The 132,756-nt window shown below is 57.7% G+C and overlaps 9 protein-coding genes and 2 long non-coding RNA genes across 46 annotated transcripts in view; 6 read left to right on the plus strand and 5 right to left on the minus strand.

The window, feature by feature from the left end:
- Positions 1-425: 425 nt before the first annotated feature.
- On the minus strand, positions 426-5,143 carry LOC131510375 (uncharacterized). 4 transcript variants are annotated; one of them, XR_009261020.1, is made up of 4 exons: positions 3,017-5,121; positions 2,216-2,359; positions 815-1,712; positions 426-688 (listed from the first exon to the last, which is right to left on the minus strand). It is a non-coding gene; the product is annotated as an uncharacterized LOC131510375 (long non-coding RNA). The 4 variants fall into 4 exon arrangements; XR_009261022.1 differs by lacking the exon at positions 426-688 and having other exon boundaries at positions 720-1,601; positions 3,017-5,143; XR_009261018.1 differs by lacking the exon at positions 426-688 and having other exon boundaries at positions 720-1,712; positions 3,017-5,143.
- Positions 5,144-5,513: 370 nt separating this feature from the next.
- Positions 5,514-7,375, plus strand: JUND (JunD proto-oncogene, AP-1 transcription factor subunit). The gene has a single exon (XM_058727468.1). It carries the CDS (start codon positions 5,614-5,616, stop codon positions 6,655-6,657), a length of 1,044 nt encoding a protein of 347 aa, XP_058583451.1. The 5' UTR covers positions 5,514-5,613; the 3' UTR covers positions 6,658-7,375.
- A 3,745-nt stretch (positions 7,376-11,120) lies between these two features.
- On the plus strand, positions 11,121-25,643 carry IQCN (IQ motif containing N). 3 transcript variants are annotated; one of them, XM_058727433.1, is made up of 4 exons: positions 11,121-11,205; positions 13,201-13,333; positions 14,555-18,022; positions 24,633-25,643. In XM_058727433.1, the coding sequence occupies exons 2-4, from the start codon at positions 13,250-13,252 to the stop codon at positions 25,557-25,559; spliced, it is 4,479 nt and encodes a 1,492-aa protein (XP_058583416.1). In that variant the 5' UTR covers positions 11,121-11,205; positions 13,201-13,249; the 3' UTR covers positions 25,560-25,643. The 3 variants fall into 3 exon arrangements, with proteins under 3 accessions (XP_058583416.1, XP_058583415.1, XP_058583418.1); XM_058727432.1 differs by having other exon boundaries at positions 11,139-11,205; positions 13,196-13,333; XM_058727435.1 differs by lacking the exon at positions 11,121-11,205 and adding an exon at positions 14,274-14,464 and having other exon boundaries at positions 13,221-13,333.
- Positions 25,644-26,360: 717 nt separating this feature from the next.
- On the plus strand, positions 26,361-33,246 carry CIST1 (colon, intestine and stomach enriched 1). Of its 2 annotated transcripts, XM_058727475.1 has the most exons (4): positions 26,364-26,610; positions 30,249-30,545; positions 32,846-33,006; positions 33,104-33,246. In XM_058727475.1, exons 1-3 carry the CDS (start codon positions 26,520-26,522, stop codon positions 32,983-32,985), a joined length of 528 nt encoding a protein of 175 aa, XP_058583458.1. In that variant the 5' UTR covers positions 26,364-26,519; the 3' UTR covers positions 32,986-33,006; positions 33,104-33,246. The 2 variants fall into 2 exon arrangements, with proteins under 2 accessions (XP_058583457.1, XP_058583458.1); XM_058727474.1 differs by lacking the exon at positions 32,846-33,006 and having other exon boundaries at positions 26,361-26,610.
- Positions 33,247-34,995: 1,749 nt separating this feature from the next.
- PDE4C (phosphodiesterase 4C) lies at positions 34,996-60,753 on the plus strand. Of its 4 annotated transcripts, XM_058727463.1 has the most exons (17): positions 34,996-35,101; positions 35,507-35,561; positions 39,879-40,084; positions 50,478-50,669; positions 51,551-51,587; positions 51,678-51,751; positions 52,040-52,092; positions 52,467-52,579; positions 52,660-52,753; positions 53,269-53,432; positions 53,605-53,703; positions 54,149-54,313; positions 54,400-54,499; positions 55,345-55,499; positions 57,292-57,414; positions 57,673-57,855; positions 58,429-60,753. In XM_058727463.1, the coding sequence occupies exons 2-17, from the start codon at positions 35,520-35,522 to the stop codon at positions 58,822-58,824; spliced, it is 2,196 nt and encodes a 731-aa protein (XP_058583446.1). In that variant the 5' UTR covers positions 34,996-35,101; positions 35,507-35,519; the 3' UTR covers positions 58,825-60,753. The 4 variants fall into 4 exon arrangements, with proteins under 4 accessions (XP_058583446.1, XP_058583449.1, XP_058583448.1 ...); XM_058727466.1 differs by lacking the exons at positions 34,996-35,101; positions 35,507-35,561; positions 39,879-40,084 and adding an exon at positions 41,791-42,733; XM_058727465.1 differs by lacking the exons at positions 34,996-35,101; positions 35,507-35,561; positions 39,879-40,084 and adding an exon at positions 47,257-47,426.
- A 3,463-nt stretch (positions 60,754-64,216) lies between these two features.
- On the plus strand, positions 64,217-69,692 carry RAB3A (RAB3A, member RAS oncogene family). The gene is made up of 5 exons (XM_058727470.1): positions 64,217-64,394; positions 65,566-65,793; positions 67,161-67,279; positions 67,842-67,966; positions 68,839-69,692. The coding sequence occupies exons 2-5, from the start codon at positions 65,566-65,568 to the stop codon at positions 69,027-69,029; spliced, it is 663 nt and encodes a 220-aa protein (XP_058583453.1). The 5' UTR covers positions 64,217-64,394; the 3' UTR covers positions 69,030-69,692.
- A 51-nt stretch (positions 69,693-69,743) lies between these two features.
- MPV17L2 (MPV17 mitochondrial inner membrane protein like 2) lies at positions 69,744-72,508 on the minus strand. 3 transcript variants are annotated; one of them, XM_058727473.1, is made up of 5 exons: positions 72,076-72,508; positions 71,259-71,429; positions 70,445-70,521; positions 70,224-70,352; positions 69,744-70,020 (listed from the first exon to the last, which is right to left on the minus strand). In XM_058727473.1, the coding sequence occupies exons 1-5, from the start codon at positions 72,260-72,262 to the stop codon at positions 69,991-69,993; spliced, it is 594 nt and encodes a 197-aa protein (XP_058583456.1). In that variant the 5' UTR covers positions 72,263-72,508; the 3' UTR covers positions 69,744-69,990. The 3 variants fall into 3 exon arrangements, with proteins under 3 accessions (XP_058583456.1, XP_058583455.1, XP_058583454.1); XM_058727472.1 differs by having other exon boundaries at positions 70,136-70,352; positions 72,076-72,497; XM_058727471.1 differs by having other exon boundaries at positions 69,744-70,352; positions 72,076-72,493.
- Positions 72,509-82,272: 9,764 nt separating this feature from the next.
- Positions 82,273-85,744, minus strand: IFI30 (IFI30 lysosomal thiol reductase). Its single transcript, XM_058727469.1, has 7 exons — positions 85,555-85,744; positions 84,373-84,555; positions 84,216-84,290; positions 83,875-83,967; positions 82,882-83,034; positions 82,644-82,697; positions 82,273-82,559 (listed from the first exon to the last, which is right to left on the minus strand). The coding sequence occupies exons 1-7, from the start codon at positions 85,687-85,689 to the stop codon at positions 82,497-82,499; spliced, it is 756 nt and encodes a 251-aa protein (XP_058583452.1). The 5' UTR covers positions 85,690-85,744; the 3' UTR covers positions 82,273-82,496.
- Positions 85,745-88,343: 2,599 nt separating this feature from the next.
- PIK3R2 (phosphoinositide-3-kinase regulatory subunit 2) lies at positions 88,344-101,273 on the minus strand. The gene is made up of 16 exons (XM_058727467.1): positions 101,117-101,273; positions 98,692-99,440; positions 95,805-95,897; positions 95,385-95,435; positions 95,164-95,295; positions 94,858-95,068; positions 94,268-94,353; positions 94,022-94,130; positions 93,835-93,933; positions 93,497-93,677; positions 93,287-93,412; positions 91,615-91,757; positions 91,204-91,380; positions 90,203-90,274; positions 89,858-90,028; positions 88,344-89,518 (listed from the first exon to the last, which is right to left on the minus strand). Exons 2-16 carry the CDS (start codon positions 99,011-99,013, stop codon positions 89,311-89,313), a joined length of 2,181 nt encoding a protein of 726 aa, XP_058583450.1. The 5' UTR covers positions 99,014-99,440; positions 101,117-101,273; the 3' UTR covers positions 88,344-89,310.
- A 63-nt stretch (positions 101,274-101,336) lies between these two features.
- LOC131510376 (uncharacterized) lies at positions 101,337-102,308 on the plus strand. Its single transcript, XR_009261023.1, has 2 exons — positions 101,337-101,957; positions 102,060-102,308. It is a non-coding gene; the product is annotated as an uncharacterized LOC131510376 (long non-coding RNA).
- MAST3 (microtubule associated serine/threonine kinase 3) overlaps positions 102,299-132,756 on the minus strand; it is a 37,173-nt gene continuing 6,715 nt past the window's right edge. The window contains exons 1-28 of one of the 25 annotated variants that reach the window (XM_058727452.1): positions 130,937-131,326; positions 130,556-130,645; positions 122,886-122,974; positions 122,730-122,799; positions 122,532-122,552; positions 121,939-122,017; positions 121,331-121,491; positions 121,070-121,145; positions 120,553-120,762; positions 120,362-120,463; positions 119,954-120,086; positions 118,379-118,440; positions 117,893-117,978; positions 116,864-117,072; positions 116,054-116,192; positions 113,274-113,406; positions 112,867-113,032; positions 112,401-112,502; positions 111,650-111,772; positions 110,668-110,777; positions 109,209-109,345; positions 108,440-108,681; positions 107,496-107,702; positions 106,979-107,205; positions 106,418-106,540; positions 105,671-105,807; positions 105,413-105,594; positions 102,299-104,428 (exon numbers count right to left, since the gene is read on the minus strand). In XM_058727452.1, coding sequence (XP_058583435.1) covers positions 103,896-104,428; positions 105,413-105,594; positions 105,671-105,807; positions 106,418-106,540; positions 106,979-107,205; positions 107,496-107,702; positions 108,440-108,681; positions 109,209-109,345; positions 110,668-110,777; positions 111,650-111,772; positions 112,401-112,502; positions 112,867-113,032; positions 113,274-113,406; positions 116,054-116,192; positions 116,864-117,072; positions 117,893-117,978; positions 118,379-118,440; positions 119,954-120,086; positions 120,362-120,463; positions 120,553-120,762; positions 121,070-121,145; positions 121,331-121,491; positions 121,939-122,017; positions 122,532-122,552; positions 122,730-122,799; positions 122,886-122,974; positions 130,556-130,645; positions 130,937-130,983 — 3,996 coding nt within the window. In that variant the 5' untranslated portion in view covers positions 130,984-131,326 and the 3' untranslated portion in view covers positions 102,299-103,895. Of the gene's footprint in view, positions 104,429-105,412; positions 105,595-105,670; positions 105,808-106,417; positions 106,541-106,978; positions 107,206-107,495; positions 107,703-108,439; positions 108,685-109,208; positions 109,346-110,667; positions 110,778-111,649; positions 111,773-112,400; positions 112,503-112,866; positions 113,033-113,273; positions 113,407-116,053; positions 116,193-116,863; positions 117,073-117,892; positions 117,979-118,378; positions 118,441-119,953; positions 120,087-120,361; positions 120,464-120,552; positions 120,763-121,069; positions 121,146-121,330; positions 121,492-121,902; positions 122,018-122,531; positions 122,553-122,729; positions 122,803-122,885; positions 122,975-125,469; positions 125,763-130,555; positions 130,646-130,936; positions 131,327-132,756 lie in introns of those variants that run through there. The other 24 variants (XM_058727451.1, XM_058727440.1, XM_058727446.1 and 21 more) reach the window with 24 other exon arrangements.

Here is a 132,756-nt window from a genome sequence, read left to right on the forward strand (position 1 = left end):
CACTTAACTGAACCAACCTGAAGTCTCCCCAGAGAGGCCCCAGTGGGGTCCCACCCCCAAAGGGCTGCTACCTGCCATCACCTTCACTTGTACCTGGAAACGGGTCAGTAACTCGAAGGCACTGGAAGGCTGCTGGTGGATGCAGGCAACCCCCACACGTAGTAGGTGCTCACTGCCAAGGCTTAGCACATCACTGACCATCTACTGTGTGCTGGGCCGCTAGGGGACAAAACTACCCTTGTGGCCCCTCCTGTACTCTTCTTGGCTTGGCTTGGGGATTCTCTGCCTTTAGTGCTTTCTGGATATTTGGACATTCCCACTCTGGGCCTGGCCCAGAGTGTCCTTGAGGAGGGAATGCCTGGGTTTTGCTCTCATTTCATCGTTTTTCACTTTCCTTCTATTTATGGAAGAGAAACTGGTTTCCATTCTTGGTGGTGACATGAAGTTTCCCTTTTGAAATATATTTACCCAAGTAAAAACAGAAAAAGGGGTCGACCTGAAGGAGAAAGAGTGACATCAGCCTAAAGCATACTTCTTCATTATGGTGGTTCTGTCCTGTCTTCTATTCGAGGATCAGCTTAGGAGGTGATGAGGGATGATGGAAAACCCTCCCCCAGCACACAGAGCCCGGACACACAGTAGGTGCTCAAGAGTGGGTGGTGGAAGGGGTGATTGATGATGCTTGAGGCTGGCCAAAAGAAAACCAAATTCAAAACAAATCAGCTTCTGCTGTTGCTTTAGTGAAGTCGGACTCACCACCCTCTGACCCCCAAACCTTCTGGTTTCTTAAAGTCTGCCTGTGAAAGGGCCTAACCTGGGCCTGGGTATACAGCAGAGTTCCCTGGATGAGCGCACGAATCTGGTAGGGAAGGTGTTGTGAGGCGTGGTTTTCTCCTTGAGCCGGCGCCCTTCGGGGCTCACCCAGGACAATCAATGAACACTGGACTTAGACTGAGCCGCTCTTCCCGGCCTGCCTACGAGAGGCTGGGGACACTGCAGCCTCGGTGGAGTCAACTGGGCCACGGGTCGTAAAGCAGGCTCTATCAGTCTGGTTCCACCAGTGCTGAAAAGGCGCTGAGGACGCGTCGGTTTCCTCGTCTGTAAAATGGTCTTGTGAGACTGGAAAGCGCCAGTGCCGGCCCAGAGGACAGGGTGTGGATCCCCTCCCTGCGGCTGGCCAAGCACCTGCACAGGACGGGGGAGGTGACTGTGGTTCCTGCCCCTGGCGAGGGCGGAAGCCAGGCTGGAAGGGAGGGGAGGGGCCGCCGCCTTGGCCGGTAACCTGATCCTCAGGAATGCGCCGGGGCCGACGCGCCCCCGGCCCAAGGCCGGCGCCCCTCCCCCGGCCCCCTAGCGGGGTTCCGTCACCCGGGGACTGTGATCGCAAGCCCCGCCCTCACCAGCCGGTGGGGCCTAAGTGTCGGAGGACGTTCCCCACAAACTCTACCCAGCCCCGCGGTGTCCCGAGCGCCGCGGGACATTCCCCGCGTACCTCCCCATGGAGAGGTCCCCTCCGCCTCACCCCTTTCTGCTTCCTGATTAACTCCTTTCTCTTTCTTTGGGGCTTTCCGTTTCATCAAGTAGATTTTAGTTCTCTGGGTCTTCAAATAAAGCCTAAACATTAAACCGAGTTGCAGGTCGCTTTAAACAAGAAGGGTAAACTCTTCGCTCTCGAGAAAGAGGCGCCAGAGCGGCGGAGATTAGAGCCGTGGCTGGGAGAGGGGTGGGGGTTAGTTTCAGCTTCCGTTCCAAACGGGGATGGGTGGGTGGGGGTAGGGGTTGGGGATTCTTTCGACCGGGTGGGTCCCGCACCCTCCCTGGACGCTGATCTGGGAAGTGAGATAATGTCCTGAGACTCCTGGAGGGGCTGGGAGAGGAAGGGCGAAAATGCAGAGTCCAGGCTGAGCCCTGTTACCGACTTCTCCCTCAGTCCCATCTTCTACAGCCACTTCCACTACTCTTGGGCCAAATACCACCGGTTCTGTAGAAGTCCTGCACCCTTGCTTTCCTTCTCTCCCTCTGGCTTCCCCTGGCTCACCCAATCCAGCGCCACCTGCCTCTCTCCATCAATGTGGCCAGCTGGTTTCTGCCCTAGGGCGTTTGCTTTTGCTGTTCCCACAGTCTGGGATGTTGGGCCTTCAAATTAGCTCAAGATTTGCTCCAGCTTCTCCTTCGTTCACCGTCACCTCCCAGATCACCCAACTCTAAAACATACCCCCGTCCATGGAGGGGGCACCCTTCAGCCTCCTTGAAGCAGTGTTTGACAGGTTCCTCTTTCAGACCAGGTGCGGGGTGAGGGTGTTTGCGTCATTCGTGTGTGTCCCCATCGCTTGGCTCACAGTAGGTGCTCAGCCAGCATCTGTCGAATGAATGAGAGAATAGGAATTACCCCTAGTTCACTGCATATGGCTGGTTGATGGATTCAGGCCTCCTATTGAACTGCCTGATGAGTGGGGATAGGATTGGTCCCAATGGAAGAGCAGTATTAGGGTGTCCCAGAGGGCTTTCTGGCTAGGAGAAAGGAGAAGGTAGGAAAAGGTGTTGGGTCAGAGGGAACAGCAGGTGCACAGCAGAGGAGACTGAAGGAGCCAGTTTTTCAACTCCTTGAAAAGTGGGGCGGCAGAGTCTGCCCAGGGCAGCTCCCCATACTTAGAGGCCAAGACAGGTCCTGTCTGCCCAGCTTACAGGACTCTCCCCTGCCCCATCTGGGGCAGACGGAGCCCAATACAGATGGTGGACGGGCTCAGCCAGACGGTGGGGGGTGGGGGGTGGCTTAGGGGACTCCTTGAGGGTGTGGATAGGGAAGACTTCTTGGAGGAGGAGACAGTGGGTTTTGAAGCAAGAGTAGCAATTTGCCTGTTGGATAGAAGGGCACTTCTGGCTGAAGGAACTCCAGACCAAACAACCATACACAGTTAAGGCTAGCCTTATAATAATAACATAAAACAATTATAGAAAGCACTTATGAGCTCTATTCCTTTAAATCCAATAAAAACCACAATATTTTTTGAGGCACCTGGTTGGCTCAGTCAGTAGAGCATGTGGACTCTTGATCTCAGGGTCGTGAGTTCTAGCCCCATGATGGGGGTAGAGTTTACTGAATAATAAAAAAAAAAAAAGAAAGAAAAGAAAAGAAAAGAAAAAAGAAAAGAAACAAAAATCACAATACTCCACGAGGGAGGTGAGATTATTCACTCCATTTTCATGAGGAGGAAACTGAGACTCAGAGAGGTGAATTGCCTTGGGTTCCCTGTGCCTCCATTTCCCAAGGCCTGTTTGCTGGTCAGTTTTTCAGCCCCGGTAGGTTCTGCCCATATTTCGCCAGACCATTCACCCACTTATTAAGGTCAAGGCCCAAGGTCAGGGTGGAGGCTATCTAGGCCACCCACTCATGTCCTGCCTTGGAGAGAAGCATGGCCCCATCTCCTCCAATCTAGCCCCATTGCACAGGCCCAGAGCAGGGTCCCAGGGCAAGGCTAGCAACAGGCTGGGGACAGGATCCCCTCTCATCAGGGGTCCCTTTGCCCAGGCTGGGACCTGAGAGGACAGGTCTGGAGGGCACAGAGACCTACGTGCCTAGAAACACACAAATGGACACATACGTATACACAAGTATACATATATGTGTATACATACAGGCACACAGATCTATGTGCATGAACCCACACTGGCACACAGACACCTGCCCTTGTGTGTGAACACACCTGAGTACACTGACCCATACATGAACACAACACAGGCACAAACAGACATTTGTGTGGATATAGACACACTCACACCCCTGGGCCATTGCCCACCAGGGCAGGCCTCCTGCTCCTGGTGACAGTTTCCTTCATGGCCTTCTTGCTCCAGAGCCCAATCAGGGGCAGGGCCGGATGAGGTAGGGAGGTAGAAGACTAGGGTTGGGGACTGGGAATGTTCATGCCCACAGGTGAGTCAGACAAACTGAGGCCAGAGACTGCCACAGCAACTAGGCCAGGCAGCATTCTCCTTCAACACTGAGCCAGGTGCTGTATTGGATGTTGGTGACCAGCAGGTTCAGGATAGATAAAGGTCCTTGCCCTCCGGAAATTTATGGTCCATCCAGTCATTCTGAATGCTTCCAAGGATATAATGGAAATACAGTGAGTGGGAGTGGCCTCTCTGAGGACATTAGGATTTGCAGTGGGGAAGGGAGCATGGGGCAAAGGGCATAGTACATGCAAAGGCCCTGAGGCAGTGAAGAAGAGCTGAGAGGCCAAGGCTCAGAGAAGGTGAAAGTGAAAGGTCAGAGGGAGTCCGTGGAAGAAGGGTCCTTGGAACCTTCAGTCTACCTGAGGGGTTGTGTGCAGGAGCTGTCAGCCAGACCTAGATGTCCCAACAATCCCTAGGGAGTGTTGGAGAGGTTGCCCTCTCCCCACACCCTCATATCCCATCCCCAGCCAGTCTTTCAGGAGGCCCGTTGAGCACTGACAATAACAAAATAATAATAAGCAGGTAACAATGACCAGATGGGCTCCCTGCCTTAACATTCCGGAAGGGAGAGCCGCTGAGGAAACGGGGCGACGGGGGAGGGGCTATAGTCCATCACCCTCACCTCGGGACCCACAGCAGGCCCTGGCAGATGCAGGGTAAAATTGTAGGCGGCTGCCCAGGAGCAGGAGGCCCAGGAGGCCCGGGTTCTACCAGGTGAATAAGAGGTCAGGCCCGGTCACAATTTAGTAAGCCCCAGTTTCTCAGTCTGTAAAGTCAGGAAGTTGGACTCCGTACTTTTAGACTCCTCAGTGAAAAGTATCAGGATCAAAGCGCTTTCAGCAGCTTCCAGCAGTTCTCCTCTCCCTTCCCTCGTCTTTCTGGGGCAAACACATCACTGGAGATTTGGGGTGGGGGTGAAACTGGCAGATCTGGCCAACATGCCCAGGAAGCCACCGGGAACAGCTCCCTAAGGCCCTCTGCCCCCAGCCCGTACAGAGCCAGAATAGTGGAGCGGTAAGGAAGGCACTTGTAGGCGTAGTGGAGCGGAGGGCGCCAGGGAGTTATTTATCATCCGGGCCCCATCCCCCACCGGTCCCCGGAGGCCGGCACCGCCCCCGCTCCCGCCCCCTCCCCGCCGGGGCCCCACGCGCGGATGCGGGGCGGGGCCTTGGGGCGGGCAGGCGGCTGGTGGCCGGGCTCATCACGCCACCCGGGACGTGCCTTGGCGGGAGGCAGCGCTGGGGGCATTGGTTGTACACTGCGCTCCCGGGGCGGGAGCGGGGTAACCGGGTCCGGGCTCGGGGTCCGCCCCCATGACGTCAACCCACAAGGCAGCGCGCTGTTGTGCGGTTTACCGCGCGTCACCGGGGCAACGGCAGCTAGGGGGGCGTCAATGACTTGGCCCCACCCCACCATGCAAATGAGCGACGTCACCCACGCCCAATGGCGAGCGGGGGCAGTGAGCTCATCGCGCTGGGCCGAGGCTATAAGAGGGCGCGCGAAGTGCGCGGCGTAGGAGCCGCCGCCAGCGGAGGGCCGGGCGCAGCGGCCTCGGCCGGGGCGGGCGTAGGGCCGAGCGGACGGGGGGGCGCAGGCCCCCCGGGCGGCCGCGGCCACTCCCCCCCCCCCCCCGGGCCGGCGCGGCGGGGGAGGCGGAGGATGGAAACACCCTTCTACGGCGATGAGGCGCTGAGCGGCCTGGGCGGCGGCGTCAGTAGCAGTGGTGGCGGTGGTAGCTTCGCGTCCCCGGGTCGCCTGTTCCCCGGGGCGCCCCCGACGGCGGCGACTGGCAGCATGATGAAGAAAGACGCGCTGACGCTGAGCCTGAGCGAGCAGGTGGCGGCGGCGCTCAAGCCTGCCGCCGCGCCGCCCCCGGCCCCCCTGCGCACCGACGGCGCCCCAGGCGCGGCGCCCCCCGACGGCCTGCTTGCCTCGCCCGACCTGGGGCTGCTCAAGCTCGCCTCGCCGGAGCTCGAGCGCCTAATCATCCAGTCCAACGGGCTGGTCACCACCACACCGACGAGCACTCAGTTCCTCTACCCCAAGGTGGCGGCCAGCGAGGAGCAGGAGTTTGCTGAGGGCTTCGTCAAGGCCCTGGAGGACTTGCACAAGCAGAACCAGCTGGGCGCGGGCGCGGCCTCCGCTGCCGCGGCCGCGGGAGGACCCTCGGGCACGGCTGCGGGCGCCGCGCCTCCTGGCGAACTGGCCCCGGCGGCAGCCACGCCCGAGGCGCCCGTCTACGCGAACCTGAGCAGCTATGCGGGCGGCACCGGAGGTTCAGGGGGTGCTGCGACAGTCGCCTTCGCCGCCGAGCCTGTGCCCTTCCCTCCGCCGCCGCCCCCAGGCGCGCTGGGGCCGCCCCGCCTGACGGCGCTCAAGGATGAGCCGCAGACGGTGCCCGACGTGCCAAGCTTCGGCGAGAGCCCGCCGTTGTCGCCCATCGACATGGACACGCAGGAGCGCATTAAGGCGGAGCGCAAGCGGCTGCGCAACCGCATCGCTGCCTCTAAGTGCCGCAAGCGCAAGCTGGAGCGCATCTCGCGCCTCGAGGAGAAAGTCAAGACGCTCAAGAGCCAGAACACGGAGCTGGCGTCCACGGCGAGCCTGCTGCGCGAGCAGGTGGCGCAGCTCAAGCAGAAGGTCCTCAGCCACGTCAACAGCGGCTGCCAGCTGCTGCCCCAGCACCAGGTGTCCGCGTACTGAGCCCGCGCGCGGGGCGCATGCGCGGCCCCCCTCCCCGGGAGGCGGGCTTGCGTGGGGGGGGGGGGGGCGTGGGCGCCCCGGACTCGGAGAGGGCGCGGCCCCGGGGACACCCCCACACCCCGAGGGTGCCGGGATTCCGAGAGGGCGCGGTCCCTGAGGACCCCCCGAGGGTGCCCAGGACTCGGAGAGGGCGCCTCAGACTCGACAAGCTGGACCCCCTACTCCCGGGGGGCAAGCGCATGACCCCCCCCCCCGCCCTCGCGCTGCCTCTGTTCCCCGAGCGCGGCCACCCAGTGTTGCACAAACCCGCGCGCCCCGGCCGCCCCGTTGTACACACCGCTGCCGAAGGGGGCTCCGAGGGGGCGCAGCCTCAAGCCCTGCCTTTCCTTTTACTTTTTTTTTTTTTTTTTTTTTTTGCCTTTGGAAGAGAGAAGAACAGAGTGTTCGATTCTGCCCTATTTATGTTTCTACTCGGGAACAAACGTTGGTTGTGTGTGTGTGTTTTTTCTTGTGTTGGTTTTTTAAAGAAATGGGAAGAAGAAAAAAAAAAAACTCCCTTCCCTTTCCTCGCTCTTGCTCCCCCCCCCCCTTCCGTCTTTCCGACACCCCTCCTCCCGCCCTTTTTGTTCTGTTGTTTTGTTTTGCTACGAGTCCACATTCCGGTTTGTAATCCTTGGTTCGCCCGGTTTTCTGTTTTCAGTAAAGTCTCGTTACGCCAGCTCGGCTCTCTGCCTCCTTCTTCCCCCGCCGGGGCCTGTCGGGCTGGGCTGGGCCTGGCCCGCACGCTCCCCTTCCCCCTCCTTGCCTCCTTCCCCTCCTCCCTCCGCCCCTACTTCGGAGGAGAGCCGGCGTCCGGGAGGGGCCTTGCACATCTGGCGCGCAGCGAGCGCCATCTAGGCGCGCCTAGGCTCGGGGCCGACTCATGTCCTGGTTAGGTGGGGGACATTGGGACCTCCAACAAGCTTTTGGAACTAATGGGCCCACGGTTGTCTCCTTTGGGGAAGAGACACCAAGATGGAAAGAGGACGGCCCAGTACCGGCAGGCAGGAAAAGGCCGAAACTTGAACCTCTGGGCCTCTGTTAACTGTGTCTGTAAAATGGGCAGAACAGTTTTAACATTGTCCCACAAAGTTGGAGGATGTTCACAGAGTGGTGCTTGGCTACAGGTGGTGCTCAGTGTAACCTCTTATCGTTGTCCCGTGGATGGGGATGCTATCTCAGGACCAGAAGAAAAGTGGCCCAGGTGGGGTCTGACGGGCAGTCTGCCTCCAGGACTGGAGTTAGAGCTACATTCTGTGCCATCGTCCTTTAAGGGCATTGACTTGGAGTCAGGATTTTCCAAGTACTCCCTGAAGACCTCTCCCTTCTCAACATCCTACTCTCCCATTTTGAGGAAACTACTGTTAAGAGAGATTGAGTAACTTGAGGTCACACAGCCTGAAATTTTCGGGAGACTGCAAGGGACATGCGGACCTCACCTCCAGAGCCTCGACTGCCAGGCCGCCTTCTTCCCCTGCCTGCTCTGGCCCTTGCTGTTGTGTGGGCAAAAGACCCTGGGTTCGGGGCTTCTGCTTCACTTGGGGCCTGGAGGGACCTAGGCACAGGGCAAGTCAAGCTGGTGGTCATGTGTTGAGCGCCAGCTGTATACCCAGCCCTGCTAAGGAAGGCAAATGAATCGTCCCTGTTTTATAAATGGGGAAACAGGTGCAAAGAAGGAACGGCACATGCCCACAGTCCCTCTGCCATTGAAAGGGTGGGACTCTTCCTTCTGATCACCCTGGCCGCCCACTTTTCAAGGCTTCGGGAGCTGCTTTGGGGGTTGGTTTTTAACCATGTGACCTCCTCTTGAGCACCACCTACCTTCAGGCAGACGTTTCAGGAGGGGGCCCAGGAGCGAGAAAGAGGCTGAAGCTGAGCTGGGGGTGTCTTGATACAGAGGGGGCCAAGAGCCATGTTTTAGGGGCAGAGCTTCACTCTTCAGGAGACGGAGTCCTCACTTGCCAATTTGCCACTGCGTGACCTCAACCAAGTCCTCTCCCCTTCTCCCCCCTACCTTCTGTGCTGTGAAATGGGTACGTTCATGCCCAGGTAACATCTCCCATATCGCTTTGGGGGAAGAATAATAACGATACTCAAGTGTTCCCCGTGCAGCCCCCAATCTACAGAGAAGGGGAGGCCCAGGAGGTTGGGAGATGTGCCCGACACCCCCCCTGAACTGTTTTATTCCTAATCCTTCTGACGTCAAATGTGTTGGGGGGTTTTCCCCACACCAACCAATTCGGTTTTCTAGACACCAGGTGCCCTGCAATTCGGTTCTGACACTACCTGGAGTTAGCACAGACTCCACAGGTGAAGGTCCTAGTCCCACAAGACCATCCCCGTTTAAGATGCCAGTTACGGGGCACCTGGGTGGCTTAGTCGCTCCGGCTCGGGTCTGGATCTCACGGTTTGTGGGTTCAAGCCCCGCATCGGGCTCTGTGCTGACAGCTCAGAGCCTGGAGCCTGCTTCGGATCCTGTGTCTCCCTCCCTCCTCGCCCCTCCCCTGCTCATGCCCTGTCTCTCAAAAATGAATAACCATAAAAAAAAAAAAAAAAAAAAAAAAGATGCCAGGTGCAAGCCCCAAGTTGTCACCTGGGACATCTGAACAACCAGCTAGAAACCAAGTGTTTCCATGACCCCCACCCCAGTTTTTATAACTTGCCAGAACAGCTCAAAGAGCCTAGGAAAGTGCTTTATTTACTATTACTGGACTATTTTAAAGGATACAACTCGGGAAGAGCCAGGTGGAGATATACAGGGCAAGATACAAGGGGAAGGGGGGTGGAGTTTCCACGCACAAGGGGAAGGGGGGTGGAGTTTCCACGCCCTCTGTGTGTGCCGCCCTCCCGGTACCTCTGCGTGGTCACCAACTAAAAAGCTCTCTGAACCCCAGTGGTCTTTTTCCATAGGCATGATGGTTAGATCATTGACCTTTGGTGATTAGTTCAATCTCCAGCCCCTCCTCCCTCCCAGGAGGTCTGGCAGGTGGGGCTGAAAGTTCCAACCCTCTAATGCCTTGGTCTTTCTGGGGACCAGCCCCCATCCTGAAGCTGTTAGTCCCCAGCCATCACTCATCTTTTAGTTTACAAAAGACACTTATCACCCTCAGAGATTCCGAGAGTTTCAGGAGAAGAGTGCCAGGGACCAGGGACGAAGGCCAAGTATATCTTACTGTGTCCCGCCCCTGCTAGATGGCAGAGCAGGGGCTAGAACCCTAGACTCTTGCCTGGCTCCCAGGAGCCTTGGGTCTAAGTGGAGGCCCTATGTTTTCACCAGCATGTGACACGGGGGCTTTGTTGGAAACCACAGATCTGACCCCATACTTGAAACCTTTCTGGAAAAAAAAGTCCTTGAGTGCATCTGGCCCTGGAGAGGTCAGTGTCTCTCCAGGCACCCTCCCCACCCACCCAAACTACTTCTTTTCTGGCCTCAGGGCCTTTGCACAGCTAGGAGCCTGATAACACTTCTTCCCTCAGCTACCCAGCTGGCCTTGGAAGCTGTTCCCCAGCAACCCCCAGGGAAGCGAGGCAGAGGCTGCTGGGCCGGGCTGTGTGGCTTTGGCAGGACCCTGCTGAGCCGAGGCCAAGGTGTGTGTCAGCCCCAGCCCCGGCCAGCAGTGTGATTCACACCGGGCATCAGCCCAGCCCCAGGAGGTGAATGGGGACGGTGGCCTCACTTTCCCCTTCAGGACTGTGGCTCAGAGTCAATACCCAGTTTTGCCAGGCCCGTATGGGGACCCCAAGGGACCTTGGGCCTAGCTTCACTCTAAGGAGCCCCTATCCTCAGAGCCAGACACAGACAATCCCTGGCCTTTTACAACAGCAGTGTCTTCTTTGCTCTGGACCCCTCTTATGGCTCCCCAGAACCTTCTTGATAAAACCCAAACTCCGTACTCCTCTCTGACTCCTCCCTATTCAGTTGTCCTCCACCTCCGGCCCTCTTCTCCCTCGCCTCCAACCACATCAGCTGCCACGTTCCCTAACCATGCCTAACTTCTTCCGCCTCAGGGCCTTTGCCCAAGCTGTGTTCTCCACCTGGGATGCCCTTCCCCCAACTCTCCTGTGACTAACCCCTTCTCCTCTGGGACTCAGCCCATCCACCCCCTCTTTGGTTCCTTCCTAGCAGTTTCACACCCCCAAGTTATTTGAGTTGTTTGTGTCCCCAGACCCAGATGAGGTCCCACTACAAACTTAGGTGCTCAACAAATGCCCAAGGTATGTGAGACTGAGTCTGCCTTGAGACACGTGTAGGGGAAGAATTCGGGCCCCCCCTCTGTGCTCAGGGCCCTAATTTTCTGTTCAGGACAGGCAGGAAATATGTAGCAACCACCATAACCCTCAGCCCTGATCTAGGTACTGCCCCCACACTGGGTCTGCCTTCTAGAACCCCCTTTCCCCAGGAGTTGCTGGTGGGGATTGGCTGGAACTTGGCTGTGAGTCACAAAGCCATTGTGCCACCAGGGCCCCAAGGCTGGCCATTCGGGCCGGTCAGTTCAGCTTCAGGGGCAGGTGAGTGGGGCTGGTGGAGGGTTTGGGGGGCGGAGTACACGGAGACTGGGCTGTTCTCTCCTGGCCTCCAGCAACCTCAGAGTCCCCTTGGACTCTCCAGGCCACTCCAAGAAGTGGGTCAGCTTTTCAGTCCCTTAGACCAGGGGTGCTTGGCGCCCCCAAAAACCTGACGGTGGGTTTGTCTGCCTGGGGTCCCAGCCTGGAGAGCCTATCATGTTTCTTGGGAGGCCGGGAAAGTGGTCTTAGCTTGCATGACAGGGAAATTGAGGCTCAGAGGGGTTTACTCAAAATTTCCAAGCCAGCTCAGCTTACATGTCTGGGGGCCCCTTTCCTTTTTCCTGTCCCCTCTCACTCCGTTGTCTGTTCACTCATTTTGATTGAGCTCAGTGAAAGGGCTGAACCATGTGGCTGATGAAACCCCAGACTCTGGGATAGGCCGTTTCAGATCCTGAAGCTGCTCTCTCCAAGTTCTGAAGCTTGGGCTGCATCCATCTATCCATCCATCCATCCATCCATCCATCCATCCATCCATGCATCTATCCATAAACATCTATTGAGCACCTATTGTATGACTATTCTAGGCACTGGGGGTTCAACAGCAAACAAAAGAGGCAGACATCCCTACCCATGGGCAGCTCATAGTTAATTGGCGGGGAGGCAAATCAGAAATAACAAAGAAATAAGAAATATGGTATATTGGCTTCTCCGGGCCTCAGGTTTCTCCTCTGTGAAATGGGGACAATGACTGTGCCCACCTCCAGGAGAACCAGCCTCGGGCCCATTTGCCGTTATGATTCAGTTCACACTGATGCTTGTCCTGAATGGACCCAGCCTGTCCTGGGGCTGGGGTGAACACGGGGCTGGGGCAGGACATTCAAGCCATTACATAGGTGATGCTACAACATTCATTGTGAAAGGAGGCAGCGCGTGGGTCTTTGAAAACAAATCTATTTCGATCATCTCTGTCTTAAAGTGTTTGGTCTATTATATCAATTACTGATATGGTTGAATTTAAGTCTTCTGTTGATGGGCATTTGGACGGTTTCTGGTTTGGGGTGAGTGTAATGAACACGTGGACCTCTTGAGTGTAAATGTCAGGGTGGAATTGATGAATCGCCTTCAAGATACCGACAGTTTCCTCAAGTGGTCATGCTGTGTCCATCTTTTAAATTTGAGCCCTTTTTGTGGATCTGGACACCTTTCTGATGGCTGGATTGCATACCGCTGTATGAATGTTCTGAGTACATTAAAACAATTTTTTTTTAATGTTTATTTATTTTTGAGAGAAAGCGAGCGAGCAGGAGAGGGGCAGAGAGAGAGGGAGACACAGAATCCGAAGCGGGCTCCAGGCTCCGAGCTGTCAGCACAGACATGGGGCTCAAACTCACAAACTGCAAGATCATGACCTGAGCCGAAGTCAGATGCTTAATTACCTGAGCCACCCAGGCCCCCTTGTTCTGTGTAATTTAAGCCGCCTCCTGTTGATAAGCATTCGGGTGGTTTTCAGTTTTTACTCTTCTTCAACAATACAGTGATGAACATCCTTGAACATCCTTCTTTATGCACTTGTAACTGACCCCCTAGGAATCACCTTTTTGGCTATCTCTAGCTGTTTTGTTTATATGTACAAAATAACATTAGGGGCTCCTGGGTGGCTCAGTCAGTTAAGTGTCCAACTCTTGATTTCAGCTCAGGTCACGATCTCACAGTCATTAGATTGAGCCCTGCGTCACGCTCTGTGCTGATAGCATGGAGCCTGCTTGGGATTCTCTCTGTCCCCCTCTGCCCCTCCCCTGCTCGCACGCACTCTTTCTCTCTCTGTCTCTCACAATAAACAAACATTACAAAACCCTGAGTAACACTAGAATGAACTTCTCTTGTACATTCATCTTTGTGGAATTAAAAGTCTTTTGATTTTTGTTTTGAGATGCTAGGGTTTAGGGATTTTGTCTGTCTGCTTTTTAACATTTCTTCTTATGTTGGTCTTGAGGTCAGAGCCAGCCCAGGGCAGTGTTGCTGCACATTGCATGAGATGAAGGACTGAATGAAGGCTGCTTCCTCTTACAAGTTGGCTTCTGAGATTGCACCTTCTCCTCCTGCTCCTTCTCCAACTCTATGGCCCTTCAAGGTATGCAGATGGCTGGGAAAAGAAATCTGGCTGCTCCCACCAGATGGCAGGGATGGGGGGGGGGCTTCTGCCAGACAAGTGAATTACACTCCAGGTTACGCATCAGGGCTGCTTGGCAATATCCCACCTCCCTCTGAACCAAGGTACTTCTGGAAACCGCAGTCACCCGCTCGTCCTTCTACTCATCCTTCCATCTGTCGTTGATCTACACATCATCTACCAGTCATCCAGCATCTATTCTCTGATCCATCCAGCCATCAGTCTACCTCCTGTTCATTGATCTCTTCAATTCCTTCGGTTCTCTTCATTCATACACCCATTTATCTACTCAGGTTTCATCCATCCACTACTCATTCGTCTACCCATCTGTCCATTCCTCCCTCCTTCTCTCTCCCCATCCATCCATCCATCCATCCATCCATCCATCCATCTGTTTATCCATCCATCCATCCATCCATCCATCCATCCATCCATCCATCCATCTGTTTATCCATCCATCCATCCATCCATCCATCCATCCATCCATGTGTCCATTTCCTTATTTGTTGATCTGTTGATCAATTCATTCATCCATTTCATTTACCGATTTATTCTTCCACACAACCCTTTATCCATCTTTCCAACCCACTCACCATTCATTTATCCAGATTTATCCCTTCCATATCTAGTCATTCGTCCACCTATCTGCCCAACTTCCAATCCACTCAACCACTCATTTATTAATGTAGCCACCCACCCAACACTCACCTGCTCACAGCCTGAAACCAGGCCCTGTGACCGAGATGGGGACTCAGAAATGACTCAGACTTGGTTCTAGCCTTCTAGGAATTCATAGTAAATGGGGAGAGGCAAAAAATAACACACACACACACACACACACACACACCCCAGAAATTTTCCAAAATAGTGTGATCAGTGCTATATTCACACTATGTTCCAGATATAAAGGAAGTTCAAAAAGCAAGAAGGTGGTTGGACATTTAACTGAGCAGGTGCACTGTGCCAGCATTGAAGTGGCCACGGGATGATGAGGGAGACGTAGGTACCAAAGGCCACCGCGGTAGGTGGCCAGGAGAAAGAGGGCTTGCAAAGGAGAGGAGGAAGATTGTGAGGTGCCAAGAGCAGGAAGATGTAGGTCCTGGAGTGCTCGCTCCAGCAAGGAGACCTCTTGCCTGCATGACCCCACTCCCTGACCACCTACCTCCTTGCCACCCTTCACAGGCAGAGCTGACCTGCTCAAGAAGAAAGACAATGCAGCAAGCAACACAGCTCCAGTTATCACCCAATGGGCAGCGCTTGTACCAGCCCCAGTCCGACCCCAATCTCCAAGACCAAGCACGGACACTGCGTCCAAAACCTCAGCATGAGCCACTTGGTTCCAAGGAGAGCCTTCCGCAAGATCTGGACAAGGACAAGAAGGTGACTCGTCACATCCCACGCCTCCGGGCTGTGGTTGAGAGCCAGGCCTTCAAGAACATCCTGGTAGATGAGATGGACATGATGCTGTCCCGTGCAGCCACCCTCATCCAAGCCAACTGGAGAGGCCACCGGCTCCGGCAAAAGCTGACCTCCCAGATGATGGCAGCAAAGGCCATCCAGGAGGCCTGGCAACACTTCAACACCAAGCGTCTCCTCCGGTCTGGCAAGTCGGCGGAGAAAAAAGTGAGAGTGGAGGAGGGGGACATCCCTTACCACCCCCCCCAGCAGGTGCGGTTCCAGCATCCAGGAGAGAGCAAGTCCCCTCTGGCTCAGCCCATCATGGTGAGCAAAGAGACCCAGTTCCCTTCCTCCGACAGCCTGGCTGCCTGCACCCACCAGCTGGTCCTCCTGCAGACCCAGAGTTCTCCACAGCCTGGCGTACGGGTCCCTTGTACCATTGGAGGCCCCAGCGTCACCTTCCTACCACACCAGACCATTGCCATCAGGCTTCCATGCCCGGTGAGTCTAGATGCAAAGTGCCGCCCGCGCCTGCTGACAAGAACCGTCAGAAATTCCTGCCTTGTCCATGTAGAAGGGGACACAGTGAAGACCAAGCAAGTAACTGCCAGAGCCAACAAGCCAGGAGCCCCCGGGCCACCACCACCTGTCAGGTGTGCCCCGGCAGTTCACGGATCGCTCAAGACCCAGACCCAGGACCACATGGAAGCAGAGGTCTTCAGAGCCCCACCCCAGTCAGGCCCAGCCCCTGTGATAACCAAGACCCCACCCCAGCCGTGTGTAGTGCCCACGGGAACAGTAGCCAAGGCCCCACCCCAGATGTACCCAGCGGCCCGGATGACCAAGACCCCACTCCAGTCTTGCCTGGCAGCCATGATGAACACGACCCCACCCCAGCCACGCTCGACGCCCACGGCAACAGCAACCAAGACCCCACCCCAGATGTACCAGGTAGGCCCGGGGGCCAAGGCCTCACCCCAGACATGCCCGGTGGCTGCAGTGGCTAAGACTTCACCCCAGACATCCCAGCCAGCCGCAGCGACTAAGACCCCATTACAGTCATGCTTGGCAGCCATGGTGAACAAGACCCCACCCCAGCCATCCCCAGCAGCCCCCGTATCCAAGACCCCAGCCCAGATGCGAGCAACAGCCTCCATAACCAACCCTTCACCCCAGACACGACCGGCAGCCATGATGGCCAAGATCTCACCACAGATATGCCTGTTAGCCTCAATGATCAAGCCCCCAACCCAGACACGCCCTGTGGCCGCGATGACCAAGACTCCGCCCCAGACATGCCCAGTGCCGGCGATGGCCAAGACACCTCCCCAGGCCCGTCTGGCGGCCGTGGTCACCAAAACCCCAGCCCAATTCCGCTCGGTGGCTGCCATCATCAGGACCCTGTGCCTGCCACCTCCAACAGCTGGAAATCTGAAGTCTTCACCTCCAGCAGCAGCGGCAGCCGGAGTTCCCAACACCTCATCCCACACGTATCTGAACGGACCAAAGGCCAAGGCTGTGGTGGATGCAAAGCAGACAACAGGGATGGTCAAGATCTCATCCCGCTCCTCCTTGCCTGAGGGAAAGGTCAAATACTTTCCCCCGCCACATCTGGGGGCTGGGACCCCTAAGGCTCCAGCCAGGCCTCCTTTAGAAGCTGAAAAAATCAAGACCTTCTCCCAGAAACAGGTGAAAACGGAAACAGTATCCAACACCAGTTTGGCCGTTGAAACGCCCAGGGCTTCGCCATGGGCAAAAGTGACTGAGGACAGGAACAAGTCCTCATTACAGACACACCTGAGGACCGATGTCATGAAGGTTCAATCCCAAGTGTATGTGCCTGTAGAAACAGCTGTGGTCCTACCCCGGGGCGAGCCGGCCCCATGTCCGGCCAAGGCCGCGGGAACATGTCTGGCCAAAGCTCTGCCCCAGGAACGGCTGGCCACATGTTCAACCACAGCCTCGTCCCAGGGACAGCTGCTTGCTGAATTGACCGCGACTCTGCCCCAGGCACATCTGGGCACATGTCTGTCCAAGACCCTACCCCAGGTACATCCATCCTCCAAGCTGACCAAGGCCCTGTCCCAGGGACAGCCACCTGCTGAGCTGACCACAGCTGAGGCTCAGTCACATCTGGGCCCATGTCCGTCCAAGGCCCTGTCCCAGGCACGTCCATCTGCCAAGCTGACCAAGACGCCATCCTTTGCACATCTGGGCACATGTCTGACCAAAGCACAGTCCCAAGCACATCTGGCCACAGGAGCAGTAAAGGTCCAATCTCAAGCACATCTGCCTACCGGGCTGACCAAAGTGCACTCCCAGGCCCAGCTGGTCACAGAAGCAGCCAAGTGCCTCTATGCAACCCACCAACCTGCTGAGCTCAGCAGCAAGACCCAGTCGCAGCCGCTCTTGGCTGGGTTCAAGGCCTCCTCCCAGCCTTGTCATCACGTTGGTGCCCTTGGCACTCTGCCCCGAGCCAAGCCAGAGGACAGACTCACCCAGATGCAGCCCCACAGCCATGCACAGGGCAAAGCCACCCAGGGCCCATGCCAGGGGTCCTCTGAGACCCAGAGCATGCTGATGCCCCTGTCGGCATCTGCCAGACACCCCACGTGCAACATTGAATCCTGGGGTGACAGTGGAGCTACCCGGGCCCAGCCGTCGATGGCCGGCCCAGCCACACCCTGCCAGGAAGAGCTGGCAGCCTCCCAGCTCGCCTCCCTGTGTGCCGAGCTGGCCGCCGAGCTGGGCTCCCAGGAGGACCTCCGTGCCCTGCTGGCGAAAGCCCTCTCCCAGGGGCAAGTGAGGGCAGCCCTGAACCAGGCCCTGACAAAGAAAGTCCTGGGTGCCACGATGACCAAGGCCCTGCCCCAGGGCATGCTGGGCACAGCGCTGATGAAAGTGCTGTCCTGGGGTGAGCTGGGCATTGCCCTGTCCCGCACCCTGACCCCCACCGAGCTCCGGGCAAAACTCGCTAAGGCCAAGCAGGGCAAGCTGGCGGGCATGCTCAGCAAGGCGCTGACGGAGGAGGAGTGGGCAGCCCTGAGCCAGGCCCTGTGTCAGGGGGAGCTAGGCGCGGTCCTGAGCCAGTCTTTGTCTCAGGCAGCCCTGAGGACCGGAGTTGTCCTCCCCAAGGCCACCTCGCAAACAGCAGGAAGCAGGATGACTGTGATGCCGACCCCAGTGGAGGTGGGGAGCCCATCAGCTGCGTGGGGGCCCACCCTAGGCCCCGTGAGACCACAACCCAGCAAGGTCAGGGTTCCCCAGGATGGGGCCTGGGAGGGCTTCTTCACAGGCAGGACTGCCGGGTTCTTAGCAGAGATGGGGGATGGGGCCATGCTCGGGGGGTCACCCTGCTCGTCGGTGGTCTCCATGGGTGCCTCCCTAACTAGTAGAGTGCTCACCACTGTTCATCAGTACCCCCTAATTGCTGCCCTGGACCCCACTCCATCATGGGAGATGGGGCCCAGCAGGGACTCTTCCTCAAACCTGTATCTGACTCTTGAGGTCAGTGAGGAAAATGTGTGCCTCCCCCCAGCGGCCGGTGAATTGGAATCGGATCTCAACCCCGTGGAGAGTGACACGGGCCCCGATTTGCCCAGGCCACCCCTCCTGCAGCTGCCCCCCCAGTCTGTGGCAGCCGCTCATTGCCAACGGTGTGGGCCCAAGCACCAGCCAGCCGTCAGTGGCCGGTGGCACAGCCCAGAGCTCCCATAAGCCACATGTCAGCAGGGTGGCCCCACATCCGTGGGCCTCGTCGAGGGAGGGCAGGGTGGCCCGGGCTATGCCTCCCCGCACTGTGGGTGGCGGGAAGGCCTCCCACTCCCACTGGTGTGTCGCTGCCTATGGGGGATCCGTTTGTTGGTGTCGGCCCTCCGGGGTCAACAAGGTGCCCCCCGTCGTATACCGGTCATCGGCCACTAAAGTTCCACGACAGCCATCTGTGGTCCGTGAGGACGCCGTGCAGAAAACTCAGTCCTCAAATCACAAACGGGCCTCCCCGGACCCTAGGGAGAGAATCGGCAAGGCGACCTCAGGTCCACGGAGGGCTGCCGCTGTGAGCAAAGCAACCCTAGCCCAACCACAGACTCCCAAGGCCTGTGACATAAGCCTAGGTCTCTTGCCTGGCTCCGCAGCTCCCGGTCATCGCTGGGCACTCAAGACTCAGGTAGATCCCAGTGTGTTCCAAGCATCCCCAGGCAGTAGGTTGGCACACCCCCTGCCCGGTACAGCCATCCCTCGGCAGGAGAGGAAGCGGACCGAGGGTACCATTTCCAGTGGGCACTGCCCACGGGAGCAAGTGGCCGGCCGTATACTCAATGAACTGGTGGCCTGTTTGCCACAGGGTCTGGACAATGACCTGTCCGGAAGCCTGTCCCCAGACTCCACAGACTGTGGCCCGAATGTGAGTAATTCCCAGAGCTCATTGCCCAGCTGTAGTTCACTCAGCCTTTCCACCATGTCTGTGGCCAGTCTGACTGCTATCGACCTGGTGGAGGAGGAGTCCTTGGAGGCCAGCTTGGATAGGGACATCCGGGGAGATGCCCTCCTCTCTGGAGAGGCCGAGGGGGGGCCTCAGGGGCCTGGAGACAGGGAAGAAACTAGGGAGGTGAGCTGGCCACACACGACTCCAAACCTCCACCACCCTCCCTCTGCGAGTTCAGAGCCGATGCCCATTCTGTATCACAGCTCAGTGTCCGGTCATGTGACCTTGAGTGTCCACTGGGGCTCAGATGATCCGGATGAGAGGGATGTGTCTTCAGGCCAAAGCTCCATGGATCTGAAGAAGAGCTTGTCCCAGAAATCCTATAGAACAGGACTGACCAGAAGTGTGTCTTTGGGTGACGTGGCCCCTACCATGTATCAGCAGCCCTCTGTGGCCAGTAGATTAACCTCAAGCCTCTCCCTGCCATCAGTAGCAGATACCATGGCTCCAAACCCGCAACAGCCACTTATAGTCAGTAGGGTCACCCCCAGCCTATCTGAATCATCTATGACTACTAAGGTCACCCCCAGCCTAGCCCAGCCATCTGTGACAGGTGGGGTGGCCCCCAACATGGACCAGGCATCTGTGACCGGTAAGGTGGCCCCCAGCCTAGCCCAGCCATCTGGGACCAGTGGGGTGGCTCCCAATTTAGCCCAGGCGTCTGTGACCAGTAGCGTGGCCCCCAGCCTAGCTCAGCCGTCTGTGACCGGTGGAGTGGCCCCCAACTTAGCCCAGCCATCTATAACCGGTAGGGTGGCCCCCAGCCTAGCCCAGCCATCTATGACCAGTGGAGTGGCCCCCACCCTATCCGAGGCATCTGTGACTGGTGGGTCAGCTCCCAACTTAGCCCAGGCATCTGTGACCGGTACCATGGCCCCCAGCCTAGTCCAGCCATCTATTACTAGTGGGGTGGCCCTCAACCTAGCCCAACCATCTGTGACTGGTGCCATGGCCCCCAAACTAGCCCAGCCATCTATGACTGGTAGGGTGGCCCCCATACTAGCCCAGCTATCTGTGACTAGTGGGACAGCTCCCAACTTAGCCCAGGCATCAGTGATCAGTGTCGTGGCCCCCAGCCTGGCCCAGTCATCTGTGACTAGTGTGGTGGCCCCCAACCTAGCCTGGCCATCTTTGACTAGTGTGGTCGCCCCCAACCTAGCCCAGGCATCCATGACTGGTGTGGTGGCCCCCAGCCTAGCCCAGCCATCCGTGACTGGTGGGGTGGCCCTCAGCCTAGCCCAGCCACCTGTGACCAGTGGGGTGGCCCCCAACCTAGCCCGGCCATCTGTGACTGGTGTGGTGGCCCCCAGCCTAGCCCAGCCATCCGTGACTGGTGGGGTGGCCCTCAGCCTAGCCCAGCCACCTGTGACCAGTGTGGTGGCCCCCAACCTAGCCTGGCCATCTTTGACTAGTGTGGTCGCCCCCAACCTAGCCCAGGCATCCATGACCGGTGTGGTGGCCCCCAGCCTAGCCCAGCCACCTGTGACCGGTGGGGTGGCCCCCAACCTAGCCCGGCCATCTGTGACTGGTGTGGTGGCCCCCAGCCTAGCCCAGCCATCCGTGACTGGTGGGGTGGCCCTCAGCCTAGCCCAGCCACCTGTGACCAGTGGGGTGGCCCCCAACCTAGCCCGGCCATCTGTGACTGGTGTGGTGGCCCCCAGCCTAGCCCGGCCATCTGTGACTGGTGTGGTGGCCCCCAGCCTAGCCCAGCCATCCGTGACTGGTGGGGTGGCCCCCAACCTAGCCCGGCCATCTGTGACTGGTGTGGTGGCCCCCAGCATAGCCCAGCCATCTATGACTAGTGGGGTGGCTCCCAATCTAGCCCAACCATCTGTGACTGGTGCCATGGCCCCCAACCTAGCCTGGTCATCTGTGACTAGTATGGTGGCCCCCAACCTAGCCCAGGCATCTTTGACCAGTGGGGTGGCCCCCAGCCTAGCCCAGCCACCTGTGACCAGTGTGGTGACCTCCAGCCTAGCCCAGCCATCTATGACTAGTGTGATGGCCCCCAGCCTAGCCCAGCCATCTGTGACCAGTGGGATGGCCCCCAACCTAATGCAGGCATCTGTGACCAGTAGGGTGGTCCCCAGCCTAACACAGCTACCTGTGACTGGTGGGATGGCCCCCAGCCTAACCCAGCCACCTGTGACCAGTGGAGTGGCCCCCAACCTAGCCCAGCCACCTGTGACCAGTGTGGTGACCTCCAGCCTAGCCCAGCCATCTGTGACCAGTGGGATGGCCCCCAACCTAATGCAGGCATCTGTGACCAGTAGAGTGGTCCCCAGCCTAACACAGCTACCTGTGACTGGTGGGATGGCCCCCAGCCTAACCCAGCCATCTGTGACCAGTGGAGTGGCCCCCAGCCTAGCCCAGCCATCTGTGACCAGGGGGGTGGCCCCCCGCCTAGCCCAGGCACCTGTGGCCAGTAGGGAGCCCTTCAGCCTATTCCAACCATCTGTAATGAGTGGTACTAGCTGTGCAGTTGGTCAGTCAAGTCGGCCCCCTAAAGTGGGTTCAAATCTACCCTCATCAAGGGTGAATGCCGTGGCCCCGAGTCGGCGTCATCCATCGGTTGTGACCGAAGTCCCCCCGAGTGCATCATATCCATCTGGGACCAGCAGCACGGGTCAAGGTCTGAGCCAGCCATCTGTGACCCCTGGGGTGGACCCATGTCAAGATCCTGTAATGGTTAGTGGGGTGGCCTCACACCCCCAGGCCCCTGAGTTCAGTGAGGTGTCCCTTGAATTTCATCAGCCACTCAGTGTCAGGGGGAGGTGCCCAAGTAGGACTGCACATTCAGCTGTTGCTCTTTCAGCCCCAAACCTCTACCAGGTGCCCGTGGCTGGTGGAGAGGACCCTTGTCTAGACCAGGGAACTGGTATATCTCTCGGGGCTCTGTTCAGGGGCATGGCTACCAGCATGTCCCCAGGTGCCATGGCTGCTGGCATGTTCCCAAATATGTCTCGGGGGACCCTGGCTGCTGGTATGTTCCTAAGAGTGTCTCCGGGACCTGTGTGTCCAGGCACCGCAGGGAGCGTGTGCCAGAGAAGTGCGGTAACTGGTGTGGACCCAGACCAGTTTCAGGTGGCCAGTGGGACGACCCCCATGGCATCCCCGGGCTCTGTGGCAGGTGTCCCTTTGGTTCGTGAACAAGCCTCAGAGGCGGGTCCTGGTTTCTCCCAGGCTTCAGTGCCCAACAGTTGGGGTAGGAGTCCATTCAAGTTTTCCCAGGCCAGCGTGGCCCCCAATATGTCTCCGGTCAATGTCGATCTCCCAACACCTTTGAACCACCAGCATCCTTCTGTGTCCACAATTGTGGCACCAGGTTACCAGCAAGCAAATGCTGTCAGCCAGGAGCCTGTGATGGGCACAGACAGTGGCCTGGTGCCAGGTTCTGTAGCCAATACGATGGCCACAGCTATGGCCCCAGGTGCTGTGGCCAGTGGTGTGTCCCCCAGCTTTCCTCCTGGGTCTGTGATCAGAGGTGTGGGCCAAAGCCTGCCTCCGGGGCCCGTGGTCAGTGACGTGCCTCCCCACCTTCCACCAGGTTACGTGGTCAGTGGTGTAGCTCAAACCCTTCCCCCAGGGTGTGTGATCTATGGTATCAGCCATAGCCTTCCCCCAGGATCCGTGATCAGGGGCGTGGGCCAGGGTCTCCCTCCAGGTCCCATGGTCAGTGCTGTGGCCCAGAGCTTCCCTCTGGTTTCCGTGGCCAGTGGCATGACCAGGACCCTGTGTCCAGGTTCTGTGGCCCCCAGTCTGATTGCAGCGTCTGGGGCTGGTGGGATGAGGCAGAGCCTCCCTGTAAGATGCGCAGTTAGTTTCACTGCCCCGAGCCTTGTCCCAGGTTCAGTGGCGAGTGAGGTGGCCCCAAATGTCTCCCCTGAGTCTGTGGCCTCTATTGTGGTTCCAGCATCTATGGCTGGGGGACTGAATCGGGGCCTGGTTCTGGGGTCCAGGGCTAGCGCAGCTGGCCTGCCCCCCACAGTCGGAAATGTGGCCCAGAGCCTTCCCCAGGGGTCCATGCTGATCGGGATCACTCCCCGTCCTTACTACGGATCCCTGGCTGGGGAAGGGTCTATAGCCCCCTTCCAAGCATCCCGTGCCATTGGCCTGGCTCAACTTCATCCCCGGGCTGGGGAAGTTAGTGGCACAACCAGGAGGGTGCACCAAAGGCCCCCGGTTCTACAAAGAGCCTCACAGTTGAGCCACACTTTTGGGATGATGCCATTTGAGACCACAGATGACCAGGTCATGCTGAAGCCAGAGGACCCGGAGAAGCCTCTGTCCCAGGCGTCCGAATCCAGTGGGGAGTCCATAGTCCTCGAGGAAACCCCGTGGATGTCCCATAGCCTCCCGTCAACTGACATCAACCACAGCCTCCAGTTCCTTCCCAATGGTCAAAAGCCATTGTTGGAGGAGGTGGCTCCCAGTGAAACCAAGTCGCTGACCAGTGGCATGGCCCCTGTCCCTCCCCAGTCCCTGGGTATTGCCCAGCACTGGAGGGCAGGTGGCGTCACTGCAGCTCTGCAGCAGGGGTCAGCAACCACTTGGGGGGCCCCCAATTCCCACTTTGTGACAACTAGCAGGGTCCCCAGTGTGCACGTGGAGTCTGTCAGAGCTCCTTTGGCTCATCAACGGGCAACAGCGGCTCATGGGTCCCAGGGCCCCTCGGTGGCTCTCATTGTGCCTCAGAACCCCTTCGTGGATCACGTGCCCCAGAGCCACGCCCACGAGGCGGGGGCTTCTACCATAGTCGCAGGGTCACCCAAGCTGGCCCATGGCAGCATTATAACATCCAGTTTGCACCCAGGGTCGGTGGCTGGGATGGGGACCCCCAGGACTTCCCAGAGGTCGGTGGCCGCCAGGGTGGCCTCACATGTGCCGCTTTATCCGCCCAGGGTGAGTGGGGCAGCATCTGGTGGGTTCCAGACAGAAGCTGTCCCCAGACCACACGAGAAGCCAGCATCTGGGGATCCGGCTCAGACCAGCCACAAGTTTCTTGGCTCTAGAAAATCCTATAGGTCCATGCCTGGTAGTCTTGTGTCGGAAATGCTAGATGATAATGTAGCCAGGATCGTGCCCTCACGTGACGTGCGAGAGCAGGCCCACAGGTCCTCACGGCAAAGTCCCGAACACCTCCCGGCTACGCCAGCAGCCGTAACACCAGTCACGCGTACTGAGGCAACACACGACATGGGCATCCCTGGGCTGCACCCAGAGTTTCAGAGGGTGTCTCTGGGCTATGAGTTTTCACCTGGCGGTTCCCGGAGGCCCCTTTTAACCCAGGAGCCAACATGGGGGTCTCGGGACTTCCAGAGCGCTGTGGCTCCTACAGATAGTCCTAGGGCACTCCTGACTCCCGCTGTACTCCAGGGCCCCGCGGACGCCGTCAGAGCTGGTGGCCAAGCCCGGAACCCTGCCGTCCCCAGTGGAGCTGTCGGGCCCGTGGACCGCGCAGTGACCCCTGGTGGCCCGTGGGAGCTGCCCAGGGCTTCTGTGCCGGGGGACACTGTGGGCAGAGAGGCAGCGGTGAATCCCAGGCAGCCGGGGAAGCCGATGGCATCGATGCAGGCCATGGAGAAGATAATCATCCGCGCTCTGGTCGTTATCCAGGCGTGCACACGTGGCTACCTGGCACGCCGCGCCATCAAAGCGTGGCACCAGTGGGCTGTCGTCATCCAGGCCGCCTGGCGTGGCTACCGTGTGCGGCGGGACCTGGCCCGGCTCTCCAGAGCTGCCACCGTCATCCAAGCCGTATGGCGAGGCTTCTGTATCCGCCGGGGCCAAACCCCGCCAGCGTTGCTCCAGGGCGTGTGGGCCGAGATGGGCGGCAGGACCGGGTCGACCTCTGACCACCGCTGCTTCCAGTCCTGCCAGCCGCACGTCTGCCCCCTCTGCCAGTCCCTGAGTCCCAGGGCGGGGAGCCCGCCCAGTGTGGTGATGCTCGTGGGTTCCAGCCCCCGCACGTGCCACATGTGTGGCCACACCCTGCCTACTCGGGTGGTGCACGGCATGGGCCGGGGCGCCAGAGTCCAGGCAGGCGTCCCATGGGGCTCTGGCACCCAGACAACCCCCGGGAGCCCCCGGCAGTCCCGTCGCCAGAATAAGGCAGCCGCGACCATCCAGTCGGCGTGGAGGGGCTTCAGCGCACGCCGCCAGCTGGTGCAGCAGCAGGTGGCAGCCAAGACGCTTCAAGCCACCTGGCGCGGCCATCACACTCGGGCCACCCTCACCACGGATGCGCTCTTGGGACCAGCAGCATGGGACGATCCGCAGTATATGCAGTGGCCGGGTGTCTAGGACATTGGCTGACTGGTGGGGGGACACCAGGAGAGGGCCAATGTGGCTCTTTGGGTCTAGTGAATAAAGCCCTCCACAGCCTGAGTCTTGGTCCACCTGTGCTCCTGGGGGTGTCTTGGGTGTGGTTGGGGTGGGGGGTGGAATTGAGAGGCTCTGGAACATCTTGGATGGGAGGGGCCCCAAAGCTTCCAACCATGCAGTCGGCTCCTGGGTTCTGCAGCCGGGAGAGGGACCCTAAATCTTTTCCAGAGGTCAGGGCCGACAGGGTGGCCTCACATACGTCACCGTGTCTATCCGTGGCTAATGGAGTGGAGTCCAGTCAGTTCCAGATGGAAGCGGTCCCCAGCACATTCCAGAAGCCAGTGTCCGGGGACCTGGTCCAGGATGGCCACCATGAGTTCCCTGCCCCTAGAAAATCCTACGGGCGTATGCATGGGTGCCCCCTTCAGGAAATGCTAGGAGTTTCCAGCCATTTCCCGATTGGGGAAGTGTAGCCTGCCTTTCCCTCTCACCCCCAGTCTTGGTGAGAGAGCGAGCCAGACAGACCTACCCAGCCTGTTGGGGCAGGAACCGGGCAGAGAGAGAGAGTGAGGGGGCTGCCCCAGAGGGGGGCGGCCCAGACAGAGGAGGGGCGAGGCGGGGACAGCATGGTTTTAGGGCAGCTACGGAGGGGGCCACAGAGTTGAGGGCATAGGGAGAGTTGGACGGCTTCAGGGTCATGGTCCAGGTGGGGTTTGTAGGAGAGGCGGGGGGGGGGGGGGGGGTCCAGGTGGAGAGGGCGGCAGGAATGGCACCCCTGGGGGACAGTAGCGGGCCCCCAGAGGCCCTGTGTCCTGAGGCCCCACCTCTGCCCCACCTGTGCCCAGCCCCACGCGCCGCCGCAGGCAGGGGGCGCGTGCGCGTGCGCGTGCGCGTGCCACACACCTGTGCCGAGCCGCCTTTCGCCCTCCCTGCCCTGGAATGGCGGGTTCCCATCTGCCATCGCCACTTCTGCCGCTGTCTCTGGTGCTGCTGCTGGGGAATTCCTCCCTTGCCCCTGTCGCCTCTAGAGGTAAGAACAGGTGACAAGGAGGCCTGGCTTTCGGGAAGCTGGAGGGGGGCGTATGGCTCAGCAACACACTTGGCTTCTGAATCCCTCCTTCAGGCCACCCACCCCCACCCCCAGCCTTCCCCCAACACGTGAAGGGCCGCTCCTCTCAGAAGCAAAGCGGGGCGCTGCCACTCTGCTGCTGATCTGAACCAGCAAGAGGCTGGCGGGGGCCTCCATACCCAGGTTGAGGTTCTGTTTCAAACCTCAGTTTCTTGTAGCCCCCAAGGGGAGAGGAGTGAGGGCCCCAGGGCCATAGTGGGGGGCACGTAAGGGCTCACTTCCTGGTCACTAAGCATTGATGGCTCCCAGGAGAGGTTCTTGGCACCTGACTTGATTTCCTTCTGCCGCCCTGTAAGACGGTCCCCGGGCTGCAGAAGAGTTGAACCCGCACCTTTCCCCCCAGCCCTCCTTGTCCCACCGAGTCATTGCTCTCTCTGACCCATGCCCCAGCCTCAGCCCTGGAACGTCAAGAACGGAGGCCACCACGCCCGGGATTCCCACTGCGGGCAAGGGCTTCACTCAGAAGGCACCACATGTATCCCCCCTGCAGAGCTCAGGAAACTGAGGCTCAGGCGAGGCGAGTCTCCCAGCTGTGCCAGGCCCAGAGTAGAACCAGATGCCTTGGCTCTTGCCAGCCTCCTGGTCTAGGGCACTCCGGGCAAAGCAAACTCCCAGCACAGTGCCCGGATTCAGTTTCACTTCACCTTCTGGTCAGCTCTCCGGCAGCTCAGGAGCACCTGTCTACTCTGTCCCCGGCACTCAGCAGAGCTTGTGTCGTCCTCCACCTCCTCTTTCAAGCACTGGTTTTCCTTGGTTGACTTTAAAACGTTCAGCTCCCTTGGGGCACCTGGGTGGCTTAGTCAGTTAAGGGTCCGACTCTTGAAGGGTCATGAGTTCAAGCCCGTCTCTTCCCCCCGCGCCCCCACCCCTTGGGCTCTTTGCTGCATGTGAAGTCTACTTAAAAAAAAAAAAAAAAAAAGTTCAGCTCCCCAGAGTTCTGGCTTGGCTTGGGGTCCACTGTGGCCCCGAGTCATCTTCATTTCAGCAGAAATGCCTCAAAAATAATGATAGGAAGCAGTTTGGGGAGGCTGACCTCTTCATCCTTGACTCCTTGGTGGTCCTTAAGGGGCCCTCTTCCCACCTTCCCAGTCACCTTGGGCCAGGTTCCCAACCATTCTGAGCCTTAGTCCCCCATCTGTAAAATGGGAATGAAGTCAGGCCAGTGCACCATGCCTCTGCTAGACTTCTCTGGCATCCCACAGAGCCTGGGAGCCTGGACAGAGAATTAGGGGTCTGTGTGTAGACCCAGCCCCCTCCTGGCGCCTGAGGTTATTTCCGCATTTTTGCTGCGGAGGTGAGGTGAGGGAGGAAGCACAAAGATTCGCCCAGGGCAGAGTAGGTAGGGTGGGGCAAGGAGCCGTTGATGAACGAGCTCACAAGCAGCTAAGGTGCCTAGCAGCCTGGAACTAGGAAGTCCTTGTGGGACATGGCCTACAAAATATTCACCCACCCTCATTCTAGCTCCTGGGCTCAGTGCCTGGGATGGGGTAGGAGCCAGGGAGTGGCTGGAACAGAGCAGGGTAATTTCCAGAGCTCCAAACCACGGATTGTTCCCAGAGCCAGAGACCTCAGAACCAACCTCTCATTTAAGACTCTGAGTTTAGCCTTGGGGACCTTCCAGGTACTTGATGAAGAAGATTAGGGCTGATCCTCCCTGGGGGCTTGGAGGTGGATCTGTGCACCTGACCACCCACTATGTGCCAAACCTGTGTGAGCGCTCAGAGGCTCAACTTACACTTTACAGAGGAAGAAACTGAGTCCCAGAAGGTTTAGAAGGGTTCCCCAGGGTCGCCTGGCTGGCTCAGTTGGTGGAGCATGAGACTCCTGGTCTCAGGGTGGTGATTTCAAGCCCCACATTGAGGATAGACTTGAAAGAAAGAAAGAAAGAAAGAAAGAAAGAAAGAAAGAAAGAAAGAAAGAGGAAGAAAGAGAAAGAAATAAAAGGAAGAAAGAAAAGAAAGAGAAAAGAAAGGAAGGAAGAAAGAAAAGGAAGGAGAGAAGGAAAAAAGAAAGAAAGGAAAGAAGGAAGAAAGGAAAGAAGGAAAGAGAAAGAAAAGAAGAAAGAAAAGAAAGAAGGAAAAAGAAAGAAGGAAAGAGAAAGAAAAGAAGAAAGAAAAAGAAGGAAAAGGAAAGACGGAAAGAAAGGAAGAAAGAAAAGAAAGAGAAAGAAAAGGAAGGAAGGAAAGGAAGGAAGAAAAAGGAAGGAAGAAAGAAAGAAAGAAAGAAAAGGAAGGAGGGAAGGAAAAAAGAAAGAGAAGGGAGAAAGAAAAGAAAGAAGGAAAGAGAAAGAAAAGAAGAAAGAAAAAGAAGGAAAAGGAAAGACGGAAAGAAAGGAAGAAAGAAAAGAAAGAGAAAGAAAAGGAAGGAAGGAAAGGAAGGAAGAAAAAGGAAGGAAGAAAGAAAGAAAGAAAGAAAGAAAAGGAAGGAGGGAAGGAAAAAAGAAAGAGAAGGGAGAAAGAAAAGAAAGAAGGAAAGAGAAAGAAAAGAAGAAGAAAAGAAAGAAGGAAAAAGAAGGAAAGAGAAAGAAAAGAAGAAAGAAAAAGAAGGAAAAGGAAAGAAGGAAAGAAAGGAAGAAAGAAAAGAAAGGAAGAAAGGGAAAGAGGGAAGAAAGAAAGAAAGAAACAGAAAAGAAAGGAAGGAAGAAAGAAGAAAGGAAGGAAAGGAAGGAGGGAAAGAAAGAAGAGAAAAGAAAAGAAAAAAGAGAAAGAGTTCCCCAGCTGGCTGGGTTGCAGCCATTCCCTATATACCGAGGGCCTTTACAGCCCCGAAGCAAGAGTGGGGGCGGGGAGGGCCCCACCCGGGCTGTAACTTTGGCCGTAGAACTTCAGACCAGGGCGCCTCCCGCTTCCCACGGAGCACTCACGTGGTTCGCCAAGTCCTCCAGGTCTCCCGAGAGGCAGGTGTTTACCATCTGGGATAACGGGGAGACCTCCGGAGAGGGGCTGGGGCTGAGGCCACGCCCCCTTGTCCCTAACCATCCCCTCCCTGCCCCCTCAGTGAGTTTTCCCTCCAGTGTTATTTTTTTCCGTGCTCTTGGCGAGCAGGACGGAGAACCGAGCTTCCCAGCTACGGCTCCTCTAGCTCAGTGGAAACGACCGGCCGCTACCATCACCTCGAGTGTAGAAGGCAGACTTGTTAGAAGGCAAAATTCGGCAGCAATACATCCGAAGACCGAAACGGCTTTATTAACGATTCATGAATTGGGCAGCGTCCCATCTTAGCAGATAGAAAGGAGCTCCGAGGAGCTGTACAAAATGGAAGGCTTTTATAGGCAGAAGTGGGGGGAAGAGAAAGGCAGTTCCCAGCAAAGAGTGGATTGTTTCGGGCAAGTTTACCTTCCTTTGCAAGAAAGCAGAGGAGGGGCATCTAGGAGACAGATTATCTCACAAGTGCTGACCAGCTACTTCCAGATTGACGGGGTAAAGGTCCCACTCCTGGGCGGGGCGGAAACTGCGATTAGATTAGGTATTAAGTCTTGGTTTGTTGATATGGGGCTTAGCACAAGTGACTCCATTTTGGGCGTGTTTCTCTTTTTACAGACTCCAACGTCCAGGTCCGCATCCTTACTTCACAGCCCGCCTCCTCAAATTCAGGGGTAACCCCCACCAGCTCCACAAATGTAGGGTTGGAGGCCATCTCCTCCCCACAACCAGAAACGGCCACCCACCCCAGTTCTGGCTCCCCGGGTTCAGAGCTTACCCCTACCTCCCACTCGAGCCCCCCAAGCTCCCCCACCTTGACCTTGCATTGGAGCTCCACTTCTCCCAGCTCGAGACCAGAGCCCTCTTCCATGCCCTCAGCCAGCACTGACGGGACCTCTGTGTCCTCTGGCTCTGGTGAGTACTGGAGGTTTGGGGGTTGGGGAAATGGTTGGGGGTAGCAGGCTGCAGTTCTGGGATTAGCCACCAGGGAGAGACACAGACCTGAGAATGTGTGGAGGAGGGCTTCTCCCCTCTCTACCGGGTGTCACCCAAAGCCGCTCAGACCTTCTTTCTTCTATGCACATTTATTAAGCACCTAGTGTGTATCAGGTCCTGTGAGACGCAGCTTTGTTGGGAGACAGGTTATAAGTAAATTATTGATCTGTTTATAAAAGAACAAGATAAGCGCGATAAGGGGTCAGAATGTGAATACAAGTGTTTTGAAATTTGTTTTAAACTTTTAACTGTTAAGTAATCTCTACCCCCAGTGTGGGGCTCAAACTCACGACCCGGAGATCAAGAGTCCCGTACTAGGATTGACACTTTTAGTTTTTAAAAATGTATTTATTTTGGGGCGCCTGGGTGGCTCCGTCGGTTAAGCGGCCGACTTCGGCTCAGGTCATGATCTCACGGTCCGTGAGTTCGAGCCCCGCGTCGGGCTCGGGGCTGAGAGCTCAGAGCCTGGAGCCTGTTTCAGATTCTGTGTCTCCCCCTCTCTCTGACCCTCCCCTGCTCATGCTCTGTCTCTCTCTGTCTCAAAAATAAATAAACGTTAAAAAAAATTTTTTTTTAATGTATTTATTTTGAGAAAGAGAGGAGGAGCAGGGAGAGGGGCAGAGAGAGAGGGAGAGAGAGAGAATCCTAGCAGGCTCTGTGCTGTCAGCCCAGAGCCCGATGTGGGGCTTGAACTCACAAACCATGAGATCATGACCTGAGCCAAAATCAAGAGTCAGATGCTTAACCGACTGAGCCATCCAGGCACCCCTAGGATTGAATTTAAAAAAAAAAAATTTTTTTTTCTTTTTTAACATTTATTTCTTTTTGAGAGACAGAGTGTGAGGTGGAGGAGGGGCAGTGAGAAAGAGAGAGAGAGAGCGAGACACAGAATCCAAAGCAGGCTCCAGGCTCCGAGCCGTCAGCACAGAGCCCGACGCGGGGCTTGAACTCATGACCTGTGAGATTATCACCTGAGCGGAAGTCGGACGCTCAACCGACTGAGCCACCCAGGCGCCCCTAGGATTGAAATTTTTAAAGAACGGTTAGCAAATGTCTCAGTTTAAAGGAGGTGAAGGAGGCAGTCACACAGGTATCTAGCCGGAGAGCAGCCCGGGTAGCTGGCACAGCCCATGAAAAGGTCCTGAGGTAGGACTGTGCTTGGCGCATCTGAGGGCCAGTGACAGGGTTGGGACCCACCGAGTGAGTGGGGTGGATGAGTGGGGATACTGGTGGCAGCAGGGAGGGTAGGGTAGTTGCAGAGCATGGCCAGACAGGGCCCTGGGGGTTCAGTAGAAGCCAAGCATTTCTAGGGGGTCTAGAAAAAAAAACCCCGTCATTCAGAACAGTGTGTTGTCTCAAATGTCCAAAGAACAGCGTGACACAAAGTGTAATGACCTGCCTGAAGTCCTAGGATGGAAACCAGCCTCACAAAGGCTAAAATTTTGCAGGCATCCTCAGAACGTCGCTGCATTTGGGAACAGAATCCTAGATTTGCTTTTTCTCACTTGGCAAGAACTCCGAGAGTGCCCAGCGAGGGCAGCAAAAAACACAGAGCACTGAATGAGTTCCGTATAGACAAATGATTTTCAAAAGGGAAAGGAGAAAATCGTGCTTTAAAAAAAGTTACAGGGGCGCCTGGGTGGCTCAGTTGGTTGAGCGTCCAACTTCCGCTCAGGTCACGATCTCATGGTTTGGGAGTTCGAGCCCCGCGTCTGGCTCTGTGCTGACAGTTCAGAGCCCGCGGCCTGTTTCAGATTCTGTGTCTCCCTCTCTTTCTGCCCCTCCCCTGCTCACGCTCTCTCTCTCTTAAAAATAAATGAGCATTAAAAACATTTTTAAAAAACTCTATTTAAAAAAAAAAAAAGTTACAGCAGCAGGGCGCCTGGGTGGCTCAGTCCGTTGAGCGTCTGACTCTTGATTTGTGCTCCGGTCATGGGTCTCTCAGTTTGAGAGTTCAAGCCCCGAGTCGGGCTCTGCGCTGACAATGCAGAGCCTGCTTGGGGTTCTCTTTCTCTCTCTCTCTCTCTCTGCCCCTCCCACGCTCTCTCTCTCTCTCTCTCTCAAAACAAATAACTAAACTTAAAAGAAAGTCGCAGCAGCAACAGGAGAGGGAAGTGAGCACGGCTTCCTGGAAGGGATGTAGAAACACCCGGTGGGTGTTTCAGCCTTGGGGGGGGGGGGGGCGGTGTCCAGGGCTGACTCAGGCCTCTTCCCCTCAGCTCCGGGTGACACTGGGGCCCCCGAGTTGCACAGGAACCCAGGCGTGGTGGTGGCTGTGTGTCTGCTGGTGTCCGTCTTGCTCATCGGGTCTGTGCTAATGGCTGTGAGACGTGGCCACCGTGGTGTGTCTGAGTTCTAGAAGCTGGATGAGATGTCCACGGTGAGGTGGGGGCTGGGCTGGAGGGATTGCCCTCCCAAGTCCCTGCTGCAGACCCTGCTCATGCCTGAACGTTCTCTCGTGTGTGTTCCTCCCCCAGGAGACAGCGAGCCAAAGGTCCTCCTTTGCCCATCACCCACCAGAGTGATCTCCGTGGGGCCAAGGGAGAAGGGGGCTTGGACGGGGTAGAGCACCTGGGGAGGGGCTAGGCTTGCCAGAATAAAGCCCTTGTGTTCCTCTGTGGCCTCCCGAGTCATGGACTGCTGTGACAAACGCTTCTGAGTGTCTACTATGTGCTGGGGTCATAGTGGGGACCATTTCTCCACCCTCGTGGGGCCCACAGTCTCAAATATGGGGACAGACAATAGCCAGGGAATCAAATGACATCACTTCAGGTGGCGAAGAGGGTCATGGAGTCACAGACTGGGGTTGTGGCCGAATCACAAGGGGCCTTGTGTCCAGGTTTCCTGAGAGGGCGGTGAGGGGTGGTTGGAAGGAGCCACCCTGGAGAAAGCTGGGAGGGGATCCCAGGAAACAGGCACAGCAAATGCAAATGTCCTGCGGTAGGAAGAACTCGCGATGTTTGGGAAACAACACGGAAGTAAGTGAAGTCGGGGTAGGATAAGGGAGACATGAGTGGGGGGCCGCGCTGGCTGTGCGAAGGAGTGTGTGTCTTAGAATGGAAAGATTTGACCAGCTCAGACCAGCTTTACATCACGGGGGAGTTTCCAGCCAGGAAGTTCCAGAATCTAGTAGGTCCTCCTTCCAGTCTTGAGGCGGACAAAGCAGCAGGGGGAGAAGGCTCTCCAGGAGGCAGGCACGACCTGTGCAAAGGCTTGGGGGCAGGAAGGCACCAGAAGCACGCAGAGAACATGGAGTCACAATGGCTCCCCCACCTCGGCCCTGCTTCCTGAGCCTGGGCCCCACTCTCTCCTCCCATTGTGCAGGAGGGAAAACGGTCCAGGGAGCGGCAGGCCTGGGGCTGGGACCTTTGGTGGGTCAGTGGGTTCTTCCTGCTTCCACCGACCCCATCCCCAGGACCATCCGGGCTTCTCTAGCCAGAGTGGGATATGGAGGCTCCAGGCCATGCCTTGGCCAGGACTCCGGCCTGGAGCTGCCCCCTCAAGGCTGGGTTTACCCTTCTGTGAAATGGGTGGTGACAGAGGTGGGAGGTCAAGGTCACACAGCACAGCGGGGGTGAAGCCTGCCCCGGGGACAGGGTCATGCTCTAATGATTTTTGGGGGCAGAGGGACGGCAGGGCCTCCCCGGCAGGCGGCTGTTCTGGTGACACATTAACCTGCAGTAGCTCGAGAGGTGACGGCACCACACAAACCCCTTTCCTCTGGCCACAGCCCCTCCCACCCAACCCCAGGGTGGGGGGGGTGTGTGCTGGTTCCACTGAAGCTCCAGTCCCTGCTGTTTGTGAAGAGGGCATTGACCAGAGAGGGTCATCGATCTGCCTAGAGTGGCACAGTGTGATGACCAGCTTTCCTGGAGCCTCCAGGGACCCCCCAGAGGGCCACCCCCAAACTCCTGAGGCCACACCTCATGGGCTATGCTGTGAAGCATGTGTCCCAGACCCTGAGCGGGTAAAATCTTTCCATTCTTACTCAAATCTGCACCTCTCTCTGTCTCTCCTCTCTGTCTCTCCCTATCTGTCTCTTTTTGTCTCTGTGTGTCTCTCCCTTTCTTTCTCTCTTTCTCTTTCTTTGGCTCTTCATGTTTCCATCTCTCTGTCTCTCTTACAAACACAGGAACAATTAAACCTAACACCCCACCCTCCCTGAGCCTACCTCCCCCTTCACACACACATACACTTGGTCACACTCCATGTTGGGAACCCCCCCACACTCTCCCCCGTCACTCTGCCTGCCACCCCCTGGCTCTGTCCTCAGGGTGGTATATGGGTGTGTCCTGTCTGAGCCTGGCACTCAGACAGTTAAGGGGCTCCGCCGGGATGGGGGGGGGGACCCTGAGCCGCCCACTTGGGCAGGTCCAGTCCTCCCTTCCTCCGCTCCCAGGGAGGTCACGGGACTCAGGCAGGACTCAGCGGTGGCAGTGAGTGCCAGGCCTGCCCGGGGCCTAGCAGGGCCTTGTGTGAGTTTGGGGAGTTCTCAGCCAGTGGACTTGGGTCCCTGAATCCATCAGAGCTGGGCTGGGAGCTGAATGGATCCCCATGGGGCCCGGGGCCAGGGGACTTCTTCCCGAAGGTCCTTATGCTCCAAGGCTGCTGACCCTGGCACGGAGGGAGCAGGAGGCTTGGGGAGTGTGCGTAGGCATCGGGGCCTGCTGTCCTTGGATAGGGGCCCCCGCAGAGTTCTGGGGGGGGGGTGTCCCACACTGGCACCTGTGGTATGGCCCGGGCTACCTTGATTGAGTATCTGTGGGCTCTGAGAGAGGGTACAGGGTGTGGGATGAGCCCCCTGTCTGGGGGGAGTCTCACAGGGGTACGGCTGGGCTCTCGGGGCCTCAGGGATCTCACATCTGTCTCCCCGGGCTCAGAGATGCCTGCAGGATGAGGCGCAGCGGGACGGCACTGTCCTTCCTGCTCAGTGAGGTGAGTGGGGGCTGGGGGCTGGGGGGCGGGCTGTCCAGGCCGTCGGGGAGGGGGTCACAGTATGTCCCCTACTGGAAACACCCAGAGTTGCCTGGGGGCCTATTGACAGATAGGGAAACCGAGGCCCAGAGAGGTCACTAGGAGTCTGGGATGCAATCCAGGTGTCCAGCCCAGGGCCGCAGCCAGTGCCTTTAGGAGCAGGAGACCAGTAGAGGAGGAGGGAGCAGCAGGGAGCCTTGGGGTCTGGATGCGAGGTTTTGACTGCCCAAGGGAAGGAGGCCTGGGTGCCCTCAGTCCCGGGAGGATAGGAGGTCACACCTTAGGGACGGGGCCAACGACCTCATTCCGGGAAACTGAGGTAGTAAGCAGAGAACCCAGCACGGGCTGACTTTGAATCCCAGGCTGATCACCAAGGCCTGAGTGACTGATAAACTGGAACTCTGTTTGCTTATATTAAAAAAAAAGGGTGGGGGCTAAAATTGTGTGGTTTGAGAGAGGTCAGTATGAGCTGGTCCCCTGCAGCAGGCAAGGTCCCACATGCCTTAACTCATTTATCCACAGCCCAGCTGTCTATGCAAGGAGAATAAGGATGAGGGTAGTCCCAGTTTGCAGATGAGGAAACTGAGGCACAGAGAGGCTATCCCTCCCTCAAAGTGAGTGGCCAACTGAGATTTGAACCTGGGCCTTTGGGACCCTTGTCTGCACTCTGAACCCCACTGCCGAGCCCCCCAACGTTTCTACCACCCAAGATCCTCCTGTTCCTCCTTTTTTTTTTTTTTTAATGTTTTTATTTATTTTTGAGACAGAGAGAGACAGAGAATGAGCAGGGGAGGGGCAGAGAGAGAGGGAGACACAGAATCTGAAGCAGGCTCCAGGCTCTGAGCTGTCAGCGCAGGACTGTGAGATCATGACCTGAGCTGAAGTCGGACGCTTAACCGACTGAGCCACCCAGACACCCCCTCCCGTTCCTCCTTTTTAACGTGGTGTGTGGGAAGGCCCTGGTCAGGCCCCAGCGAGCCCTGGCAGCCAGCTCCTTCTCTGAGTCACACCTTCTTCCTCTGTGCAGAGGGGACCCCCCCCCACCATGTTCCCCCAAAGCACACAATTTCCCAGGAGGTGACATTTAAGTTGAATAAATGAAAACAAGCAGCCAGCCTTGAGGGAGAGCTGGGGGAAGGGCGTTCCCTGCAGAGGGCAGAGTGCATGTAAAGGTCCTGAGGCAGGTTTAGGTGGGGTTGGGGCCAGCTGAGCTACGGGGAGATGGAGGAAGGTGAGAGGCAGCTGTGGGTAGGGCCTGGGGCAGGTGGGGTCTCAGGGGCTTCTGAGAATTTGTTCTAGGGGTGCTGGGAACCACGGGACAGTAGGGAGCAGGCGAGAGACAGTTTAGGGTTTGTCTTAGAGGCTTGCAGCCAGGGCTGGCTCATATCGAGATCTTGGGCACAGGCAAGGAAGATAGCTTCTCGGCCTCCCTCCAAGCCCTTCCCCCTCCTCCCCCTGAGGCTTTCTGTCCCCTTGCCAGCCTCTCAAAGGGAAAGCAATTAGTCTGGAGTGGCAGTTTGATTCATGCTGCAGCTGAGAGGCCAGGAGGACCGTCCCCTCTCCAGCTTACAGCTCTGAGAGTGCCCCACTCTTGCCCCAGCCCTGGTCCAGACGGGGGAAGGTCAACCACTCCCCACAGGGCCTGTCTTTCCTGTTTTACCCTAAAACCAGCCTGGCCCCCCACAAGCCCAGACCCAAACATCCAGCCGCCTCCACTGGCTTCCCCTGGGAGGGTCACATGATATTTAAACCAAGCCCTAATTATCATACTCCCCCCCCCCCCCCCCCGCCGCCAATCTTCCCCATCCAGGTGGCCCCACCCACCCAGGTAACTATGTGGCTATTAGTTATCCGGTAAAGGACTGGTCACCCATCATAATCATGACGTACCCTTGAATCCCCTTGAACATCCATGGCCATGGCCCATCCCTCAGCCTCCAAAACATATCCCAAATCCACCCGTGGGCCCCACCGTGATCCTGACCTACCGAGATGCTGCCCCAGCCTTTACCCTGCCCCCGACCGTCCCTTTGCCCTGAGATCAACACAGGAGGCTTCTTAAAATGATAAAGCAATTCACATCCCTCAGAAGTTCTCAATCCACTCCCATAATCAACTCCCAACTCCTCATCCCACCCCCGAGCCTCTGTATCAACTCCCCACCCACTCATCTCCCGCACTCCACTCCAGCCCCTCTGGTGTTCCTCAAACCCGCCAGCTCAGTCATACCTCAGGGGCTTTGCACATGCTGTTCCCTGTGCCTGGTATGCTTTTGCTCTAGCTTTCTCCTGGATAGCTCCTTCTTTCAGATCTCAGTTCAAAGTTGCCTCTTCAGAGAGGCCCCTAACTACACCTGAGCAACATTATCTGTCCCCCTCACCCCATCACTCTCCAGGCTATGACACAGTTTCATTTTCTTTCTAGCACAATGGGAACTTTTTTTTTTTTTTTTTTTGGAATGAATAAATGAGTGAGTATGAATGTGGGCAGGTGGTTTCTCCATCTGGAACTGAGCTTCCCCAAGAAGAAAATGGGCAAGTGACATCCCAGTGGACTTCCTGTTCTGGGAGGGACCCAATGCATCCACACACCCCACCCTCTGCTTTCCCTGCACATCCTCCCAGCTACCACAAAACCTCCCAGGGGAGGCCCAGTGCTGAACACTTAGATTTCTACATTAGAATTCAGGTGCTCCTGGGAGAGGGTTATGCTCATATGGGGTTGGAAGTGAGGGGACCGGTTAAGTATCCTGGGTCCTAGAAGGATCAGATCTGTGCAAAGAGTTTAGTGGGGCTGGCGGGGCGGGGGAGCTGAGCAGTCCCTGGCTCTGTGACTCTCAGCCAGTCATTTCCTCTTCCTCCGTGAAGAAATAAATGCCCTGCAGAAACATGGCTTATAGAGGCGCAACTGATGTGTGTTCCTCGTACCTTCTTTCCTGCTTCCCCTTGCCCTAGCTCTGGCCCTGATGTGCCATATTGTCTTGGACCTCGGTTTTCCTATGTGAATGTCTGATTGTCGAGATAGACTAATTGGTGAGGCTTAGTGGCAGAGCAGGAGAAGGCTGGGCTGCCCCTCTGAGCTCCACCTCTCCCACATCCCATTTACTCCTTTGATCCCCCAGCGCGTGAGTGCATGTGCACACACACACACACACACACACACACCCAAGGCTGTGAATTCCAAGACCTGGAGTCAGCACCACTGACAGGTCTCAGACTGTGACTGGAACATGTGGGCCTGTCCTTTTATTATCAACACTGCCAAATGATTGGTATCACTTTCATCCCATTTCACAGATGGGAACACTGAGGCATGCTTTCCCCTACACCACGTGGCATGGGGTGAAGCCAGTTCTGTTGGGCTGGAAAGCTCACCCTTGCTGATTCATCAGTTCGTTCTGATTCTGTTTGATTTTCAAATGTCTCAAGTGTTTCCTCAGGACATGCTTGCCAACACCCTCTCATCTAATTTCTCCTGTTCAGTTCTTCCTTCAGGAAATGAGGCACCACAGCTCTGAATTCAGGATTTATTTGCCAACAGCAAACGTGGGCATTTTCTTCATCTCTGAGCCTCAGTTTCCTTGTTTGTAAAATGAGGACGATGGGGAGGGGGTGCCTGGCTGGCACATGCGATCAGCATGCGATCTCGATCTCGGGGTTGTGAATTTGGGTCTAGAGACACACATTGGGTCTAGAGATTATTTTAAAAAATAAAATCTCTAAAAAAATTTTTTCAAATAAAATGAGGATAATGGTCTATGTACTAGCCCTGTTGTGCCCTTGTGAACTAACCTGTGAGGGATCCTTAGAACAGCATCTACGCGCAGTGAGTGTGCAAGAAAGGTTAGCTATTGGCATTGTTGTTATTCACTTGTCCATGTGCGGCATGTTTTATTTTTATGTTTTAATAAAAAATATAATATGATAGAAAATCACTAGACTATTCTTATATTAAATAGCAGTGTATATTATAGAATGTTATCAATAATAAATATACTACGTACTAATTGATTAATAAATAAATATTGCTGCAATGCCCGCTGTGGGCCAGGACCACTCACATTCTGCGGGTCTGAGATCCACACGCCCATTTCATGGATGAGGAAACTGAGACTCAGAGATGTAAATTCACTCAGGGAGAAAGTAGGACCGAGATACGGCTCTCTGGTCTAGTCCAGGAATCTGGGTGAGGGCATCTCAGACTCTCCTCACGGTCCCCTGGGCCCCGGAGAGGCACCTTGCCTGGGAACTTGCTGACGTCTCACCACTGTCTCCCCAGCGGGTCCGAGAGTCGGTGGATTCTGGCTTGGCTCCCATAAGCCCGCTTGGCAGTGGTCTCGTCCGGAGAAGATTCTCAGGGACCCCATTGCTGCCGCCGCTGTCAAGCCGCCTTGGAACCCCTGGAGAGGGTGAGCCCAGTGCCCGTGTGGTGTTCACCATCGAGGCTCGAGGAACAGAGCAAAGCCACAGTCCAGGCCCAAGCAGGTGAGGAGGCAGATGGGGATGAAGGGGGCCAGTCTCAGGAGAGAGACAATGCCTCGTCTAGCTGAACCTTTCTCTAACCTGTTCAGAAAACATTTGTTAAGTACCTACTGTGTGTCAGGCCCTGTATCGGTAACACAGCCACGGGCAAACAGGGGCTCACAGGCTGCTGATGGAGAGAGACTCATACCAGTTGGAGAGATCAGAGCGCCATGGGAGTCCAGAGGAGGTTTCTGACCCTGCACTGGGGGGTACGGGGTGAGGAAAGGACCACTTGGAAGAAGTGGCATCTGAGTTTAGCATGAAGGATTCAGCGAAGTCAGCCACAGAAGGGCAGGGAAGCATACGCCAGTTAGAAGGAACAGAATGTGCAAAGCACATCTCAAGAAGACCCGGTGTGCGCAGAGCTGAACACAGATCAGTGTAATTGGAGGATGGTAGGGGAGCCTGCGGCTGTTGGCAGGGGCTGGACCACATAAGACCTCATGGTGTGCAACGGGGAGCCATGGGTGGGTTTTCAAGTGAGTGAGTTGGTCAGATTGGCACTTAAAAAATTCTCTGTGACTACTGAGTAGAATTGTCAAGGGCAGAGGCAGAAGCAGCAAGAGCCCAATGAAGAGGCCTGGGCAGTTCTGGGCAGGAGATGGTGGTACGTAGACCAAGGTGGAGCCATGGGCTGGAGAGAAGTAGGCAGATACAGAAGTTATTTACGAGGTAGACAAGCCAGGCATTGGTGGACACCAGCAGGAGTAAAAGACTAGGGGGATTGGTGTGGACAGCTCCTAGTCTTTGACCCTTCACAGGTGACATCCCTTTTCACCCTCCCAACAATGCCAGGATGTAGGACACGAACATTATCCCCACTTTCCAGAATAGAAAACAGGCTGGGGGGGGAGGGGGAGGGGTGGAGTGACAGCCAGCCAGTGGGAGAACCCATGTCCCCTGCCAATGGACCAAGTTATCTCCTACTGTCAGCTTTAGAGGGCAGGGGGCTGAGAGGAAGGGCAATGACTGAGCCATGAAAGTAAAGTACATAGAAGAGTTGTTTGTGCTGAACCCAGTCTGTTTGGCCAAACATTTCCCCTTTCTCCAACCTGGGGACACAACTAGGGTAGAGGGTGGTCTCCATGAGAAATATCCTTGAAATGGCCTTCTGAGATCATGGCTCTTCCTGCCCCCAAATCTACTGCACCAAGTGGCCCCAAATGCATCCCTGCCCCGGCCCAGAGACTGCACCTACCAACCCGGCCCTGCTCTTGTCCATGTCTGCTTCTGTTAACCATAATAGAAAATGTTCTCACCCTCCCTCTGCCACTTACCAGGAAATTACTCCTGGGATTAGGATGTCTGGTGGGTAGGGCCTTGAGTTTCTAGAACTGGGGAAGGGAGGGGCAGGCCTGGGATTTGAGGGCAGGAATCATGGCTGTGAGGTGGGGCCCAAGGCATAGTGGGACGAATGAGATCCCACCATTTCCGCCGAGGGTCTAGGCGTTGGTGTGGCTATGAAAGCGTGCCCCTCTCTACCCACCTCCGCTGTTGTCAGCCCCGACTAGACGCAGTTTCTGTGTGCCCACCCCAGGGATGGGAGGGCCCTGTTACAGCCCTCCCCATTTCTCTGCCCTTCCCGGATCCCTGCCCTGTGTGAGTAGGGGCTTCAGGGCTCCCAGGAGACCCCATCTGGGACTGAACTGCTAATCCTCCCTTCCTGAGCTTGACAGAGAAACACCATCTGTGCCTACTTCTGAAGACCAGAGCCCTTGACTCTGCTTCCAGACTGCTCCTTGCTACAGTCATTGGGGAGGGTTGAGGACCCGCCGCTGCTCAGCTTTCAGCACCTCCTGGGCGGACGACGCCCCGGTGTGGAGGTGTTCCTGAACCCCTGTCTCTGCGCTTTCCTGCAGCTAGCTCCTCGCATCTCATCCACCCGGAGTCCCTGAATCTACCTTCCCCTTCAGCACCAGGAGAAGGGACAGAGCCTTAGCGCTGGGGAATCTCCAGAGCCCCTGTCTCCCAGCTCTCCATTCGGCAGCAACAGGGAGGACAATCTCTGTCTTCACTCCAAGCTCATGTCTTGACCCTTTTTCACTCGGCACTAGAGGGGAGGACAGCAAACCATTTTCTGCTCTCGGGGTATCCCCAGCCCCTGTTTCCAACCCCCACCCCCAAGTTCTTCTTTCCGTGCTATCCTTCAGCACCATCTGGGCAAGGACAGCTCCTGGGTGTCAGCCCCACCTTGAGTCCCTGTTTCTACCTTCTCCCGCCTCAGCACCTCCGGCGCGGACAGCTGCTCGCTGTCGCCTCCACCCCCGGTCCTGGCCCGACCCGGGCGGGCGCAGATACTCCTCGTTCTCGGGGCTCCCGTGCCCTGCTCTCTCTGCTCCCTGCTCTCCCTGCCGCCTTCTTCTGGCGCATGGAGACCCCAGGGGTCCAAGAAGGGGAGGAGGCATCCAGCGAGCTGAGGCGCGTTCGCAGCCGCCAAGGCATAGCCAGACCCCCGAAGCACTTGTGGCGTCAGCCCCGGCGCCCCATCCGCATCCAGCAGCGCTTCTACTCGGACCCGGACAAGTCCGCGGGCCGCAGTGAGCGGGACCGGAGCCCGCGGCCCGGGCTCGAGAAGTCGCTGCGCTCCTGGCCCACCTCCTTCTACAGGCGGTAGGTGGGCGGGGGCAGGGCACTCCCAAGGCGTGGGGGAGGGGCGCGCGGGGCCTGGCGGGAGTGGGGGAGGGTCCTTGCTTCTCCAGGGGCGGGGGTCTCTGCTGCTTGGCTTGAGGCCGGTTCTTTGGAGGAAAAAGCTGCTCTTTATGTGGGTTGGAGCTGGAGGGTTTGCTTATGGGTTTGTGACTGGTTGTGTTAAGGTGCAGTTGCATCTGAGTGTGTGTCTGAGTCTGAGCAGTTGCACCCGTGTGTACTCCGACCTGTTGTGCGTGTCCAGAGCCAGCTGTGTCTGTGGCTGACCGGATGCGTTTGGGTGTGCGTACATCGCTGCGTACGTGCCTATGTGTTTCCCCTTGTGGTGCCCACGGGTGTGTGACTGACGGTGATCTCACTCTGACCCAGCTGGGTGTCCGAGGGTCCTCCAGATCTTGGAATGTCCTGGGACGTTTGTGGGGTTGGTGGTCACCGTGAGTATCTGAGGGCACCCTGGGGAGTGTGTGTGAGAGGACCAGGGCAGGCTATCCACAGCGCTGGGGGAAGGAGCTTCTCTATGGTCTGTCTGGCCACCCTTCTCCACCCTGCCCCCTGTGACCTGGGGAGGAGAAGAGAGCCTCTTGGGGAGACTGGACACAGCATGCTTTTTCCACATCAAAAGGGATGGGGTGGAGATGGGGGGGGTGGTAAAGAGGGAGGGCTGCTGCTCCTTTTTCATATAAACCAAGGGGGTGGCAGGCAGGGGAATAAGACAGACAGAAAACAAACACAGAGAGGTAAAGCGGGGGCCTTAGAGGGACCAGAGATGGGAGTCTCAGGGCTAGAAGTCTGAGGAGGTGGAGGGTTGAGAACCAGGATCTAGAAACCCCAGGCCTTCCTTGAATGGGAGGGGGAGCCACCTGACTCTAGGCCAGATCTAGAGTCCTGGGTTTGAGGCCAGGCAGGGTGACGTCAGACGAGTTGCTTTCCTCTCTGGATCTTGATTTTCATTTTTCCCACTTTGGCCCATGGACCTCCTGGGGCCACTAACTTCTTACTTGGCCGACAAGCCTGGACTAACACTCCCAGCCTGGTCCTCTAGCAGCTCTGGGAGACATCTGGGGCAGATGGGCCCCATGGCCCAGAGGATTTGGAGCTGTTCCCAGGTGACCCAGCAGGCCCCATGCCCCCACCAGCCCCCGCCCCCCATCCCTCAGCTCCTCCTGTCCCCACTCCCAGTGACTCATGATTTTCCATCTTCAAGAAAGAACAAACAGACGGGTTTGGGCCCATCTAGGGGGAGACTCCAAGTGGCTCCGGAAGGCAGGGGACTGTGTTCCTCTGAGTGTGTGTGCATGTGCATCATGTGCATATATATGCCGGTGTGTGGGGGAGGGTCTCAGCCCTCGGGGAAGCTGGGTTCAAGGCTAACCTGCTGTGTGGTCCTGAAAAAGTGGCAATGCTTCTTTGAACAACAGTGTTGACAGTGAGATGCAAACACGAATCTGTACTTTCTACGTTTTGTCTTGAACTTTCTGTGTGGGAGCCTCGTTCCCCAGCTCTGGCTGTCCTCCCTACTGCCCCAGGCAGATCATGTGGTCTGGGAGGATGCTAGCATCTGGCAGAATGAATAGAATGTGCCAAGCCTCAGAGTCAAAGAGGACCAGAACAGCTCTGTGAAGAGCTGAACACAGATCACTGTGGCCGGAGGGTGGGAGGGGAGCCTCTCTTATTCATTTACATACCGAGTGCCACACGCTGAGGGCACACTGTGAGCAAAGGCATGTCCTTCCTGCCTTTGAGGGTCTAGTGGGCGAGGCAGATCCAGATCAAATAATCATGGCAGGAAATGTGAAACTGTGCCTATGAGAGAAGGACGCTCAGAGGATATTTGCCCATCTAGTTAGGGAGGGCTTCCTGGAGGGGGTCGTGCTCCAGTTATGACCTGAAACACGAACAGTCAGCCGGAGAAAAGCATTTGGGCACAGGCATGGGGTGGGAATGAACCTGGCTGGTTCAAGGAAAAGTAAGGAGGGGGGAAGAGGCTGGAGCAGAGGGAGCCAAGAGGAAGGAGGGGGGTGAGGGAGGCTCAGACCTCAAAAGGTTCAGACCATACAAGGCATTCAGAGAGGTGGGGGTTGAGACAGAAGGGCAACAGGGAGCCATGGAGAGGGTCTGGAGCAGAGCAGGGTGAGATCTGCCCCATGTGAGCATATCTATAACTGGAACTCAGCCCCCACCCTCCTCCCTTTGTCTAGACTCTCCGTGGGGACTTCGGCAAGTCATGGCTCCTCTCCAGACCTCAGTTTACTTGTCTGTAAAATGGGCACCACAGCACCCATCTCACTGGGGCCACCTGGTGGCAGAGGAAAAAAGTGTCTGCCCAGGGAAGGAATGCTCAAAGGGGGGGTGGGGGGTGCGGGGGGCGGATTCCAGTGATATGTTAAGGGCCCTAGAGTGCTGGGCACTTCCTCAGGTCATGCAGCACACAGGGACAAAGTCAAGGTGGGAGTCCTCACGTCCACCTCTCCTTCAGCCTCAGCTCTTTACCCGGCTGGGTTCGGGGCCTCCCGCAGTCAAGCCGGCCAGGCTTCAGTTTCTCCATCCCAAAAGCTATTAATAGAGCATTACTGTTAAAACTGTTAATAAAATATTTAAAGTTGAATCTATTAATGTTTCAAACCATTAAACTGTTAAAACTTTTGATCAAACATGAATGTCAGAGTAGCCTCTGGGACTCCAGAGGGGCTGGAGCCAGTTAAGCATTAAGTGGGAGAGGGCACAAGCTAGGGAGCCCTCCTGCCTCGGCTTGAATGACCCTGGCCCCACCACTCCCCCAGACAAGTGAACACCGCCTCTCTGTGCCTCAATTTCCCCATCGGCAAAATGAGCACGATAGTCCCCACTTTGTAGAGCTTGCTCTGAAAATCAACTGACTTTTACATGCACAGCCCTTGGCTCAGCTCCAGGCTAGTAGGAAGCAGTTTGTGTCAATGCATTTCGTCTTAGCTCTCCATTTCGTATCTGTGACTTCTGGGGAGGGACTGAGTCTCTCCGTGCCTCAGTTTCTCCTTGGGGACACCAGGCAATTCCAAGCCCCTCCCACGGGGCCGAGGTGATATCAAGGCTCCCCTGACCCTGTCCCCAGTGCCTCCACCAGGCTGATCCTGGCGGCCTCTATCCCCTGGGGACCGGCTATAATTAGGTCCAGCCACAGCAACTACAGATGGTATTTTTGTCTTGGGACAGCAAGTCTGGTTCCCACCAGGTGTCCGGTTGCAGGGCCATGGGAGCAGGAGGGGGTTCCCAGCCAGGTCCTTGAGACTCTCTGCACTCCTGAGCCCCAGCGGAACCCTACTTCTCTGAGCCTCCGTTTTCTCACCTGTACGATGGGGCCAACGGGATGGTTGGGAGTCAGGAGAGAGTCAGAGTTCTCCTGCCTGTAGCACCTCAGGCGTCCCCGCTGAAGCTTTAACCACCGCCATTGTATCTCACATTCCCCTAGGAGTGCCAGAAAGGGGGGTGCCATTTGTCTAAGGACCCCAAAACTCATGAAGTGCCCTGGGGCAAAGCCCGGGCGGGGGAGGGGGTGTCATCCCACAGCAGGGACACAGATGCACTTAGAGCTGCCTCTGCCTAAAACATGGGCATTCGAGGTCCTGCCTCCGAGTGTGATACCCTGAGACTTGGTTTCCTTTCCTATGGAATGGGGCAGGGCCATCCCAGTGCCAGCATTCAGAGGATAGAACACCTGCTACAGACCCCTGGAAACCCCCAGACACACACCTCCCTTTCCAGGCCCCCTGGGGTCCCTCCTGGGGCAGAGGAAAGGCAGTTGATGCTTCACAGACGGAAGACCTGGCGAGAGTGGAGTGCGGATGTTTGTCTAGTAGGAACAGCAAAAGAGAGGAAAGGATCCAGAGACGGGGCCTGGGGAATGTCAGAGTGGGTGGGGGTCATGCGGGGCCTAGTGGAGGGGGACTCAGAGAGGGGGAGCTGGGTTTGAACCCCGCTGCCTGTTACTACCTCCCTCCAAGCCTCAGTTTCTCCACCTGGCAAAGGGTTAAGGGTCTGTAGTTTCTGGGCAGCGCCGAGGGGCTCCAGGCCTCATTGTCTCCACGCCTCATTGTCTCCACATGGGAAATGGGCAGAGGGGCGCTGGAAGCCCTGCGTGAGACGCGGGCAGCCCCTCGGTAAACTCCGTGCCTCTGTGACCCTCTCACAAAGGGGGACGCTTCCCTTACTGACTTCCGCATTTCACTCTTTTCAGCCAAGTTACCAACCCCAGAAGCTGCTCTAATTAGGGACATTTAGGCAGAGAGAAGTGGCGTAAGATCCGGGTTCTGGGACCCACGGGGCCACCCCCAAAGGGAGGGAGCAGAGAGTCGCGTCCAGCTCAGTGCCTCAGTTTCCCCCATTGGTCCCGGTGGGGGCATCAAGGAGAGGTCCCGCGGCGAGGCGGGGCCAGTGCGCCCTCTGCCCCCCCCCCCCCGCCGGGCCCCGCCCCCGCGGCTGTCCAGAAAAGGTCCCGCGCAGCCCGCGCTGGGTGCAGCCTCCATGCGGTCTTGGCGATGCAGGGACCCCCCGCGCCCGCCCCGGCCCCCGGGCCCGGCTCTCCCCGGGGCTCCCCTCGCGGCTCCCCCGGGCTCTTCCGGAAGCTCCTGGTGAACCAGAGTATCCGCCTGCAGCGGCGCTTCACTGTGGCCCATCCGCTGTGGTGAGGCGAGAAGGAGGGCCTGGCGGGGGTCGCCAGAATCGCCAGGCTGGAGGTGGGAAGGGCAGAGTCAGGGACAGCTGGAGCCGGGTGGGGAATCCGGGTAGGGATGCTCTGCCCCTCCCTCTCTTTCTCGGGATCTCTCTCCCTCTGCCCTCTCTCGGTCTCTCGTACTTGGAGACTCTTTCTCCATTTCTGTCTCCCTCCACCCGCTGCCTGTCCACATGCCCTGGGGACCAGCGTCTGTCCCTTTCCAGATGTGCAGCCCCGAGCCGGACGGGCTGAGGCTCACGTCTCCTCCTGACCCTCGTCGGCCGGGGCAGGCGGGCTGAACGCCCTGGCGGTGAGGGGAGGAGGAAATGACTCCTCCCCTTGGTCTCGCTCCCCAGTCGGGTCCCGGAGCCAGCGACTAGATGGCCCCCGGGGAGGAGGGGTGGGCTCACACTAAGCCTTCGGTGTCTACAGATGAAGACCTGATTTGACGGGGCCCTCGAAACAGGGCGTTCGCAGCGTAAGCGGGAGAGTTGTGTGTCCCCCGGTGAAAGCGGACCTGCCCTCGCGGAGCGCTGGCTCCGCGCAGCCCCACACGCGTCCTACAAAGACTCGACCCACTGTTCGGGTTCGAACCCCGACCCCTTCAGGAAGCTGTGACCTCGTGGGGCTCGGGGGCGAGGCTGGGGCGGGAGGTGGGGCTTGTGGGCGTGGACCGCGTTTGGCGCCTTGCGCTGGATTCGTGCCGCGTTACTACTCACTTGATAATTTGGCACCTGGCGGCTCAGGGACTGGAGGTCCCTTCACCAAGGTCACACGGCCAGCGACAGCTGGCAGGGTGGAGGGAGTCGTGACCGTGGTCCTTGATGGCTCCATTTCAGCCCCGGAGGGGTTGGAGGGGTGTCCCAGATCCCGGAGAGCGTCCCCAGAGCACCAGACGCCCGCGAAGAGGGGTCCCTGCGGAGGGAGAGAGGTCCTCTCCGGAGAGAGCTCAAAGGCGTTGAGGGAGAGCCACCAGTCCCAGAAGGTGAGACTAGAGGAGGGTGGGTTCCTCCGGGGCCCTCTTGCCTCAGTTTACCTAAGACGCGCGATTCTCATAGTCCAGGCGACCTCGCTCCGCGCCGCCCGCGTCATGGAATCACGGTCTGACCCCGCCGCTCCGGGCTAAGTTTAGAGCAGAAAGAAAAACAGCTTTTCTCGCGGCGCGAAAATCCCGGCCCAGCCCTTAACCCTCTGCACCTATTACTTGGATGCGAATCCAGCACCCTGTTGCCTCTCCTGGCCTGTTTCCCTCTTGATCCATAGATTTGCTCTTCCAGAACATTTGAGGAGAGGCAAGGAAGGGGTAGAGGTGCACCACCCCCAGGACTCCCCCCTCCGAGGGCAGGACTCCCCCCTCCGAGGGCCGCTAGCCCTCCAGGGTGTTTCGCTGCCCGCCACCAAGCCCCGGCCTGGGCAGGGTAGGGTTAAGAAGCCCCGCCCCTAAGGGTGACGTCACGAAGCGGGAGCTCGGAGGTCCCAGCAGCCTAGGGATTCTCAGGGAGGCGGCGAACTCGAAAAGGCCGAGAGCAGCCGACGTAGCCGAATATGCCCGAATTTACCCGAGTGAGGCCGGACGAAGCCGAATACGCCCGACTCGGGTCGAGGGCCCCCCGGACTTGCTCGGAAACCGAGCGCTGCCGGATTTAGGCGAACATGACCGAATGTAGCCGAACCTTCCTTCCCGAGCGCGGGCGGACGTATCCGAATCTTACCGAATTCACCCGACCGAACCTATCTGGACCAGGCCCAAACCTGTGTGATCAGACCAAACTCAGGTCAAACCCGGCTGTACTTGACCGACCCAGACCGAATCCGGCCGAACTGGACAGAATCCTGTCGAATCCCCCACCCCCACCACGGTCTGAGCCGAATCCCCTGCTCAGAATCTTCAGGCAGGCGCTGATCCTGGCCCGTGGTCTGGGATGGGGTCCCTTCGCAGGGGACGAAGCGGACACCGGCCCTTAGCCAGGAGCCCCATGTTTGGGGCGGTCTCCGGTGTCTTCCTGTCTTCGCTTCTCCTGCCTATCCGCTTCTCAAAAGCCCATGACCCACACACAGATGGCCCCTCCTCTCCCTGGTTGCTAACTGCTCACTGTCCTAACTCCTCTCCCACACTTCTATTTCCCCGGGCCCCTCCCACTTCTTCTCTGATCTCTAATCCCAAGGGGTAGGGGTGTAGATACCCATTACCCAGTCAGAGTGTGGCATGATGGAGACACAAGGGCTGACAGCTGGGAGGGGGTATTGGGGATTATCCGAAACAAGGGGCACCCGAGGGAGGGACGTTGGTGCTCCGGGCAGAGGGCACAGCCTGTGCAAAGGCCCGGAGGTGGAAAAGAACAGGCAGAGCGTTTGGACCTAAAACGAAGCAGACGAGTGGGGAAACTGAGGACAAGGCCAAGTGAGCTGGGGGCGTGGTCGTGGAGATTGGGGCCGGGCCATAAGGAATGGGCTGGGGCCTGGGAGCTGGGGGTGGGGGCAGGTGATGGGAGCATCTCCTAAGCCGGCTGGGGGAGCCTTGGGGCGTGTCAGATCCAGGCAGGACCCTGGTCTCCAGAAAGGAAACCCCAGGAAGTCATTTCCAGTCCCCGTGAACTTACCATGCGACCTCGACCTTCATTTACACAGTTGCCCCTCGTCAGGTCCTCTGTTGTAACTCCCTAAAAGCCTCCTCGGGGAAGGAGTATACCACGCCCACATTAGAGACCAAGTGGTTGATGTCCAGAGAAAGGCTGAAACCCACCCATGGTCACACAGTCCCTTGGGGACAGATCCGAAACTCATGTCCCAGAGTCCAGGTTGCTCCCAGTGGGAAAGGCTCCGGGGTACAGATGTGGAGACAGAGGAATGAGAGGCACGCGGTCCCTGAGTAGGCGTGTGCCTGTGGGGAGGTAGACGAGCCGGAGGCTGTTCTGCCCAACCCACCGAGGCCCCCGGGAGGATGTGACAGCGGGTGTGGGCCACGGCCAGGCCTCCACATGCCAGGACCCTCGGCACTGACCATGCCTAATCTGCCCTCAGCTTTGATCTGGAAAATGGACTGTCGTGCGGGAGAAGCACCCTGGACCCTCAGGCCGGGCCTGGCCTTGGCCGGGTCATCCAGGCCCCTGCTCAGCACGGCCAGAGGCGAGAGTCCTTCCTGTACCGTTCCGACAGCGACTACGACCTCTCACCCAAGGCCATGTCTCGGAACTCCTCTGTGGCTAGTGATCTGTGAGTCCAAGACTGATGGGATGACACCTCCTTGTTCGTCCCTCCTTCCTTAATGTCTCCATTCAGCAAACCTCCTTCAAGTGGTCACTTGAGCTGGGCTTTGCAGTTTAAGCAGGTGTTTTCCAGACAGCTCCCTTATTCAGTCGAGCATGCTGAGAATGATACCCAGTAAGTCTCTTTGCTTGACTTTAGCCTGGAGTTCGGTGGCGATCCGGAGATGTTAAGTTCAGTGACAGCAACCGAACAAACACCTTGATTTGAGCTTCGTGGTAGCCATACTGAAAAGAAAAACACGGTGTATGGAAACCAATTTGACAATAAATTTCATATATTGAAAAAAAAATAAAAAAAAAGAAAATTCAAAAAAGAAAAAAGAAAAACACGGTAATTTCCGCCTTGCCTCTCTTAAGAAAGACCTCTGCTGCCCATGGTTCACTATTTGTGAGATGGGGCTTGGTCAGAGGAGCTCTGGTGGCTTTCAGACTAGTCAGGTGAGGGGAGCATAGGGACCAAAGGTGGAGTCATGTGGGGAGGTCACACTCAGTAGAGGGCATAGTCTGGGTAAAAGCTGGAAGAAGGCGGTGGGTGTGGGGGGCCTGGGTGGCTCAGTCGGTTAAGCATCGGGACTTCAGCACAGGTCATGATTTCCCAGCGGTGAGCTCAGACCCCACATCAGGCTCGCTGTCAGCGCAGAGCCTGCTTTGGATCCTCTGTCTCCTCTCTCTCTCTACCCCTCCAATGTTCGCTCTCTCTCTCTCTCTCAAAAATAAATAAACATAAAAAAAAAATATATATATATATGTATAAAAAGCTGGAAGATGGGAACCAGCGTGAGGGCTTCTCTTGGCCGCCCTTCCTGATGTCCCGTCTCCCCCCCGCAGACACGGAGAAGACATGATTGTGACGCCTTTTGCCCAGGTGGGTGCCCACCATTTGCCCCTCCTCCGCTGGGCCAAGCGGGGAGAACCGACCCCTGCCTTCCAGCGCTGATCGCGCCCCTTCCGACAGGTCCTTGCAAGTCTGAGAACGGTTCGGAGCAACGTCGCAGCCCTAGCCCACCTGCAAGGCCGCGGGGCAGCCACGTACGCAGAAGGCGGGGCGGAGGCGGGGTCAAGCCGTGAAAGAGACGGGGCCAACTCGGGCAGGCATCGGGGCGGAGCCTGCGGGAGGGAAGGGCAGGAGGGGGCGGGACGAGGCCTAGAGGGGCGGGGCCTGAAGACAGGTGGGCAAAGCTGCGGTGGGGCCTGACCCGAAATCAGGTGGCCGGCGACCTGAGGGACGGGGCGAGGCGGGGCAAGGGGTGGGTAGGGGCGGGGCCTGGGGGACTTGGGGGCGGGGCCCACGAGTGAGGGAGGCCATCTGTACCGCAGGCAGGCGTCGGTCGAAAACCCCCTAATTGGCAGTCAGCCCCCTCCACTTACAGGTAATGTGCCTGCCCCTTCCCCTTCCTCCCACAGCTGGACGGCTGTGAACTTCCTCTCCATGGCGACCTACTCAGCCCATGAGTCCTTAGGGACTTGCTAATTGTAATCTCCAGAACACCTTTGGGGGTGGGATCTGCCATACCCATATTACAGATGGGGAGGCTGAGGCCCAGGGAGGGGCAGAGACCTGCCCATCCATGGTCACACAGCTACTTGGGGACATGTCTACCACTCAGATCCTGAGGTCCTGAGTGGCCTTATTGGGAAGGGCTCTGGGGTCCAGATGCAAGAGAAGGTGGCATGAGGGATGCGGGGTCCCCAAGGCGGGGAGGGGGGAGGGTGAGGCAGGCCTCCTGACCAGCTCGGCCCCCAGAGGACACTGGGCAGAAGCTGGCTCTGGAGACACTGGACGAGCTGGACTGGTGTCTGGATCAGCTGGAGACACTGCAGACGCGGCACTCAGTGGGGGAAATGGCCTCCAACAAGGTGAGGAGGGCCAGATAGCCCAGATCATTTGCCTCCGGCCACGGTGCCCCCATCATCACTGTCCTCACCTTCCCCTGCAGTTCAAGCGGATGCTGAACCGGGAATTAACTCACCTGTCTGAAACCAGCCGCTCTGGGAACCAGGTGTCCGAGTACATCTCCCGAACCTTCCTGGGTGAGCTGTGGTGGGTCACTGCTTGAGCAACACAATAGAGGTAGGAAGAATCAAGAAACAGAAAAGACTTCTCTTACAGGCCTCCTGGGGAGACAGAGCTGGACACGGACACTTCCAACCCCATGGGTCAGAGCTGTTCCAGAGAGAGGAACAGAAGGAACTGTTAGGTGGAGGGGCATATTCAAGCTAGGGTTTTGAAGTACGAGTAGAAGTTTTCCAAGGGAGATAGGGAGCGAACGAGACAGCTGGGTCTCCACCTTGGGAGATGGAAAGCACATTTGGCTTTTTGGGGGGAAATGCTGAGCCCTGGTTGCCGACGGGCAATATCAAACAGAAGAGGTCACTGAGGTCAGCCATGAACGGAGAAGGGTAGCTACGGGCCGGATAGGGACTTTACTCCAAGCTCACTTTGATCCACATGAGAAAGAAATAGGTAGGTCCGTGACCTGAGGCGAGGCAGGATGACCCCAGCAGGTGAATCAGTTTCCCTGAGCCCCGCCCTGCTCCATCTACAGACCAGCAGACTGAGATGGAGTTGCCCAGGGTGACCCCCACGGAGACCCCAAGGCCCATGTCCCAGATCAGCGGCCTGCGTGGGCTCCCCCACAGTGCCGGCCTCTCTGCAGCCACCGTCCCACGCTTTGGGGTCCAGACTGACCAGGAGGGGCAGCTGGCCAAGGTGGGTCCCCAACTGGAATACCGAGACTTGCCGTTGGGTCCTGGCTCTGTGTGGATGCCCTGCCTTGGGCCTCCGTTTGCCCACCTGTAGATTGGGCAGGTGGGGCTCAGCATAGGACCTGAGGCCCGGTGGGGGATGGGCTGGAGTTAAGCTTCAGTTCTTCGCATTTTAGGAACTGGAAGATACCAACAAGTGGGGGCTCGACGTGTTCAAGGTGGCAGAGCTAAGCGGGAACCGGCCCCTTACAACCATCATGTTCAACATCTTTCAGGTACCCTCCCCGCCCTTGGCTTCCGACGCTACTGGGCTTCTTTCCTTCACATCTTCCTACCCCAAGGCCTCGGGGGACACTCGTTCTTCAAGTCCTCCCTGATCCCCCCGAATGGCATAATGCGAGCTGCGTATTGAAGCACAAATAGGAGTTCACTAGGTGGAAAAATGCATTGGCGACAAGCCTCAGCCCGGAGCCTGGCCCTGAAGAGACTCAGGGTTGGAGGGAAGGACTGGGCGAAGAGAGCCCCGGGCTTGTGAGGTCAGGGATAGACCAGAGGGGCAGGACAGAGACCAAGGGAGTGCGGAGGGAGAGCAGGGAGGGCGTCCTGGAAGAGGGGGCATTTGAGGGACGGATAGGAGCTCAGAAGGAGAGAAGGCATAGGAACAGTCTATGGTGCTGCCCCAGAGGCCAAGGCCTTGACTGGAGGCCTGTGATGGACCAGGAACGAGACCTGCTCAAGACATTTCAGATCCCAGCAGACACACTCGTCACCTACCTTCTGACGTTGGAAAGTCACTACCATGCCGATGTGGCCTACCACAACAGCCTACACGCCGCCGACGTGGCTCAGTCCACGCACGTGCTGCTGGCCACACCTGCCCTTGAGGTACTACCCTAAGTCTAGAGGCAGCCAGGGTGGGTGCAGGGTGCAGGGAGCCCACCCCTTACTTCTCACGCCGCCTGCCTGCCCAGGCCGTTTTCACAGACCTGGAAGTCCTGGCTGCTATCTTCGCCAGCGCCATCCACGACGTGGACCATCCTGGGGTCTCCAACCAGTTCCTCGTTAACACCAGTGAGTCGGGGGTGGGGCCCCAGCTGTCAATCATCTGACCCCAGACCCACCCATTCCTGCTCTGAGCCTCATTTCCCCATTTGTGAAATGGCTGGGACAGTCCTTCCCTTTGGTGCTCAGAGCAGTTCCAGGTACACAGTAGGTGCTCAATACATGAGAAGATAACAAACGTGGCGGGGCTGATCTGGGGCCACAAAGGTTTTAAAGCTCAGGGTCCTTTCGGGGCGCCTCGGTGGCTCAGTCGGTTAAGCGTCCGGCTTCGGCTCAGGTCAGGGATCTCACGGTTGGTGAGTTCCTGCCCCGCATCGGGCTCTGTGCTGACAGCTCGGAGCCCGGAGCGTGCTTCGGATTCTGTGTCTCCCTCTCTCTCTGCCCCTCCCCTGCTCGTGCTCTGCCTCTCAAAGATAAATAAACGTTAAAAAAAATATTAAAGTTCAGGGTCCCTTCGAGATGTCGGAAAAACTCAAATAATTACTGGGTGCCTCTTGTATACATCCTTGGAGAGCCTGCGATGAGAGTGGAGCCTTCTTACTCAACCAGCCCAGAGTCCAGTAAGACGGTGACTCAGTTGTTCATTCAACTGGCACTCAGTGCGCACTGCCTCCTGCCACGCCGACGCCTCAAGGGGTCCCCGGTCTCGAGGAGGGAGATCTGAACACCAATGTCCCCAGACCTGCAGTCAGGGCAGGGCTAGGGGGAAAGACAGAATTCTAGAAGGCTTCGCGGAATAGAGGGCATTAGAGTTGGGGGCTTCGTGTGCGAGTAGGAGTTTGCCTACCAACTCCTTTGGGTGGAGGTGGTGGGTGGACAGGTCTTGAGGCTCTCTGCCCCCCCCCCCCCCACAGACTCAGAGCTTGCGCTCATGTACAACGATGCCTCCGTGCTGGAGAACCACCACCTGGCCGTGGGCTTCAAGCTGCTGCAGGCAGAGAACTGTGACATCTTCCAGAACCTCAGTGCCAAGCAGCGGCTGAGTCTGCGCAGGATGGTCATCGACATGGTGAGGACACGGCTATGAACGGGATGGGGGTGATCTTGGCCTGGCTGGGGGTTCGGTTGGACCTGGACATGTCTCCGCTCTGAACCTGAGCTTCCTCCTCTGTAAAATGGGGCAGTGACCATCCAAGCCCTGGGTGAGGGTCACCGGACCCTTGGCTGGGGGAATGAAATCCTGGCAGAGTTTCATAAACTGAGTTTCTGGGGTCCCAGGTGCAACTTTGTTCTGAGCCATAAGTCTGTCCATTTGGTATGTTTCAGATCAAAAGACAACAGTAGGCTTTGGGGTCTTGTGTCTCATTCGTTAATTATTTAACATTATTATTATTATTATTATTATTATTATTATTATTTTAATTAAGTAGGCTCCACGCCCAACGTGGGGTTTGAACTCACGATCCTGAGATCAAGAGGCGCATGCTCTGCAGACTAAACCAGCCAAGCGCCCCTCTTTCATTAATTTAACAAGCGTTTATTGGACACCTATTGTGTGCTTGCCCTGTGCCAATGACCAGTAGGAGACTCAATGGCCTGTGGAGGAGACTTTAGGAGACTCAATGGCCTGTGGAGGGGCGCCTGGGTGGCGCAGTCGGTTAAGCGTCCGACTTCAGCTCAGGTCACGATCTCGCGGTCTGTGAGTTCGAGCCCCGCGTCGGGCTCGGGGCTGATGGCTCAGAGCCTGGAGCCTGCTTCCGATTCTGTGTCTCCCTCTGTCTCTGCCCCTCCCCCGTTCATGCTCTGTCTCTCTCTGTCTCAAAAATAAATAAACTTAAAAAAATATTTTTAAAAAATGGCCTGTGGAGGAGACTTTAGGAGACTCAATGGCCTGTGAGAGAGAGGAACCCATAGGCAGAACCTAGAGATAGAGCCGTGATGGGGGGAGGCAGGGGAGTACTCAAGGTTGGGGAGGGCTTCCCCCGGAGGGAACACTGAAATTGGCAGGACTCGCAGGGTGTGGCGGCCATGAGGTAGGGAGGAGTGTCTCTAGCAGAGGGAACAGCATGTGGGGATAGCTCAGAGGAAACCAAGAATTAAAAGTTTGGTGAGGTGGTCTTGACTTGGGGCCTTGGGCAATAGGTACCCCCGGTAGGAACATCATTTCGGGCGGGTGGGAGGTTTGGGGAGAACTTTTGAGATTTTTCTTTGATTCTCAGAGGAGCCCACGCACTGCATGTGGATCACTCCTGGGCTGGCTGTGCTCGGGTCCAGTGAAACTGATTATTATTTTTTTTTTTCAGTTAAGTTGAAACGGCTGTGCTCAGAGCTGAACTTCCCTCCAAATGTCTGAAAACAGCCTTTCTGGCCGCACGGTGGCCACAGGGGGGTTGGGGAGCACCAAAGGCAGGTCCTTGCTGGTTTCAGATCCACCTGTGGCTCCCGTGGCCCTCTGAATAAATCCCCCACTCCTCCCTGAGACTCACTGCTCCCCTCAGCTGCCATCGCAACTGCCTCCTCTGTGTTCCTCAGCTCACCCGGCACCAGGGCCTTTGCACAGGCTATGCCCTCTGCTGGGCTTCACCACCGCCCTCGGGCACCCCAGCCCCCCGTTTAATTTCTCTCCCTGTGCCCTGTCCCATGTGTGGGATGTACCCTCACGAACCCAGCAACCTTGGAGAAAGGACCGTTGACTCAGCTCCTCTGGTGAACTGAGTTTACAGTGAATCTTGTGACACCCCCCCCCCCCCATTTCACAGATGAGGGTACTGAGGCTCAGAGGGCTAAGGAGCGGAGTGGGCGTGGGGTCTGGAAGGTGAGGCGGGCGCAGTTCTCATCCTCGTCATCTTGTCTGCTCCCAGGTGCTGGCCACGGACATGTCCAAACACATGAACCTCCTGGCCGACCTCAAGACCATGGTGGAGACCAAGAAGGTGACAAGCCTTGGAGTCCTGCTGTTGGACAACTATTCTGACCGCATCCAGGTGTGTGTCCAGATGGGCCCTGGAGCCTCGGTTTCCACGGCTCTCACCTAGCTTTGCTTACGAAGCACCGGCTGCGCAGCCAGCTTGAAGAAACGGAGGCACCCAGAGCCACACGCTGACGCCTTGGCCCTTCTTTCCCACCCGGGCCTCAGTTTCCCCACCCGTAAGATGGGGGTGTTCGTGGCGCCAGCCTCTCGCGGAGGCTACCAGGCCTGAGAGTGGCCCGGCCCGAGCCCTCCCGAGCCTTGGTCTCCCCAGGTCTTGCAGAACCTGGTACACTGTGCTGACCTCAGCAACCCCACCAAGCCGCTGGAGCTGTACCGCCGGTGGACCGACCGCATCATGGCCGAGTTCTTCCAGCAGGGCGACCGGGAGCGTGAATCAGGCCTGGATATCAGCCCCATGTGTGACAAGCACACCGCCTCGGTGGAGAAGTCCCAGGTGTGAGGGCCCCTGGGCTGAGCCACCAGCAGGCACCGGGGATAGGGGAGGGAAACGCTGGGTGAGCCGACCCCGGGAGTCCTGGCTTGACCACAGCTGGCCAGTGAGGGGAAGTGGCCTAAGGGTGAGGTCTGCCCTGGGCTGTGTGGAGTCAGTCCCGGGAGGCATTCCCTCTGGACTGCGGGGAGAGGGATCTGTTGCGGGGGCGGGGGGGGGGGGAGGGATCCGTACGGGAGGAGTTTGGAAATACCTGTTTGGGTGCCGTGGAGGCGGGGGGAACCTGGAGGGGCTCCCAGTCTGGGGGCCACATACATCCGGCCCTGAGGTGAGGTGACCGGGGTGAGGTAGGGAGAAAGACTTAGGGGTTGAGGGAGACCAGAAGGGGCAGGAGCGGTTTCCCAGAGGAGGGGCTGTTTGAAGAGGGTTCTGAAGGATGAGTAGGAGTTGGGAGCTGGCATTCCAGACAGAGGGAACAACCAGGGCAGAGGCCTGGAGGCCGGACCAGGTCTAGGTTCCACGGTGACTCACGCCACAGCTACCTTCCCCACCTCCCTGCCCTGTATCAACCCACAGGTGGGTTTCATTGATTACATTGCACACCCGCTGTGGGAGACGTGGGCTGATCTCGTGCACCCAGACGCACAGGACCTGCTGGATACATTGGAGGACAACCGTGAGTGGTACCAGAGCAAGATCCCCCGCAGTCCTGTGGATCTCACCCGCCCCGAGCAGGGTGGCCCCGACAGATTCCAGTTTGAGCTGACTCTGGAGGAGGCAGAAGAGGAGGAGGAGGAGGAGGAGGAGGGACCAACATTGGACACGGAGGTCCGGGAGTCACCCGACACTGAGCTGCTGGTCCCTGAGGCCAGCCCAGACCCTGGGGCCCTACCCCTGGACAACCAGAGGCCTGTGGGCAAGCCCTGCGTGGACCATGAGGCCAGTGTGATGGCTGAGCCCTTCGGGACCTAATGGCTCCTGATTGGGTGGGTGGGCCTTCCAGGAAGAGGTCCGAGGTGGCCCCTGCCTTGCCTCTGTCCCCCGTCCCCACCACCCCTACCACTGAGGGAGAAGACCAAGCTTTTAGTTCTAGGCAGGCCTCACGGTCAAAGCGAAGGCAGCTGGCCGGGGGCCAGTCTGAACCTGGATTTGCTGAGAGAGCTCTCCAAGGGGCTGGGCTGGAGGCAGCCTCTCCCAGCACCCTTGGGATCTCTCCCTCCTGGGCTTCCACCCCCGGTGTGGAAAGAGGGTGTCTTGCCAGGCCCCTCGTCCACCTTCTCCAGCGGCCACTCTTGAGGGACATCCATCACTTGGTTGGTTCACCCTTTATCACATGTTTATTGGGCACCTGCTGTGTGCCGGGCTGGGCCCGCTGCGTGTAGCCCTGCACGAGGGGGTGGGGAGGCAGCCCCCAGGCGATGCACCCCCACCTCAGGCGCCTCGCCTTCATCTGCCAGGCAGCTCCACGCAAGAGATTGGAAACTCGAACGGGAGAATTTTCAGCACCAAAGCTTTGTCCCAGACCCGATTCTGGCTCAGGAGCTCCGGTCGGGACCAATACGGAGCAGGAAAGAGGGCTCGGTGCCGGGAACTGTCTCTGAAGACTGACTTAGCTTACGACCGCCTGCGCACTCACTGGTTGTTGCTTTAAGTGGCTGTAGTTTCTGTCCTCGGGCCTGTGGGTTCTGTTCTCCCTAGCCCCAGGACCCCTGCCGCCCCCCTTTTCTCCCTCTTACAGAACAGCAACAAAGCACAGAATCCGCCCCCTCCCCCAACGGCAAATCTCTACACTTCCTGTTTCTGAGGCTCCCCCAGACTCCCTATAGGGGGAAGGGGGCCTCTGACGCTTTCTTTCCGGGCACAGCCCGTTCTGGGCCTCAGTTTCCCCTCCATGGCCTGATCCTAGTACTTGGGTAAACTTTGGCTGGAGGGTGGTGTCCGTGACCTCTCCGAAATATCTTAGAAACGTGGGGCACTGAACGTGTCTCTGGGGTTAAATAAACCTATCACCCAAAATTAATGCCGCGCCCATCTCAGGGATGGGGAGACGCGGTTGCAAAGAGGGCCGTTTTGCCTGCTGGGCCGCGCAGTTGGGAGCTGGACAGTAGCCAGCGGCGCCCCCTGGCGGACGGAGGCACGGAAGGGAGGCGGGGCGAATTCGGGGATTCTCCTCGCCTTACCCGCCGTTTCTCGGCTCCCCGCGACGTCGAGCTCATGCTGAAGGGGCCTGCTCTGTGCTCCAGGATCAGGTTCGATTCCCGCCTCCAGAAGCCTCAGTACCTCCCCGCCCCGCCCCTCGTCGCCTCCCTGAAGAATCATACATGACACAAGTCATCAAGCAGCCCCTGGCTTCAAGGACAGCTGGCTTCATTCCTAAATAATTCCCTTGATGATTCCATCCCACTGATAAGATTCATCCTCATCACAAGTAATGATCGAATTCCACAGAGGGAGAATTAAAATTCATCTGGGTCACGAACTTGGTGCGTTTCCTTCCAGACTTTTAAAAGGCAGAAATTTAGGGGCTCCTGGCTGGCTCAGTGGGTTAAGCGTCCAACTTCGGCTCAGGTCATGATCTCAAGGTTGGTGAGTTCGAGCCCCGCATCGGGCTCTGTGCTGACAGCTCGCAGCCTGGAGCCTGCTTCGGATTCTGTGTCTCCCTCCCTCTCTCTCTCTCTCTCTCTGCCCCTCTTCTGCTCGTTCTCCGTCTTTCAAAAATGAATACACATTAGAAAAAATTAAAAAAATAAATAAAAGGCAGAGATTTAGGGGATTTGTATTTATAATTATTTCTCCCTCCCCCCCCCTTTACTTACAAGTAATATGTGTTTACTGTAGAGAATTTGGAAATAATGGAAACATAAAAAAAAGAGAATAAAATTCTGCTATAACCTTCCTGTAGATCATCTGCCTTCAGCCTCTCACCTTATTTCCCCATGTTTATTTTGTTTTTGTTTTTTTTCTCTCCACCTACTTATAAGAACATATGTTCCCCTTCAATCTGGGTCACAGGCATCCCTCTCCCTCCTACTGACTGCACTCCACCCATGCTGGCTTTCCATACCCCAAGTTATGGCCCCACCTCAGGGCCTTTGCACACACATACTGTGCCAAACCACCTGGATTGCTTCACCCCCACCCTCATTCTCACTGGTTGGGTCTCAGCTCAGCGTCTCCTCCCCTGCACGGTCCTTCCTGACCCTCCATCCCCGGCTGGCACTCGTGGAAGTTCTCGAGGATTCTTGGATTCATGTCCACCATCGTCTCCACACCCTGATCCCCACAGGCCTGGGCCAGGCCCACCGCACCACCCTCAGTATCCCCTAGAGATGAATATTGACAACTTCGAGTCTCTTAACCTCTCTGAGCTTGAGAAGAGTGTGTCCTGAGCCACGCACCGAGCTACCTGCTTGAGGTGCACATTAACTCTGTCTCTTCCTTCTCCCATCTCTCAGGTGTAGAAACTGAGGCCTGCAGAGGGGGTGAGTGAAGTTGCTCGCATGTTCAAGGTCCCCCACTTTCTCCTGTTTAGGGTCCTTACCAAGGGACACAGTTTTTGCCTCTGTGGCCTACTCTGTACCTGAAGAGGAAGGTTGGAGAAGGGCTTCAGGGCTCCTTGGAACTTTCGGCCCTTGTGACCTCCTAGGGAGACTCTCAGGGCCTCAGTTTACCCTTTCTCTTAAGGAGACGTTGCCTGGGCCTCTCCTTGGAAAGGAGAGCTGGAAAGAGGCTGTCCCTTGAGCTTGTTTAGTGAACATTTGCTGTTCCCTCTTTCTGGAGGGAACAGCTCGTTCTTCAGGTTCCTGCTCAAATGGCACTTCTTCAGAGAGGTTCCCTAGCCTCCGTGGCCAAAGTCAGCCTCTCTCCAATCATTCATTCATACATGTCCTACCATCACAGGGCACTTACTGTGTCCACAGGTCTAGGTGCCGGGGACACCAATCCCTGTCTCTCAGAACTCTCAGATGGCTGATGGATAAACAAGTCAAATAATTATTTCTGATGGGGATGTGTCAGGAGAAGGAGAAATATGGCAACGTGATAGGAAGGTGACCCGAAACGGGAGGTGGGTGTCCATCTGAGATCTGAAGGGGGTGAGAGAGCCAGGCTTGGAAGGAGGTGGGGGAACTGTGCTCCAGGCAGCGGAAACAGCAGATGCAAAGGCCCTGAGGTAGGATTGCACCTGGAAAGAGAGGGAGTATCTGACTGGAGGAGAAAGATGAGACGGGAAGGTAGCTGGCGAGAGGCAGCTGGCTGGAGGGCCTGGGCTGTCCGGTGGAGTCTAGACTTTACTCTGAGTACGGTGGGACTTGGGAGGATTTAAGGCCTCTGTGTCACCAGCTCTGGTCTCCCTTGCTGTCCAGCATTTCCCCCATTCAACCATCCCTAATTCTGGAGTGGAATGCTCTTCCTCAACAATAAATGACTTGCATTATTTTTACTTTAAAATACAAATTCCCAGGGCGCCTGGGTGGCTCAGTCGGTTAAGCATCCGACTTCGGCTCACGTCAGGATTTGGTGGTTCATGGTTTCCAGCCCCACCTGCGGCTCTGCACCGACAGCTCAGAGCCTGCTTCGGATTCTGTGTCTCCCTCTCTCTGTCCCTCCCCTGCTCACGTTCTGTCCCTCCCTCTCTCAAAAATAAATAAACATGAAAAAATACAAATAAATACAAATAAAATAAAATAAAATAAAATAAAGTAAAACACAAATTCCTCTGTGCAGACGCTGGTACACAGTGTTGTGGGCTATTTCTGAGCGCCACCCACGTACAAGCCCAGAGCAAGCGTTTGGGAGGTCAGGGAGCCAAGAAGCCTCACACGTCCTTACCTCCACCGGGGGTGTGGGTGGGCCGGTTCCTGTCCCAGCGCGGTTGGGGCCCCACTGACTGCCGGTCTGGGGGTGGGGGAGATTGGGGGTAAATTTATTTTTGTTTATTTTTTTCTGCTTTTCTGAATTTCCCAACTCTCCGCAGTAGGTTCGTAATACTTTTATAGTGCGATTGGAGGAGAGGGACAAAAATGTTACCCTTAATAAAAATAAATACCAGCGGAACGCGAGGGACGCCCCGAACTTCCAGGGGGCGGGGGAGGGGGGGGCGGCTCCAGGCGCTAAGTTATTCTGGTCTTTAGGCGCCTCCGCAGCTGGCAAGCTTTTTATAAACAGGACGAAACCCACCCCCTGCCATCCCCTCCATCAGCTCCCGGGGAGGAATCAAAGAATCAGGATTCTCTTGGGGCCACGCTCCTCCTGCCGGGTCTGGGGACCGGAGCTGAGGGGCAGGGATCCAAAACGGGGGAAAGGGTCTTGTTCTCCTGCCCCCCCCCCCCATTCTGACATTTCCCCCTCAAGATTTGGGAGGATAAATGAGCAGCTCAGCCCCCAAAGTCTCCAATCTCTTGAGTCTTCTTTCCCCAGATGGAGGGAGTGGGTCCCCTGTCTAAGTCAGTGACCAGGCACGGGTAAAGCATCTTCCAGCCCCATCTTTATGGCTGGGTCTTTGAACCTCGCTCAGACCCTCCCTGTTTCCTGGTTTCTTTTTTTTTTTTTTTTTTTTTTTTTTTTTTTAAATGCAGGCTTTGGGCATTTAGGAGGTAGGCCGTTTCTCTGCCCCACTTCAGCACGGTCTTCGAATTTTTCTCCGGAAAGTGGGGCGCAGGGAGAGGAGGGGTTCCTGTAGTGTCAGCCCCTTCCTTCTTTTCTAGGAAGTGGTTCTCTTGATCCCTATTTCTTCTTTCTTCTTTTTCATCTCAGAAACGGGATCGGGCATCTACCAGCCCGGTCCTCTTTGGGGATCTTACACCTCGGAAATTGGTCTCTCTTGACCCCTATCTCCGCTTTTTCTTCATTTGTACTTATTTTGAACCCCATAAATAGGGGACATGGAGCATCCCTCGGATGTCTGCTCTTTTCTGAAATTGGGAACAGAGTGCTTTTAATAAGAGGTCGCCGTCCGCTGAAGTCTCAGGCCAAAGGCGGGCGGGGGCGGGGTCGGGGTCGGGGAACGGGAACGCCCCCTGAAGACCCAGGCTTAGCAAAGGAAGGCCTCGACCTCTCATCCCTGCAACCATATGGGAACCACTATTGGACAAGAGAAGAAAGGTGATTATCTCTGATCGGCTATTCAGTCCGTCGCTCCGGAGCTTGAGCCAGTGACAGGACGCCACTCGCCCCCGCCTCCATGACGCACAGGGGGCGGAGCAGGTAGGCACCGCCCCCGCGCACTACTGGCTGAGCACACTGGTTCCCGCCCCGTTCGTGGGTTAATCTGCGTGGGAGCCCCGCCCCCTGGCTCTGTGTGCGTCAGTGGGCTACTTCTCCAAGCGCGGCTCCGCCCCAGGATGGCGTCACGGCTACATCTGCATATGAGGCCCCGCCTCACTCTTTGCAGGACGTCACCGCGGACTGCAGGGGCCTGAGCCGCTGCTGCCGCCGCCGCTGCCCCTGTCGCGTAGCCCCATATCAACTCACGGGGGCCCTGTCACCACAGCTGCCGAAAAGTCGCCACCGCTAGGGTCACCACCGCATCGGTGCAGGGCAAGGTGAGTTCCCGGGCGGCCTGGTTCGCCGCCTCAGCGAACACCTACATAACCTTCATTTGACTGAGGGGCTTGCAGGGTAGGGGACGAGGTTGGCTAGGGTCAAATGGGAAGAAGGGTGCGGCGATCACAGCCCTTGTAAGGGTAGGGCCCTGGTTCCCCCAACCTGCCGGAATCTCACCCCCACCCCCCACCCTCGGCCTCTGCGGCGGAGGGGGAGGGGAGGTGAGTGCCTTGCGGGAAGCTTTGCGCGCGGGAGGTTCTGTGCGTGCGCGTGCGCGTGGTGTGAACACACGTGTGCGCGCCCGCCTGTGCCAGCGGGTTTGTGTGCATACCCTTTTGCTTATGTACCAGGGTATGCTCGTGTGACCCTGTGGGTGTCCCGACTCCCGTGAGTGCGTGCTGCACGCGTGTGGAAGGAGACGCATGGACTGTGATGTGCGTGCACGCCGTGTCCATACGTGCACTGGAATGCGTGCCCGCGTGGGTGACGTGTACACGCCCGCATGGGTGGAGGGCGTCCTGCGCACGGGTGGGCTTGTCACATTTGTATATGCGTGTTGGTGTGCAGACAAGTGTCTGCGTCTCTTTCCTGTGCATCGAGTGTATTCGACTCTCATGTGCACACGCGTGTACGGGTGTGTTCCCTGCTGCGTGCACGTGAACGTGTGCACGCCCCGTGCCTGTCACATGACCAGCTGCTTTAGCCCGATCTCTCCTATCTTGGGAGTCTAGGGGAAGGGGGTGCTGCGACTCGCATCCCCGCGGGATCGTACACGCGTGTGCACGTGCGCCCGAGCAGCTCCGTTCTGAGGAACATGAATGATTGATGGGGGGCGGGGCCGGCTGCAGTCACCCCTACCCACCTAGCCTTAGGGTTTAGGATTACAGTCGGACCTGGGACCTGGGCCGAGGGCGTGCTGGAGGGGCTTGCTGGGGTGTCCCTACCCCCACCTCTCTGAGCTCCTCCTCTGACACTTCCGGCCTTTCAAGGTCACCGCCGTCCTTTGCCACGGCCCCACCATTAGCACTGGGGCTTCTAATGAGATAAGGGTAATCTCAAAACACTAGTCCCCCTCAAGAGCTCTGGAGTTCTCTGCACCCTGTGCCTGGGGCTTAGGCAGTTGGTGGTGGAAGGGGACTCCTCAGCCTCACCTACACCCCACACACCCAGATGGCGTCCGCCACAGACTCACGCTATGGGCAGAAGGAGTCCTCGGACCAGAACTTCGACTACATGTTCAAGATCCTCATCATTGGCAACAGCAGCGTGGGCAAGACGTCTTTCCTATTCCGCTATGCAGACGATTCCTTCACGCCTGCTTTTGTCAGCACTGTGGGCATAGACTTCAAGGTCAAGACCATCTACCGCAACGACAAGAGGATCAAGCTGCAGATCTGGGTGGGTCCAGCTGGGGAGCTCCTGTCTCTCACTTGCCCTTCCCAGAAAAGCAGCCCCAGCTTTGTCTGTTCCCTGTCTGGATTCATTCATTCACACACTGGGCATTTATCAGGTGCCTCCTGTGTGTCCGGGGGCTAGAGGCCCAGAATAGAGTGCTGTTGTTCTCGCATGGGTGCCTAATCACTGCTCTCTGGGTGTGGGGAAGGAGCAAATGCTGGGTCCTTTCCTATGCCTTGCTATTGTCAAGAGCATCACTTGGCTTGGTGCCTCAGTTTCCCCATCTTTAAGCTCTTTCACACGAGTCTGTATTCGGTTTCAGCTGGATCTTGGCCCCCCAACCTCGTTCCCTGGGACAGGAGCCGGCACCTTCCCCAGGGTCTACTGGTCACCTCCCTTAACCCCATAGAGGCCTGAGGGAACCTGTTAAATCCCAAGTCAGAGCCTTCCCTTCTCTGTTTCTTGCTCTCCCATGGCCCCTACCTCACTCCGGGTAAAACCCATACCTGTCCCCTGGCTTAGGAGTACCCCCCTCTCCCCCGGTGTGGGAGCCCCTGCCTGGTCGGTCTCCTTCCACCTCCTTACCGTTCCTCAGATGTTCCAGGCACAGACCCACTTCAGGGCCGTTGCCTGGGCTGTGCCTTTTTTTTTTTTTTTTTTTTTTTCAACGTTTTTTATTTTATTTTTGGGACAGAGAGAGACAGAGCATGAACGGGGGAGGGGCAGAGAGAGAGGGAGACACAGAATTGGAAACAGGCTCCAGGTTCCGAGCCATCAGCCCAGAGCCCGACGCGGGGCTCGAACTCACGGACCGCGAGATCGTGACCTGGCTGAAGTCGGACACTTAACCGACTGCGCCACCCAGGCGCCCCTGGGCTGTGCCTTTTGCCTGGATTGTCTCTCCCTTAATCCCCACATGGGTCCCTCCTCCTTTCCTTCAGCTTTTAAAACCATACCCTCGCCTGCACTGCCTGTCCTTCCTTGTCCAACTTTATCTTTCTCCTCGGTCTTTATCACCCTCCAACATAGGATACGTTTTCTTCTTTTTTATGTGTTTATCGTCTGTTTCCTATCCCGGGTTGTCAGTTTCACAAGGCAGTGATTTTTGTCCATTTTGTTAACGGCTGTGCCCCCAGTGCCCCGCACAGGGTGTGGCACAGGTCACTGCCCAGGTATGTTGAAGGAGTGATGGAATGATTCTGTAGGTGCCTGCCTCTGGAGGATGATGGAGCACGATGTACGTGGCCAGTCTGCTTTCCCTGAGCCACCTCTGGTCCCCAGGGGGGCTGGGCTGGACAACCTCAGGGCTTATTTCCATTCTGAGGAGCTTATGTGTGGGTCCTCTCTGACCCCTGTCTTTTCTTCCCCAGGACACAGCAGGGCAAGAGCGATACCGGACCATCACCACGGCCTACTACCGGGGTGCCATGGGCTTTATCCTCATGTATGACATTACCAACGAGGAGTCCTTCAACGCCGTGCAGGACTGGTGAGCACACCCCATCCCCTCGCAGACTGTCTTCAGAACTGGGTTTGATGCGAAGCCCCAGCTGCCCTGGCAGAAATGTAAATACAATACTAGATTCTCAGACCTGCCGTCAGTCTGTAATCATTAAAGCTTGGTAGCATTGGCTCGAACTAAGGGGAAAAAAAAGGGTTTCATTTCAGATGGAAGAATGAAATATGAAATATGTAGAGAGAAAAAGTCAGGGCGGGGGCAGAGAATAGGACAGTTCTCATAGGCGAAAGGATATAAACGTTTACGTTCCTGCCCAAAGTAATGCTAAGTTTTAAGGAAATTTCTGAGTTTGCAGAGGAGGGAGAAATTCTCTCTGGGGGACAGGGATCTGGGAAGGAGGGCTGCTTGAAAGGGGTTTCGAAGGTCTGGGAGCCTCAGAAGCGTGTTCCTGGCAGGACACAGGCTGGAAGGAGGGACCAAGTCTGCCAAGTTCAAGGAATAATCAGGAGGTGGGGGACTAGAGTGGGGTGAGGGAGGGAGGAGACAAAAGGATCCTCCCAGCCCTGACCCCACCTGTCACCGCCTCCTCCAGGTCGACCCAGATCAAGACCTACTCATGGGACAATGCCCAGGTGCTGCTGGTGGGGAACAAGTGTGACATGGAAGATGAACGGGTGGTGTCGTCAGAACGTGGCCGGCAGTTGGCTGACCACCTTGGTGAGTGCCTCGTGGGGCCGCACATCTCCAGGCTAGGAAAGCGACAGCGAGGCCCTGAAAGGGAGGGGACGCGTCCAAGATCTCACGGCAGAGCCAGGACAGGGCCTGGATTTGAATGCAGACAATTCACACTTTCTGCAAATGGCCCTGATCCAGGAGCCGTGAGATGGATCTTGATGGATGCATAGGAGTTCACCAGGCAGGGAATTACTGATTCATTCGGATCCCCTCGCTGCCCGGCCTCCTGTCGGGTTGCTGGGCCTGAAGGACCTCATTTTACGGGGGGCTGGGCTGGGGGAGTGCCTGGGGAGGGGGGCAAGCTCTACCTGGAGTAGGGAAGACCTGGAGGAAGGCACTGGATCTGGTGCTTGAGCAAAGGGTGCTCTCTCGGGCAGAGGGAACAACTTAGGCAAAGGCCACAGGTGGGGGAGATCGTGGGTGTTTTGGCGAGTCATTTCACACGGCTGGGCCACGGGGGCCACTCGGGAGGAAACGTGGCCGATCGTGCAGGGTCCGAACCACACGGATCCTCCGGAGAGGCCGCAGGGAACCAGAGGGTACGTAAGCGGGGGAGGGCACGGGCGGATGGGAATGTCACATGCTGCCAGGGTCAGTGCACAGGCTGGGTCGGCCGGCGGGAGCAAGGAAGTAGGTCTTGCCAGGGGCCTGGAGACCAGAAGGGACCGTCTGAGGGTGCGGGAAGGAATACGAGCAACAGGGCCCACCCGGCCTAGTGTTGCTTCCCTAGAGGGCTTGTTGGTGCCTTTGACAGGTGGTCGGCACTGGGGATCTCCAGATGTTCCCTGCCCTCAGAGAAGGGGCTCTGGGAGGCAGAAGACCAGGGTCCTCACCCCTCCCTTCCCAAACCACAGGCTTTGAGTTCTTTGAGGCAAGCGCCAAGGACAACATTAATGTCAAGCAGACCTTTGAGCGCCTGGTGGACGTCATCTGTGAGAAGATGTCCGAGTCATTGGACACGGCCGACCCTGCAGTCACGGGTGCCAAGCAGGGCCCACAGCTCACGGACCAGCAGGCGCCTCCGCACCAGGACTGCGCCTGCTGAGAGCTGCCCTGCCCCCACCCCCGCCCTCCCCAACCCCCGGGCCTGATCCAGCCCCCACTGGCCGAGGGCACGAGACCTCTGCCCCCACTTGGCCCCTCACCCTTATTTATTATTGTAGTTATTTATTTATTTATTGGAGATGTCCCCCAGGGGCACGGGCTCCCTGCCCATCCCACGTCCCACCCTGTACATACAGCCCTGTCCCCACTCTGCCGTGGCGTGTCGTGGCCCTGTGAACTCACCGCTTCCCCTCCTCTCAAGACCCCACCTTTTTTAAAATTCACCCCCCATCGAGAGTTACTGGTTTTGAAGAGGGGGCCCGATGACACCCCAGGGCAGGCTCATTGGGTGACGGGAGGTAGTCTGGTTGGCCAGCCTCTTGGCTGTGACTCGCTGGGCCAAGGCCACTCTGGGGGGGGGGGGGGGTCTCAGCATGGACCATGGGGTGGATCAGAGCCAGGCAGTGACCCACCTGGCTCCTCACCCCCCAAAGTTTTACCCTTTTTTAGAGGTGAGGGCTGCTGTGGGTACTCGCCACCCTGGGACCCCCCCCCGAAACACCAGACCTGCTCGGACGTCATGAGTGTCAAACGTGCCCCTCGGATCCCCAGGAGATGTCATGACCACACTACACACACCCAATAAAGTGAATGGATGACGCCATGTCCCTATGAGTGCCGGCCTGCCAACGGTGGCCTTGGTCATCCACAGCAATTTCAATGACAAGATAATTTAATAGAATTTCCACAGCCCGTGACCCGAGCAGGATACTGGAAGCCACTCGGTCCCGCCTAAGCCCCCAGATTCTGGAGGTCAACTCCAGGCTCGGCCCTGCTCTAAGGGCATGGGCTGTGTCCCCACCTTGGGCCCAGGGTCCGTCCGTGCAAGAAGGTCTGGTCACACACCCCTCTGGACTCCTCGTCGCCAAGTGAGCCCTCATCCTCCAGTCTTGTGGCTGGGCTCAATCTTGCGGGAAAGACTCAGCAGGGACCTGGCCAAGGTCACATCAAACAGCAGAGAGGGGCTCGGTCTTTACCCTGCTGGTGATCAGCTCCCCACCCACCTACTGTGGTTTGTGGACTGTCACAGGCACAGGAGGACCTCACCGTGGAGTGCAGATGCATTGCCGTTGGGGGTTCACACATGTGGCCCCTGAGGAGTCCCCTGGGTGCCTGGTGCACCCACCGTGCTCACCCGGTACTTCAGGTAGGAGAGGTACGTGTCCCAGCCCAGCGTCAGGCCATTGATGTAGGTGACTCGGAACTGGCTGGGCACGAAGAGAAAGTTCACCAGCTGCGCGGCTGGCCAAACGCACCAGTCGGCCTGAGGGGAGGGGCGGAGTGTGGTCAGGGGCAGGGCCTTGAGGGCGTGGCCGCGAGGGAAGGGCGGGGCCCGAGGGGGTGGGCGTTGCCCACCTTGTAGAATTCCCAGAACTTGTCCCGCAGCTCCTGGCAGCTCTCATCCAGGGTTTGGCCCTCCAGGCAGCCAAGGCCTGGGAAGGAAACCAAAAAATGGGAGTGTCAGAGGCTGGGGAGTACCGGTGATAGAGTAGATGGGGCAGGAGCCCTGAAGGTCAGTGTCCCCGGCAGACAGACCATGTTTTAAAAGCCTTGTGGCGGGAAGGGCCACACACAGCAGAGTGGCTGGGGCGGAGAACAAGTCGGTTCCAGTGAGGGAGAGGTTATAAATAAACGCGCACCCCAAAGGATGAAAATGCACCCTTCCTGAGGCTGTTTTATTTCCTGCCTTCCACAGAGGAAACAGCCTGGGGGGAAGGGGTGGGGAGGATGGGGGAAACTCATCCTAGAGTCAAGGGCTGGATGACTGCACCCCATCAACATCAACCCCCCGCACCCCATCAACATCAACCCCAGCCCCAGCAACTCTTCCTTCAGCCCCAGGGCCTTTACACGGGCAGTTCTTCATGCCTGCTGGTTCCTTCAGGTCTCAGCTGAGTGTCCTCTCCTTTGGGCAGCCCTCCCAGCCATTGCCTTGGGCCCACCTGATCCTGTCCCCATCCCTCCAACACTAAGGATCATTGTCTGATTCTGCCGTTCATACCTGCCCCCGACGGGTCTGTCCTGTTACCACTGGGACACAGCACCCAGGCCCGAGCCACTCACAGAAGAGCACGTCAGAAAGCCACCTCAGCCTCCTTCTTAACACAAAGCTGGCTATGCCCCTCCTGACGTACGGAGGGGCAAAGCCCAAGCTCACAAGGCTCCTTACCTAAGAAGTACCAGACGCCTAGCATGGGAGAGGCCACCAGCTGGTCGATGAGGACCTTCCTGAGGACGTTTGGGAGGCCACGGAGGCCGGACGCTGGGAGCAGGTGGTCCAGCCAGAGGTACCAGTAGTGCAGGAAGGGGCCCATACTGCAGCCCACTGCAAACATGCTAGCTGAGAGCAGTCCAAGAGTCGGGGAGGGGCGGGGGGGGGGGGGCGGGCACGTCAGGCCAGCAAATCCCCCCATCCATTCCCTCCCTGGTTAACCTGAAGCTCTCCCTGAGCCCAGCCGGACGATCTTCCATGACAAGCCCCACTGCCAGGCACCGTCCCAGTGGCTCCTCTCCCGTTTTCTCTCATCCCCTTCACCACCCTCTGAGCAGGTTCTACCGCTGCCCTGCTCTCCGGACGAGGAAACAGGCACAGCGGGTTGGGAAGCGTGGGGCCAGGGCACAATCCCAGGCTGACTGGGTCCGGAGGCCGAGCTCTCGACTACCCTGGGTGCGGTTTGGTCTCTGTGCAGAAGGGAGGGAAGCTGACAAGGGGATGAGTGGGGACGAGGCCTGGCGGGTGGAAGTGGACAGAAACTGGATATGGAAGGAGGCAGGGACCAGGAAGTAGGGCGAGATGGGAGACCTGGAGTGGGGACGGGACAGAAACCCCGAGGTGGAGACCCGAGGATGGGTTTTGAGGGTCTCGGTGCACGCCAAGGTCAAGGGTCCTGCCGGGAATTAGGGCCACGGGTCAGGGATCTCCAAATCTGAGGTTGGGGCCAAAGATCCTCCGGGGCCAGGGGCCAGTATAGCGCCGGCCTCCTCACCTGAGCGCCGCGGGTCGAATTTCTGGCCAGGCCGGGCGCGGACCTCCCAGGATTGGCGCACGCCGTCCCCGGCCGCCATGAGAGCACCGCAGCCCAGCGTGTTGGTGACGAGCAGCGCACGACCTTGGAACAGGGGCTGCCCCACGGCCCACAGACCGCGCAGCCAGCGCTTGCCGCCGGAAGCCATAGCCCGCCGCTACTCTGGAACCCGCGCCGGGATCACCGCCCTCCCGGTGCTGGCCAATCGCACTCTGTCTTCGCTTTCTGCACGCCCGCCCCAGTCCTCGCCAATCACTGACCGCAGGTCGCTCAATTTTGCGGGCCTCGAGAGGTATTAGCCAATAAAAGACCGGCATCCCATCGCCGGGCCGGTCGCTGACTGAAGCCAGTCGTTGCCTTCCGCACCTTACGGACCAATCGCAAATAGGCGTCTCACTGCAACACGCATATCAAAGGCTGACTGTCCCTCGTTTCCCCGCCCCTTTCTGCGCCGACCAATGGACAGCCGTCGCCACACTCTTACCGACCAACCCACTACTGCACTGACCAATCACAGACAAGCGTTATGCCGGCGAATCACTGCCGGCTGTCCCGCCTCCTGTGTTGAGATGGTCAATTTTGTTCTCATTTTTAGTTGCCCTCCAGGTTCTCAGATAATCCCGGAATTCCTGAGAAGGAATGCGACCCGTGACCACGACCGCTCCCGCGGCAGAAATCTAATCCCGCAGAGACTCACGGAACTGGGGGAGAGATACAGTTCTGATACGCGCGCGGCCCAGTTAGAGGCTGATCCGGACATTGACCTTGGTCCTGACTTCAGCTGGGTATCTGACCTCAGTTCCAGAATAATAACAATTAAAACGTTAGGCACCGTTCTGGGCACATTACATGCATTAATTTATTTCCCAGCAGTTATACAAACAATTATATCCCTATTTTACCTCCCGTGTTCCTGTAGGGGAAAATAGGAGTTTCAGTGGAAAGCTGTGGCTTGGAAGGAGCCAGGGTGTCGCAAACTGTGGCCTGTGGGCCAAATCCTGTTGCTGTTTTTGTGAGGCTCACGAGCTAAAAATGTTTCTTACATTTTTTTAAGTGTGTGAAATAGTTGAAATAAAATTTCTGGACGCGAGAGAATCCGTTTTGAAGCTCCATTTTACTTTCCAACTAGTGAACTCTTGAGCTGGGCTGGACAGCAATCGTTTTACCAGCAGATGCTCATAAAATTTTTAAGAGTAATTGGCATTCGGATCATATGGAGAAAGTAAATTAATAAATACCAGGGACAGTTTCATTTGATCACACCAATAAAATAACAATAGTAATCAGAAGTGACTCAACTGGTCAGCACCAAATTAGCAGGGTTTTTTTTTCTCCTTTATCTAAATCATGTAATTACCGTTTTCTTCTTTCTCATAAAATCCGTTTGCTTCCCCACATGAGAGGGACACTTTTCTGGTTACTCAGGAATCTGTGCTTCCTGAAGTGTAATTCTGGGACCCCGGATTAAAGCCTTTGTTCCTTTTCAGTTTCACCTCCTTTTCTCAGTTTACAAATCGTTGGGGAAACAAATCAAAATAAGATTCCGTAACATGAAAATTACACGAAAATCAAATTTCTGGATCCGTAAATAAAATTCTATTGGAACGGAGACATGCTCATTCGTTTCTGTATTGTCTACCCTCACTACAATGAGTAGTCGCAACAAAGACTGTGGTCTGCAACAACTAAACTATTTTGCTATATGCCCCTATACAATAAAAAAATTATTGGGGCGCTGGCTGGCTCAGCTGGTGGAGCGTATGGCTCTCGAACTTCGGGTTGTGAGTTTGAGCCCCACTTTGTGGAGATTACTTAAAAATAAAATCTAAGTTTTAAAAAAATGTTTTTTAAACCCTTCAGGGGTTTCTGATTTTGATTTCTATGGAAGATTTTTTATAAACTCTGTAGTTACATGATTACAGGGAAAAATAATTTTTGCTTCGAGACATGCAAATTAATTCAGCCAGGTGGAGAGACACTTCCCCTAATCTTTGTTCCATTAATTTGCACATTTATTTTACTATTCCTAATTTGCTTCTTGTTTGGATCCCTTCTGAAAGGGTTTTAACATCTGACCGGTTCTCCTCATTAATAATGAGTTAACATGGGGCGCCTGGGTGGCTCAGTCGGTTGAGTGTCTGACTTCAGCTCAGGTCATGATCGCACGGTCCGTGAGTTCCCGCCCAGAGTCAGGCCCAAGTCAGGCTCTGTGCTGGCAGTTCAGCTCAGAGCCTGGAGCCCTGCTTCAGGTTCTGTGTCTTCCTCTCTCTCTCTCTCTGCCCCTTCCCCACTTGCACTCTGTCTCTCTCTCTCTCTCAAAAATAAAATAAAATAAAAACATTAAAAAATGTACAATTTCCCGTGCTTTAAAAAAATAATGAGTTAATAATTTTTAACATGTGCTCATTTTTTTTTATCTGTAGGAGGGTTGTGATTTTAGCTTTTTCTTTCTTTCTTTCTTTCTTTCTTTCTTTCTTTCTTTCTTTCTTTCTTTCTTTCTTTCTTTCTTTCTTTCTTTCTTTCTTTCTTTCTTTCTTTCTTTCTTTCTTTCTTTTTTTTTTTGGAAAATTGTCCTTTGGCACTCCCTATTGCTGTCAAGTGCCACAGCCCGGTATTCCAGGCAGTAGATTTTACTGCATCTTGGTGGCCCAAAATGGCCCAAAGGTGGGGAAAACATCACACTGTTCACAGGACAGAGTCAGGTAGGCTTTGTCAATAGACAAGTACATTTCATGGTGGCTAAAGTTGTGGTGACTCCCAAGGGGTAAGATAATTTCACTGTTTATTGTTCTCGCCTTTGTTCTCCTCTCTATAGATGTGTGCTTTGCTTTTGATGCCTTTATGATGGATATTGTCACCTGCATTGGGGGTGTGGGAGTCTGGGAATCTGGCTTTATGGTCTGACCATTTGATAATTTCTATCGGAAGATTCCTAGTTGCTGGCTGAGAGACAATGGGAGATCAATGAATAATTTCATAGAAAAGGGCGTCTGAGCGGCTCAGTTGGTTAAACATCCGACTCTTGGGGCGCCTGGGTGGCTCGGTCGGTTAAGCGTCCGACTTCGGCTCAGGTCATGATCTCGCGGTCCGTGAGTTCGAGCCCCGCGTCGGGCTCGGGGCTGACAGCTCAGAGCCTGGAGCCTGTTTCGGATTCTGTGTCTCCCTCTCCCTCTGCTCCTCCCCTGATTGCACTCTCTCTCTCTCCAAAATAATAATAATAGTAACTTCATAAAAAAAGAAATTAAGGACCCGTCAGGAAGAAGAGCTTTTGCTCTCTGGCCCTGTGATATAACCACACAAAAAATATGCCTTTCTGGCAGATCGATTCTTTTGCAAAACAGCAAGGTGCATAAAGGGTACTCTGAGCTCCCTTTTTCTTCCTGAAAACAGGAGATAACATTTCCAAGCGGAAGGTGGCCTCCCTGTACCAGGAGGAAGAAACACCCTTATCCCCAGAGAGGGGGAGTTGAGGCTGAGGGAACCTGTACAAACAAACCTTGTTAAAATAACTTCTCTCCTTGTAGTCTCCCTATATACTTTAGTTGCTTTTCCATCATTGCCTCCCTGTGTTCAACCTAGTAAAGAAGCACTTGGGCCTAATTATTTCTCGAGTCTTCCTTTTTCTCATAAGGGCTCCCACGTGTGTGTAAATAAAACCCACATGCTTTCAATCTGCCTGGTGTTAGTCTCAGCCGGAGGCTGTCCTGCTTAGTCACGAGGATGGTATAACGTTGGCTGGGACTCCGTTGGCTCTGGGGTCTGCAGTTGGGAGGTCCTGGGGCCTGATGAAGCCAGCAGTAGGTAGGATTTCTTACCTCGTTTGCCTTCTGGATCTCTGGCTCTAGTGCCTGGTGGGGAGAGGATGGTAAAAATTTCTCTTTGTTCCCTTCTGGGTTCCGATTGGCGAGAGGAAAGCATTCGGAAGGGCTAGTTCTTTGGATCCTGCGTGACTCTTGTAAATTTGGTTTTGAAGGGCGCCTGGCGGGGCCTCAGTCGGTTTGGTATCTCAAGTTTGGCTCTGGTCATGATCTCCCGGTTCAGGCCCCAAGTTCAGTTCAGCTCTGCTCTGATTGCCTGGAGCCCTCTTGCGATCCTCTGTCTCCCTCTCTCTGTCTCTCCTCCGCTTGCTCTCTGTCTGTCTGTTTCAAAAAAAATAAATAATAAGGGGCGCCTGGATGGCGCAGTCGGTTAAGCGTCCGACTTCAGCCAGGTCACGATCTCGCAGTCCGTGAGTTCGAGCCCCGCGTCAGGCTCTGGGCTGATGGCTCGGAGCCTGGAGCCTGTTTCCGATGCTGTGTCTCCCTCTCTCTCTGCCCCTCCCCCGTTCATGCTCTGTCTCTCTCTGTCCCAAAAATAAATAAAAAAAAAACGTTGAAAAAAAAAATTAAAAAAAAAAATAAATAAATAATAAAAATAAACTTCAAAAATGTTCTGGTTTTGGGTACCCGCTTGTTAATCCCTCCCTCCCAGCTGTTGTTTTCCTGTTTGTCCCCTTTTGTGAGCTGAAAGCTTGGCTTGATTCTCTGCCTGCCTGTTGTCAGGTCTGTGTGCTGCAGGGGACCAACCATCAGGTTAGGAGCCCTGAGAACATGTCAAGGGCCAGCCAGAAACGTGGGTCGCACCCCATTTGTGGTTAGGGTCGTTGCCAGCTCTCTGGAGAATGTCTGTCCTGTTGGCTGTCTTTGAGAGTGGCTCTGGATCTTGGGAAGAATGCACTTTTGTGCCCTCCTTGGGGACACCTCTTATGTCCCTGGTTAGGTCATAAAAGGCTTTGGTTTGGGTTTTTTTTTTTTTTTTTTACATTTATTCATTTTTTTTTTTAACGTTTATTTATTTATTTATTTATTTTTTTTTAATTTTTTTTTCAAAGTTTTTTATTTATTTTTGGGACAGAGAGAGACAGAGCATGAACGGGGGAGGGGCAGAGAGAGAGGGAGACACAGAATCGGAAACAGGCTCCAGGCTCCGAGCCATCAGCCCAGAGCCTGATGCGGGGCTCGAACTCACGGACCGCGAGATCGTGACCTGGCTGAAGTCGGACGCTTAACCGACTGCGCCACCCAGGCGCCCCTATTTATTTTTTGAGACAGAGAGAGACAGAGCATGAACGGGGAAGGGTCAGAGAGAGGGAGACACAGAATCTGAAACAGGCTCCAGGCTCTGAGCTGTCAGCACAGAGCCCGACGCGGGGCTTGAACTCACGGACCGCGAGATCATGACCTGAGCCGAAGTCGGCCGCTTAACCGACTGAGCCACCCAGGTGCCCCTACGTTTATTCATTTTTTGAGAGACAGCGAACGGAGGAGGGGCAGAGAGAGAGAGAGACATACACACACAGAATATGAGGCAGGCTCCAGGCTCTGAGCTGTCAGCACAGAGCCCGACACAGGGCTCGAACCCACGAGCTGAGAGATCATGATCTGAGCTGAAGTCGGACGCTTAACCGACTAAACCACCCAGGTGCCTCCGGGTTTGGGTTTTGAATCACTTGGAACAGGTATGCTTCTGTTTAAAAAAATAATAATGAGATTTCAATAGCGCCAGAAAAATTTACTGTTTGAGCTGAAGCCTGATAAGATATTTAAAAGGACTTTTTTTTTCATTCTTCTTCTTTTTTTTTTTTAATTTTTTTTAACGTTTATTTATTTTTGAGACAGAGAGAGACAGAGCATGAATGGGGGAGGGTCACAGAGAGAGGGAGGCACAGAATCTGAAACAGGCTCCAGGCTCTGAGCTGTCAGCACAGAGCCCGACGCGGGGCTTGAACTCACGGACCGCGAGATCATGACCTGAGCCGAAGTTGGCCGCTTAACCGACTGAGCCACCCAGGCGCCCCTATCTTATTTATTTTAGAGAGAGAACGTGAGTGAGTGAGGGGCAGAGAGAGAGAGGGAGAGTGAGTGAGGAGCCTGGAGCGGGTCTCGAACTCACGAACCGTGAAATCACGACCTGAGCAGAAGTCGGATGCTTCAGCAACTGAGCCACCCAGATGCCCTTTAACTGACCTTTTAAAAAAATGCTTACATAAGTTAAGATTAGTCAAACGAGGTCGTTATCTCTGCGTTTAAGATTATAAAATGATAAATTCAACCCTAAGAACAAAACATATGATAAAAGTGAATGGTTTGCTTATATCAAGCATGATACTAAATAAAAAAGGAAGAGAGTCAGATGTTTAACTTTGTAGGTTCTTTGAGTCTGTGATTTTTTTTTTTTTTTTTCAGAGAGTGCAAGTGGGGAGGGATGGGGACGGGGGAGAGAGAGAGAGGGAGAGGGAGAGAGAATTTTAAGCAGGCTCCATGCTCATAGTGGATCAGAGTTGCACGCTCCACGGACTGAGCTACCCAGGTGTCCTGTGTCTGTGATTAAAAAAAATTTTTTTTAACGTTTATTTATTTATTTATTTATTTTTTAATTTTTTTTTTCAACGTTTTTAATTTATTTTTGGGACAGAGAGAGACAGAGCATGAACAGGGGAGGGGCAGAGAGAGAGGGAGACACAGAATCGGAAACAGGCTCCAGGCTCCGAGCCATCAGCCCAGAGCCTGACGCGGGGCTCGAACTCACGGACCGCGAGATCGTGACCTGGCTGAAGTCGGACGCTTAACCGACTGCGCCACCCAGGCGCCCCACGTTTATTTATTTTTGAGAGAGAGAGACAGAGCATGAGCAGGGGAGGGGCAGAGAGATGGGGAGACACAGAATCTGAAACAGCTCCAGGCTCTGAGCTGTCAGCACAGAGCCCGACGTGGGGCTCGAACTCACGGACCGCGAGATCATGACCTGAGACGAAGTCGGTGGCTCAAGCGACCGAGCCACCCAGGCACCCCTGTGATTTTTGGTACTTTCCTGATTCATCAACAAGAAAGATAACTTAGGATGCGGCTAGATGTTTCATGACTCATATGTTCACAAGTGATCTAAGCATAATTTTTAAAAACGAGTAAGTTAAAAACATGTAAGTGGGATAAAAGTTTATGAGTGAGTGTTTTGGACCTAATTACGTCTTATGAAAAGTTTGCTCAAAAATAGTTTGCCAAATCTTTTGGGAAACTTGGAACCTTGAAGTTTTGCTAAGTTAGATGGTGGATGTTCGTGGAATATCTAGATCCTTTCCAGATAAGATAAAATACTGAAACGTTACTTACTAAACCTATTGAAGATAGTCCCCTTTGGCTCCTGAATTTTTACAGAGGGTCTAAAGATATTTGGGCCAGTTTGTGAACATGACCTTTGTCCCATTGAAATATTGTACTGTAAGAAAGCATACGCCTCTAGATATTATGAAATGGTGGATTTACAGATTTGCTGATCTAGGGCAGAATGTTGGCCTGTTCTCCGGTTTACAATTGCTGGCTTCCTGGTTTTCACTGGGAATTAGTGGTATATTATAATTGGTATAAGAAAACAAAACTATTATTAATCAGAGTATAGAAAAAAAAAACCCTATATAAAGAATGCAAGGAAAATAGGATGTGTTTTGGTAGGAAATGTACGAGGTGTGAAGGGTAAAGGAGAGTAATTTTGTCCTAGTTAAAGGTACTTAAAGATTGTTTCGGGGTGCCTGGGTGACTCAGTCGGTTAAGCCTCTGACTTTGGCTCAGGTCACGATCTCACAGTTCGTGGGTTCCAGCCCCACGTCGGGCTCTGGGCTGACAGCTCAGAGGCTGGATCCTGCTTCAGATTCTGTGTCTCCCTCTGTCTCTGTGCCATACCCCCCACCCCCATGGTCTCTCTCTCTCTGTCTCTCAAAAAATGAATAAATGTTAAAAAAAATTAAAAAAAATTTTTTTAAATAAGAGGGGGGCTCCTTGCTGGCTCAGTTGGTAGAACATGGGACTCTTGATCTCAGGGTTGTGAGTTCGAGCCCCACATTGGGTGTAGAGATTACTGAAAAATAAAATCTTTACAAAAAAAATACGAACGAGGAAAACAAAGAATGGAAACCTAAGTAGATATAGAAAGTTGGAGAGGGAGAAAGAGAGGGAGAGAATTTTATCTTGTGCAGTCAAGTTGTCAAAAATCAAATGGATTTATTAGAAGGGTTTTAACAATGAGCTTCAATATCAATAGTGTACCTATGCAAACTGGATTATTTTTTTGCTTTCTCTGTTAGTTTTTTTTTTTTTTTAATGTGTATTTATTTTTGAAGGAGAGAGAGACAGATCCCTGCTTGGGATTCTCTCTCTCCCCCTCTCTCTGTCCCTTCCCTACTCTCTCACACACTCTCTCTCTCAAAATACATAAAAACTGGGGTGGCTGGGTGACTCAGTTAAGTGGCCGACTTTGGCTCAGGTCACCATCTCACGGTTGGTGAATTCGAGCCCCTCATAGGGTTTGCTGCTGTCAGCACAGAGCCTGCTTCGGATCTTCTGTCCCCCTCTCTCTCTGCCCCTCCCCTGCTCATGCACCCCTCTCTAAAAACTAAATAAACATTTATTTTCATTTTTTATTTAAAAAATTAAAAAAAAAATTTTTTTAACGTTTATTTATTTTTGAGGCCGAGACAGAGTGTGAGCGAGGGAGGGGCAGAGAGAGAGGGAGACACAGAATCTGAAGCAGGCTCCAGGCTCTGAGCTGTCAGCACAGAGCCCCACGCGGGGCTCAAACCCACAAACCAGGAGATCGTGACCTGAGCGGAGGTCAGACGCTTAACCGAGCCACCCAGGCGCCCCACTAAATAAACATTTAAAAACAAAACAAAATAAATAAACTGAAACAAAAAAGGGACTTAGTATGAAAAAAAAAAGAACAAAGAAGGTCTCATTAAGATTGCTCATATCCCTTACACGTTGAAATGATAATGTATCAGATCCATATCAGGTTAAATAAAACCTCAGGTTAAATAAAATCTATTAAAAAAAAAAAAACAAAAACTTAAGTGATGAATTACTAGGTTTTACTCCTGAAACGAATACTACACTGTATGTTCATTAAATTGATTTTAAATAAATAATAAATAAAAGTAAAACAAAAAAAAACTGGGAGTAAAAAAAAACGTGTTACCCCCTCCCGCCACTTTGAGAAAGTGAAAGTCATTTTTACTTCCATTTGCACAATCATTTCAAGATTTCTCATTTATAAACCTCCCTGTTCTTTGAATGCTTCTTTGAACATCTAACCAGGTTTCTTCATTAACCATGAATGAAATAAAATTTTTAACATGTAATCATTTTGTATCAGTCTAAGAATCCTTTTTTTTTTTTTTTTTGAAAAGTATCTTGGGGCGCCTGGGTGGCTCAGTTGGTTAAGCGTCCGACTCTTGGTTTGGGCTCAGGTCATGATCTCACGGTTGTGAGATCGAGCCCTGCATCGGGCTCCACACTGAGTGGGGAGTCTGCTTAAGGTTCTCTCTCCCTCTTCTTCTGCTCCTCTCCACCCGGGTGTCTCTCTCTCTCTCTCTCTCTCTCTCTCTCTCTCTCTCTCTCTCAAAAACCAAAACCAAGACACTTTTAAGGTATCCTATAATATGTCCTGGTGTTCTCAGCCTGGCCTCAACTTGGCATTATAGTTCCAGATTTTTTTTTTCTTTTTTTGAGAGAGGGCGCAAGTGAGCAAGGGACAGAGAGGGGCAGAGAGAGAGGGAGACAGAGAGAAGTGGGACTCACCCGAAGTGGGGCTCAAGCTAACCTGATGCGGGACTCGAACTCACCAACCGTGAGATCATGACCTGAGCCAAAGTCAGATGCTTAACCGACTGAGCCACCCAGGCGCCCACAGCTCCAGATTTTGCTGCTGGCTTGGTCTTTGCACTCTGTTCCTCTTGCCTGGAATGCGGGGATCCACCCCCCTGCCACTAGTGAACGCATTCTTCGAAACTCCCTAGACAAGATCCCTGCTCCACCTTCTGGCTCAACTCCTATTAGTGCGGGGTCAGCAAAAGGGAACAGTTAGTGTTGTGGGTTGAATTAATGAATACCTCCTCTGCCCAATGAACTCCTACTCACCCTTCAGAACCCGAGCCCCAGTGCCCCTATTCCTACGCAGAGCCTTCACTCTCTCTCTGGGGTCCTCCTGCCCTGGTGCCTCCCTCTGGCCCATCTCTGCTCCCTGTGGGACCAGGAACGTCTGTCCGGCTCTGCATTCCCTAGAAAGGAGACTTCTCAGGGGTCTCGGCATGGTGTTGGCCGGAAGAGAGAGATCTGCGAACTTATCAAATGAATCACAACATCCAGAAGTGTTTATTAAACTAGTTTCAAGGTAGCACCGTCACCAGTGGGGCAAGGGTCTTGATGTTGGGGCAGGATTCTGAGTCTGGGCTTCGTGGAACGTGTAGAAATTATCCGGATGGTGAGTAGCAGCCGCTGCGAGTCAGGGATCGGAGAAAACGGGGGCAGTGCCCTGGCTCTTCCTCCATCAGCTCCCTTCGAGGGCACCAGCGGTCACTTGAAGCAGAGTTCCCTGTGGGAGCTGGCCACGGGTTGGCAGACATCTGGCTTCTCACCCTGGAGGGGACAGCCGTGAGCTGGCGGTCCTGGAACGAGTCCCTACCCGCCCCCAGCGGCCCCTCTGTTCCCCTTCCAGCTTACCTCGTACAAGTGGCAGACGAGGCTTAGGAGCTGACTCAGGTCTTTCAAGGGCTTCTGCACAAAACACGACAGGAAGTCGTACAGTCTCCCCGGCTCCACTTGGCCCAACTAACCTGAGTCTGGCCCGGAAGGGGCTGCAAATGGCTCCGAGTCTGGCCCCTGCCTCCCAGACCAGTGGGCACATCCATCATCCTGCTCCCTGCCCCGGGGCCACACGCAGGGTTCCGAGAGCTCTTACCCCATTGACGACGACCCAGGGCACATACTCGTGGCGCGGCTGCAGGGCATCTGTAAGCTGGGCGTTAATGTGCAGGAGTTGCATGCCGCGGTCCCCCATTGCACACTCCATGATGCTGTCCGGGGACACGTCCGGAGCATAGATCTGCAGGCACTGAGGGTGGAGAAGGGTTGCTGGTGAGCTGGAGCATTGCCTCAGCTTCCTCTGTGTTATCTCCCCAATGGTGCCTCCTCCAGTCCCCCCCCCCCCGCCCCGCCGAGCCAAGCTTCTGTTTCCTCACTGGCAACAGGAGACGTTTGGGTCCACAGCAATGCAGTAAGACCCATAAACAGCAGGTGCTTAATATGTGCCTGAGGGGGAGGCCCCCCAAGGCGGGAGTCCGACTGCTCTGCCTTTCATGAGACCAGACCTGCAGCCCCTAGACTGGCCCCTCTAGCGTCTCATTTTCCTCGGAGCTTTCCTATGTGCTGTTCCCTCCACCAGGAACACCCCTCCGCTTCCTTCTCCAGAATCTTGTGAGTGCTCCCTCCTCCTCACTCTTCTGGCCCCGCTATGACTCTGCAGGGCTGCGGGGCATCCCGGGGTGAGGCCTCTTAGGTGGTCCAGATGTTTGATGAGTGAATAAACGATTGGCATTCATGAGTTGCTCCATTGGGAGTTGTTTTTCGTAACCCTCCCGAGAAGTAGGCGTAGGCGGGCCTGTCCTGTCATCCTTATACCCCAGATGAGGATCATCATCCGTATGCCTGTACGTTTCTGTTCATCCAAGCCCAGTTCAGAGGCAGCTCCTCCAGGGAGCCCTCCTTGATCTACCCCTGCCTCCAAAAGATCTTTGTTCCCTTGATTCAGAGATGTGAGGCTTCCCGAGGGAAGGTCACTTTCCTGGGGCTACAGAGAGAGTAGTGGTCGGGCCAAGACTTGAGCCTGGGTCCGTCTGGGTACAGGGAAGCCCAGGGCCTCCCAACCCGGGCCAAGGGGAGGGGTGTGGCTCACCGGCTTCAGGTTTTTCTCCATGTCATCCATTTCCTCCAAGCAGACAATGGTCAGGAAGGCCATAGTCCTCTCTAGCTGGTCCCACAGGCAGGCCTGTGGGATAGGGAGCAGACAGGCAAGGGCATGCAGTGGGCCCAGGGCACCCCTACCTACACCACTCTGGGAGTAATCGCGGGTGTTCACTAATAAAGGGGTGAACGAGGATATGACTCAGTGGAGGCACGCAGGCAGAGGATGGGGCCGGTTCCAGTCCCTTCTGAGCCTTGCTTCGGCCTTCCCGACAACGGGCAACGTCCCCGGCCTCTTGCCCCCACCGCTCGGGAATTCTGGGAGCTGCTCACCTCCACCTTGTTAAGCTTGCATTCCTGCTCACCGTGCTGGCATGTGAACTCCCACCTGCCGCTGACATTTTGCTCCTGCAAGGCAGCTAGGTGAGTGCTGGCTGGCCCGCCGGCTGCCCCCTCCCCTGGCGCCTCCGTGTCCCCAGTGCCAACGTACCTGGGCATTTCCATAGGGCACCAGCGTGACGTTGAGGATCTCCAGGACCATCAGCCAGGTCGGGAAGAGTTCTCGGATCAGGAAGGCCCGACAGCCGGGGCACAGTGCCTCGTAGTAGAGGCTCACGTTGACAGGCGGGGATTGTGACTTCCCGAGGGGCCCCTGTGGGCACAGGTCCCCAGCCTGTGTGGGAGGAAGGGGTGTGAAGGGAGTACAGCCCCGCTTGGTTCTCTTGCAGAAAGGTAGCTGCAAACAGTAGGTGCTCCATTTTGCCCTCCTTTCGGACGTTGCCAGGTGGAATCCTGACCCTAAGGCTTTATTGCATCCCTAAGTCTTCCTAGTTTTTCTGCAAAACAAAGACTTGCAAACAGTAGGCACTTAATTTATGCACAGCTCTTGCTTTCCTTCAGTTGAGGTGAAACCCCTGGCCCAGGGGAACTGTATGCAGTAAGGACCCGAGGCATGCGCGTTTCTGGTCACTGCCCTCAATCCTGCCTTCTCAGAGGTGCATACCACGGGAGACTAATTCATGCTCATTTGTTGCCACCTCATCCCCCAGAGCCTTGGCCCCCGAGCTGAGCAGGGCCCTACCCTTGCGCTGACTCCTTATTTATTCTTCCTCTTAAGGGGCCCAGGTGAACCCCTCCCAAACCCCACTGCAGAGGCGGCGCCTAATATGTGCTGATTTCCGGTTTCGGCTGACGGATGGCAGCAGCCAGCGTCTGTGCAGCAGTGAGCAAGTCGCTCAGCCTCCGGGACAACTGCTTGCTCGGCCCCAGAAGCACGCGAGCTCTTTCTTCCCTGGCCGGAATGCACCCAGTAAGCAGCAACTGCAGGGTCGGTGCCGCGGGCAGACTTGTCTGGGCTTCCCCTGGCATACAGAAGGAGACTCCTTTCCCGCCCCAGACGTACACAGTAGGTGCTCAATGCACACCCGGGCTGGGCGGGCGGGGGTGGGTGGAGGACTGCCGGAGAGTCTCGGACGCGAGATGGGAAAGTGAAACGAATCCGAGCGCGGCCACGGTGCCCGCGGGTGGGGTTCGGTACCCGCCGGGACAGCGTCCCCGGGACCCTAGGCTTTCCCGGCAAAGTCCGGGGAGAGGGGAGGAGCCGCCTGTCCCGCGTCGCCCCCTGCCTGGGCGTCGGTCCCCGCCGGCCCACCCGCCGCGTCGCCATCCCTACCCGGCAGGCGGCCGCCCCCTCGGGGATTCTGTCCAGCGAGGACGCCCGCGCCACCGCGGGGACCCCCAGCAGCAACAGCAGCAGCAGCGGCGGCGGCGGCGGCGGCAGGAACGGCAGGGGTGGCGACGAGGCCATCACAGCCGGGCCAGCGTGCGGAGGCGGGAGCAGCGGCCCGGGGAGGGAGCAGCCTTTAACCCCGCGGTGGCCCAGCCCCCAGCCGGACCCGCCTCCCGATGCCCACGCCCCTGGGGGCTGGGGCTGGCGTCTCTAGGTACCTATTGACCTCTCTGGGTCCCTGTCCAGCCTGTCCCCCACCCTCACTCCCGCCAGGTGCTGGGCCCGCCATCCCGAGGCCGTGGGGCCGCCTTTCCATCTCTCTCGACCCCTCCCAGCCCCCAGGGTCGCCCAGTCACGTGAGGCTGGGGCAAGAACTCGGGGAGCAGAGATTAGGTGGAGGCTTCAGAGACAGACACAGAGAGAGGGAGAGAGAGAAAGAAGGGTCTCCATGGGCCCACAGACAGCTCTGGGGTTGGCCAGGGTGACCCAGGCCCCCGTTCCTAGCCTGGGAGCCCCGTCTCCCTACCCTGCTCTCTTATGGGGGAGCAGGGAGGGGCTGCACAGCCCGTCCCCGCACCCCAGCCTTGCGCGGGGAGCCCCTCACTCTCGACCATGGGACCTGCCCCTCGGCCCCCCCCCCCCCCCCTTAGGCTCCCCAGCCCTGACGCCTCAGTGCCATCAAGCGTGGTCCCGCGGGGCTGACTCAGGCTTGGCCACAGCTGGGCCAGAAAGCAGAAGCCAGTGGGGGGAAGGCCCCTCACTTCTCTGGGTCCTCCCAGCCCTGGCTGGGGTGGGGGTGGCGGGGCAAGAGGAAAGCTGGAGTTCCTTCTCTCCTCCATCCAAAGCTTGGGGGTGGGGGTGGGGGGGTGAGCATCCAGGCCCGCAGGGAGCTCCCATGGGAGGGAGGGGGGCTGACCGTGGGGGACCCAAACCGGGTTTGTCTCCAGACTCTACTGGACATCTCAAGCGATGGACCCTCAGCTTCCCCTTCTGGAACATGGGGAGAAGAGTGAAGTCTGGGGAAGAAAGCCACGTGGTGGGCTCAGAGGCAGAGGGAGGGTTGCCCCAGGCTAGGGGTGGGGTGGCCCAGCTGGAAAGGTGTTGACACAAGACCGAGGTGCAGGCAGAGACTAGCCTGAGGTGGAGGCTGGGGGTGATGAGGGAATAACCTAGACGTTCAGACCTTGCAGGGCCTCAAATACCAGGCATGACACAGGACCTGATCCCACGGGAGGAAATGCCCAAACCTGGCCCAGATCACACAGCCAAGTCCCCAGCTCCCCAGCTCTGCCTCCTTCTGGTCTGGGAGAAGCCCCAGCCTCCCAGCCTGGTGTCCATGGCAGCAGCTTTGGGCGGGGGCGAGGGGGTTCCCTAAAGTCCCCACGGCTGGATGGTCCTGCCAATTCTCTTTGAACCCTTTGCAAAACCCATTTCTGTGATGTCTCTGGAAGAGGAAGCCCTACAACTTTGTAGACTTTGTGTGCACTTCTCCATGCAGGGCAGGGTGGAAGAAATAATCCTAAATTGCTACAAGTTTTCCAGTGATTACTAGGCCCCAGCCCGATTGGATGAATTCCCAGAGGTAACCTCATTCCTTTGCTTATCCAAGCCTTAAGAGACTTGCTCTTGGGGGTGGGAGTAGCAACTATCGATCCTACTTGGTGAGAGGAATCTGAGGGTCAGATCCTCTGGGGAGAGGATCAGAAAGGGGGGGGGGGGGGGACTGTCCCAAGGAAACATAGCAGGTGGCTGAGTGCAGGCACCTGGCTGGAGGCCATGTGGGCTGTTATCTCTTGTCTCCAGGCTCAGCCTGCTGGTGTCATGGGACCTAGAAGGTGACCTTTATCCTGTGTTCCCCCACGCACTGGGTGAAGACCACAGGGGAGACAGCGTCTGGGCTGGAATCACTCACAGGGCACAGCAGGGGCAGTCCTGGGGAGAGCCCGGGCGCTCAGGCCAAGGGAGGCAGGTCCTGCCCCTGGGAGCCCAGTGAGAAACGGTTCAGAGGGCAGCTTTGTTCATTTATCCTGGGCTGCTGCAGGCATGCTGGGCCCTGACAGGTGCCGCGGCCCGGAGGGGAGAGGGCAGAAAGCTTACTCTCCGTAGGGGGAGGGGGGAGGAGAGGGGAGGGCTGAGAGACCGGGACCTTGGGGAGGGGAGGATGGCGACTGGTCAAGGTCAAAGACACCATGAGGCCCCAGGTCAATGTCCTCTGCGACCTGGAGGCCTGAAAGTCAGGGGTGGGTGTGGAGGGGGTCAGAGGAGAGTCAGCAGGGAGGGGCTGGCACTGAGGGCATTAAGGACATGGCGGGGGGGGGGGGGGGGGCTTCTGCGTGTGATGAGAGGGTTGTGCTATCGACCCCACCTGGCAATGACGAAGCTGCCCATCAGAGGGGAGGCGGCTTTCCTGAGAGCCTGGCTGGTGGCCGTGGGCTGGGACTCAAACCTGGGGGACAGCCTGGATGCTGGTGAGAAGCCGGGCTGGAGTCTGGGGTGCCTTGAGGAGGCTGTGGCGCAGGGCAGAGCTCAGGGTTTGAGCCTCTCTGCCCTGTGACCTTGGGCAGGTCTCTCAACTTCTCTGGTCACAAGCAGCTAAACCGGGTGGCGGGGAGGGAGGGAGGGAGGACTGTCAGCCTTCACTGGCTGCCGGGTCTGTGTGACCCTGTGAATGCCAGGGTCCCCAGCACACGGGAGTCATAGAGAAGTCCCGTCACCAACAACAGAAGCATCCACACGTTCGATGTTTTATATCCATATCAGTATCAACGTACTATACAAAACCTGCCTGACAGCCTAGCTGGGCAGGCAGGAGGTGGGGGGGGGGGTCCACGGGTAGTGTAGAAAACCAGGGCTCTCATCCCAAAAGAGGAGAGAAAAAAGGGGCTTTACAGTCAAGAGAAAATCAAATCAGAACCCAACATGATCGAGGAGAAGCCTTGAACCTACACTGAGTAGAGATGCCATGGGCAGTGATGCGTCTCAGCCGCCCAAGCGGTGCCGGGGGCCTCTATTTCTGGGAGGCCTGGTGCCGGGTGGGGCTGGCTTGTGAGTTTATTTTTAACTCTTTTCATTTTGGGGCGTTGCTTCTTGGCCGGTGGCCCCTGTGGGGGGGATAACCAAGTGGTGGTTTCACTTCAGGGTTTGGAGGGGAAGTTGGGTCTGGGGGCGGGTCCCGCCCGGCCCAGAATGTCCCAGCCGAAGTTCTTGGAAGTGGCCAAGTAAAGTTCCTTCCTGCCGTGACCCCAGGTCTATGGCTTAAAAATCGGGGCACCCAGGCTGGGGCCGCACAGCCCAGGGGCCTCTGTAAACATGGCAGGTGCAGCCAGGTGGGGCTTCGGGGACCCCGGGGGTGGGGGTGGGGGCTCTGGTGGGCAGGGCGCACAGGATTAGGGGTGGCCAGAGCCGTGGGGAGGGCAGTGCCCATGGAGGAGGCGGGTATGGGGTTGGGGAGGTAGGACCCCCAACCCGGAGACACAGAGGGACAGAGAGAAGGACCGACAGGTGGGGAGGGAAAGACACAGGGTGACAGGGAGAGACGGAGGGAGGCTCAGAAAGAGAGATGGAAAGAGAGACAGGAAGAGGCTCCTAACGGAGACAGACAGACAGAAAACCCGGAAGAAGGGACAGAGGCAGAAGGATGGGACTGCCCCCCCAGCCTCCGGGCCCCGGGGGTGACCGCTCCGGGCCGGTGCTCGGTGGTCAGCGGGTGGCCGGCGGGGGCCCAGGCCCGGGGGCCCGCACGGGGTGGGCGAGCGTGACGGTGAGCGCGTCGTTGTGCTGCACCAGCGAGGCGTGCTGGTAATGCAGCACCAGCTCCTTCAGCGACCCGTACAGGTTGTAGGGCTCCGCGAAGCCGAAGCCGGTGGCCGTGCGGTAGATGACACAGTGCTTGGTGTCGCCGTCCACCCTGCAGGCGCAGGCGAAGGGGGCGCTCAGGTGCGCTCCTCCCGGGCTCTCCCTGTTCCCGCTACTCCCACCAGGTGACCTTGGCGCTGGACGCGCATTTCCCCACGTCCTGGACCCCACCCACCCTGGTCTGGATGCCACCGCCTCCTGCCTTAGCTTCCTCCCTTGCCTGTGGCAGCCATTGTGGAAGGGGGGGGGGCGGGGAGCTTCTTCCTGGCCGTCTTCCCAAGGTCTAGCACCCAGTAGGTGCTCAGCGAGAGCTCTCAGGAGGAACGCGCACATCCCCCACCCCTGCGCTCACTCCCGGCTCCCCCCCGCCCCCCCCACCCCAGGCACTCACACCACAGAGCAGGCATAGCAGCCCCGCTGGCTGCTCTCGCGGACGAGGAAGGTGCCATCCCGCTTGCCACTCAGCATTTCCTCAGCCTGCGTGCGGTTGATCTTGCCCACGTACCACGTGCGTTCCTCGTGGTGGGGGAGGTCATCCTCGTCTTCCATCAGCGCATACTGGCTGCGGGGGGAAGCAGGGAGGGACCCTGGTCACTCACCCACAAGCCTCTGAGGCTCTCCTGCCGCCTGGACGACTCACCTGCCCTGGTGAACTCCTACTCGTCCTGCAAAACCCACCGAAATCGGCCCCCTCCTCCGGGAAGCCTTCCCGGGCCCCCATCGGGTGTCCACTTACTCCTCGGTCTCATTTTTGATCCCCAACCACTCGTTGATTTTCTTCTGCCGGGCACCTTTCTGGGTAAGCCACCTGGAGGAAGAGGAAAGGTAGGCTCATTCCACCCTGCCGGGAGGGGAACAGAGCAGCACAGGCAGGCTAGCCCACAGTGGGTCAGGGCAGCCCGGCCGGAGGCAAGGACCGGCCTACAGGAGTGCAGGTTCTGGGTGCAATACCGCCGGTTGCCACAAGGGGTCAGCCTTGGCTTGGTCAAGGACAGCTTGGCGCCGGGGACCTTCCAGGGAAGCCCCCCACTTACTATGTTTCCTTTAACACTTACCCGACTCCTAGAATGGGCCACCCCAGCAAGGTCTTATCGCTACCAGAAATTTCGGCCTGAGGGCTGCACGGCAGTGTGCCTTCACACGGGGGGTGGGGGGGCTCTGTTCCGTACCTCAGTTTCCCTCAGCTGTTAAGGGCCAACTTTACAAAGAACTTTGAGAGAACTGAATGAGCTAACGTGCACACGGTACTCAGCACAGTGCCTGGCACACGGCAGGTACACGTACGCATCTCAGGGGGAGGCGGGAGAGAGAAGCCCTTGAGGAAGCCCTCGGCGGCTCGGGGGGGGGGGGGGGCAGGGGCACGATTTCAGCTCGGGCTGGGGCTGCTGCGACCCTCCCGTGCGCTAGGCCGCGCGGTTAGCATCCACAGACTGGCTTCTGCTGGAGGTTCCCAGTGACCAAGCTCCGTGGGAACAGTGTTCCCATTTCACAGACCACTATGAGGCTGAGGCCGACCCGTACCTAGGTAGCCCTTCCCGGGGCAGGGGGGGGGGGGGCTAGGAGGGGTCTGATCGACAGGGCCGGGGGCGGGGGCTCGGGGACAGACGAGGGGTCTCAGGGGCAAGGCGGGGCCGCTTGGTGGAGGCAACGAGAGTGAGGCCCCGGCAGAGATCACCCCGCCAGATGTGCCTGAACTCACGAGGGACTCTGCAGCCGAGCACAGAGCCAGGCACTCACACGAGGTACTGGTCTCGGATCTTGCGGAGCTGCATGAGGTCTGGCTTGAGGCTGTTCATGCGCTTGTCGATTTCCCGGTTGTCGGAGGCCTGTGCCCGCAGCTCCTGCTCCAGCTTCGTGCGGCTCTCGTGGATCTCGGCGATGCGAGACTTGAGCCGCTCTGAGTTCAGCAGGATCCTGTGGGAGGGGCGGCTCTGAGGCCTCAGACGGCGCCCCAGCCTCTACGCCTTTGCACTGCTGCGTCCCTGATTTCTTTCCCGTGAACTCCTATTCATCCTTCAGAGCCCATTTCAAACGACCCTCCCTCCCCCTGGAACTCGGGGTGTCCCCTCTGTTTCCTTTCTTTCCCCAAGCGCCCTGTGCCAGGTCAGGGTAGGGTGGAGGTAGGGCAGAGCAGAGGAGCCGACTCACCTCTGCATCTCTTTCTCATTGCCCTCACGCCGGAAGCGCTCCAGATACTCCTTGCTACACTTCTCTTGTGTCTGGCCCTGCTCTTCAAAGATCTTGATGGTCTCGTTGAAGGCCTCGATTGCTGTGCGCTTCATCTGTAATTCCTGACATGGCGGGGGGGGGGGGGGGGGGAGAGGGGGGGGGACTCTTAGCACCTGCTGGGATTCCTTTCAAATCCCTCATGAGGGGTGAAGGCAGATCCCCACTCTGATATGGAGACTTTGCTCACGCTGTTCCCTCCATCAGGTGCGTCATTCCTCTAGCTCCTCCTGTACTGAACGGACTCCTATTCAGCCTTCAGAACCCCACTCCCCAAACCCACTCTCCCTTTAGATCCTCTCTTCTGGGTACCCTACAAACACCTGGATCTGTTAGCACTGCTGAGAATTAAAGACAAATCTAGGGGCACCTGGGTGGCTCAGTTGGTTAAGCGTCCAACTCTGGGTACTGGCTCGGGTCATGATCTCACGCCTAAGTTGCCGGAAGCTTAGGTCTGAGAGCTGCACGACAGTGTGCCTTCAGCGTGCCATGCTGACAGCACAGAGCCTGCTTGGGATTCTCTCTGTCCCTCCCCTGCTCACGTGCACTCTCTCTCTCTCAAAATAAATTTAAAAAATTAGAAAAAATGACAAATCTAGTTGCTACATACAGGGCATGGGGCTCCCTCTCAGGGTACATGTTACATGGAGTACTTTCAATATATCATCTTGTAGAACCTGCCAAGAGCTTCCTACAAAGCGAGAGCTATTAATGGGGAAACTGAGACTCAGGGGCCCTAAGTCACTCCCAGGATCACAATGTTCATCACCCATCAGGCAGGCGTCTTGTCTGCTCAGAGCTTCAGATGACCCATCAGTAAAAAGGGGACAAGAAAGAAATTCCTCGGGGATGGCAGGGGGAACCGAGATATTCTCTGCCTGAAATGGGATGTCCAGTCTGAATAAGCTGCGTCTCAACTTACAGAAGTAGATTATTAACAGTCTTTGAGTGATAAAACCTCCCTCCCCCTTCCCCGTTTAAAAAAAAAAAATTAATGTTTATTTTTGAGAGAGACACAGACAGAGCACGAGTGGGGGAGGAGCAGAGAGAGAGGGAGACACAGACTCCAAAGCAGGCTCCAGGCTCCGAGCTGTCGGCACAGGGCCCGACACGGGGCTCAAACTCACAGAAGATCCTGACCTGAGCCGCAGTCAGATGCTTAACCAACCGAGCCACCCAGGCGCCCCATCCCCCTTCCCTGTTTTAAAAGATGTTGCTCTTTCCCGTGATCGCCTGACCCTTTGTCTCCATCAACTCTTTGTCAGGTTATCATCACTCGGAATAACATCCAAGTTGAGGGGTTACGGAGAAATAAGGAAGACCCGCGGTTCCAGTCTGCGGTTCCAGATGGGGAAAGTGAGGCCCCGAGAAACGCAGAGGCTCCACCAAGGCATTTTCTAGGTCCTGACTCAGCTGCTCCCAGGAGGCTGGCTGGTGCCTTCCTTTTTTGAAAACACATGCATTGATTTCTGCCTTTAGGGCAGTTCCGGGTGCTGATGACTGCTCTGTGACCTGGAAGCAGACGGCTGTCCCTACGGCCTCACCGCCGCCCCCTCCACGCCTGGGTCTCCCCACGTGTGCAGGCCTGTGGTACCTGGGAGGTGCGTGTGTACTCCTCGTAGAGCTGGTCGTACTCGCGGCTCTTGTCCTGGTACTGCTGGTGATAGACTTTGAGCTGGGCGCCCACCGCCTCCACGCTGTCCTCCTTGACGATCTGGTCCTAGGGACACCCGGGGTGATCAGAGAAGTGGCCTGGGACACTTGTGCCGGAGGCTGGCACTGTCCTCCCACCCTGGCCGCAGACCTGCTGGTACTTGGACACCGGGTAGAGGAGCCGCGTGTCCAGTTTGGCATTGTACTGGGCCAGCGACTCGTGGCGGTAGTGGGTGATGAGGTCCACAACGGAGCAGAAGGTGAGCGGCTCTGAGAAGCCATAGTGCCCGTCACGATGGAAGACCTTTATCAGCTTGTTGTTCCCGCCTTTCCTAGGGGCGGGCGAGAGGGGTGTCAGCAGCCCGTGGGATCCCCAGCCGTCTGGACACCGCACGTGCCCCACTCTCCAGGCAACCCCTGTCCTTCTGCCCTGGGTGTCCTCCCTCCCACCTCTCACACCCAGTCACCCCTGAAGGGGCAGGCCCCCACCTGAGGGTCAGTGTGTATTCCCCCTGGATCTTGCTGGATGCATCTCGGACCAGAAAGGTGCCGTCGGGTGTGTCCCGGAGTTTCTCATTCACTTCCTCCCTGCGGGGACACCCAGGATTGGGGCGCCCACCGGGAGACCCTGCCCTTCGGGCTCTGCCCGCCACGTGGCCCCGTCCCACGGCCATACCTGGAGATGTCACCCCAGTACCACTCGGCATCCTGCAGGGAGGGCGGGCTCCCCCCATTGGCTAGGCCTGCGGGGGCTGGCTTGGCCTTGGGGGGTTTGGGCGGCAGCGCTGGGGGACAGGAAAAGAAATGTACACTGAGCACCAACCGTATACCGTGGCTGGCTCCTATTGCAACAGAGCTTGCTGATGCGGGCAGGACTCCAGGTCAGTATTCGTGATTCCCAACAGTAAGAGGGGAGAGTCACCTGGGGGTGCGACCTCCTGCTCTTCCAGATGTTCCTGAAGCAACTTCTCCACCAGCAACGCCGGGAAGTCAGGGCTGGGCTCAGTCCTAGGGGGAAGGGGAGCGCAGGGGGTAGGTAGGGTCTCAGTTCCACAGGGTCCCGCATCGTGCGGCAGACGTACGTGAAAGCACGTGTAGGGAAGAAGACGGGCAGGTGTGGGGGCCCCCCGCCTGTTTACGTGTATGCAGTTAGCACTCGATAAATGTTCACACACCAAACACACGGGAGTCTAACACGGGAGTCTAACACCTAGGGTGGGAGGGGGAGCGGAAGCGAAGGTGCACAGCTCCACCCACGAGCCTCGTCTGCGGTCTAGGCCCCATCGCTTCAAGTCTCAAGGCTGCTGGGGCCCTCCCGGAACCACAGATCCCACCCCGGTTATCCTAACTAGTCCCGGCATCACAACACCTCTGGCCTCTTAACCCCGGGGCCCCGTTCACACTCCTTTACCACGGCCTAGACCCCACCCTGGGCGGAGGCTCCCCGCCCCTCCTCCCTGAAAGCCCGCCCCTTTTAGCTCCGGCTCAGCTCCGCCCCCTCTGGCGCCTCACCCGTCGGGCGCGCCCCCTGGCGGCGGCGAGGGGGGCGGCGCGCGCAGCAGCAGCGGCCCGAAGGTGGCGCCCAGGGCTCGCACGGCGGGGCCCGGAGCCGGGGCACGTCGGGCCACCCGGCCCAGGTGCTGGAGCAGGAAGCGCAGCGTGAGCGCGCGGTGCAGTGGCAGCGTCGGGGGCTCCAGCGCCGGCCCCAGGGGCCCCGTGGCCTCTGCGGACACACGGCCGGGGCAGGGTGAGCCGGGGCCGGGACCGGCGCCGGTCCGCCCCGGCCCCCTTCCCACCGGGGCTTCCCGCCAGGCTCACCCCGCAGGGCCCGGCGGGCCTCGGCCGCAGCCTCGGGCGTCACGAGGGGGGCGGGCAGCGCCAGCAGGAAGCCCTTGACGCCATCTGCCAGGGCTGTGGCGTCCCACTGCTCCACGTCGCTCAGGGACCAGTCTGCGGGGGCAGGGGGGGGGGGCAGGGTTGGCCAAGGAGGCCCAGGGCCAGCTCTCCCCCAACCCCTGCCCATCCAAGCTTCCCCTCACCTGTGCGCGGGGCGGGCAGCTCAGGCCTGTAGAGGGATTCGCTGTCTAGCCCTGGAGGGGTAGGGTAAGGGGTGGGTCAGCTCCACCCCAGATGGCAAGACCAGCTCTCACATGCATCCCCGTACCCCTTGTGGGGCCTGGGATGGCTACTCAACCTCCCAGAGATGGGAAGAGCAGGGGGAGGGGAGACAGGTGGTGCCAGAGGGCACAGCACACGCAACGGACGGCAGGTCCGGTGACCACATTCCCATCCAACCCGGTAGGAGTCACTACTGCCCCACCTCCACGTGGAGGCCCAGAGCATCCAAGCTCAGCTTCTTTCCATGCAGAGTGGGTCTGGCGGCCCCGTGAGAGGATGAGTGGCCCATCACCAGAGATAAGCAAGCAGCATACATGGGTTGCAGCCGGGCGGAGGCTCACCTGTCCGCTCAATGGCCTCCACGAGCTTCACCAGGAGCGGGGGAGCCACATCAGGTGGGGAGAACTGCTCTGGCAGGTCAGGGAGCGTGAGGCCTGGCAGAAGGGGACAGCGTGTCGGTGGGGTCCCTGGAAGGACTCCAGGCCTTCTTTGCCTGAACCTCCGCTTGGGCGGCTCCCGGTAGGGTCGGGTCTAGGCAGGAGCCTGGCATCTGAACCGCCATCGTTTGGAAGCCAAAAGGCCGGGCTGAAGCGGCTGGGAGGGTTGAGTTGGTGGCAAACGATTTTCTGGGTTAAAGTACCGGTTTACACACTTTCAGAGACCAGGTAGAGCGGGCTGATTAGTGTCTCCCAAAATGAATGTCCGCATCTCAATCCTGACACCTGCACAACCTTAGTACGCGGATACAATTAAGGTAAGAATTTTGAGACGAGATGTTAGATTTGGGGCTCTCAATCCAATGACCGGTGTCTTTATAAGAGAAGGCCAGGTGAAGACAAAGGCAGAGATTGGGGTGATGCGCCCACAAGCCGAGGAACACCTGGAGGTGCTGGAGGCTGGAAAAAACAAAGAACCACCCGTTCCTAGACATTCCAGAGGGTGCACGGCCCTGCCGACACCTTGATTTTGGACTTGTGGCCTCCGGAACAGTGAGAAAATACACTGCTGCTTGAGGCCACAGAGTCCGTGGGAATTCACTACGGCGGTGCTGCCGTCGCTCACTGTGCGACCTTGGGTACAGAACCCGCCCTCTCTGAGCCTCAGTTCCCTCGAGTAAGAAACCGGCTCGTGGTGTCATTTCTCCCTGAGTGGGAACAACAAAGCGGTTGAAGACAATAAAAGGACAGTCTCCCCTGTCCGGGTCAGAACACCTCATTTCAAGGACCTTTCTCCATTCTCTAAGTCATCTTGCTTTAAAAAAAAAAAAAAAAAAGTATTTCTCCCGGTTTTAAAAATGCTGAACCCCTTCCCAGCGGGTGTCAGAGGCCTTCCTGGGCCCGCGTTTCTCGTTCCACCGGGCCCTTTGTGTTCAGACCGTGCTCTGCCTGCATGGCCACCATTTGATGCGGCTCCGGCCCTCGGCAGGGACGCCCTGGCATCCAGCAAGGGCGAGCCCAGGCCTGCGGGGACTCCCTGAGTGATGGGCCAGGTGGTGCCTCAAGCTGGAGAAAGGCCCAGCTACATCAAAAACACTGAAGAGGAAAAAAAGAGAGAGAACAAGGGGAGAGGAGGTGGGTGATGGTGGCAGGGTGGGGGCACAGGTTTGAAAGTTGCCTGTGGCTCCTCTGCGAAGCGGGGGAGGGAAGTCTCGTGAGAACAGGTGTCACCCCCATTTTACTGATGGGGGAACTGAGGCTGAGGGAGGGAGCAACCACCCTCTGGGGGCCCAGGTGCGACACTGACGTTGTGCACTAGCTCCCTGTGTGGGATGGAACGGAGGGGACACGGGCAGCCACAGCGCGTTGCTGGGTGGTCCTAGGGCCCTGGAGAGGCAGGGCCTGCACGTGCAAAGGACCAGTTCTTCCTGCTGCCAGATGAGGAAACTGAGGCCTGGAGAGGGCTGGCCCCAGCGCTGTCACCTAGTCCTGGAAGACTTGGAGGGCGGGGCTGGGCAGCCACTCGGAGTGGGCATGTGTGTGGTGGCTGGACCGAGGCCAGGCAGAGGAGGGAGGCGGCTGTTACCAGGGGGAGAGGCAGATTTTGGCTGGGAGCCCGGATGGGGCCGCCTCCTGCTCCTCCAGGCTGAGGCGGGACGTAGGCCCCGGCCCTGGAGGCGCCAGATGCTGCAAACCCCTAGCAGCACCACACCACAGCCTCTGTTTCCACCCCCCCCCCCCCCCCCACAACTCGGCCCCATGCTGTGGGGTTCTGCTGTGACCCTCTTGGGGCATCAATGTCCCTCTGGCACAAAACCGGGCAGGCCAAAGGTTGGGGCCATGGCGCCTCCCAGGGCCTTGGTCTTCCCTGGGGGATGTGCCCACAGTGAGTGGTTTGACTCCTTTGCACCTGGGTCTCCCCATCTGTAGGCGGGGCCTGCCTGGGTTGCTGTGGCGGGGGGTGGGGGAGCAGGCTACCAGGCACTCAGCACTTAACCAGCCTCCTCCCCACAACCTGAGCCTTGGTTTCCCTGGCCGGGACCCATGTGCCCTGCCCAGCAGACAGCAATTTCAGCCTACCCCCAGTGCCCTCAGAAGTGTAGACGGCCAAGGGTCTTTGGGGGAGGCATGTGGGGTCCTCATACCCCAGTGTGCTACATGGCCTGGAATGGTCATCCCATCCTCTTTATTTAGGCTCTGTGGCTCCCTCCATTTTGGAATCCAGGTAAACTTAGGGCAACAGAGAGGGGGTTTCTCAAGGGACCCTATCAGTAAACTGAGGGACGAGGCTAAAGTGAACCTCTGAATCCTGCCGAACGCTCCCCACTGTGCTCAGAATCAATCCCACAAAGTCCCTGAGGCACAGCCCCTGTTGCGTGGCCCTTCCCTTCCCACTCGGCTCCATGGGCTGTTCCCCGAACCCGCCCCTCCAGCCCTACCTCTCAGCCTCTGCCTTTGCTGTGCTTGCTGCCTGGAGCCCTTCACCCCCAGCTCTCCCCTTGTGAGGCTCCTTCCTCACAGCCCTTTTCGTTACCTAATCACTTCTCGTCACTTGTCACTTCTTGCACCAGGAGCCCCACAAGGGCAGGGCCGGGCCCGTGTCCACCGCTGTGTCCCCGGCGCCATGAACCGTGCCCAGCCCTCGACAGCAGTGCAGTCAACACTTGCTGACCAACCACATGTCCTTATTCCTCCTCCCCTGGAAGGGGTGCCATTGCTTCACTAGAAAGAAGAGGAAGCTGAGGGTCTGAGGGAACCCCCGCCCCTGCCGGGGCCCCTGCCTGCTGCTCACCTGGCTCAGGGGGCGCGTCCCGGGGCCTGGCGGGCAGTGGGCGGGGGCCACGCGGACGAGGGCCGGGCCGGGCCAGGGCTACAGGACCCAGGAACTCGACGTAGGTGCCGGGGAAGTCACCTCGCTGCCGCGTGCGCTCATTGAGGCCCGGCATCCAGCCCACGCTCTGTGGGCAGCGCTCGTTGCCCTCGGCCACGCCCAGCACCTGCAGGGCTGCTCGGCTCACCACCAGCACGTCGCCGGGCAGCAGCTCCAGGTCCTCCGGCCGCTCCCGGCGGAACGGGTACAGCGCGCGGTACTGGAAGCCCTCGGCGCCGGCCATGGCTGGGCAGGGTGGGGTCTGGGCGGTCAAGCTGCTGCTCGGGGCCCCGGTGGCCCCATCAGCTGGGGCGACGGCCGGGGAGGGTCCGCTGAGTCGGCCTGGGGCACCGAGACCACTATTTCTACCAAGAAGTTAGTTACAGGTGACCACGGGGGTCGCTCATGCCTTGCCTCCCACCATCATTCCACGACCCTGACATGGGTCGCTCATGGCTCGCTCCACCATCCGTCAACTGGTGGGAGGGGGTCGGCAGCGTGGTCTCAGGTCACTCGGCCGCTGCGTCCCCCCTCGATCCGTAGGGCAGGGCCAGGCTGCTCACTCCCTCACACGGGGGGCCATCGGCGCCCGAGGCTGGCGGCTCTTCCGGCTGCGCCAGACGAGGGGGCCGAGGGCACAGGCTGTCACCATGCTTGGCCAGGACGCCGACCTAGGGGGAGATGGGCAGGGCAGCGTCAGCCGGGTCGGGCTCCTGCCACCCCCACCCCCAGAGATGGGCCCAAATCTGAGGTTGGAATCCCCTCGCTGGGTAACCTTGGGCCAGTCCCAGCCCCTCTCTAGTCTTGTTTCCCCAGCTGTAAAATGGGCGTAACAGCAGCCCTTGGGGTTCTGGCGAGCTCTGCCCCAGGCATATCGCACGCTCTTCATCGCCCCTGTTAGAGAGGGAGAAACTGAGGCTCAGCGCAGGGAGGTCTTTGTCGGACCAGTGGGCCACGAAGCCAGTTAGACCCCCAGTGGGCAGAGCGTGATGGGGAATGCTCAGGGTAGTATGGGAGTCCCGAGGAGGGGCCGGGCCAGCTGAACACAGGAGGCAGCAAGGAAGCAAAGAGGTAGGAAAGCAGGTCCAGCTGGAGGCCCCAGCGCGGGCAAAGGACTAACGAGTGAGTCTAAGGTCTCTGCGGGGGGAGAAATGAAGGTGCGTGCGTGCCTGTTCCAGCTTGGCTCAATGAGGGGCCTAGAGTAGGATCTCAAAACGTGAGGGGGGGGGGTGATGGGAGGACAAGGGGACCTCCATGCAGCCAGGAGAGGGTTAATGGCAGGAGGGCATCACAGCTGCCAAGGGGGAAGCTGCTGGATGCATGGCGATCCGTGATCACGCCCCGGGAGCGCCCAGCCTCGGGGAAACAGCCCGCCACGGACAGCATTCCCAGTCTCAGCCCCACAGGTTCGGTCTTCCTGAGACTGGGGAGTGGGGGAGGGCGTGCTTTTCTAGAGGGCGGGTCTTCAGAAAGGATAGGAGAGAGTACTGGCTAGAGGGAATAGTACGTGCAAAGGCTTGACAGTGGGAAGTTGCTTGCCAAGAGTTCAGGGTGGCCCGATGAAAGCCACCCACCGTCGACCGCGCTGGTCCTCGAGTGCCAGACAGAGGGGTCGGGGCTTTGTCCCCCGACCACGAGAGCCCCAGAAGGGACTCTCTGCAGGGAGGAGAAGCTAGCTCCCCGTTCCGGGGTGCCCAAACGTACCCGCTTCCTGGACCCGGTACCACCATTCTACAGGTGGGGAAACTGAGGCCCAGCGAGGGGACGTCCAGGAAACCGCCTGGATCCGCTCGCCTGCCGGGCCCCCGCGCCCCAACGTGCACACGTTTGCACACGCCCCGGTGTGTGCGCCCGGGGAATCCAAGAGGCCGGGTGGAGGGGCCAGGCCTGGCCAGGGGCTCGGCGGCTGGACGCAGGGCCCGCGCGCTCACGCGTATTCAGAGGCGTGCCCGGGCCTGCGTGGACCCGGCAGCCCCCAGGGGAACGGAAGCGGAGACGACCCCCGACCCTCCTGCATCTCACTGTGTCCCACACAAAGCCTGGGTGCCCCTTATTACTGCTCGACGCCCTGCTCCAGGCAGGGCCTCCTTCCATCGGGGGCCGCAGTCCCGGCGCCTTATCTCTGCCTGGGGGCACCGCGTTCCTCTCCCCACCGTCCAGGGCAGGCTGCACCGCTGCCAGGTCGAACCCGAGGCCTCCTGCTCCCGGAGGCCCCCGGTTCCCGCGGGGCGCGATGCGGCTAGGCGCTCGCGTTCCGACTTCCACCTCGGCCCCGCGCTCTGCTTAGGCGCCCCGCATTGGCGCGCACGCCCAGCCTAGCCTGCCACGCCAGCCGGCCTGGACTTACCTGGTCGCGGCCGCCACCGCCGCCGCGGCCGCCGTCACACGGAGCGGAGCCCGACCCGTGGCTCCGCCGCGGCCGCCGTCGCCGCAGCCGCGGGATCCCCGCCTCCGCCACAGCCGCCGCGGTTCCGAACAGCCGGGCCCGCCCCCGGCGGAAATGGCCGAGCGCGTTCGGGCCAGGCGCGTGAAGCGAGGCGGGGGCGGAGCCTGGGGATGGCCGAGCATTTCCGGAAAGAGCCGAACATCCTCCCGCGGGACTGGCGGGCAGAGGGTGCCACGAGATAGCCGAGCATTTCCGGAAACAGCCGAGCGCAATCGCGTCAGCTAAGCGTTTCCCTAAGCTCGGCGGGGCCCGGCTGGGCTTCGAGATGACCTAGTGATTCCGGAAATCGCCGAGCGTGTCCCCCCGCGGGACTGGTGGAACCGAGCCTGAGCCCCGAGACTGCAGTTTCTGCAAAGAACCGAGCGTGCGCTCGGACCCAGAGGGAGGCCCTGTGAGTCGAGAGCCAGGGATGGACCACCAGTTTCCGGAACTGATGGATGGGTCCTAAGGGCGCGAGGCGGCCCCGAGCTCAGGGAGCAGGAGGCGGTGGGGTGGGAAGGGAGCTCGCCACAGGAATCTGAGCTTTTCAGGAAAGAGCCAAATAAGCTGGGATTGAAAGCGTTTCCATGGCAGCCCAGAGCGTCCGGAAACAGCTGAACTATTTGCAGCTCAGCGAGCGCGGGAACACGCCCAACGAGGACCCAGAGACGGACGATTGTTTCCGGAATAGCCGAAGACACTCGGAAGCGTGGCTCGGGGCTTCTGGTACTGCCCAGAAGTAACCCAAAAACACGGAGTTGGGGTGGGTTCGCGTGCGGCGTGGGGGACTGTGGGGGGACCGGGCACAGTTCAAGCGAAGACTTGTATAGAAAGGACACAAAGATGGTTTGTTTTATTAACACAGCTCGGGGCCCCAGATCGGTGTCCGGATGCAGCTTTTAAGAGCAGAGCCTATGATGGGTACTCGGGGAGAGGGCAGGAGGAGGCCAGGGACCCGAGAAGACATCAGGGAGAATCTCACTGGCGAACTCCTGTGCCACCTTCAAAACCCCTTCAAAGGAAGTCGGTTTTCACCCTGTCCCCGCCACACTCTCTCCCCTTACCCCTTTCTTTGCCCTTCACAAATCCAGACGTTGGGCCTCCTCTTTGTAAACGTGGGCTTTTATTCACGGTCAGCTCCAGGATGGAAGTGGGGGGCGGGGGGCGGGGGCACAAGTCATGCACAGCCTTGGTCTAGCTCCAGCACCAGCCAGTGCTGGGCGAGGGTCTCTGGGAGAGATGCAGAGTGGGCTACCGTGCCTGGAAAGTGCCCTCATCAGGTGGGGCGCAGGGATCTTGCCAGCCACCTCCACAGAGGAAGTGGCGGTTCTGAGACGCCCAGTGTGTGTCACACAGCGGCCTGGGGAAGAGAGCTGGGGGTGGATCTGCTGTATCCGACACCAGCCTCTCCGTTCAAGCTCCCTTGTCGACAGTGCCCACGACGGGGCCTGGCTGCATGATTTTTTTTACCAGGGGATCGCGCGACCCGTCTCCACCCCTCGCCAGGCCTCGGTTTCTTGTCCGTAAAATGGGGAGGACACCTCCACCTGCAGCCTTCTCAAGGCTGGCTGAGGGAGAAGCCACGAGTAAAAGCGTCTGGCACAGGGCGGATGCTTAATAAATAGTCATTGGGATTAGTTTTGTAAACACGAGGAAACTGAGGCACAGAGTGGGAAAGCCATTTTCCCAGAGCCACACGAGGAAGCCAAGGTTCAAACTTGGGCCCCATTGCCCCCCAGTTGGGTTTCTCACTCGAATTTCGTTCTAGGAAGGCTGCGATACGTTGCGGGAACCCCCCGTAGGGTGTTTCAGACACATCGTGGTCAAGGGCTCACCCTGGTGGGCACTGAGCACGTGAAATCTTGTCCAGGGTGGACGTTCTTCCCCTGCCCTGGCAGTAGTACCCTTCGAGGCCTGCGCCTCTCCGCCCCCCCCCCCCCCACCCAGGGCATCAGTGTCCCCCTGTGGAGTGGGTGACCTCTCTGCTCCTCCATCAAGGTCCCAGCTCCCACACCCCCTCCCCCAGGCTGAAGCCTTCAGGACTAGAAACAAACTCTAGCGAGACTGGCCTAGGGATAGAGGCTATGACAGTGAGACGTAGCTTTCAGCGTCCAGCCCGTCATCGGGATTGCTTTGTTTTGTGGTGGAGGGGAATCATGTACAGACTCTCCAAGTCCTATCCGCATTGGGCCCGGACAGGTAAGCTTGCCTGTATGCCCTCAGGTCAGTGGGTCCTGGGCCAGGATGGGATCAAGGAACACACACACAGAACTGAAACATACAGAAAACCTAGAAAACACAAACATACGTAACTTGTCCAAAGTGCTTCCTTCTCAGCCCAGGGGGCAGCGTCTGCAAATGGGGTCCCAGGTGCAAGGGGCAGGACCCGGGCAGCCACCTTCACAGTGGTGGCTCAGTCTACCTATCGCTTATAAAAAGTAATAAATTAGTCGCAGGGATTTGCCGCTATTTACAGTGCCACCCTTGTCCCCCATTCCTGCCCCTACGTACGGCCCCTGATCTGCACCGGAACATGAAGGAGGTGCTATCTCTACTTTCCGGTAAGGACTGAGATGGCTTCTCGCCTTCCGGGTGTCACAGTCTGGTGGCTCAGTCTCCATCCAAGAGTCGCTTTACGGAAAAAACATTGCACACAAAAAAAGCCCAGCTTCTAGGCCAGGGGGAGGCCAGGTGGGAGGGATCAGTCCTTCCCGGCAGGACCAAGGGCTCCCGGCACAGCCTCGGCGCCCTCCACGGCAATCTGCGGCACAGAGGTGAGCGGCCCGGCGGCCTCCTCGGGTGGCTCATCGAAGCTCACCTCCTGCACGGCCTCCTGCTTCTTGAAGGAGTCACGGCGCTCGGACAGGTGTAGCCGCCGCATGACCACCAGCTCCGAGTCTGGCCCGCGGCCGCGGCGCCCCAGCTCCCCATCCAGCCGTTCACCGGAACCCAGCTTATCAGCCGACTGGCCCCGGCGCAACCGTGGAGACCGGGCGGGTGCAGGTGGGTGCCCGGGGAGGGGCGAGGGTGAGCGGGGTGGGGGCACAGGCACCGGTGGGCAGGCCAGTGGGGAGGGCGGGATGCTGCTGATAGACTTGCGGCGGCCGGCCTTGGGGCGGGGTGGCCCGAGCTTGGCGGCCAGGCCATGCAGGGAGCTAGGGCGGGTGTGGCCAGCGGCGGCAGGAGAGGCAGGGCTGCTGGAGCTCGGGGATGCACTGGGAGGGGATGCGGTGTCTGTGGGTGATAGACGAGGGTCAGGGCCACCAGCCTGCATGTCCCCAGCCCTGTCGTGGGGCCCTGGGCCTGAGAGCGCCTGCCAAAGCCCACGTCTCTGCCTACGGCCACCCAGTATGCCTGCTTTCCTCGCCTCCTGTAATGTGTGCAAGGTGTTCCCTTGGCTTAGATCTGGTGAGCTCCTACTCATCCATCAAAGCCCTAGTTCCTATCCACCCACCTCTCATCTAATGACCTACCCCTCAATGGGCCAAAGATAACGCATCCATCATCTGCCCCGTGACCGCCCCTCCACCCCAAGCCTCAGCTGCAGAGAATACCTGGTCTGAGGAAAGGAAAGGTGGCACAGATACCCTCAGCCCCTCGAAGTCAGGGTAGAGAGGGGGTCGAGAGGGCTTCTTGGAGCAGGGGCCTCCTCCAGGAGGCCTTCCCTGCTTCCCCTCAGGGGTGCCCCAGCCTCGTCCTCCCATCACTGGATGCTGACCCAGTGAGCCTAGGGGTGTCTGCCCCTGGCTGTCTCTCACAGACATTGGGCCAAGTCCCCATCCTTTCCTGCCCCGGAATGATCTTTCTAAAATGCAGACCCTTCTAAAACATGCCCTCTCTAGCTCACACACCCTCCATAGCTCCCAGCTGCCCACCAATTTAAGCCCAGCTCCTTGGCCTGACCCATCTCCCAACTTCCTCCCTCCCAGCCTTCTCCCTGCTTTCACAACCCTGCAGCCTAGCCCCCTTGGTCCACGATGCTCCGTCTGCTGGGTACTCTCTTCTCTGCTCTCCCGCCTCTCTCCTACCACTTCCAGGCCTGCCTTTCAGACCCCAAACGACTGGAAAGGGCCTTCTGGTCCCCTCACTTCCTACATCATGTCATTCCCTCCTGTTAAACCCCACCGGCGGCGTTCTCACCGGGGTCAGGCCCCACAGACCCGAGCAGCCCCAGGGTGGCCTCGGGGCGGAGGGGGGGGGGGGGGAGGGCACACCTACCTGCAGGGGCGTCGGGAGCTGGGCTGCAGCAAGGCGTGGTGGGGCTGGGGGAGAGGCTGTGGGTGGGCGAACCCGGGAGGCTCTCGCTGGACGACAGGGAGTGGTGGAGGCCGGAGGAGAAGCTCCGGCTGGTGTGCAGCACAGAGGACTGTTTTGAGATCTTCTTGAAAAGCGACTTCCGCCTGAGGGGGAGAGACCCGATGCGTCAGGACCCCTGTCCCCAGCAGTCTAGGGAGCCTGCTCCCGGTCCTCGCTCACCGGTCCTGGGTCTCCCGCCGGCGGTTCCGCTTGCTCCTGCGAGCCATGCGGCCCTTGGCCACGTTCTTCCGGGCGGGGCCCACCTTGATGGAGGTGTTCTCCAGGGCTGTGGTCCGCAGGGCGATCTTGTTGCCGCTCTGCAGGAGGGATGGCGAGGGGGTCACCTGTGTGTCTCCCACCTAGCAAGCCCCCCACGCACTTCTTCATCCGTCAGAGCCCCAGATCCTATCTACCCACTTCTCGCCTACGGACCTGCCACTCACTGGGCCAAAGATACATGTCCGTCATCTGCCCGTCCATGCAGTGAGCTGCCCACCTGTCCACCCACCGGTCCTAGGAGCTCTCCAAACAAGGCCCTGCCTCCTGGCCTGGGCCCACCTCCCCACCCCCAGGCCTCAGCCCCCCCGAGGAGGATAAAGATAATACGGACACCCCCAGCCTCGTAAGGCCAGGGTGAGCCAGACGGAGGGCCAAACGTAGGGGCACCCAGGGGGCAAAGGAGGATGGACGTCCTGGGCAGAGGGGAGGGGACATGCAAGGCCTGGAGGTGGGACCGGGTGTGGAAAGGTGTGGTTCCAGAGGGGAGAACCTCAGGATCAAAAGCTGAGGGGTCACAGGAGCAAAGCAGTGGGGGCAGATCTGGGCCCCTGAGGATGGACGGGACGTGGGGATTCTGGGAGCCCCAAGGGTAGGCAGAGTGGGGTGGGGGTCTGGAAGTCCCAAGGGTGGGGAGATGGGGGGCTGAACCTTCAGCAGCAGCTCGACGACGTCCATGTGCACCAGACCCAGGACTGACTCCCCGTTGATGTGGGTGATGAGGTCCCCAGCTCGCAGGCCCGCCTCCTGGGCAGGGCTTCCTTCCTCCACGCTCTGGGGATGGATGGTAGGGTCAGGGGGCTTGGGACCCACAGCTGGAGACCCCAGCCCAGCTGGGTCAGCGGTGGGACCCCAGCAAGCTGCTGCCACTCATGTGGTTTCCTTGACCTTAACGGGCCCTGGGCTGGGGGGAGGCAGGACATCACACCCAGTGTGCATCTGCGGGCGTGGGGCGGGAGCTTCGTGCCCAACTGAGGTCTCTACCTCTCTGTCCATCCCTGTCCGTCTTGCCCAACCCCCTCCCCCTAAGTAAGAGCGGCTGCAAAGACCCAGGTGGCACCAGCTCCCCGCCCTGGGCTCCCAAACCTTTCAGCCAATGAGCTTGCTTTCCCAAGACTAGAAAATGCGGCTCCCAAAGTGAAGTGCCTTGCCAGGGTGAAGCTAGACTCAAACCAAGTCCCGCTGTTCCTGCCCACCCCGAGGCCAGCTCACCCAGACAACGTGGTGCACGGTATAGACATCGCTGTCGCCCATGTAGACGCGGATGGCCCGCAGGCTGAAGCCGTACTTCTTGCCTGAGCTGTGGATGACAATGGGGGGCCGCAGGCTGCCGCACACGGGGGACGGGTCTCGGCTTGGAGAGGAGTCTCTGGACGACGGGTTCGAGGACAGTGAGCGTGGGGACAGAGGGCTCATGAGGGGGCCGCCGCTGCCATCATCTGCAAGGACACGGGTTGGGGGGGGGGTCACTCCCTCGCAGGGACGAGGGTGGGGAGGGCACCTCCCCTTCCCAAGCTGACCATTCTGGCTGCTTTGCTGCTGCTCCAGTGTCCCAGGCACGGTCCCCCGATCAGCCCTTTGCACATGCAGTGCCCTCCGCCAGGAATGCCGGCCCCCCAGCTCTCCCCGTGTCTCGCTCCTTCCCCCTTCCTGTGGCACAGCCCGAGCCCCGCGGTTACAACAGACATGGACGGACAAAGCCAAGACGAGGCTGGGCCACGTGCGTTACCGGCCGTGATGATGAGCGACAGGGCGGACACGGAGGCTGACTTGGGCACACGGCCCCCGCTGGGGGAGGCCCGAGACTTCTCAGGAGCTGGGTCTCTTTGGCCCCCAAGGCGGCGGCCTCGGCCAGCATCCAAGGCCCGTGGTGTTGAGTGCCGTGTACCAATGCTGTTGCTTCGTAGGCGTGCGTGGCTGAGGGCGGCTGGGTCAGCTAGGGGTCAGCAGGGTTGGGGGTCAACCCGGCTGGTCTCACCACTCAGTCCTTCTGCCCTCGGCAGGCAGAGCCCCTTCCTCCCCGGTCAGCGTGGACCCTAGTTTGGCTACCTGGCCTTTCTTAAATTTTTTTTTTTTTTTCAACGTTTTTAATTTTATTTTTGGGACAGAGAGAGACAGAGCATGAACGGGGGAGGGGCAGAGAGAGAGGGAGACACAGAATCGGAAACAGGCTCCAGGCTCCGAGCCGTCAGCCCAGAGCCCGACGCGGGGCTCGAACTCCCGGACCGCGAGATCGTGACCTGGCTGAAGTCGGACGCTTAACCGACTGCGCCACCCAGGCGCCCCTACCTGGCCTTTCTTTAGAGGGTTCTCTCTTCCCATACTTCCTTCCTGCACTGCTCTCCCTGGAAAGCTCCACTCTGCAAGTCCCTTCCTCTAAGCAGCCTTCTCCCACCCGTCAGACCCCCCCGCACCCCTCAGAGCTCTGCGGTCTCACCCCCCTCTCCAGTCCCATCCTGACCCGGTGAAGCTGGGGGTATCACCCCTAGACTGGGAGACAAGCTGAGGCTCGAGGATTCTCTGGGAGCCCTGGCCTCTCCTATCTTAAGGCCTTTGTTAGACAGGCGAATGGTCTCTCTGGGGAGCTCCTACTTATCCTTCAAAACCCATCTCAAATAGTCCCTCTGGGAAGCTTTCTACAACACTATCCCGCCCACCCTGGACCTCACCTACCAGAAAGGCTTGAGGGCTTGGGCATCACTGGGGTGGCTGCTGGGGGTGGATCAGGCTCCCCCAGAATGAAGATGGGCCTCTTGGGGCCCGCAGAGGCTGGGCTGGCTCCCTTATCCTCTGACGAGAAGGCAAACTTGGGCATCGTGTCCAGGCTAATAGTACTCAAGAGAGACGGGCTGGGGCCCCGCTCGGGCTGGGAAGACGACGGACAGGAAGTACCAGAGGACGTCCAGGACCTCAGGCTGCTGCAGGGAAGGGCCAAAGTCACACTTGCCAGGCGCCGTCGCCCCGGGACACCCAGTTACCCCTGGCAGCCAGATTTGAACACTCAGCCCAGAACCAGAGGTAATTCGTAAATACAGGGTGAGTTCCCTCTGCTTGCCCCGTCCTCTGCCCAGAGAATTGGTGTGTTTTAAAACCCAGCTTCCGACACTCATCCTCTAGTAGACATTGATTATTTCTGTTGAGTCTGGTCTTTGAGGAACGGACAGGAGTTTGTTAGCGAAGGGTATGCTGGCAGAGGGAACAGGGCAAGCAGAAGCCTAGCAGTAGGACGGTGCACGGCTGCTTTATGCTTGCTGTGGTAAGGGACGCAAAGCCAGAGGCAGCAATGATAGGGGCCACGCTGGCAGGGGTCTGACAGGCTAGCCAGTGTGTCTGACCCTTTTCTCCTGGGCCACCGGGAAGCTCCTTGCAGTGTTAGATTTTGTGGTTCCACCTCCCAGCCGGCTCGGAAGCTGGATCTGCTCATACTCTCCAGCCCACCTACCGAATATCCATGCTCAGGCGGCGGCCATACTCGGCCTCGCCGCTGCGCTCCCACCCTTCCTCCCGGTCCTCGCTGAAGCTCCGTTCGGCGAAGGTTGGCGTGGGCTGGGCGGCCAGGAACTCGGAGCTGCTGTAGACCTGGAAGAAACAGAAAACATTAGTAACCGTGGGGGGGCCTGGGTGGCCCCGTCGGTTGAGTGTCCGACTCACGATCCCAGGGTTGTGGGATCGAGCCCGGCGTCGGGTTCCACGCTGGGTGTGGAGACTGCTTGGAATTCTCTCTCCCTCTGCCCCTCTCCCCCACTCACACACACACATGTGCTCGCTCTCTCTCTCTCTCTCTCTCAAAAAAAAAAAATAAAAAAGGAAAAAGAGTGAGCTTAGTTGAGTGCTTCCCTGGGAGTCACTTCCTTAAATCCAGACTCACCACATCCCTAAAAACAGCAGAGTAAAGACGCCCACTGTACAGACGGAGAAACTAAGGTTCGGAGGGGCCCGGCTACCAAGGGGGCCACAGCCAGGGTTTCTGCTGCTGATCAGGACGCTCTGCCTGGGGCCCAGGCCCACAAGCAGCAGGGAAGGTTTTCTTCATCAAATTAGAAACGAAGGAAGGAAACTTAAGCTTGTGAGGCTGTAAAACGTGGCACCCAGCACAGCAGCGCTGGTCACAGTCGCCCAAAAGTGGAAACGACCCAAGTGTCCACCAACCGATGGGTACACAAAACGTGGTCCGTCCACACAGCGGAACACTACTCAGCCACAAAAAGGAACGAAGCCCTGCACACACGATGCCGCGGGTGAACTCTGAAAACATCCAACTGAGTGAAAGACACCAGACACAGAAGGCAGACTGCAGGTGGCCCGGGGCCGGGGGAGAGGGGAAGGGGAGTGACTGCCCACGGGATCGGGGGTTTCCCTTTGGGATGATGGGAACGTTCTGGAACCAGAGGTGATGGGTGTCCCGACCTTATGAATGCGCGGAACGCCACTGAATTGTAGTTTAAAATGGCTACGATGGGGCGCCACCCCTCTGACCTCTGCCACTGCAGCTGCCCCTGCCGCCACCTCCCGGGAAGAGGGGGAGGCAGGAGAGGAGCCCACGCTTGTCCGGTGGCTGCTTTCTTGACTGTGTTCGCCATGAAACTGAAATCAGTGCTTGATGTGTTGGCATTCACGTTAATGATGGATGCAATTCTGCGTTATCTTACTGTGACTCCGAAAACCGTAGCGTTGGCGTCGCGGAAAGGTACGTCATTTCCAAGGTCATTTCGTTAAAGGTAAAAACTCTACCCCGCCCCCCCCCCCCATCGATCAATCAATCAATCAATCAAACGGCTCTGATGGTATATTTCATACGTATTTCAACCACCATGACGACAGAAAGCAGCAGAACCCCGCCCCCAACCTCGAACCAACGTTTTGCAACGTCCCCAGTGCCGTAGCTAGGTCCCCGGGCCCACCTTGCTGAACCGGTGGGAACATGACGAGAACTGGGGGATCTCCGTGGATGACTCCTCGTCGTTGGTCTCCTCGTCCTCGGAGCCCAGGTGGCGGTAGCGTTCCGAGCGCGCTGCAGGACGGAAAGGCACGTACAGCCCACCCGATGCCCCGAGGCGGCCGCGAGGGCTGTGGGGTGATCTGGGGAGGGCGTCCCGGGGTGGGGAGACACAGTCAGGGCAAAGGCACTGAGGTGGGGCTGTGTCTGGTGTATTTAGGGGCCACGGGAGGCTTGAGTTGGCAGAGTGAGGACCTGGCCGAAAATCTCCAGCTGGGTCCCTAAAAACCGTGGGACTGTGGGTGGGGATTCTTGCGTCTGACCCTCGGGAGCCTCGCCCTTGAGATGGGTCACCCAGAATTAGGTGATCGTGTGCATCTTAAACATAAAGGATGCTCCTCACTTTACAGAACAGGAAACAGCTGCTCAGAGAGGACCTCTGACACGCCCAAGATCACACAGCAAGTTCCAGAGGAGGTGCTGGAAACCTAGAGCATTTAACCTGTGTGGCTGGAGCCCCAAGTAGGCAGAGGAAGACTTGTCTGAGCCCACCCACAATGTCGGAGGGGCTCCCTCCACAAGGCAAAGCGAAGCGCCCCTCCCTCCCGTGTGACAGATGAGGCACCATCCTTGGTCAGGGCTGGACGCTCAGGAGGCTGAACCTGCTAGGGACGCCAGGCAAGGGTCTGCCACACTCAGTGCCTTGGTTTCCCCTCCCACAACCCTAGAGGATGCCGTGGCCTCCGGACCCTAGAGGCACAGGAAACCCCAGCCAGGGAGGGGGCAGCTGCTCGGATTACTCAGAAAGCTCAGGAAGTCAGAAGCTCCAGGCCCAGGGCGAGGTGCTTGGGTGGAGACCGTGGCAGACAGCCCCTCCCCGCCTCAGGGGCTTGTGGGATAGCAGAGCCCACCCCCTTGACCCCCCCCCCCCCCCCCCCGCCACTCACTGTCAAAGTAGCTGGTGTCATCCTCGGCTTCGAGCTGTGGCACGAACTCAGCTTTGTGTCGCAGAAGCCCTGCCCAGTCCAGTGTTCGGAAGAAGGGGTGCTGTTTTACCTCGTGGGTGCCACCTGCCAACACATGCCTGGCTCAGCCCTGCGTGTCCCTGTCCCCCACTGCCCCCTGGGCTAAATTTGAGCCCCAACTTGGCCAACACAGAGCCATAAAGATGGCGAGGGGAACAGCCGCTGTTTAAGAGCCTGAAGACCAGACAGAATTGGGGCTAGCCGCCAGGCCCTGCTCTTTCCTCTGCTGGATTCTGAGATCCCAAAGCCCTAGGAGGGCTTTCTTTCCAGCCTTTTCTATGCATTTCTACTCCACGGAGCAGAGAGCTGACTGCGTGAAGGGATCCTGTTCCCCAACCTCAGCTGGTCCTCTCCAGTGGCTAAGCTTCCTCATGGACATAACCTGTAGTGTCTGCGTGAGTCTCGAATAGTCCTTTAACCATTAATTAGGTGGCTGGGGAATCTGAACAGTGGGATCCGCTGGGCTGGGCCTTTGAGGACCTTAGGACATACCCCACGGTGACCTTGTAGGCTCTCACTCAGCCTCAGTGGCCCTTGTCTGCATCCGACCCAGATACCCGCTATTCCTTCAAGGTCTTCCGCTAGTTCCCGGTGAACTCCTATGCGTCCTTCAACACCCCAGCCCCAAGTCCCCCTTCTCTATGCAGCCTCTCCCCATCCCACGTCCACATACCAGTGCCCAGACGGTCCAGTGGGCTCTGTCGGAGCAGCCTGGTGATGAGGTCCTGGGCATCTGCTGGAAGGGCCTCATCCCCTTCGGGCCACATGATCTCATCTAAAATGAGGAGAGGGAAAAATAAATCAAGTCAAATTAAAAAAATAATAATAAACGTAAAATAAAATAAAAAAGAGAGAGTGAGAGGGTGAGGACAGCCCTTCATAGCACCTCCAACCACCTCCCCTCACTCACTTCCTGCTTCTTTTCCTGGGCACTTTTTTTTGTATCTGAGGTTCCCTAATTTGCGTATTTCTCTCCCTTGCTGTCTCGCCCTTGGCCATGTCCCCAGTGTCCAGCTGGGGCCAGGCACACCACACGTGCCCAATCCACACACACAGCCGCTCCCTTTGGTAGGGAAACTGCTGTCCAGAGCCCCAGGGCGGCCAAGACTCGAACCGGGGCCACGGTGGGGGAAACGCACCACTGACCACCTGGCCGAAGAGTTCCTCGGGGGTGTCTCCGAAGAAGGGCACACAGCCCACCAGGAATTCATAGAGGACGACACCCATGGCCCACCAGTCCACCGGCTTCCCGTAGCCCTGGCGGAAGATCACCTCGGGCGCGATGTACTCAGGGGTCCCACACACCTGGGTCAGGCAGAATGGGGAACAGGAGGATGGCCTCCAACTCCAGAGAGACCACGAGGGGGACGGAGAGGCCAAGGCCAGGCTGGGAACGGGGGGTGGAGAGAATTACGGGGCGGGGGGCGGGGGGGGGGGTGCGGTTTATTTTCTCCTTCGTGCTGCGAAGTCTCCCCGCGTCCTGAGGGTCAGGATCCAGATAGAGGGGGGCGGCCCCGCACCCAGGGCCACCTGCCCGCCTGCACACCTGCTTGTCCACGAACTCCCGGGTGTCCTTCTCGATGTGGCCCTCATAGAGGTTGGTGGCCATGCTCATGAGCCCAATCTTGGACAGGCCGAAGTCGGTCAGCTTGATGTGGCCAAGTGAGGTGATGAGCAGGCTGTGGGTGGGCGGGTGGTGCACTCAGGGCTGGGGGGCCCGAGGTGCCTGGCTTCTCATGCCACCCCGGAACCTGGTGCCACCCCAGGTGGGCTGAGGTCCAGCCAGGGCGGCTTAACTCCCCCGAGGGGGCCGGAAAGCACTTCCCGAGCGCGGGCACATCATCACGAGGACCGACAGGTCTTGGGCAATACTGCCAATCTGGCAAACGTCTCGGTGCACCCACCGGATGCATCTGGTGTCGTTACTGAGCACCTACTGTATACTCCGCTGTTGGAATTTACATCTCCCGAGAATCATGCCATCTCCCCGCTGTGCATGAAAACGCCTGAAACCCACAGTATATTTTTGCACACGTGGCCATTTTTTGTTTTCGCTAAATGCTTTCTTTGCAAGCCCTCGTTATTTACGTTTCCTGTCGAAAAACGAACATGCCTTGAGCAGCTGCTGTATACAGAAATATTTCTGTGCACCTCCTCAGGGCACCCGGTTTTAAAACCTTGTACACCTCCCATGCACCCTGCTGATCTAGTTTTCCCGTCGGCTCAAGGATATAAACGCCTTGCCAGATGACACGCACCACCGAAAGTCGCGGTTTCGCGCACCTCCTGGTACCTCGGCTGCTTAATTTCTGGAGAGCTGCGTACAGCCAAGTTGTTTGATAAACCGTTTACTTGGCACAGAACTGCATCCACGGACTCTCTAAAGGAACGATTCTGTGCACCCACTGTCTTTAAAAAGTTCTGGGGGTGCCGTGGTGGCTCCGTGGGTTAAGCGTCTGACTTGAGCTCAGGTCATGATCTCATGGTTTGTGGGTTCAAGCCCCACGTCAGGCTCTGTGCTGACGGCTTGGAGCCTGGAGCCTGCTTCGGATTCTGTGTTTCCTCTCTCTCTGCCCCTCCCCTGCTCGCGCACTCTCTCTCTCTCTCAAAAATAGGTAAATGTTAAAAAACAAAAACAAAAAAAAACCTTTCCTTCTTACAAATGAAATGATAATGAAATGATACGATGCCTGGGATATGCTTCAAATTGCCCGGCATGGGGGGTGGGGGGACCCAGGGATGGGGAGGAAGCAGGATTGGCCAAGCGTTGGAAGCTGTGGAAACGGGATGGATGTGGGGAGTGGACGGAGGGGAGGGGGGCACTGGACCCTTCCTTCTGTTCTGGTCTGAGTTATGTACCTCCAAAGTCACATGTTGACATCCGGACCTCTAGTGACTACGAACGTGACCTTATTTGGAGACGGGATCGTTGTGTGATTAGTTAAGAGGAGGACGTCCCTGAGTACAGTGACCCCTCATCCAGTATGACTGGTGTCCTTATAGGAACGGCATTTGGACCCAGACATGCAGAGGGAGGACGCCATGTGAAGAGCAGGGAAATGTCACCACAAGCCAAGAAATCACCACAAGCTGGGGGAGGGTCCTGGAAGAGATCCTTCCCTGGGGACTGCAGAGGGAGCCCTGCTGCTACCTCGATCTTGGACTTCTGGCCTCCAGGACTGTGAGAATAAACTTCTATTGTTTAAGCCGCCCAGTTCTGTGCTATTTTGCTCTGACAGCTCCAGTGAATGAATGCGCCTTCTCTTGACTTTGGGATGTATTTGGAATTTTCCAAAGTGAAAGGAAAAAATATTTCTCTCGCGTGTCTATCGTATACGCCTGTCTCCCTGAACCCTCTGGGGCTGGGCACCGGCCTGTGCCATTTTGCAGATGGGGGTCCCGAGCCTGGGAGGGGCAGGTGCTGCCTTGGGGTCACTCAGGAGACCCCACCCCACTCTAGGATGATCCACGGACCTGATGGCACAGAGCATATTGACAAGTGTTGCGCACAGAGGCCCAGGTACGTGGCAGGTGCCAAATGCACACTTTATTTTCTAAGCCGCTGGCAAACTACAAGACGCCTGAAAACGTGCAGACTCTTAATGCTGATGTTCACACCCCCGTGCAGCAAGAACCTAAGACACTCGAGCTCCTTGCCTGGTATCCAGAGGGCACTTGATATCAAGAGCAGCCCCTTGCTCTATAAACAGCAGGTGCTCAATTAATGCAGGGGAGAGTGCCTTGCAAATTATGTAGGGGTTACAAAGCATGATGGATTATTCACACACGCGTCTCACGGTCGCCCACGGAGGACCTGGCATGCAGTAGGTGCTTATTAGGTGCTAGAGCAAAATAAACTTCCCAAGGCTCTCAATGAACATCTCTTCCTGTCTTCCCTGCATAAACACACAACAGGTGCTCAAGACATGCACAGTCCCTTTCTTCACACAGAAGGTCTTGCCAAGGGCACGTCCCTGTTCCCTATATACAGCCGGTGCCTCCTAAATGCACGTTCTCTCCTCTTGTGCCGCGGTAACTCTGTGAGTGCACAGTCCCTTCCCCTGTGCGTTGTGTGCACCCTAAACCGCACGTTCTCTCTTTGCCTGACCGCATCTCCATAAACACAACTCTCCTCCCCTCGCATACAGCAGGTGCCTCTTAAGGACCTGTCCTCCTCTGTATACACCAGGTGCCCAAAGTTGCCACTGCTCCCTGTCTTCCTGCTGCCAGGGGCCCATGGGCCAGCAGGACCTGGAGAGGCGGGGAGCTCTGAGCAGCCCCAGACCCCAATCAGAGGCCCCGCTCCCAAAGCCCCAGGCTGCTCACTTGTCAGGCTTGAGGTCCCGGTGCACGATGCCGTAGTTGTGCAAATACTCCAGGGCCAGGACCGTCTCGGCGAAGTACATGCGGGCCATGTCCACGGGCAGTGGGCCCATGTTCTTCAGAAGTGTGGCACAGTCACCACCTGTTGGGGGACAGATGCACTCAGAGGCCCTGGGCTCTAGAGCCTTGCTCCAGGCTTACGAGACACCCCCCCCCCCCACCCTCCTGCAAAGCATCCCTGGTCTACACCAAACCAAGGTGGGGAACCAAGAAGGGCAGGAGGGAGGGCAGATCCAGATTCCTGATTCTCCCTTGGCAGGGCAGCAGCCCTGCGAGGACACGGTTCCTTACCCCGTACACAGCCGGTGCCTCCTAAGTGCTCGTTCCCCCTCCTTGCCTAGAAGGACCTTGAACAGTGCACACCCCTGCACCACCTGAAGGCCCTGCTCATTCTTTAACTGCAAACCTGATCCAACAACTCTTCTCCCTGGCCCCCAATCATCCTGGCCCTTCCGACCCACACCTCCCGCCCTCCCTCCCTCCTTGCTCTTACTTCTGGCCCTCAGGCCTCTGCTCACTGGTACCCCCCCCCCCCTAGGATGTCTGGGTCCCACCCTCACACACCTCTTTGGGCTCCCTCAGCCCCAACTGCCCAGGTTGGACCCCCCCCACCACAGACTGAGGAGCTCCCAAGGCAGGCTGGGACCCCAGGGAGGCCGGAGCACACCCTAGCTTGGTCAAAGGAGGGACTTTCTTCTGGGTAGGTGGTGAGCTCCCCGGCACTGGAGGCATGCAAGCCCTAGTGGACCGCACCTTCCACATACTCCATGACCATACACAAGTGGCGGCGGGTCTCGAAGGAGCAGAACATGCTGACCACAAATGGGTTCTCGGCAAAGGTGAGGATGTCACGCTCCACAAAGACCTGCTGGATCTGGTTCCGCAGAATCAGGTTCTGCTTGTTGATCTTCTTGATGGCAAAGCGCTGCCGTGTGTCTCGGTGCCGCACCAGGTAGACAGCCCTGGGGGAGCCGGGTTCGCTGAGGCTTGAGACCGAGGCCCCGGGCGGGCAACGGGACCCGACCTGGGCCCAGAACCCAACCTGCCAGGCCTCTGCCCGCGCCGCGCCCTACAGCCGGGACACCCTTTCTCCTTACCTGGCCCCTCTCCAAAAGCAGCCACCCTATGGGTTTAAGCTGCCTTTCTTGGTGTCACATCGATATGACAGAGATGGCCCTTGGCTTATTTCTTCACGGCGGACTGAGACCCCTGCAGTCAAAAGCCCCCTGGCACCAAACTCAAATTGCTTTAAATAGGGCCCAAAGGAGCAGATTTTTAACCGTCGAGAGCTTGCCAGCTTTGCATCCGTAGTGAAACGACACCAAATTTACTAGCCATCCGGAAGACGAACCCTGGGGCTAAAAAGACCCCAAGCCACTGCTCCCTCTTGGGAGCTCCCTGACCCAGACTCCTGGCAGTGCTGCTGAGCCAAATCACCCGGACGCACAAGCCCCTTCTGGATAGTCTTATCCTGTGAAGGACTCCCCCTCCCACCCCAGCCCCACGCGGACCTGTCAAAGTGGCACTAAAATGACGCTCACTGCTCACTACCGCCACCACGGGGCCATCTTTTTCCTTGTATACCTAGAACTCCCTACACCTGGGGCAGGTAAATGGCCTAGACCGTGGCGGAGCCTGTCTGAGACCCTGGCCTGGCTGTACTGTGTCTCTACTGCCCTCTTCAGGCCTCAGCTTCCCGGACTGCACATTCAGGGGCCGCTGGACCTCAGGCATCCCTGTGGGCGGCTGAGAAATCAGTCCATGGGGGACCCAAGGACTTACCCGTAGGCCCCGTTGCTAATGAGTTTGATGGTCTCGAAGTCATTCTCACACGGCTTCCTCCGTGATGGGCCGACCAGGGCACGGCTCTAGGGGGCAAAGAAGGGTCAGGGTCCTGCCCCACCTCAGAGCAGGCCGGGCTCTTCCTGCCTTCAAGTCCCAGCCACTGGTCCCGACATCTGATGCTACCTTCTCCTTCCAGACTTCTCAAACTCAGCTTCTGAGTTTCTGAGCTTTGGCTGGAGCCACGTCCTCCTTCCAGAAAACTCCTAGACATCTTCCAAAACGCCCCTTTCCAGTATCCCCTCCAGCCTTGCCCTGTCCAACCGCCAGGGCAGGGCACTCGCCTCTACCTTCTCCCTCAAGTCACAGGCATTTACTAAGCACCTACTACGTGCAACACATCAGCACACCCAGCCCCTCCCACGGCTGCCTGATCTACCTTGAAAAGAACCCGACAGGTGGGGGCGTCAAAGCTCTGTGACTTACCTCCGGGGACTCAGGTGCTGGGGGCTGTCCTCCCTCTTCAAGGTGACTCAGAGGCACCATTTCTGTGAGACAAGGGAGGAGCCTCAAATGATGCCTCCGTGCCTGTGCCTCGATCGCCCAGAGATTTCCCAAGGCCTCCAGGGCTCATCCGGGGGACGTAGTGCCTCCCTGACCGGCTCCCATGACACCATCATTGCATGCATCATCAAGCCCCTACTACATCCAGGTCTTGGCCAAACCCAGGCCAGAGTAAGCAACGACTGAGGAACTTTCCAGAAGGACCGGTGGGAAGCCCAGCCTCTGAATGGCACAGCCATCATCCTGGCTCCGAGCTTTGGGCCTGTTAACGCAGGCTGTGACATGGGCCCTCTGGGTCTGGGCTCCTAACATCCTCCTCAGCTGAGGGTGTGGCCCAGAGGGAGCCCCCCACCCACGCCGTTTTCTGGCCCTAGGGCTTTGGCAGAGGGGCGGCCCCGAGTGAGCGGCTGGTGCACATGAGCCGTGATGATGGCACTGAATCGTGACAGTGTCTCACGGTCACGGAGCAAGGCTGGGATGGGACAATGGGGTCTCACGGGTGAGGGAGGTCTGGGTTTGAATACAGCCTCTTTTACTCAGTAGGTTCCCCGCCGGGGACACTGGATAGATGACCTGCCCCACAGTCTCAGCTGCCAACTGCCCGGCCACTTTCTGCTTCCTCTGACCCCGGGGCCGCCCACGGCACCACCTGCCTTCATTGGACAGCCAGGCACAGCCGGGGCCACACAGCCAGTCGACAAGCGGTCTGGCCTGGGGCCCGCCGAGGTCTGAATCCCTGCTCGACCTCATCTGCCTGGAGCCTCAGCCTTAAACGGGGACATCGGCAGCCCAGTCCCAGGGATAACAGAGCAGTGATGCTGGGCAGACACCAGCCACTGTGGCAAAGCCCTGCTGACCCCACCACCTTCTCCCATATTTGCTTCTTCCTCAGCTCCAGTCGCTTCCCCCCTCGCTGTTCTTCCCGCTCACCTCAGGGCCTTTGCTTTCACCCTCCCCCGCCGCCTGGTCCACCCCCTCTCTTCCCCAGGTCTGTACCTGGTCACCTCTCCATCCGCCAGGACTCGCTTACACATCGACCTTTCCCCAGAGCCTCCCATGGCCGCACCTGGACCAGGTCAGGTCCAAGTTCGACGCTCCCCGGGTCCCACGTCTCAGTTCTCCTGACTCTGCTGTCTGGGGGGAGTTCTTGACGAGCTTGGTCAAGCCCACGGGTTGGTTGTCCTGTCCGACTCTAAGTCCGTCTCCTGGGCCACGGTCAGATGATGAAATCAGGAAAGTACTTTGGGGACTCGTGGGAGGAGTGGTGGCTCCTCTCGGAGCCACCCCTTGGCAGGTCAGAGGTCCCACTTACAGCTGGCTGACCCAGGAACCCCAGGCACTTTCCCACAGTGGGCCCCACAGGTGGCTGAGGGCAGAGCCACAGAGAGACGAAGGAACATCACGGCAGCTGTGGAGTCGACGGCTCCGGGTTTGAGTCACAGCTCTGCCCGGGCCTCTCCTGGGTTTTCTCTTTCCACCCTACTCCCGTCAGCTTACCCTCGAGGGGGTCCTTAGCCAGGCCCAGCTGCCCAATGATGTACTGAGGCAGGTCCGTCTTGATGCCCTGGCCCTCTCGGGCCTGGCCCTCGGCAGCCTCCAGCAGGTGATAAAACTCCTCAGGGTCAAACTCCTGGGGGTGGCAGAGGGGCTGGTAAGCCGGGGCTTGCGGCCACCTCCAGGCCTCGGCCCGTGCCGTCCCCTCCGTCTGAAGCAGCTTTAACTCTCCCCTCCAGATCTCAGCTCCTGGCACTTCCCCGGGGAAAAGAGCCCAGCCCAGCCGGGAGGCACCCCGTGCCCCTCTCCAAACTCCACCCGATGGGCCTGTCTCTTGTATCTCAGCAGGACGGTTCTAGCGGCCTAGTCTCAACCGCTGGGCCCCACACCTGGCTGGGTGCAGAGACTCACCAGGCACTCAAGGAGCCTCGCCGGCCTCGAGATGATGATGAGCAGCTTCCGGACAAGCTGGACAATGAAGCCGACCTCCTCACTGTCCGAGCGCTCGTGGGCCTAGGGAGAGGCGGGCGATGGCGTCGCCTGCAGGCCCCTGGCCCTGCCCTCCCCGGGGACCCCCACACCCCCCCCCCCCCAAAACACACATCTTGTAGCAGCCTCTCCAGCTTCTCCTGCATCTCCATGAAGTAGCGGGAGGTGACGAGGGCCTCTCCAGACTTGGCCAGGCAGTCGCGGGCCAGCTCAACGATCTGGTGGTGGATGAAGCCCAGGACGCCATCGGCCAGGGCCAGCCGGGCGCCGGGTGCAAAAGCAGCAAGGAATTCTTCCAGGCGGCCTTCCATCTGTGCCGTGGCCTGGGCAGGGCGGATGGGACAACCTGGTCACTGGACGGGGCTGGGGGGGGGGGGGGGCAATACACACAGGTGGGGGCAAGACAGGCAGTTGTGGGGGAGAATGTGATGATGGGGACGACGGGGCCAGAGAACTGGGGGGGGGAAGAAGCAATATGCCTGGGTTGGAGGGGGGCGCTTTGAGACAGAGAGATAGGGACAGACAGAAATGGAGAGATGCGGGGGGATACAGCCAAGAAGACAGGGTGCCAAGGAGGGACAACAACATGGAGGGGAGTTAGGGCCGGTGCAGCCACCGGGCGCTGCCCACCTTGGGGAACCTCTCCCGGTACACATGATTCATCATGACGATTTCATTGTCGAAGTTCCCTGTTGTGCGTCCCGGGCTGAAGGGGAAGGGGCAGGCGGGGGACAGTCAGCTTGTGACGTGGGACCAGAAATCCAGTCCAGGGGAGGGTCGAGGATCAGAGGCCAGGCTTGGACAGGGTCAGGGCCAGAGGTGGAGGAGGGGCCACAACGTGGGCCCCAAAGGCAGCCCGGGGAGGGGCTGAGGTTAGAGGTCAAGGCCCACCTGAGGCTGCGGGAACGGGGACGAAGGTGGGGTGAGCGGTGGCCGCCCTCCTCGTCAGCCACGCTCTCTGAGCTGCGGAAATGCTTGGACAGGAAGCATAGTTCATCCGGTGTCGGTTGGAAAGGAAGCTGGTGGAGACGCTCCCGGGAGGATGAGCTCGACTGGCAGGAGGGGGTATCAGGGCCACGAGTTCACAGTCAGCGCCAAAGCCAGAACCCCAGCATTACCCCTCAAGGCCTAGGCTGCCTGCTGGTCATTAGATGCTAACAGTCTCCTGCCTGACTTCTACGCATCCTTCAAAACCCCAGCTCTGATGCCCCCCTCCTCCAGCAAGCCTCGCCGCCTGCTCCCTAAGCAACCCTAAGACTCCCTCTGGCCAGGCCCTAACCCCACAGGATGGGGATGTCTGTGTCCTCCAGAACGGGGACTCCTTGGGACCGAGGCTGGGTCTTTTCAGGGACCCATACGTTGCCCGGAATGGGGCACAGAGGGGGCAGCCAGGATGTTTGCTGACTGGACAACTATCCGACACCTTGATAAAAACCAAAGACGTGTCCCGCCCCACCTCGCACCCGCCTGTCTGCTGGCCAAGGTGGGACTGTGGGTACCGAGACGGTGGAGCTGGGTGTGTTGGTTCCATAGCCAGAAGATGGGAGAGATGCAAGGGACCATCTTCTGCCGTCAGCCCTAGAGGGGAGAACCAGAAGAGTTGGAAAGAAGGCATGGCCCCCGTGGTTTGTGGGGACCAAGGACGGAGACCGTGGCTGGCAGGTGCTGGCCCTGTTGGAGGAAGGATCTTCCGAAAAGGCGGAGAACAGAGGTTCAAGGTGAACAAATCCACTGTGTGTTTTCTCCTTGTCCTTCCGACACCTCCTCCAGGAAGCCCTCCCTGACCCAGCTGCCAGTGCCTCCCACATCGAAGCTCTGACCTCTGTGAGTTGCAGTTGCTGGGATACATGCCAGTCACCCCCTTGAGACTGAGGACTCCCCAAGGGTCGAAGTCCAGCCTCCCCTTCCTCGGCCCCCGGCACGGGGTACGGCATGTAACGGGTGCTCGATAAATGTTAATGAGTGAACGAGTAACATTTAAATGCTTGGTCCAACGTCAACCCTGACTAAGTAAATTAATGATTTTTAGTGAATTAGTGATTTTAGCCTGGATGGTGTGCCCTCCTCCTCCCCAAGGGCTCCCTGAAATTACCTGTCCATGCGCGGGACGTGGCTGCAGAAGGCCGCGCGTTTGCCGGGGGCAGAAGCCAGGGGGAGAGACCGTCACAGGGCAGGGGACGGGGAGGGGAAAAGGCGAATGAAGAGGCAGGGCCAACCACCAAAAGCATGCCGCTGCCTGTCCCCTCACCAGTTGTGCTGAGGTCATCCCTCAAAGCCAGTGACCACTCACCTTCGGGCAAAGGGGAAGTTCACGGCCGACGCAGCGGAGAAGTTCCGAGGACTATCCAGGGGGCTGTTGCCTGCTGAGGAAGAAGCAGGCAGAGGAAACTGAGGCAGAGGGGGCAGAGACGGGACACCGCCCCTGCAGGCTTGCTCCCACACTCACCTGTTGGAACTGAGAGCGGAGACAGGGGCCGGGAGAGGGTTGGGGAGGGCGTTCCTACCACCAGGCTTTTGCGGTTCCCACTGCGGCAGCTGTCAGGGAGGTGGGGACAAGGTCAGGCGCCGGCCCAGGCCTCAGGGCTCAGAGGACCACGTGCCCAAGCCAGACCGCACATATGGCCAGCTCTGGGGCAGGACGGGAAGCTAGGTGTGACCACTGCCACTCTGCCCCCGGTTGGACTCCTGCATGGCCCTTAGCTCGGCCTTTGAGGTCTGGGGTAGTCATTTTTGACAAATGTTACCTACTCTTAAAACTCTTATTATTATCAGTGGTGGCATGAAACACTTCCAGACTCCTGGGGGACACTGCACATGGCCAGGAGCCCCCCGTGAGCCTTCTCACGCTTCTGTGTTCACCACCCCACCCCCACTCCTTCGCTGACGCCATGCCCCGGCCGGGAGCACTGGCAAATAAGGCAGAGAGTGCAGAGGACCTCGGAGCTCACTGGTGAACTGAGGCAGGTTCCCATTCCATTCCACGCACCCCTTCTCAGGCTCGCTGCCCCAATCTCTTGGCGATCTTCCTCCCCACGATCCCCCCAAAATGCCAGTCTGATCCTTATAAAACCCCGAAAATCAGCATCTCGCACATTAGGTCCTGTCCTCCCTGTCCTACCCAACTTTTGCCCGCACGTTTCCCTCCCTCCATCCCCGTTGTCTTCTGGCTTCCAGACCCCCTGGCCCAGGCCACTCCCACGCTTGCCCAGCCTCTCCCACGTGTGCCCCGGCCCCGGCCCCCGCCCTGGCAGAGGGAAATTGAGAGCGAACCGTCTCCCCACCTTCCCCGGTGCTTGCTCGACAAGTGCAGCAGCCCACATACTCTGAGCCGCCAACGCAGCTCAGTGGCGCAGGGAGGGAGAGAGAAACCTCAGGGCCTTACAGGGCCAGGAATGGTGTCCCAGGCAGAAGGCACAGAGCAGGCTAAGACATGGGAGAGCAGGGTCAGCCGCCGACCCAGGCAACAAGACAGGCAGGGAGGAGGGATCCAGCCCGTCGACGACATCATGTGCACCTGCCCTTCTGAGCTTCTTTCCCCATCTGTACACCCTGCAAGGTGCTGGGAAGACCTGATGAACTACGTCCACAGTGTTCAGCTCTGGGCCCAGCACTGGGTCGATGGCCGTGGGCACGTATATGGTCATCTTTCTCCCCACAACTCCTGCAGGGTCTAGTGCACGCAGTGGGAGGGCAGGCAATGCCTCCCCGGTGAATTGAGTCACCCTTTGCCAATCCCAACAAACCCGGAGGTGAGAGACACCAGTTGCACCCACTTCCCAGCCTAGGAAACTGAGGCCACGGATGTCAACAGCCGCAAGGAACTGTCCTGTAGTCTGATGTACAGAAGCAAAAGTGAAACCCACGGGTTCCTGCAAGACTTCCTGCCAACAACCCCCCCACACACACACACCCCCATACCCCCCCCCCCCGTCTCACATCCTCTCCCAGCCCTCATCTGGGTCCTCAGCTCCATGCTGCACCCCAATGCATCATTTATCACTAACAGCTGCCTTTGGGAAAAACACTTGGCCACCTCCCTCTCGCTCTCAGGCGGGGCCTTCTTGAAAAGAAAACACAGCCATATTTGAGGTCTCAAAGGGGAACCGGGCATCATTTGTGCACTTCCCGAGCAACTGTCTAGTGTCAACTATTTGCTCAGCCCTCTCTGGAGAAGACCCAGGACGCTGAGAAGCTCTGCCTAGCCATTCAATAAACACCCAAGTGGGACAACACAGAGTGAGAATACGACAGAAAACGCTGGCCTGAGGCCAGTTTCCTGTACCCGATCCCTAAGGTGCCCTTAAGCCCTCTGTAGCTCCACAGGATTTGGGAGAAGCGTCTAAGCCCTGAACCTAGCATTCCAGGTCCTTCAGCAGCTGGTCTCAGTGCCTAGCCCTCTAGGAACGCCCCAACCCAGCACCAGTGAAACATCTAAGAACAGAGAGGTTAAGGAACTGCCTAAGGTCACACAGCCAGGCAGTGGCTGGGCAGGAATTTGAACCCAAGTCCTGTAAAGTCCACAGCCCTTACCTGGCCTTTTCTTTTCAGAAGAGGAAACAGACTCCAAGAGAAGCCAGGCTTCGCTGGAGGCTAAACCCAGTATTTTACCCCCGTGACCCGGCTCCTGACACACCACCTGCATGCCAGCCTCGTGCGGTAAATATCTGCTTCTGAAACAATATTTCCGCTAACTGAGCCCCGGGGCCAGAGTAGCCTCAGTTTTTCCAAGAAGCTCCTCCCCAGGTCTCCCAGGCCTAGAGACCCGGGTTCGAATCCTGACTCGGTCCCAAGTCCCTTCTGCCTGTGTTACCACCTTAACTATGACCCCAGCGGGCAGACACCCCACTCCGGGGTAACGACGGGCGAAACGAGGGTATCTGGGGTCCTAGAGGATACCTCGATCCCAAAGCGTCCCCCCCTGCCCCCTACCGCCGCACACAGTGGCCCACGCCACGCCGCCGGGATATACTTCTGGCAACTCGTGTTTGCTTGGCCGGCCGCCGCGCCTTTGCCCGCACGGTGCCCCCTACCTCTTGGAGCGCTGCAGCAGCGCGCCCTTGGCAAGGCGGCTCCGGTGGCCTGGCGCAGCCACCGCCGTCCAGTAGCTGGGGTCGGACATGCTGCTTCTCTTTGTGCCGCCGCCGCCGCCCGAGACCCGGGAGGCGCGGGGGCGCAGCGGCGGCGGCGGCGGGGCACGAACCTCCGCGGCGGGATTGGCCCCAGGAGCCCCGCGGAGCGGGGTAGGGGGTGCGCGCCGCGGGGCTGGGGTTAGGGGGCGAGGAGGAAGCGCGCGCCCCGGAACGCGGCCGGGAACCCGCCCAGGCGAGCGCGGGGGCGGGGCCTCGCGGGGCGGAGCGAGCGACGCGGAAGCGAGGCTGGTGGACCCGCGTGCCGGCTTAGTGGGCTGGGCGTTGCCAGGGCCGCGGGCGGAGGGGCGGGACGTTGCCAGGGCTGCGGGCGGCGGGGGCGGGGCGTTGGCGCCTGTTAGGTGAGGCGGTGGAACGTAGCCCCCTTCCCTCAAAACGTCAATCTGTTCACGTCTCCTTTTCCCCCTCTCCCCGCCGCGCGAACCCCTTCTGAGCGTGGCACTTGAGACCTATCCGAGGGCCTGGCCTGGCTCATGCTACCGTGCCCACGGTGGCTCCACTTCTTGGAATGTCCTTCCTGCCTGGCAAAATCCAGCGTCCCCTCTTCCAGGAAACCTTTTCTCGTCTGTCTGGCTCTGTCTTCTCGGGCTTGGGCTCCCTGAGGCCCCGGCATCTCTCAGCACTGGACTGGCAGAAAGGACGTGTTTCGCAAACGGAAATCAGGGCATCTGACATGCTTTGCCTGTCTATGGTGACGGAAAGGCCATCAACTTGGCTACCCGACTCAGGGGATGCCTGATTTAACTTCTGAGGCCTGTCTTCTCAAGTGTAGAATGGGAGGGAAATTGGGCTGATAGGATGGTTACATGAGTTAGACGTAAGGTGGCACCCACAATAGTGCCCGATAAATGTGTGATAAATGTTATTAGCATCAGGCTAACTTCCGGGCCTCTGTTTCTCCCTCTACAGATGTCCCCTCAGGAAAATGGAATGGAATCGGAGGCACAGAAAGTTCTGGGAATGCAGTACCTGTTCACCATAGAAATAGGAACGTCTGACACAGGAGGTAGTGAATTAATGCTTCTTCCTCTCATGACCGTCCCAGAAGTCAGGGACAGTGTCACCCTGAGGGTGGCCTCTTCACAGATCACACGATGCTTTGGGAACCAACCCAGACGCTGAAGCCCAGACCCCATATCTGAGAAGTCATGGATAGGGGCCCCCGCCTGGTGTGTAACCCTAACTCCCCCCAACCTTCTTGCCACCAATTTTGCTTCTCAGGTTTCTCAAGAGACTCCCCATCCTGCCTTGGCCATGGCCACACACCCTCAGGTTGCTACTGGGTTTGTCCTCCTATGCTCTCCAGGTCCCCTGGGCCTGGGTCTCAAACACCCCTCGCTGGTCATTCACTCACACAACATTTACTGAGTAACTACTGTGTTCCTGACCCTGTGCTAAACCCTGAGTACCCTGCCCTCAGAGGCCCCAAGTCTGGTAGGGGAAGCAGACAGTAAAGAGCAAACGACTCAATGATCAAGATAATTTCAAACACCATAGTCAAGGAAGGAAAAGAACAGAGGTAACAAATGGCAAAGGGCGACTTTAGCCAGGAGACCTCTCTGAGGAGGTGACACATTGAGAAGGAAGAGGGGCCAGCCATGGGAAGTGTTCCCAACAGAGGGCACAACTTGTGCAAAAGCCCTGAGACCAGACTGAGGGGAAGAGGCCAGCAGGACTTAACATGTAAATGTTGCAGGAAGAGTGCAGTTGTAGCGGGAGAAGCAATGGGGAGCCATGGAGGATGTGTGAGCAGGGAAGGGGCATGGTCTGAATTGTTTGTCAATTCCGCCCCCCCCCCCCCCCCCCCCCGTCTTCCATGGGGAACAGGAGCTGTCAGGGGCAGAAATGCAGGTGGCAGAAGGTTAGTGAGAGGCTGTAACAGGGTCTGGGAGGACGACACTGAGGCCCGGGCCAGGGTGAGGCTGTGGGGAAAAGTGGGGAGATTCCAGACCTGGTTTGAGGCCAGTGCACGGGCCCTGCTGAGGGGCCAGATGTGGACGTAAAGAGGGAGGTGGTCGCTTATGACCCTGAGATATCCAGCGTGAGCCACAGGCCAGGGACAGAGCTTCCTGCGTGGGGGCATACAAGATCCCACAGGTCTGGGGACCCAAGTCACCATATGCTGACATACTGTGCCCACAAACCCTCCCCACCATGTGTGCTTCTGCACAGTTAGTAAAGGAATTACCCGTCAATCCCAGCTGTGGTGGCACCCTATAGTGCTTCCGTGCCCCCCATTACACCCACTGCGCTGGCATCCCCAGCAGCCACTTCTCCCACGCCCATCTGGCCTCAGTTTCCTCCTCTGCAGAACAATGCTGCAGCTGACAATCCAGAATGCCTGTGGCCGTGGCAAAGGCCTCCCGTGAAAGGCTGACTAAGCCCCCGATGTCTGGCGTCAGCCCCCTGCCCACCAGATCACGTCCCTCCCCAACTCACCCACCCTCCGTGCCTCCTCAGTGCTTTTACAGCAAAACCACACTTCTGGGTGAATCCCTCTCCTAGGTCTCAGAGCCTAACCCTGTCCGTAACTCGGGATCTGCCTCCCTCTGCTTGTGCTAAGTGACTATGTAAATGGCAAAGCCCCAGTGAGCGTACAGAACCCTACCCTCAACCCCTCCGTGGTCTGACCACCCCAGCCCTTCCCACCTGCCCATGCACTGTCCACACCCCTCCCAGCTCTATACGCTGTATGGTTCTTAGTTCCCTGGATAGAAAAATACAAATTCTTCCTGTCCCTGACATTCAAGGCCCCAGAGGGAACATTCTTCTGACGGTGCTTTTTATTGCCCCCTTGTCCATGAGGGCCGAATTCACGACCTTGAGTTCACGACCTTCTTCGATTACCTCCTGCTCACCACCACAGGCAGAGCCCTCCCACCTCCTTCCCATTTGTCCATGCCATAAGCATTAACTGAGCACCTGCTGTATACCAGGCCCCGCCCTAGAATAGAGAGGACAGATCCAGCTCTGGCCCTCAAGGGGCTCCCAAACCTCTGGGTGAGAAAAATAACCTAAGAATCACACAAGAAAACATGGAAATCACACCCATAATGCAGTCTCAGTGAGGGAAATGGACAGGCATAATGGATGTATCTGGGGCTTGGGAGGCCCTGAATGGGGGCTGTGTTCAGAAAAAGCTTCCTTTCTGAGGGCTTGATAGAGACGTGACAAACAAAGAAAGGAGGAAATGGAGCTCTGGGCAGAGGAGTAGCAAATGCAAAGGCCCTGAGGCTGGACCAGCTTATATTCTGGCAGCCCAGAAAGCCTCATGGCTAGAGTATAGTGAGCCAGGTGGGGAGATAGGTGACAGGGAGACAAGAGGTGGCAGGGGCCAGACTCATGGGGACTTGGAGGCTGAGAGAACAAACGTGGGCTTATTCCTAGGGTACTTGGAGCAGGGGAGGCAGGGACCCATTTCCTTGCCTGGCCCAAGGTGATGGGGCTCTGCTGCCCTCTGGTGGCGGGTGAGGAGGCTTTTCTGCTCAGAGCCCCAAACGCTCTGCCGCTGTTGTTCACTTGGTGGTTGAGGCCAAGCGGTCGGTGTCAGATTTGGCCTGACACTCTTTCCCAGGGTACCTCTGCACAACATACTCTGATGTCCTGGGTTTCCTCCTCCCCTAAATGGGGGGTACAGCAGTCCCCACTGGATACCCCGACCTGGTCTAGGCCCCACCATTTTCTACCCAGATGTTATCCTAGCCACCTCCCTTCCTATCACTTGTCCTCGGCAGACCTTTCTTCCCCCAAGGCAGCCACAGAAGCTTTTCAATTCTTGGTCCTGCCTCAGGACCTTGGCACGTACAGTTCCCATTGCCTGGTACCTCTCTTCCCCTAGCTCTGCCTAGACCTTGGCTAAAACACCACCTCCCCCAAGGGGTCACCGTCCGAATGGCTCTTGTTTGTCTCCTCACTTGTTCACTGCCCACCTCCAGAGATCTGACTGAGAGGCCCATGAGGGAAGGATTACGTTAATCTTGTTCACAGCTATGCCCTTAGCATCTGGCTCACAGTAGGTACCTACTTAATGAAGGGAACTGTCTGTTGCCCAGCACCCAGTGAGGGCTCCAAATTGTTCTCTCTTCTCCCCACGAAAGGTCTATGGAAAGAATCTAATCAGTTCGTTCATACTGAAGTATAAATGATTGATGGGCCATTGAATTCCAGACATGACTGACTCACACATCTGTCACCTCCCTGAACTTTTCCCAAGCCGTGCGAAGAGCCCACGACAACCCTGATCTTCCCTCCTATAGAGGGGGCAAGACCCTGAGACGCGCCAGTCACAGAGGCTGCCTCAAACCCTCAACAGACTCTGGTAGCCAAACTGGCCCTGATGCTTGGTCCTCAGACGTACTGAACCAGGAGAAGTGGCGTCTCCTCTCAGCCTCAGTTTCCTCAGCTGAGAAATGGGGTCAGGAAGGGCGCCTCCCTCTCGGCTTGTGCAGGAAACAGAAGGTATTTGGTACAGAGCTGGCACTCAGTCAAGCTGGTTCTTTCCTCCTGACGCCACTTTGCCTGGTACAGTGCGTGGGGCTCTAACGGTGAACTCTCAGCTTTGTGTGTGTGTGTGTGTGTGTGTGTGTGTGTGTGTGTGTCTACATTCAGAGGGAGGAGCTTTCTGGCCAGCTGAGCTGGGTGTGGGGAGGGTCCTGGAGGTCACAGGCTGGAAGGCAAGGCTGATTCAGCAGGGAGGGCCCAGAGCAGGCTGGGAACCCAGCATCTGCTAGCCTCACCTTGGCCACCTGTCGGATGGAGGACCTGTTGGCTATGGTTGAAAATGGAATTTCCCCCATCCAGGCCCTAATGTGGATAGTAGTTTCATTTTATGGAGGGGTAAACTGAGGCCCAGAGAGGTGATGTCACCAGCCCACAGTACCTTGGTGAGGAAGCTGGGTCTGGGTGGCTTCCAAGGTTCTGGGGTGCCAGGGCAATGTCCGAGCCCCGCCCCCCGAGTGCTGTCACTTACCTCCAGGGATGCAGGCCCAGTGAGGGGCTGCAAGGGCTGCAGGGGCTGCTGGGGCTCAGCAAAGATGGGCTCTGGCTGCTCGGAGACAGACTGTAAAGAAAGAGGCCGGGGACGGTGAACCTGGTGGTGGCCCCTGCGTGTGGCCGAATCCGAATTCGGACCAGGACTTAGGTTCCTTTAGGGAGAAGGAGCCCCCAAGGCCCGGGATTCTGGGTCTCGCCAAGGCCGCGGGGGTGGGGCCTGACCGATGACCCGGGAGGGCTCCCCGGAGGCGGCGGTCTGACTCTGGGCGACTTAAAAAGAGACGCGGGGGGAAGGGCGGTTGTCTGTCTGCCTCTCTTCCTCCCTCCCCATTTCCCCCCTTCTTCGCCAAGCACTCACTCGAGGGTCAGCGCCGGGATGTGAAGCTTGTCCCTGCGAGACTTCATGCTGAGGCCGGGGTTGCGTCTACGCGGCTGGGTGCCAAAGCCCTCTTTGTGGCCCCCCAACCCCTGATGGTGGCGCGATCGGACAGACCCACAGACGCGGACGTGGGGACAGCACGCCTGGCGGGCGCGACGGACGCGGCGGCGCGGAGGCCGGGCCGCCGGGGGCGCGGGGGGCGGGCTCTCTCCGCCTCGGGGCGGGGCTCGGGCCCCGCACCTGCGCGCAGGCCCAGCCCAGCAGGAAAAGTAAGTCGGGCTGCGGGAGGCTGGAGTGGCAGGTGTCACCCCCTCCCGGAGAGAGGGACGCCGAGGCTGCCGGGTCTCGAGCCCCAGGGCTGCGCGGCCGAAAAGGAAGGGCGGTCACTGCCTCCTCGATTGGCATTATTGCTCCATCGCCTGGCCCCACCCCTTCCCGGCCGGGTCTCTGCCCTCGCCCCACCCCTCCCCGGGAGGTGCGGGGGTGGGGGGGGGGTTGTCTCTGGGACCCCGGATCTGAGCGCGTCCTGCCCCTATTCCCCCACCGCCTGCCGTTCAGCACAGCCCCTCGCGGCGGGTCTCAGCATCCCCACGCACATCAGAGGCCGGTCCACGCCTCCAGGCCTTTGCTTCGCTGGGGTCCCTGTCTGGAGCGTCGTCCCCCTCACCCACATCCCAGTTCGGTCCCATGGGCCCCTCTTCGGCGGAGCCGTCCCTACACAAGAACCCATGGCGCCCCGAGTCCCACCCTCCCTTTTGCCCAGCCCAGTTCCCAAGACTCTGGGGTTGTGTCTGGCTATGGCCCCCCCTCGACACCCCACTTAGACCCGGTCAAGAACGCGGTAGGTAGCAGAAAGCAGACAGCTCTCAGGGAGTCTTTGTCCTCGTTCTGCCCCGTGGCCCAGGACTTTGTCCTCCGTGGTTCTGACTGATTCCGGTCCACCACCCCGCCGCGAGCCTGGGCAAAGGCCAGGGACAGTGCCCGCCTTCCGGTCAATGCCGGAGCCCCGCCCCTACGGGCCCCTCAGGCTCCTCCCCACCAGCTGCACATCCCCAGTCCATCAAGAACGTGTGGTCAGGGCTTGGGGGCCAGTCTGACCCCATCCCCACCATCAGATTTCAAACTCTCATCCAAACCCCAGGACCTCCCTCCTCTCTCCCTTCACCTCCCCTGTGCTCTCTTCACTCCAGCTACTGCCGTCTCCATGATGTTCTTTCAATGCCAAGCTGGTTTGCACCCCAGGACCTTTGCTCATGCTGTTCCCTCTAACTGGAATGCTCTTCCCCTCAGACTTTCCCTCTTGCCTCTTCTTCCTCTTCTAGATCTAGGCTCAAACGTTACCTTCTCCAACAGGGCTAAATCCCATCCCCCCTCCCCCGCAGCTCCTCTCTTTAATTTCTCCCCTGCAGTACATCTCTTCACCATAACTCTCCCCAAGAGAGTGTGAGCTCCATGGGCAGGGTCCAGCATCGATTTGTCTCTGTGTCCCCCCCCCCCCTGCCTGGAACAGGGCCTGATACACAGTAGGCACCCCAAAAAAGTTTGTTAAGTGGGTAATTTCACTGCCGGGCAAGAGAATTCCCATCCCTCAGGCAAACACCGCCCCCAAAGAGCGGGTGTCTACACTCACACACCTCCGGACCACTAGCACAAGGCAAAACCCTCCCTGTCCTGGGCTGTGCTTTCCCGTCTGTAAACCAGCAAAGACACCACACAAAACGGTCTGTGAGCTCTGGGATCCGAAAATGCCAGCCTACAGAAAAATGCTAATGTGACCCTGAAGGATACAATTTTCTACC

The sequence above is a fragment of the Neofelis nebulosa genome, chromosome 4, assembly GCF_028018385.1.
Source record: "Neofelis nebulosa isolate mNeoNeb1 chromosome 4, mNeoNeb1.pri, whole genome shotgun sequence".
Classification (NCBI taxonomy): Eukaryota; Metazoa; Chordata; class Mammalia; order Carnivora; family Felidae; genus Neofelis; species Neofelis nebulosa.

Excerpts from the sequence above, each read along its gene's own strand:
- JUND (XM_058727468.1), top strand. The coding sequence starts at position 5,614 with ATGGAAACACCCTTCTACGGCGATGAGGCGCTGAGCGGCCTGGGCGGC.
- IQCN (XM_058727433.1), top strand. The coding sequence starts at position 13,250 with ATGAAGGCTGCTTCCTCTTACAAGTTGGCTTCTGAGATTGCACCTTCT. Across the intron at positions 13,334-14,554 it reads CAACTCTATGGCCCTTCAAG|GCAGAGCTGACCTGCTCAAG; the intron begins GTATGCAGATGG and ends CACCCTTCACAG. Across the intron at positions 18,023-24,632 it reads TGAGACCACAACCCAGCAAG|GGCCCCGCGGACGCCGTCAG; the intron begins GTCAGGGTTCCC and ends GCTGTACTCCAG.
- CIST1 (XM_058727475.1), top strand. The coding sequence starts at position 26,520 with ATGGCGGGTTCCCATCTGCCATCGCCACTTCTGCCGCTGTCTCTGGTG. Across the intron at positions 26,611-30,248 it reads TGCCCCTGTCGCCTCTAGAG|ACTCCAACGTCCAGGTCCGC; the intron begins GTAAGAACAGGT and ends CTCTTTTTACAG. Across the intron at positions 30,546-32,845 it reads CTCTGTGTCCTCTGGCTCTG|CTCCGGGTGACACTGGGGCC; the intron begins GTGAGTACTGGA and ends TCTTCCCCTCAG.
- PDE4C (XM_058727463.1), top strand. The coding sequence starts at position 35,520 with ATGAGGCGCAGCGGGACGGCACTGTCCTTCCTGCTCAGTGAG. Across the intron at positions 50,670-51,550 it reads TCCTCTGTGGCTAGTGATCT|ACACGGAGAAGACATGATTG; the intron begins GTGAGTCCAAGA and ends TCCCCCCCGCAG. Across the intron at positions 53,704-54,148 it reads TCATGTTCAACATCTTTCAG|GAACGAGACCTGCTCAAGAC; the intron begins GTACCCTCCCCG and ends GTGATGGACCAG.
- RAB3A (XM_058727470.1), top strand. The coding sequence starts at position 65,566 with ATGGCGTCCGCCACAGACTCACGCTATGGGCAGAAGGAGTCCTCGGAC. Across the intron at positions 67,280-67,841 it reads TTCAACGCCGTGCAGGACTG|GTCGACCCAGATCAAGACCT; the intron begins GTGAGCACACCC and ends CGCCTCCTCCAG. Across the intron at positions 67,967-68,838 it reads GCAGTTGGCTGACCACCTTG|GCTTTGAGTTCTTTGAGGCA; the intron begins GTGAGTGCCTCG and ends CCCAAACCACAG.
- MPV17L2 (XM_058727472.1), bottom strand. The coding sequence starts at position 72,262 with ATGGCTTCCGGCGGCAAGCGCTGGCTGCGCGGTCTGTGGGCCGTGGGG. Across the intron at positions 71,430-72,075 it reads ATTCGACCCGCGGCGCTCAG|CTAGCATGTTTGCAGTGGGC; the intron begins GTGAGGAGGCCG and ends GACTGCTCTCAG. Across the intron at positions 70,522-71,258 it reads AGGCGTCTGGTACTTCTTAG|GCCTTGGCTGCCTGGAGGGC; the intron begins GTAAGGAGCCTT and ends TTTCCTTCCCAG.
- IFI30 (XM_058727469.1), bottom strand. The coding sequence starts at position 85,689 with ATGGCCTCGTCGCCACCCCTGCCGTTCCTGCCGCCGCCGCCGCCGCCG. Across the intron at positions 84,556-85,554 it reads AGGGGGCGGCCGCCTGCCGG|GCTGGGGACCTGTGCCCACA; the intron begins GTAGGGATGGCG and ends CCTCCCACACAG. Across the intron at positions 83,968-84,215 it reads GCAAGCTTAACAAGGTGGAG|GCCTGCCTGTGGGACCAGCT; the intron begins GTGAGCAGCTCC and ends CCTATCCCACAG.
- PIK3R2 (XM_058727467.1), bottom strand. The coding sequence starts at position 99,013 with ATGGCCGGCGCCGAGGGCTTCCAGTACCGCGCGCTGTACCCGTTCCGC. Across the intron at positions 93,413-93,496 it reads CGGTGTCCAAGTACCAGCAG|GACCAGATCGTCAAGGAGGA; the intron begins GTCTGCGGCCAG and ends GGGTGTCCCTAG. Across the intron at positions 91,381-91,614 it reads AATGAGAAAGAGATGCAGAG|GATCCTGCTGAACTCAGAGC; the intron begins GTGAGTCGGCTC and ends CCCCTCCCACAG.